Genomic DNA, 144,179 nt, shown 5'->3' on the forward strand with positions numbered 1-144,179 from the left:
GCACAAATGATACCTGTAGCAATAGGGATGAGGTCCTGCAGAGTGATTACAGATAGCTAGGAGAAGCATTTTTAAAAATCTTGACAGTGCTAACCTCCTAAAATGGAGATTACCATCCATGAATGGTGGCACATACAATAGAGGAGGTACCAATATCATGGCGGCCAGGTTTGCTCATCCTACAAGAGAGGGTTTAGACGAGATTGGCAGTGGGTGGTATGCTCTAGAGCAGGGAGGCAAATGAGAGCCTGGAAGGAGATTCAGCAATCAGAAATAATAAGTTGAAGAGATAGGTTAGGCTCGAACATGACAGAGAGAAATTAATGCCTTTTGGATTAAATTGCATTTATTTCAATGCAAGAGGGCTGACAGGTAAGGCCGATGAACTGAGAGTGTGTATAGGTACGTGGGATTGGTATAGTCCAGCTATTACTGAAACATGGCTAAGGGAGGACAGGACTGGCAACTTAATGGGCCAGGGTAAAGGTGCTTTAGAGAGGACAGGGACGATGGAAAGAGGGAGCGGGAATTGCATTTCTGTTTAAGGAGAATACCACAGCAGTAATCAGAGATGAAATAACTGAAGGATCGTCCAGTGAGGCTTTGTGGGTGGAGCTAAGAAATAGGAAGGGGAGGGTGACGTGATTGTGGCTGTACTATCGGCCCCCAAATAGACAATAGGAATGAGAGGACCAAATATGTAGGGAGAGAGGGGAGACCTGCAGGAGCAATCGGGTTATCATAATTGGGGATATTTATTTTTCTAATATAGACTGGGACTATCAAAGTGTTGAGGGATTTGAATAAGTAGAATCTGTAAAATGTGTCAGGAAAGTTTCCTCAAGCAGTATATGGGGTGTCATACACACGAAGGGTCAAAACCCGAAATGCTCTTAGGAAGTTGGGCAGGACAGGTGACTGAGTTAACAGTGGAGAAGCATCTTGGGATCAGTGACCACTGTTCTATTAAGTTTCAAATAGTTATGGAGAGGGACAAAACTGGTCCACAGATTCAAGTTCGAACTTGGGGCGTGGCTCAGGTGCAGGCATTTGGTACCATATATGGTATATAAGGGATACAGGAATCTACAGAAGAAGGAAATCAATAGGGTGAAAAAGGGGCCAAGAAAGAGCCTTGACTGAGAAGATTAAGATGAATTCAAAAAGGTACTTTAAATATATTAAAGAAAAATAAGCAGTAACTATAGAGGAAATAGGACCCCTCGAAGACCAAAGTGGAATGTATGTGTGGAACCATAAGAGATGGGCGAAGTCCTCAATGATTATATCTACTCTATGTTTACCATGGAGAAAGACATGATGACTTGAGAACTTGACGAAGTTAGTGGTGATATCTTAGGGACAATCCATGTCATAGTAGAGAAAGTTTTGGCCGTACTAGAATGTTTGGAAGTGGATACATCTCACGGTCATTACCAGATATACCCAAGAACACTGCAAGGAGCGACAGAAGAATTTGCTTGGACCCTGGCTGACAACTTTGTTCATCATTAACCACTGGAGGATAGCAGATTTTGTGCCCTTATTCAAGAAGGACAGAACAAAAAAGTCTGGGAACCACAGACCAGGAGGTTTAACATCTGTGGTAGGAAAGTTACTTGAGAAGGTTCTGTGGAATAAGATGTACATGCATTTGGAAACATAGGCTTTAATTAAAAATAGTAAGTGTAGTTTTGTGTGAAGAAGTTTATGCCTGACAAATCTCTTGAAGTAATTTGATGACGTGACCAGGAAGATTGACTTGGGCAGGGTAGTTGACGTCAAAACATGTAGCGTTGGAAAAACACAGCAGATCAGGCAGCATTCAAGGGGCAGGACAATCGAAATTTCGGGCATAAGCCCTTCATCAGGAATGTCCAAAACATCGATTCTCCAGTTCAGTGAACGCTGCATTTCCTGCTGTGATTTTACAGTGCTACACTTTTTGTCTCTAATCTCCAGCATCTGCCCAGCTCAATTTCTCCGAAGTGTTAAATTCAACTATATGGATTTCAGTTACACCAGAACAGGATGAGGTTTTTCAGCCCCTGGATCCTGAAATACAGTAAAGGAGGAGGTTAATCACCCCCTTGAGCGGTAAAACTGTACCCAGAGTAGATCATGCAGTACCAGTCTCCTGTTGCACAGCAACAGAATCAGTTTATTCAGCTCTTGAAGTCATTAACACAGGAAATGGAAGAGGCCACAAAGTGACTGGACTGTGGGGTATACTGGAATAACACGAGGCTGTTTAGCCCTTCAGGCCTGACCTTGCCTTCAGTAAGGTTAGAGCTGACCTATTCTCTTTCATGCCTTATTCCTTGTAACTTTCAACTCTCTGGATTTTCAAAATCCATTGACACACCCTCTTCCACCAGCCCCAAAATATTTCAGTGATGTAGCCTCCTTAACTGTCTGGGATAGAGAGGTCCCAATAGTCACTACCCTCTGAGAGAAGGAAACATTCCCCATACATACACGTTGGCCTATGGGCATGGATAGAAGACATGAACACAGCGTCAGAGTGACTGGCCCTGATATCGTGGCAGTATTTGATTGAGCAAGATGTCAAGGAGACTGAACAAAATTGTACCTATTGGGAATCAGGTGTGAACTCGCCACTGTATGGTTCATTCAGAGCACAATGGGGCTGGTGGACATCAATCCTCCCAGTCCCTGGATATCTCTGTGGGCGATCCTCAGGGTAGTTTCCTCGGCACAAACACCTTCAGTTGCTTCATCAATGTCTTACCCGCCACCATATGATCACACGTAGGAATGTTCAGTGAAGATTACACAATGTTCAGATTAAATGTGTCACCTACTCAGCTGCTAAAACATGAAATCGGACAACATTCAATCTTGTGCTGTTAATATATAAGCAACAATAATGGAAAAGTACCGCGAGGCACTACAGATTTCTACGGTAAAAAAAGGAGGAGCTCATTCAGCAACTCAAGCTGGTTTCACAGTAATATAAGAAAGTCATTCAGCCCATCGAAAGAATTGGATAAGAAGAGGCACAACTCATTCACTCTCTCGACTACTACACAAGAAGACTTTTTAAAAATATGCAGACGTTGGAATCCAACGTGGATACACAGGAGGCTGGAAGAACACAACAAGCCAGGCAGCATCAAGTGGTCGAGAAGTCAATGCCTTGGGTATAACCGTTCTTCAGGACTGGGGGTGGGGGTAAGGGGATATACAGACAAAGGGGAGTGGTGAGGGAGTAGGAGACAGGGTGGTGAGGTGAGGATAGATGAACACAAATAGAAGGTACCACCGCATTAGCGAAGGAAGTATTGAATCCAGTTGGTATGTGGAAGAAGGGTTGATCAGAGAAATGGAAGGGAGGAGGTGGGGCTGGCAAGGGAGTTGGGGGATTGGAAAGGAGGTCATTTGAAATTGGAGAACTCAATGTTGAGTCCTCCTTATTGAAGCTGCCAAGGCAGAAGATGAAGTGTTACTCCTTCAATTTGTGGTTTTGTTCATTCTGACAATGGAGGAGCCATGTCAGAAAGGGAGTGGGCGGGAGAATTTAAAATGGCGGTGATTGCGAGTTCAGGTCAGCCCTGACAAGCCTGACAGAGAGGCTCAGCAAAACATTCCCTTAGTTAGCGATTGATCTCACCAAAGTAGAGAAGATCACATCGAGTCCATGAGGTGCAGTAAACTAGGTTGAATCCCACCACCTGGCACACCTTCCACAAAGACTGTGCTCTTTGTTTATTGTGCCACACGCCCTACCAATCACTGCAATTGCCCCCAGGCACCTTCGCCTGCAACTGCAAAAAATGCATCACCTGCTGGCACCCCACATTCCTCACCGCCTTACACATCCCCAAACAGTCCTTCCTGGTCAGACAGAGTTTCGCCTGCCTCTCCTCCAACCTCGTTTACTGCATCAGGTGCTCTCAGTGTGGTCTTCTCTGCATTAGGGAGACTGAATGTAAACTAAGGGCACGTTTCATGAGCATTACACTGGCCCATTTCACTGGGCCTGATCCCCTAGTCACCGTCCTCTTCAATCCCCCTTCCCTCTCCCTTTCCAACATAACCATCCCTTGCCTCCTTTGTTGCCGCAGTGAGGCAGGCCACAAATTGGAGGAACAACACTTTATCTTTGTCCTGGCAACCTTCAAGCCTGGAGGACTCATCAATGAGTTCTCCAATTTGAAATAACCTTGCCAGCTATGCCCCTACTTTCTTTCTAGCCTCTCCCCTTCCTACCTTGCCTTCCAGCTCCCAATCCAATTCATCCCTCCTACCGACCAAGTAGATTGCACCAGCCACTTGTGTCCACCCATCCACTACCTCACAATCCCGCTGCTCTCCCCACCCCAACCACTCCCTTCTCTCTTTATCTGCAGCTCCCCCTAACCCCAACCCCAGTTCTGAAGAACGATTATACCTGAAATGTTGACTTCCCCACCTGCTGCTGCCTGGCATGTTGTGTTCTTCCAGCCTCCTGTTTGTCTCCGATGACACAGGAAGATAAAGAGTCTAGTCAACACAACACGCTGGTAAGCTGGAACAACGGGTTGCCCATTGAAGTCCTTGAACCTCTGCCTTGGGACCCAGAGGAGGACATTCAGTCCTGCGAGACACTGACACATGAACAGGAGAAGTCATTTAGTCCCTCCAAACTGTTACACTGAAATAGGGGGATGTAATTGATGCTGAAACATGACAAACCAACGAAGCAGAGACTGCACAGAAAGACTGCTCCATGTTGTTCGTCCTGGCTCCATTGCTAATGGTACACACATTAGCTGTTGGTGAAGTGTGAAGTGAATGATTTGTACCAAGTCCCAATGGGGCTTCTTCCATCTCCAAAATGTTATGGACTAGGTAGACCACTCAAAGCATTTTTAACCAGGCAGCTTAGACTTTGGAATTTGTTTCGACAATGAAAATTACCCAGAGTAATTTAGCTAGGTTTACTAATGGTTTTTAAAACAGACAAAACTTTATTCACAAAATTACACAATGAAGCCGAAAGAACAGAATACCGACAGAACTCAACCTATTCAGCTCGACCAAATTATGCTGTTCCAAATACACACAACAGTCTCAAAACGCAAACTCACTTGAATACCCAGTATAAGTGGAACACATTCTTACAGGTTGAAGTTGAAAGGCAGAAAAGAGACAGAGTTTCTGCAAAGCTCCCTGTTGAACTTCCCAGTTCAAGACAACTGAAAATTGCTCATCTCAGCTGACTGCTCCCCTTTCGTTTTACAGGTCACTTCAAAACATGACCACTTTGCCCTGAAAGCTCATCTGTTCTCATATAAACAAAAGGCCTCTGAAAATCGTTTTCATTTCTGTGCCAAGTCAGACTGATCGGAGTCAGGCCCCGCTTTATTGTCCCTCTAAAAATAAAATCAAGGACAGATTCTCCCTGATTCAAGGAACAGCTTTTAGACCAAAAGAAAGGGTTAGCTTTGTGATACTTCACACCATCCCCCCACCCTTTTAACAGAAAGTGAACCATCAATACCAAACGATGGCTGCACTTTTAACCCTTTAAACCCAGTTAGTAGTCTAAAAACGCACATATACAGTATACTAAGTATAACTGTGCAAGCATGCACAAACCCATGCAAATTCAGGCCGCAGCAGACCCGCCAATGAATGTTTCCGTATCTCATTCGAGTTTCAATAACACATCAGCAATCCCGTTTTTGCACGCTGCCACATACACCATTGTCAAACTGAATGACTGCAACAACAAGCTCCATTTAACAATCTGGCATTATTTTTCCTTAACGTTTTCCACACTTGTCAATGAGTTATGATCAGTGTATATGATTGCCTCCGATGCAATGTTGGCAATCTAAAGACTGAAATGTTGCAATGCCAACACCAAAATTAAATTTCTGTTGATGAACGATCAGCTTATTGGAAAAATACCAGATGCGTCCTTTGATTAACTCGTCATCCTCTGCAGGAGCATCGCACTTACACCCACATCACTGGAATTGATACCACCTAGAAAGGCTTCTTGTAATGCGGTGTTGCTAACACTGGGGCAGTGGTTAACACAGTTTTTAGGCTGTCAAATGCCTTTTGACAGTCCTCTGTCCACTGAGAGTTGTTGCCCTTTTTTATCAATTTGGTGACTGGAGCAGCCGCACTGCTAAAGTTTGGCACAAACCTTCGGTAAATTCCAGTCAATCCTCTGAACCATAGTATTGCGGGGTTTTTTGACAATGCTGTGGGAAATTCACTTTTAGCTATGTTTACCACCAAGCCTGCCTTCTGAAGTCGAGTGAACAAGTCCTAAAAATGCTGTAAAATGTTCCTTCCATGAGTGAATGAAAATCACCAAGTCATCAATGTACTCCACATCGTTGGATAATCTTGCAATGACATTATTTTCAGCCTCTGAAATGTGGTGGAGCGTTTTTCATAACAAATGCCGTGACTTTAAACTGATATAGTGCATTTGGCGTTATGAAAGCCAAAATTCCCTTTCTTTTCTCTGACAGAGCTACTTGCCAGTAACCTTTGAGCAGGTCCAACTTCTCCCAATTTTTCGACACTGTCCTCCAAACATGGAATTGGATATCCATCAGTCTTTGTAACGGTGTTGACTTTGCGATGGGTACCATCTGGCTTTGCCACTATTACTATAGGTGTGCTCCAGTCACTGTAACTCACTTCGATTATGCCATCTTGGAGTATGCACTCTATCGCTTTCTGAACCTGTGCCAACTTTAGGCGGTTATGCCCATAAGAATGTTGCTTAATCGGAAAAGCATCTCCCATATCTACGTCATGCACAAATATATTAGTACTTCCAGTTTATTTCCACATATTGCTCCATGTGATAGTAATAAATCATTCAGGTCATTTCGATTTTCTTGTGTAACTCAATAATTTCTCCCAAGTTTTGACTACTTTCTCATTGCTCAATTTGATTTGAGGAATGTCAAATTCAGAATCTTCTGCACTTGTTTTTTTTTCTTTTTGTGTTGTTATCATGAACACCTTCTCCTCTTGCTTTCCTTCTTTTTCAAAATACCTTTTGGGCATATTCACATGACACAGTCTGTGAGATTTCTTCCTTTCTGGAGTCCTTATCAAGTATTTCACCTACTACATTTCTTCTCAATTTGATAAGGTACACTTCTCAACCTAAATGGGGGCTCCACAGAACTATGAAAACTGTGAAAGAGTCATAGAATCCTACAGCATGGAGACAGGCTCTTTAGGCCACACTGCTTCATGCTGACCAAGATGGTAATCCATGCTCAACTCATTTCTCTGCACTTGGCCCATTTCCTTCTCAATATTTCCTAACTATATATTTGTCCAAATGTGAAAACATGTTATCTTTCATGCTATCAATGTTTTGTTTTGGAAATAATGAGTGTTAGTGCATAACGCTCAAGTTTTAATGCAATCAGTTTTTATTCTTTTGTAATGATACAGATTAAACTGTCATTTTCCTCACACCCTCCTCATAGTACCATCATCGCAGGGATTAATCTGGTGAAACTCCTTTACACTGTCGCATTGTGGCAAGGAGATCATTCCTCACAGAGGAGAGAAATTCTGTTCACAGTGCCCCAAGTCCTGTCTCAAGAACACTTAACAACTGCAGGAAGGTGTCTTCACACTTACACTTTAATCATTTTGCAATAAAGAGCACCACACATTTACTGGGCTGATTACTTACTGCTCCGCATGAATTCTGTCAGTGACTCATGACCAAGGACATCCAGGTCATTTTCACCAAGAGTAGGTCCCATCATCTTGCCTGCTCAGAAGTACAAAATGAGAAGGATGGTATGTTTTGCCAAATCATTTCTTTGCCTTTTGAAGCAAAGCCACAGCAACAGCCACATCACTATTGACATTGGAGATGGTTGGAGATGCTGAGGGGGCAATGGCCTAGCTGCATGATCTCTGGAATATTAATTCAGGGACCCAGGTAATGACCCAGACCCCGGATTTGATTTCCACCTCGGCAAATGTTGGAACTTGAATTCAATAAAATAACAGGAATTAATAATCAAATAAAACAATGAAATCAATGTCGATTTTGCCCTACCTGGCAACTCCATACCCTTCAGGGAAGGAAATCCAATATCTTCACCTGATTGGGCTTACGTGTGACTCCAGACCCACGGCAATGTAGTCAACTCTCAGTTGCAGTTTGAAATGACCAGGCCAGCCAGTCAGTTATATCAGTCACTATAAAGTCTCAAAGAAATGGAACCGTATAGAACTAAGCAGTGACTACTTCCAGCCCAAGGACTGCACTGGTCAGCAAAGCAGTTCACTAACACCTTCTCAAGGACAATGGGGAAATGGAATTTAATACTGGCCTAGCATCACATTAATGAATAAAGTAATATGTTTACACTCAGGAAAGAGAGAGAAAGCGACATAATTCAGTTTAAACGGTGACTTGATGTATACCTTAAATGGTCACATTTTTCAGTAATATGGTAACAGGAGAAAAATAAATAAGGTTAATCTCGTTTGTTTTCCATCCCAGCTAATCATCAAAAATCCGTTTGTTTGCTTCTTTCCCTCCATCTTTTCCTATCTATTCAACTCAGTCCTTCTCCTCTTTACAACAGACGTCCCTGTCACCAACATCGATCACACTATTTCCCAGCTGTGTTCAGTTCTGTTGTCTGGTCATTGGACTGAAAATGCCAATTCTTTTTTCTTTCTCGACCTGAGGCAGCCAAATCTGCTCAGTTTCTCTGGAACTTTCTCGTTCTTTTTGATTCTGATCTCTTGCGTCATTCTTTGTTTTATATAACCTTTAGGATGTCTGCATTGCCGACAGGGGCAGTATTTGTTGACCCTTTACTGTGAGCTCATTCCCGAAGGTAGTACAGAGCCAAGTACATTACTGTGGGTCTGATGAGAGTCTTAAGCCAGATCAGGTAATAATGCTAGATTTTTTTTCCAAACGACATCAGTGAAGTAGATAAACTTTAGAACTTATAGTTCTAAATGCTGGTGATGTTCTTTTCATAATTATGAAATTTGTTTTTATTTCCAATTCCTGTCATTTGAATTTACATTCACATAATTTGTGATAGGATGCGAAACAGTGCCTTTATCTGTAATACCCTGTGCCTCTGAATTACATTTCTTGTGATGTAATTACTCTGACACAGTGTCCCTGTTATGAGGTTACTTTAGAGACAAGAACAAGGTTGTGATCGAAATCTTTGCAACTGAAATCGTGCTTCGAGGAGACCTGTAACCATAAAGGCATGAATAATGGTTTATTAAGCGTCAGCATTGATGCCAAGATGGTGACTGGGGATATTATCAAGCTGATAGTGGATAAGTTTGATGATGGACAGAATAGAGAGACAAAAGTGAATTCCGGGTAAAAATGTACTTCAGGATTATGAACAATCTTGCTCTCAGGCGTTTGGGAGGGCGGGAGTGTGGGCGGTTCCGAAATTTGTGGATAATGAATGGAATTTGCATTTGAAACTGAAGACAACATTTTCCATCTTTGCCAAATATAGGTAACGGAAATAGCAAGGAAGTTCGCCAGGGTTTATGAGATTAGTAAATGGATAGAGATGGAGATACTAACCAGGAAAACCAACAATAGCGAGCATGGGATAGTAACCAACCTGGATAATCATCAGTACATCGTATATCTGATCTGATGATGTCGACAAATACCAGGAAAGATAGAAAAGACCCAAGGACAAACTGTTGTGGTTCTGTTCGCTGAGCTGGGAATTTGTCTTGCAAACGTTTCGTCCCCTGTCTAGGTGGCATCCTCAGTGCTTGGGAGCCTCCTGTGAAGCGCTTCTGTGCTGTTTCCTCCGGCATTTATAGTGGCCTGTCTCTGCCGCTTCCGGTTGTCAGTTCGAGCTGTCCGCTGTAGTGGCTGGTATATTGGGTCCAGGTCGATGTGTTTGTTGATAGAGTCTTTGGATAAGTGCCATGCCTCTAGGAATTCCCTGGCTGTTCTCTGTTTGGCTTGTCCTATAATGGTAGTGTTGTCCCAGTCGAATTCATGTTGCTTGTCGTCTGTGTGTGTGGCTACTAAGGATAGCCAGTCATGTCGTTTCGTGTCTAGTTGGTGTTCGTGTATACGGATCGTTAACTGTCTTCCTGTTTGTCCGATGTAGTGTTTTGTGCAGTCCTTGCATGGGATTTGTACACTACATTGGTTTTGCTCATGTTGGGTATCGGGTCCTTCGTTCTGGTGCGTTGGGGTCTGAGCGTGGCTGTTAGTTTGTGTGCTGTTATGAGTCCTAGTGGTCGCAGTAGTCTGGCTGTCAGTTCGGAAATGCTCCTGATGTATGGTAGTGTGGCTAGATCTTTGGGTTGCGACATGTCCTCGTTCCGTTGTCCCTCCCATAGGCATCTGTTGATGAAATTGCGAGGGCATTCCTTTTTGGCGAATACTTTGTATAGGTGTTCCTCTTCCTCTTTTTGTAGCTCTGGTGTACTGCAGTGTGTTGTGGCCCTTTTGAATAGTGTTATAATGCAACTTCGTTTGTGTGTGTTGGGGTGGTTGCTTTTATAGTTTAGGACTTGGTCTGTGTGTGTGGCATCCCTGTAAACCTTTGTGGTGAATTCTCCGTTCGGTGTTCTCTATACCATCGCGTCTAGGAATGGGAGTTGGTTGTCCTTTTCTTCCTCTCTAGTGAATCGGATTCCTGTGAGTGTAGCGTTGATGATCTGGTGTGTGATCCCTATTTATGTGTTTTTAATTATTACAAAGGTGTCATCCACGTATCTGACCCAGGGTTGGATTTGTGGTAAGACTGTTTGTTCTAACCTTTGCATTACTTCTTCTGCTATGAATCCAGAGATCGGTGAGCGCATGGGTGTTCCGTTGATTTGTTCGTATATTTGGTTGTTGAATGTGAAGTTGTTGTGAGGCACAAGTCCAGTAGTTTAAGTATGCCGTCTTCGTATGCCAATATACCGGCCACTACAGTGGACAGCTCAAACTGACAACCGGAAGCGGCAGAGACAGGCCACTATAAATGCCAGAGGAAACAGCACAGAAGCGCTTCACAGGAGGCTCCCAAGCACCAAGGATGTCACCTAGACAGGGGACGAAACGTTTGGAAGACAAATTCCCAGCTCGGCGAACAGAACCACAACAACGAGCACCCGAACTACAAATCTTCACACAAACTTTGAACACCTACGGGCGAGAGACGCTAAGACAAGCCAGGAAATGGGAATCCTGTGCCAACCGCCTAAGCGCCACATACGAACAACTCCGGTTCCTGCATGAATGCTGAAAGAATTGAATCCTTCCATCATGTGTCACATACAGACCACCAGTCAACAATCCACAAGCCAGGGACACAGCCAGGCAGAACGGATTCAGGATGATCCAGATCATGATTACAGACGCTCACAACAGACTACACAAATACAGACAAGAAATTGCGCGCCAAAAATCGTTAATTTCAAAAACCACCAATCTGGAATCGACCCAGACCATAGAACAGGCTGTCACCATAGGACAGAACAGGACCACACACCGCAAAAAAACGGCACTAAAAGAAAAAATGGCCTAACTAACACACAACAGAGAGGACACCACAACACACACCTGGGTTAAAAACCTCTCCCACAGGCAGCTCACAGACACGGAAAGAACAATACTGGCCAAGGGACTCAACGAGAACCACAGGGACGCCAAGACAGCAGACTTCCTAGCAGCACTTGAATGCACACTCAGGAACAATGGACTGACAGAAGAGACACAACAAAGAGTGAGACAAAGTATCGTAACGCTGATAACAAGAAAAAGACAAACACATAACCTCAACACCACGGAGAGGGAAGCACTAAAATCACTAAAAAACGATAAGAACATAATTATACTACCAGCAGACAAAGGCAGAATGACGGTCGTCCTGGACAAAGCAGATGACATGCAAAAAGCACAACTACTTGCAGATACCAACACCTACCAAAAGAGGGAGTTCGACCTCACCCCACAGCTCACCAAGAGGATAAACAACACACTGAGGAATCGACAAAAAAGATGGACAGATAACCAGATCTGACCTACAAAGAATGAACCTGAAAGCAACAATACCCCCAGATTCTATGGACTACCCAAAGTGCACAAACCAGACATCCCACTCAGACCCATAGTATCACTACCAGGGACACCATCACACAAACTGGCCAAAGAACTACAGCAGAAACTGAAACACCTAATCAGCGGATCCAGACAATCTATACAATCGACACAGGAATTCTTGGACATCATCAGAAATATACACATACACAAGGAAGAAACTACGGTCTCATTCGATGTAACGGCACTGTTCACCTCCATCGACAAACCCTAGCCAAAGAAACAATAGCCAACTTGCTGGACAGACATAACAGACAACAGGACGTTGAACCTATCAACGAAGACGGCATACTCAAACTACTGGACTTGTGCCTCACAACACACTTCACATTCAACAACCAAATATACGAACAAATCAACGGCACACCCATGGGCTCACCCATCTCTGGACTCATAGCAGAAGACGTAACGCAAAGGTTAGAACAAACAGTCTTACCACAAATTCAACACAAACTCTGGGTCAGATACGTGGATAACACCTTTGTGATAATTAATAACACAGAAATAGAGAACACACCCCAGACCATCAACGCCACACTCACAGGAATCCGATTCACTAGAGAGGAAGAAAAGGACAACCAACTCCCATTGCTAGACGTGATGGTACAGAGAACACCGAACGGAGAATTCACCACAAAGGTTTACAGGGAAGCCACACACACAGACCAAGTCCTAAACTATGAAAGCAACCACCCCACACACACAAACGAAGTTGCATCAGGACACTATTCAAAAGGGCCACAACACACTGCAGTACACCAGAACTACAAAAAGAGGAAGTGGATCACCTATACAATGTATTCGCCAAAAACAGATACCCTCGCAATTTCATCAACAGATGCCTAAGGAAGAGACAACGGAACGAGGACATGCCGCAACCCAAAGATCTAGCCACACTACCATACATCAGGAGCATTTCCGAACTGACAGCCAGACGACTGCGACCACTAGGACTCATAACAGCACACAAACCAACAGCCACTCTCAGACAACAACTCACCAGGACAAAGGACCCGATACTCAACATGAGCAAAACTAATGTAGTGTACAAAATCCCATGCAAGGACTGCACAAAACACTACATCGGATAAACAGGAAGACAGTTAACGATCCGTATACACGAACACCAACTAGCCACGAAACGACCCGACCAGCTATCCTTAGTAGCCACACACACAGACGACAAGCAACATGAATTCGACTGGGACATCACTACCATTATAGGGCAAGCCAAACAGAGAACAGCCGGGGAATTCCTAGAGGCATGGCACTCATCCACAGACTCTATCAACAAACACATCGACCTGGACCCAATATACCAGCCACTATAGCGTACAGATCGAATTGACAACCGGAAGCGGCAGAGACAGGCCACTATAAATGCCGGAGGAAACAGTACAGAAGCGCTTCACAGGAGGCTCCCAAGCACTGAGGATGTCACCTAGACAGGGGACGAAACGTTTGCAAGACAAATTCCCAGCTCAGCGAACAGAACCACAACAACGAGCACCCGAGCTACAAATCTTCTCCCAATCTTTTCTAATCTCTTTAAAGTTTAAGAACATCCATCTGATAGGAATGAGAACAGAATTCTATGGAATATTGATTTGGCAACTTTTGCAATGTCCTGTACCGCTTCAATATTACTTCCCAACCCCTATACTCAATGCTTTGGCCAATAAAGACAAGCAGACCAACTGTGGCCTTCACGATCCTATTCACTTGCTACTCTACTGTCAAGGAACTATGAACCTGCACTCCAAGGACTCTTTGTTTAGCAGCACTCCCCAGGAACTTACTATTAACTGTATAAGTCCTGCTGAAGTTTGCTTTTCCAAAATGCAGCAGCTCGCACTTTTATAAACTGAACTCCTCAGCACATCACCCATCTGATCCAGATCCTCTTGTACTCTGAGGTAATCTTTTTCACTGTCTTCTACACCTCCAATTTTGGTGTCATCTGCAAACTTACTAACAATACCTCTTATGTTCACATCCAAATCATGGATATAAATGATGAAAAGTAGTGGATCCAGCACCGATCCTTGTGAGACTCCACTGGTCACAGGCCTCTAGCCTGAAAAGCCCCCTCTGCCTTCTACCTTCGGGCCAGTTCTGTACTCCATGCGATCTAACCTTGCTGACCAGTCTCCCATGAGGAACCTTTTCAAACACATTACTGAAGTCCATGTAGATCATGTCCATGCTCTGACCTCAGCAATCCTCTTTGTTACTTCTTCAAAAAAACTGAGTCAAATTCATGAACGATGATTTCACATGCACAAAGCTGTTATTAGTATCCAAGATTTAACTCTGTACATTGGGGTCTGCGTTGCCCAGTTATAGGTGTTAATATTCTGGATGAAGTTCAATTACACCAGCATTTTGTCAGTGAGTCTGTATTGAGTCTTGTTAATGTCACCAACACAGGTGAGTTCCTTTTGAAAGTCAGTCCCTTTATCCCTTGCCCACCAGGAAATGTGTAAGTGTCCTTACGTCTGGACCAGGAGGATCGGGTTTAGAGTTGTGGGACAGCATCTTTGAAGAGGCTGATTAGTAAACCTGCCCAAGCCACCAGGCCATACTGTCTCCCAGCTGTCCCTGCCTGAGCCTCCAAACAGAACCTTCCTGTAGTTTCTTTCCTGTCATACTCTCACATTACTCAGTTTGTTCAGGATCCCCTCCTGTTGCTGCACTGATCCTGTCCCTCACTGACCTGTCCATCCCCCAGTGTTCACCCCATTCATTCATTGTTTACAATCCCATTGACCTAGTCCTCCAGCCCCGCCCCATCCCGTCGATAAAGACGGCTCAGCGGTTAGCACTGCTGCCTCACAGCAACAGGAATCAGGCTTCGATTCTAGCCTCGGGCGATTGGCAGTGTAGAGATCTCCCTGTGTCTGTTTGGTTTAAAGAAAAAAAATAGAGACGGCTCAGTGGTTAGCACTGTTGCCTCACAGCACGAGGTACCCAGGTTCGATTCCGGCCACGGGCGACTGTCTCTGTGGAGTTTGCGCAGGTGAATTGGCCATTCTAAAATGCCCATAGTATTAGCTAGGGGGAATGGGTCTGTGTAAGTTACTGTTTGGAGGGTCAGTAAGGACTTGTTTGGCTGAAGGGCCTGTTTCCATACTGTAGGGATTCTGATATATTGGGCAGTAGCTGCTGTCAATCACCTGGACTCCTGTATGATTGGGAGCAAGTGCTGTAGGAGGGGAGACAAATGCACGAGCACAGTGCTGGCCAATTGTGGGACTGTGTGCAGTATAGGTCAGTACCTGGGAAGGAGGCTGTGGGTGTGAGGGATTAATCTATTATTAGCTGCTTCATCCCTCTGGGAGCAGGACTCAGAGGAATGGCCCCTTTCTTGCTCCCCTGACATGTGATCAGACTATCAGTGGGGCAGCGTTTTGCAGAAAGTTATAAGAACTCTTTTGTGAAGATTCAGGGTTGTTATGGAAAGAGACAAGGATGGGCCTGCAATTAGAATTCTAATTTGGCTCATTTTAGTCAGATGGGTCTTGGCCAGAGTGTGCAGGAAGCAGTGTATGCAGGATGGTTCTCATCAGGAGCGAGGAAACTGAATTCGAAGAGAGAGTGTGTGAGAACTGGGTGTGGAGGAAAGGAGTGGGGGGATTGGTTTGGATTTCAGTTCACAGAAGAGAGAAATTGTGAGACTGAGGTTTAAAGCTTTGGGGGAACAAGGAAACTACAGTTTAATACAACAATTGTCTTATGAATTTCCATCCTGTATTAACAGTGGTAACTTGTGTGCTCTGTTGTATGGTACTGAAAGGGTGGATTTGCGGATGAGAAATTCAAATGGAGTTTCATGTTCCGATCTGATAGTTACTTGCTCCGTGCCGAGCTGAATATCATTGGCCTTTTCATCTGGAAGGAAAAGTGTGCATTCTGTCCGTGGGCGAATATTTCAAATCTGAATGAGACTGCAAAAGTACTGAGACCATAAGACCATAAGACATAGGAGTGGAAGTAAGGCCATTCGGCCCTTCGAGTCCACTCCGCCTTCAATCATGGCTGCTGGGCACTTCAACTCCACTTACCCGCATTCTCCCCATAGCCCTTAATTCCTTGTGACATCAAGAATTTATCAATCTCTGCCTTGAAGACATTTAGCGTCCCGGCCTCCACTGCACTCTGCGGCAATGAATTCCACAGGCCCACCACTCTCTGACTGAAGAAATGTCTCCGCATTTCTGTTCTGAATTTACCCCCTCTAATTCTAAGGCTGTGTCCACGGGTCCTAGTCTGCTCACCTGACGGAAACTATTTCCGAGCATCCACCCTTTCCAAGCCATGTATTATCTTGTACATCTCTGTTAAGTCTCCCCTTAAACTTCTAAACTCCAATGAATACAATCCCAGTATCATCAGCCGTTCCTCATATGTTAGACCTACCATTCCAGGGATCATCCGTGTGAATCTCCGCTGGACACGTTCCAGGGTGGAAGGTATAGGAGAGATGTCAGGGGTGGGTTCTTTACCCAGATAGTGGTGGGGGCATGGAATGCGCTGCCCGTGGGAGTGGTAGAGTCAGAATCATTGGCGACCTTTAAGCGGCATTTGGATGGGTACATGGGTGGGTGCTTAATCTAGGTTAGAGGTTCGGCACAACATCGTGGGCCGAAGGGCCTGTTCTGTGCTGTATTGTTCTATGTTCTATGTTCTATGTTCTATGTCTTTCCTGAGGTGTGGGGACCAAACCTGGACACAGTACTCCAAAAGGGGCCTTACCAGATCTTTATAAAGTCTCAGTAGCACAATGGTGTTTTTATATTCCAACCCTCTTGAGATAAGTGACAACATCGCATTCGCTTTCTTAATCACAGACTCAACCTGCATGTTGACCTTTAGAGAATCCTCGACTAGCACTCTCAGATCCTTTTGTACTTTGGCTTTACGAATTTTCTCACCGTTTAGAAAGTAGTCTGTGCTTTTATTCTTTTTGCCAAAGTGCAAGACCTCGCATTTGTTCACGTTGAATTCCATCAGCCATTTCCTGGACCACTCTCCCAAACTGTCTGGATCCATCTGCAGCCTCGCCACTTCCTCAGTACTCCCTGCCTGTCCACCTATCTTCGGCAAACTTCGCTAGAATGCCCCCAGTCCCTTCATTCAGATCATTAATATATAGTGCAAACAGCTGTGGCCCCAACACTGAACCCTGCGGGATGCCGATCGTCACCGGCTGCCATTCTGAAAAAGAACCTTTTATCCCAACTCTCTGCCCTCTGTTAGCCAGCCAATCCTCAATCCATCCCAGTAACTCACCTCGAACACCATGGGCCCTCACCTTGCTCAGCAGCCTCCCGTGTGGCACCTTATCAAAGGCCTTTTGGAAGTCTAGATAGAACACATCCACTGGGTTTCCCTGGTCTAACCTGCTTGTCACCTCTTCACAGAATACAACAGGTTTGTCAGACATGACCTCCCTTTACTAAATCCATGTTGACTTGTTCTAATCAGACTCTGCTCTTCTAAGAATTTAGAAACCTCATCCTTAATGATGGATTCTAGAATTTTACCAACAACCGAGGTTAGGCTAATTGGCCTATAATTTTCCATCTTTTGTCTTGTTCCTTTCTTGAACAATTGGGTTACAACCGCGATCTTCCAATCATCCGGGACTTTCCGTGACTCCAGTGACTCTTGAAAGATCTCAACCAATGCCTCCGCTATTTCCTCAGCCACCTCTCTCAGAACTGTAGGATGTATCCCATCGGGGCCAGGATATTTATGAATTTTAAGACTTTTTAGATTTTCTAGCACTATCTCTTTTGTAAAGACAACCATACTCAACTCAGCCTCCTGACTCCCTTTAATTGTTGGGATACTACTCCTGTCTTACACTGTGAAAACTGACACAAAGTACTTGTTAAGTTCTCCTGCTATTTCCTTATCTCCCATCACTAGGCTTCCAGCATCAGTTTGAAGTGGCCGATTGTCTACTTTTGTCTGTCGTTTTTTTCTTATGTATTGAAAGAAACTTTTACTGTCGTTTCTAATATTACTGGCTAGCCTACCTTCATATTTGATCCTCTCCTTTCTTATTCCTCTCTTTGTTATCCTCTGTTTGTTCTTGTAGCCTTCCCAATCGTCCGATTTCCCACTGCTCTTGGCCACTTTATAGGATCTCTCTCTTTCTTTAATACATTTCCTGACTTCCTTTGTCAGCCATGGCTGTCTAATCCCTCCCTGGATAATCTTTCTTTTCTTGGGGATGAACCTCTGTACAGTGTCCTTAATTATACCCACAAACTCCTGCCATTGTTGCTCTACTGTCTTCCCCGCAAGCCTCTTCTTCCAGTCTATTTTTATCAGTTCCTCTCTCATGCCCTCATAATTACCTTTATTTAACTGTAACACCATTATATCCGATTTTGCCTTCTCTCTTTCAAACTCCAGACTGAACTCTACCATATTATGATCGCTGCTTCCTAAGGGTTCCTTTACTTTAAGATCTTTTATAAAGTCTGGTTCATTGCAAAGCACTAGGTCCAGAATAGCCTGCTCCCTTGTGGGCTCCATGACAAGCTGTTCCAAAAAGCCATCCTGTAAGCATTCCATGAATTCCCTTTCTTTGGATCCACTGGCAACATTATTTACCCAGTCCACCTGCATATTGAAGTCTCCCATGATCACCGTGACCTTGCCTTTCTGACATGCCTTCTCTATTTCCCGGTACATGTTGCGTCCCTGCTCCTGACCACTGTTAGGAGGTCTGTACACAACTGCAATTATGGTTTTTTTTGCCTTTGTGGTTCCTCAATACCACCCACACAGATTCCACATCATCTGACGCTATGTCATTCAGTGCCATAGATTTAATATTGTTCTTAACTAACAAGGCAACCCCACCCCCTCTGCTGACCTCCCTGTCTTTTCGATAAGTTGAAAATCCTTGGAGGTTTAACTGCTAGTCGTGCCCCCCCCCGGAACCAAGTCTCTGTGATGCCTACCACATCATAATCATTCACTATGATCTGTGCCATTAGTTCATCTGCTTTGTTATGAATGCTACGCACATTCAGGCAAAGCGCCTTAATGCTAACTTTCTTATCATTAGAGATATTGGAAGTCATATGATGTCCTAAGTTATCCTTGCTTTTTTCTGCATTCCCAGTCTGCCTCAATTTTAAATCCGCCTGGACACATGCTATCCTGATGCTTGTCTTTCCATTTAACGCCAAACTCCCTGTTGCTTTCACTTTCCCTTCCCCCAACTCAGAAGTTTCAAGTCCTACTGACCGTCCCAATTGTACAGATGCCCCCTGTTCCAAAACTGATGCCAATGTCCCATGAAGTGGAATCCCTCTTTCCCACACTAATCCCTTAGCCACGTGTTTACTTGCCGAATTTTCTTGTCACTATGCCAATTGGCACGTGGCTCGGGCAGTAATCCGGAGATTATGACCCTTGAGGACCTGTGCTTCAATTTCCTGCCTAGTGCCTCGTAATCCCCAAACAGGTCCTCCACCCTAGTCTTGCCTATGTTGTTAGTACTAACGTGGACCACAACAACTGGATCCTCCCCCTCCCGCTCCAATATCCTTTCAAGCCGGTCAGAGATGTCCCGCACCCTGGCACCGGGCAGGCAACACACCATGCGAGACTCCCGATCCGGCTTGCAAAGGATACTATCTGTCCCCCTAATTATAGAATCCCCTATAACCACTACTTGTCTATTAACTCCCCCCTCTTGAATGGCCTTCTGCACCATGGTGCCTTGGTCAGTTGGTTCATCCTGTCCAGAGCCCTTTTCCTCATCTGAACAGGGAGCAAGAATCTCATACCTGTTGGACAAGGTTAAGGGCTGAGGCTCCTCCACTCCTGAACTCAGGCTCCCCCTACCTGCCTCACTTACAGTCACACTCTGATGAGCCTGATCACTAGCTGAATGTGAATTACTTAATCTCCCAGGTGTGACTGCCTCCTGAAACAAAGCGTCCAGGTAACTCTCCCCCTCCCGGATGTGCCGCAGTGTTTGAAGCTCAGATTCCAGATCATCAACTCTGATCCGTAGTTCTTCCAGCAACCAACACTTGCTGCAGATGTGGTCACTGCCATTCCCAATGGGATCAGCCAGCTCCCACATCATACAGCTCCAGCACATCACCTGCCCAGCCATCACTGCTTAGTTAATTAATTACTTAGTTACTTTGTACAAGTTTGAGTTAGAATACTTTCTGATACCTAAAACAAAGTAAATGTTTAACCAGTCACTGGTAAAGAAATAGGAAATGCTTACCTTTAAAAAAACCCAGTGTAGAATCTCGGGTTTGGTCGCCTTCCTGATTTATATCCTCACTGATTTCCTTTCCGGCTGCCCTTCTGGTAAACGTCACTTCCCCTGCTGCTCCCGCTCTTTCTGTGAAGAAAGAGAAAAAAAAACACCGCTGCCCGCTACAGGTAAGTAATTTTAAAACAAACTGTCTTATCTTAGCTGTAGTCTTCCGGGTTCGTTTTTACTCAGCCGCTGCTCCCACTCAAAATCCTTCATGAACCCATGCTGTGTCTGCCCAATGGGACAATTTCTATCAAGATTCCCTGCTATTTCTTCCTTGATTATAGACCCAAGCATCTTTCCCACTACAGAGAATAAGGTAACTGTTGGGTAATTCCCCATCTTTTTTCCACCTCCTTTTTAAAACAGTAGCATCACTTTTGCTGCTTTACAATCTGCTGGGACTGCCACAGTGTCCAGTGAATTTTTGAAAATTACTGCCAGTGCATTTGCTATTTCTCCTGGCATCTCTTTTCGTACCCTGGGATGCATTCCATCAGGGTCAGAAGACTTTGCTGTCATTAGCTCAATTACCTCCAACAGTCCAACACTAGCTGTTCCGTAATAATGATAGTTTCCAAATCCTCATCTACCTTTGTCTCTTTGCTAACTATTGGCAAGATATTAGTATTCTCCACTGTGATATCTCATAACTTAATGCTCCTTCTCATTTTCCAAAGGACCAACACTTACTTTAGCCATTCTTTTCTTGTTCAATATAAAATTTTGCTATCTGTCTTTATAGTCTGTGCTCATTTATTTTTCTCATGTTCTATCTTACCTTTCTTTATAGCTCTTCTGTTGCTTTCTGTTGACCTTTAAAGTTTTCCCAGTTCTCGTTTCATACTGTTTTTGGCCACTTTGCATGCCTTCTCTTTCAATTTGATCGTCTTCCTCAGATATCCATTGCAGAATATGCCTCTTCTGACAGTCCATCCTTTTCACTGGAATATACCTTTGCTGAGCACTTTGTAAAGTGTCTTTGAAAATCTTCCACTGCTCATCAACTGTCCCATAAAATCTTTCTTTCCAGTCTACTTTATCCAGGTTCTCCCTCATTCTATTGTAGTTCCCTGTATTGAAACAAAGGACCCATATATTAGATTTTATTTTCACACTCTCTATATGTATTCTAAATTCAACCATACAGTGATCACTTCTTCCAAGAGGATCCCTAACTCTGAGGTCATTAATTATTCCTGTCTCATTGCACAGGGGCCAGATCTTGGATAGATTGCTCCCTTGTCAGTTCCATGTCATACTGTTCAAAAAAACTATCATGAATAAACATAATAAACTCAAGGCTACCCTGACTGAGTTGTTTCAACCAATCGACATGTAGATTAAAATCACCCATGGTAATAGACATGCCATTTTTACAGGCAATAGTTATTTCTTTGTTTATTGCCCATCCCAATGTGATGTTATTATTTGGTGGCCTGCACACTAACCTGTCAGTGACTTTCTTCTTAGAATTTTGAATGCATCATTCCTGTTTCTCCTAATGTACAGCAATAACAACAACTAACTAACAAAAGCATAGGGTAGGAAGAGAGCCAGTCAAAGTCAGAAGTGGGAAGTTGAGTGTGGACCCTGTGGAGATCGGAGAGGTGCTAAACGAACATTTCTCATTGGTTTTCACTCAGGAAAAGGAGAATATTATAGAGGAAAGAATGTGGTACGAGATATTAGACTAGAAAGGATCGAGGTTAGTTACGAACAGGTGTTATCAATTCCAGAAGGAGTGAAAGTAGACAAGTCCCCTGGTCTGGATGGGATTTATCCAAGGATTCTCTGGGAAGCTAAGGAGGAAATAGCAAAGCCTTTGGCTTTGATACTTGAGTCATCACTGTCTCTGGGTTTGGTACCAGAGGACTGGAGGATTGCAAATGTTGTGCCCTTGATCAAGAAGGGCAGTGGAGAGGATCCAGGTAATTATAGACCAGCGTACCTTACTTCTGTTGTTGGAAAGGTTTTGGAAAGGATTACAAGAGATAAGATTTATAATCATCTAGCGAATACCAATTTGATTTCAGATAGTCAACATGGTTTCGTCAAGGGCAGGACATGTCTCACAAACCTGAGTTTTTTGAGAAGGCAGCCAAGCATGTAGATAAGGGTAAGGCAGTTGACGTGGTATACATGGACTTCAATAAAGCCTTTCATAAGGTTCCACGTGGTAGGCTGTTGGAGAAAATCCAGAGACATGGAATTGAGGGTGATTTAGCAGTTTGGATTAGAAACTGGCTTTCTGAAAGAAGACAGCGAATGGTGGTTGATGGAAAATATTCAACCTGGAGTCTGGTTACTAGTGGTGCGCTACAAGGACCTGTTTTGGGACCACTGCTGTTTGTCATTTTTATAAATTACTTAGACATAGGCATTGGTGGATTGATCAGTAAATTTGCAGGCGACACTAAAGTCGGTGGAGTAGTGGACAGTGTGGAATAATTTTACAGGTACTCAGGCGGACTTGGATAAACTGCAGAATTGGGCTGAGAGGTGGCAAATGGAGTTCAATGCAGCAAAATGTGAGGTGACGCACTTTAGGAAGAATAACAGGATGGCAGAGTACTGGGTCAATGGAAAGATTCTTGGTGGTGTGGGTGTGAAGAGGGATGTTGGAGTCCATGTACATAGGTTCCTGAAAGTTGTCACCCAGGTGGATATTACTGTTAAGGCAGCATGCAGTGTATTAGGGTTCATTCGTTGAGGGATTGAGTTCTGGAGCCACAATTTCATGCTGCAACTATACAAAATGTTGGTGCGATCATACTTGGAATATTGTGTGCAGTTCTGGTGCCCATAATTCGGGAAGGATGTGGAAGCATTGGAAAAGGTGCAGAAGAGATTTACCAGGATGTTGCCTAGTCTGGAGGGAAGGTCTTTTGAGGAAAGGTTAAGAGACTTGAACCTGTTCTCATGGGCAAGAAGGCAGCTAAGAGGGGATTTGACAGAGACTTACAAGATGATCAGAGGATTAGATAGGTTCGACAGTGAAAGTCTTTTCCCTAGGATGATGACATTAGCGTGTTCGAGGGGGTATAACTACAAATTGAGGTGTGATGGATTCAAAACAGATGTCAGAGGCAGATTCTTCACTCAGAGTGGTTAGGGCGTGGAATGTGCTACCTGCTAATGTAGTTAACTCAGCCACATGAGAGGTTTAAACAATCCTTTAGATAAGCACATGGGTGATTTTGGGATAGTGTCGGGTGACGAGCTGAGAATAGTTCACAGGTCGGTGCAACATGAAGGGCCAAAGGGCCTGTTCTGCACTGTATTGTTCTGTGACGAAAGTGCTACAAGAGATTTCTACTGTCTTAAACAGTGATGAATGTTGTATTGTGGGCTTACGAAACGTCACTAACGATTGCAACATCCTGGTAAATCTCTTCTGCACCTTTTCCAATGCTTCCACATCCTTCCCGAATTATGGGCACCAGAACTGCACACAATATTCCAAGTATGGTCGCACCAACAATTTGTATAGTTGCAGCATGAAATTGTGGCTCCAGAACTCAAACGTCACCAAACATGTACGAGGCAAAGCCAGGGCAATAATAAGATGCTGCGACAGGAGGGGAACTAGTGCCTCCATAAAAATCCCTACTCCTTCTCGCCTATTTCACCTCCAAAACCGAGCACGTTCCGGAAAAGCATCTCTATCTCCCACCACGACATTTTTCCCCAAACCATGGTATCTGGCTGTGGACTAGGAGTGCAACAGTCTGTACTAGGACCCACTGGGGTCCTGAAACACTTGGTAAAGGTGAAAATCTTCTGGGCATTGACAGCCCCACCACATTGCATGCACTTTCTATGTTTTTAACTCTGTTCCGGACTTCCCTTATTTTTCCGAATGAACCTGTTCAAAGTTTTTATTACACCCACCTGCACAAGCTATGAATTGAATTCATGCCTCTCGGTCCAAGATTTGGGATATTTTCACCGCATCACAAGGCATCGACTCGAACTTCCCTTGTCCCTCAGCCTGCTGAGTCACGCCTGAATCAACTCTGCAATTGGGAGGAAGGGGCGGAACTGGAGGACCGAGCAGTGGCTTGGTCCTCCAACCAGAGTGAGTGAGGAGCGGGGCCAAAGCATTCCCCAGGAGTGAACACTTCAGGATTGGTCAGAAAACTAACTGTTCTGCAGGATTGATTGTTCCCACCACATAGTGGAGTATTAAACCTCTCTCACAAATCAATGTGAGATTTTAAGAAATAGTTGAGATGTAAATCTGATAACGTACATATTTTCAATGGATTTGCACAACTCGAGTAAGAAGCTTCTTTTCAAACGTCCAGAACGATTGCTAATTTACATACCTAGCCGGTATGGTTGAGTTAGACCGATGAACCTGTTCACATCCTAGAAATCTCTATGACTATACTTGACAAAGCAATTGTTAATGACTAATATTTTACCCATCAGTCTGTGCAGATATGAATATTCTCTACAAATTCACCGGTAACCTCAGACGCACGCGCAGTTTGGTTTCTATGCAGAGCATGCGCAGTGTCACATTGGTCAGGACAGAGAGCGAGAAAGACATGGAGTTGCTTTCTCCGGCAGCGGCTGCGATCGGCTCCAGAGAGCGGCGATATTAGCCGGTGTGTGGGAGCCTCGCTGGGAGAAAGGAGCGGAGAGATTTCACAAGTCCCGCATAAAGGTTAAAAAAACTCGTAGAAGACCGTCTAGGCCCGGGTAAGGAGGTGGCGGTCTTTGATCAAGGAAGCGGCCCAGAGTCACGGCCGCCATTTGTTTGAGGGAAGAGGGAGCGCGGGCCCGAGGGCCGCCATCTTGAGAAGGTCAAGGTGCAGGAGGGCGGGGCTCTCGGGGTCTGTAGAACAATCAGAGAAAGGGAAGCCCCATTGTTATTGATTAATCCCACGAACACAGCTTCACTGGGCGATCCTGCAGGAATATCCTCTCTCAGTCCTGCTGGGATGTTTCACCCCATCAGAACCAGCAGCTCTCCTCCTCTCTCAGCTCCCCTTCTGTCCTTCCTGCAGCATCTGGCCCCTGGAACATTGAGCTGCCTGTCCTGTCCCTCCCTCAGCTGTTGTTTCTGTAATACCTGTGATATCCCAGTCCCATCTTAGATTACTTCACTAAAGACAGGAATGCATCCGATGGATGTTTCTTAACATCAGCAATTGTTTAATACTCATTTATAGGTTTTAATTACATTGTTTTTGAAGCATTTACTTCACATTCAATCATTTGCAATGGTGGGATTTGAACCTGTGTCCAGAGAACACTTGCTGAGTTTCTGGATAAATTGTCACACAATAATGCCTCTAGGCCATCACTTCGCCTGCTTACAGTTTGTATATCACAGTGCAACATGAATCAAAACTCTTTCTTCCTGCACAATTGTTTGACCCGACACTCTGGTGATATGACTCAGTACCTCTCCATGTGGTATCCCTCACTGTGTGGGTCTAATTGCTGCCTTTGTCAGCGTCTCTCAATTTTGAAGCTACTCCAGATCATGAGCCAACAGAATTCTCCACTCCAGAGAGATGAGGCAGCACAGGCCAGGAATGGAGACTGGGATTTTCCAGATCTCTGTGGGCTCAGTGCCATTCTATATGTGTAACCCTCAAAGCATTAGTCTAATTGCCCATTCTGCCTATTTCTGTGTCTTCTACATGTACTCATGAAGTTCCAGACTCAATAGACTTGCCAACTGCTGGTTGGGATGATGGTTGGTCAGCCAGAAAGACAAAGTCAGGGAGGTCGGGAGTCTTCAATAAATCCTGCTGCCAGGTAAGATCATTCCAGTGCACAGAGCAGAAAGTAATAAGGGGGATCCACACATCAGCTAACAAGACATGACATAGAGAAAGTGCTGGAGGGGTAGCACAGTACAGACACGCCCCAGGCTCAATCTCCACGCCTGCTGCAAGTTTTGTTGTAATGAGACAGCATCGGGAGTTCCCAGTTATCAGTCCAGGCCTGTGCTTTCTTAGAGAGCATCAGAACAACTGAGGGGAAAGCAGGCCTCCCACGAGAGGGTGGTAATGCTGCCTGGGATCTTTCTGTTCCCTATTCCCTTTCCAACACTTTATCTATGGCTTGTATTGAGGACCAGTGTCTTCAATCATTCTAACTCCTATAACAGTTCCTATCTCTGTCATCTCCTCCCCTCTCACCAATTATTTCACATATTTGAAACCTCCAATCCAGATGACCATCCGTATCGCTGTAACTTGCTTCAGTCTCGACAACATGCCTTGTCTCAATAGTCCCTCCTCTAATAACTGGAGACATTGGGTCTGTTTCTGTGCGGCATGACTCTTCGGCCAAGGTTTCCTGAATGGAATGAGACGGAATTGCCTGTGTTTGGCTCATATCCCTTCAAACCTTCTCCTCTCCATGTACCTGCCGAAGTGTCTTTTCCATGTTGTAATTGTACTTGTTTTTACCATTTCCTCTGGCAGTCCATTCCGTCTATGCACCATCCTCTGTGGATAATGTTGTCCCTCAGCTCCCTTTTTTAAATCGTTGCTCTCACACCTCACGTTTATGCCTCTAGCTTTGGACTCACCTACCCTTGGCAATTCACCTTACTTAGACCATACATGGTTTCATAAACTTGTATAAGGTCACCCCGTGGCCTCCTCTGCCCAGGAGAAATATTGACGACAATGTTACCAATATCTCCAACTCATGTACTCAATGCTCTGACCAATGAAGACAAGTGTGCCAATTGCCGCTTTCAACACCCTGTCGCCCTGTGATGCCAGTCCAAGGAATAATGTAACTGCACCCCTTGGTCTCTCCCTTTTCTACAACACTGTCCAGGGCCCAACCATTACCCGTGTTAGTCCTCCTTAGTTTGTCTGAACTAAATCCAACAACTGAATTAAACTCAATCTTTCATTCCTTGGCCCCTTCGTCTATCATTTTGGTCACATCTTGAGCAAACTCCAGTCAAGTTTGTGGGACAGGTTTTCCCATGCACAAAGCCATGCTGGCTGTCCGTAATCAGGCCTTATCTGTCCAAATGCATGTAAGTCCTACCTCTCAGAAAGACCTCAAACAACTGACCCACCCTGATGTCTTGCTCATCAGTCTGTAGTTCCCTGGCTTTCTCTTGCAGCCTTTCTTAATTAATGACACAACATTATAATCATAGTCAGAGAATCAGACCGCACTGTTCAGTTAACGCTAACCATACTCTAAAACAGATCTCATCCCACCTGCCTGTTTCTGGATCATTTCCCTTCACATCGTTCCTATTCCTGGACTAATCTAAATGTCTGTTAAACATTGTAATTGTCCCCATGTTCTTGGGAAGTTCATTTCACACACAACCCACCCTCTGTGTAACAATGTGCCTCTCAAGTCTTTTTTTTAAATGTCTCTCCTCTAAACTTAAAAATGTAGTGCCTTGTCTTGAAACTCCCCTGTCCATGGGAAAAGACAACTCCCATTAACTCTATCGATCCCCCTCATGATTTTATAAACTTCGATGAGGTCATCTGTCAACATTCAGGTTTCAGTGAAAAATACCAACCTATTCAGCCTTTTTTTATACTGAAGCCTTTCGTACCCAGCCACATCCCAGTAAATCTCCTCCCAACCCTTTCCAGCTGAATAATCTCCTTCCTATAACTGGGCGACCTGAACTGGACACAGTATTCCAGAAGAGGACTCACCAATGGCCTGTATAATCTCAATGCGACTTCCCAACTCCTATATCCAAAGGACTGAGCAATGAAAGCAAGTGAGGCCAGCACCTTTTTTTAAACTATCCTGTCTCTCCATGTTGCAAACTTCAAAGAATTATGTAGCTGAACCCTGACGTCTCCCTGTTCTACAACACTACTGAAGGTCTTGCCATTAATTGTATAAGTCCTGCCCGTATTTGTTGTACCAAATGCATTACCTCACATTTATTCAGATTGAACTCCATCTACAGTTTTTCAGCCATTCACACATTTTATCAGGATCTCTTTGTAATCTCAGAAAACCTTCTTCACGCTCCACAATGCCACCCTCCAGTCTAACAGCCTATCACACATAGCTCTCTATGGTACAAATATCTCTGCTAGGGGCCCTCCAATTTCTTCACCAGCTTCCCACAATGTCTTGAGATCCATTTGATCAGGTCCTGGGGATTTATCTACCTTTGTGTTTTAAAACCTCCAGCACCTCCTTTTCTATAATGTGGACTCATTTCAAGACATTGAGTCATAGAGATGTTCAGCACAGAAACAGGCCCTTCGGACCAACTCCTGCATGACGTTTCTGGTCACATTTGTCACAATTTTGCCAATATCCCCATAAACCTTTGCTATTCATACACCCATCCACATGCCTTTTAAATGTATTTCTATCAGCCTCCACTATTTGCTCTGGCAGCTTATTCCATCTACTCTGCGGGAGCCAGTTGTCCTTTAGACCCCTTTGAAAAGTTTCCCTCGCCTGGGGAAATGACCTTGTCTATTGACCCTATCGATGACCACCATGATTTTAAACACCTTTTATCGGTTAACTCCTCAGCCTCCCATGTTCAAGTGAAAACAGTCCCAGCCTATTCAGGCTTTTCCCTGAAGTACAAACCCTCCAACCCTGGCACCATCTTTGGTCATTTCTTCTGCACCCTTTCATGTTCCACAACATCCTTCCGATGGCATTGAGACCAGAATTGCACACAGTATTCCAATAGTGGTCAGGCCAAATACTGTTTAGTTCCCTGAGCGCCCCAGTCTTTATCCACAGTAAGTTCCAAAGTGAAATATTTGTTTTGGATCTTGTAGTTTCACACATCGTTGCCTTCATTGATCATTAAGGAGACCGGGTTTGTCCCGAGCTCTTCTTTTGCTCTTAATACACTTGTAGAGTCTCTTTGGATTCTCCTTAACTGTCTCTGCCAAAGCGATCTCATGTCCCCTTTTTCATTCCTGATTTCCATGCTAAGTGTATTTCTACAGCCCCGATGCTCCTGAAGGGATTCCCTTGAGTCAGCCAGTTATATCTGACATGTGACCCCTTTTTTTTCCTTGACCACAGCCTCGAATCTCAGCCAGTGTTTCCTAATTCAGTCAGCATTGAGCTGCACACTAACAGGAACACGCTGGCGCTGACCGCTCCTTTTATCTCGGTTTTAAAATATTCCTACTTGCCAGACTTCCCTTTATCTGCAAATAGCCTCCCCAGATCTACTTTAAAAATTCCTGTCTAACACTATTTTGCTCCATTGAATAACTTTAACTTGTGGACCAGGCCTGTCCTTTTCCATCGCTATTTTCAATCTAATACAATTGTGGTAACTTTCCAAACTGCTCCCCCACTAACACCTCAGTCCTGTTCCCGACCTTGTTTCCCAAGGGGAGGTCAGGTTTAGCCCCATTCTCCAGTTGGGCCACTTACATAATGACTGGGAGTTTTCAGAACACACTTAACAAATTCCTTCCATCCAAATGCTTAACTTAGTAGCAATCCCAGTCCAGGTTTGGAACGGTTAAGATCCCCTATCATTACAACCCTATTATTCTAAGAGATATCTGAAATCTCCTGACATATTTGCTCCTCCATCTCCCATTGCCTATCGCTGTAGTCCGACCATAGAAAACTAATGACCAATTTTTATTTCGCAGTTCCACTAATATCGTTTAACTGGGCGATCCTACATGAATCCTCCCTCGAGGTACTGCTGGGATGTTTCCCCCCAATCAAACCCACCAGCTCTCCTCCTATTTTCCCTCCTGTTCTATCCTTCCTGTAGTATCTGTCTCCAGAACATTGAGCTGCTGCTGTTGCTCCCTCAGCTGTGTTTCTGTAATATCTATGGGATCCCAATCCCATGTTCCCATCCATGCTCTGGGTTCATCTGCCTTATCTGTCTGGGCCTTTTGTATTGAAATAACTGCAGTTTAATCCACTAGTTTGCCCTAATTGTCTGCTATGTTCTTGCCTGCCTTGTCTACTTATATTAGAACATAGAACATAGAACATAGAAGAATACAGCGCAGTACAGGCCCTTCGGCCCTCGATGTTGCGCCGATCAAAGCCCACCTAACCTACACTAACCCACTGTCCTCCATATACCTATCCAATGCCCGCTTAAACACCCATAAAGAGGGAGAGTCCACCACTGCTACTGGCAGGGCATTCCATGAACTTACGACTCGCTGAGTGAAGAACCTACCCCTAACATCAGTCCTATACCTACCCCCCTTAATTTAAAGCTATGCCCCCTTGTAATAGCTGACTCCATACGTGGAAAAAGGTTCTCACTGTCAACCCTATCTAACCCCCTAATCATCTTGTACACCTCTATCAAATCACCCCTAAACCTTCTTTTCTCCAATTAAAACAACCCCAAGTGCCTCAGCCTTTCCTCATAGGATTTTCCTACCATACCAGGCAACATCCTGGTAAACTTCCTCTGCACCCTTTCCAGTGCCTCCATATCCTTCCTATAGTATGGCGACCAAAACTGCACACAATATTCCAGATGCGGCCGCACCAGAGTCTTATACAACTGCAGCATGACCTCAGGACTCCGGAACTCAATTCCTCTACCAATAAAAGCCAGTACGCCATATGCCTTCTTCACTGCACTATTTACCTTCTCTTGAACATTTGTACCAGCCTCAACTTTCTTTCTGGCCTTACGACTCTTTGGGGTCACACAGCCCTGCCAGACGAGTTTAAATCCTCTCGAGCAGCTCCAGCAACATTCCCCACCAGGATGTGGGTCCCCCTCCTGCTCCCAGTTCAGGTGTATTCCCCACCCTGTCTACCTGTGCTGACACCTTTCAGACATCCAGGGACTTAGCCACCAAAGTCCCTGTATTCCTCAGTACTCCAGGAGGACCTACCATTCATGATGTATATCATTTGTTTATTAGACTTCCCACAGTGCATGACCTCACAGTGATCAGAAGTAAACTCTGTCTGTCATTACTCTGCTCAGATTATCATCTGATCGATATCAGACTGCAGCCTGAGTCCATCCCCCTCACTGTGGACAGCACCCTCACCTTTCATGTTATCTGCAAACCTACTAATGTTACCTTCTGCTTTGATATCCAAGTTATTAATGTATGTAACAGCCAGCAATGGCTCCTGCACAGATCCCTGTGGTACACCCGCTGGGCAAAGGCTTTCAATCACAAAAACAACCCTCCACCAATTGTGGAGCCAATTTGCCAACTTACCTTAAATCCAATGGGATCTTCCCTTTTGGACTAGCCTTCCGTGTGGGACCTTGACAAAGACCTTAATGAACTCCATATAAACCACATCATCTGCACTGCCCTGATCAATATCAGAGGACAGTCGTCGAGCAAATCCATACAGACAATCCCTAATGAAATTGTGGGGGTATCCGTTTTTGGCGAATACATTGTATAGGTGTTCTTCTTCCTCTTTTTGCAGTTCTGGTGTACTGCAGAGTGTTGTGGTCCTTTTGAACAGTGTCTTGATGCAACTTATTTTATGTGTGTTGGGGTGGTTTCTTTCATAGTTCAGGACTTGGTCTGTGTGTGTGGCTTTCCTGTATACCTTTGTGGTGAATTTTTCATTCGGTGTTCTCTGTACCGTCCCGTCTAGGAATGGGAGTTGGTTGTCCTTTTCTTTCTCTCTTGTGAATCAGATTCCTGTGAGTGTGGCGTTGATGATCCGGTGTGTGTTCTCTATTTCTGTGTTTTTAACGATTACAAAAGTGTCATCTACATATCTGACCCAGAGTTTGGTTTGAATTTGCAGTTAGACTGTTTGTTCTAACCTTTGCATTACTGCTTGTGCTATGAGTCCAGAGATGGGTGAGCCCATGGGTGTTCCGTTGATTTGTTCATATATTTGGTTGTTGAATGTGAAGTGTGTTGTGAGGCACAAGTCCAGTAGTGTGTGCGTGTGTGTCCCCTCGCTGTGTGTGAGAGTGTCCCTCCTTCGCTGTGTGTGTGCGTTGTCCCCCCTCGCTGTGTGCGCGTGTGTCCCTCCCTCGATGTCTGTGAGCGTGTCCCTCCTTCGCTGTGTGTGAGCATGTCCCTCCCTCGCTCTGTGTGTGCCTGTCCCTCCCTCGCTGTGTGTGAGCGTGTCCCTCCCTCGCTGTGTGCGTGTGTCCCCCCCTCGCTGTGTGTATGTGTGTCCCCTCGCTGTGTGTGAGCGTGTCACTCCCTCGCTGTGTGCATGTGTCCCCCCCTGGCTGTGTGCGTGTGTCCCCCCCTCGCTGTGTGCATGTGTCCCCCACTCGCAGTGTGCGTGTGTGTACCCCTTCGCTGTGTGTGAGCATGTCCCTCCCTCGTTCTGTGTGTGCCTGTCCCTCCCTCGCTGTGTGTGAGCGTGTCCCTCCCTTGCTGTGTGCGTGAGTGTCCCTCCCTCGCTGTGTGTATGTGTGTCCCCTCGCTGTGTGTGAGCGTGCCACTCCCTCGCTGTGTGTGTCTGTGTCCCCCTCGCTGTGTCCGTGTGTCCCCCCCTCGCTGTGTGCGTGTGTCCCCACCCCTCGCTGTGTGCGTGTGTCCCCCCCCTCGCTGTGTGTGTGCGTGTCCCTCCCTCGTTGTGTGCGTGTGTGTCCCCCTCGCTGTGTGTGAGCGTGTCCCTCCCTCGCTGTGTGCGTGTGTCCCCCCCTCGCTGTGTGCGTGTGTCCCCCCCTCGCTGTGTGCGTGTGTCCCCACCCCTTGCTGTGTGCGTGTGTCCCCCCCTTGCTGTGTGCGTGTGTCCCCCCCTTGCTGTGTGCGTGTGTCCCCCCCCTCGCTGTGTGCGTGTGTCCCCCCTCGCTGTGTGCGTGTGTTCCCCCTTGCTGTGTGTGAGCATGTCCCCCCCTCGCTGTGTGCGGGTGTCTTCCCCTCGCTGTGTGCGTGTTTACGCCCCCTTGATGTGTGCGTGTTCCCCCCCTTCGCTGTGTGCCTGTGTTCCCCTCGCTGTGAGTGAGCGTGTCCCTCCCTCGCTGTGTGTGCGCGTGTCCCTCCGCTGTCTGTGAGCGTGTCCCTCCCTCGCTGTGTGCGTGTTTCCCCCCCGTGCTGTGTGCGTATGTCCCCCCCTTGCTGTGTGCGTGTGTCCCCCTCTCACCGTGTGCGTGTGTCCCCCCCACGCTGTGTGCGTGTGTCCCCCCCACGCTGTGTGCGTGTGTCCCCCCCTCGCTGTGTGCGTGTTTCCCCCCCGCTGTGTGCGTGTGTGTCCCCTCGCTTTGTGGTGAATTTTTCATTCGGTGTTCTCTGTACCGTCCCGTCGAGGAATGGGAGTTGGTTGTCCTTTTCTTTCTCTCTTGTGAATCAGATTCCTGTGAGTGTGGCGTTGATGATCCGGTGTGTGTTCTCTATTTCTGTGTTTTTAACGATTACAAAAGTGTCATCTACATATCTGACCCAGAGTTTGGTTTGAATTTGCAGTTAGACTGTTTGTTCTAACCTTTGCATTACTGCTTGTGCTATGAGTCCAGAGATGGGTGAGCCCATGGGTGTTCCGTTGATTTGTTCATATATTTGGTTGTTGAATGTGAAGTGTGTTGTGAGGCACAAGTCCAGTAGTGTGTGCGTGTGTGTCCCCTCGCTGTGTGTGAGAGTGTCCCTCCTTCGCTGTGTGTGAGTGTCCACCTCGCTGTGTGCGTGTGTACCCCCTCGCTGTGTGCGTGTGTACCCCCTCGCTGTGTGCGTGTGTCCCCCCTCGCTGTGTGCGTGTGTCCCCCCTCGCTGTGTGCGTGTGTCCCCCTCGCCGTGTGCGTGTGTGTCCCCTCGCTGTGTGTGCGTGTGTCCCCCCTCGCTGTGTGTGAGCGTGTCCCCCCTCGCTGTCTGTGAGCGTGTCCCTCCTTCGCTGTCTGTGAGTGTGTCCCCCCTCGCTGTGTGTGAGCGTGTCCCCCTCCCTCGCTGTGTGCGTGCGTGTCCTCCCCCTCGCTGTCTGTGAGCGTGTCCCTCCTTCGCTGTCTGTGAGTGTGTCCCCCCTCGCTGTGTGTGAGCGTGTCCCCCCCTCGCTGTCTGTGAGCGTGTCCCTCCTTCGCTGTCTGTGTGTGTGTCCCCCTCCCTCGCTGTGTGTGCGCGTGTTCCCCCCTTCGCTGTGTGCATGTGTCCCTCCTTCGCTCTGTGTGAGCGTGTCCGTCCCTCGCTGTGTGCGTGTGTCCCCCCTCACTGTATATGTGCGTGTCCCTCCCTCGCCGTGTGCGTGTGTCCCTCCTTCCCTGTGTGTGAGCGTGTCCCTCCTTCGCTGTCTGTGAGCGTGTCCCCCTCCCTCGCTGTGTGCGTGCGTGTGTCCCGCCCTCGCTGTGTGCCTGTGTCCCCCCCTCGCTGTGTGCGTGTGTCCCCCCCTCGCTGTGTGCGTGTGTCCCCCCCTCGCTGTGTGCGTGTGTCCCCCCCTCGCTGTGTGCGTGTGTCCCCCCCTCGCTGTGTGCGTGTGTCCCCCCCTCGCTGTGTGCGTGTGTCCCCCCTCGCTGTGTGCGTGTCCCCCCCTCGCTCTGTGCGTGTGTCCCCCCCTCGCTGTGTGCGTGTTTTCCCCCTCGCTGTGTGCGTGTGTCCCCACCCCTCGCTGTGTGCGTGTGTCCCCACCCCTCGCTGTGTGCGTGTGTCCCCCCCTCGCTGTGTGCATGTGTCCCCCCCTCGCTGTGTGCGCGTGTCCCCCCCTCGCTGTGTGCGCGTGTCCCCCCCTCGCTGTGTGAGCGTGTCCCCCCCCTCGCTGTGTGCGTGTGTACCCCCCCTCGCAGTGTGTGTGTGTGTCCCCCTCGCTGTGTGCGTGTGTCCCCCCCTCTCTGTGTGCGGGTGTTCCCCCCTCAAAGTGTGCGTGTTTCCCCCCCTCGATGTGTGCGTGTTTACCCCCCTCGATGTGTGCGTGTGTCCCCCCTCACTGTGTGTATGTGTGTCCCCTTGCTGTGTGTGAGCGTGTCACTCCCTCGCTGTGTGTGTCTGTGTCCCCATCGCTGTTTGCGTGTGTCCCCCCCTCGCTGTGTGCGTGTGTCCCCACCCCTCGCTGTGTGCGTGTGTCCCCCCCTCGCTGTGTGTGTGCGTGTCCCTCCCTCGCTGTGTGCGTGTGTGTCTCCCTCGCTGTGTGTGAGCGTGTCCCTCCCTCGCTGTGTGCGTGTGTCCCCACCCCTTGCTGTGTGCGTGTGTCCCCCCCTTGCTGTGTGCGTGTGTCCGCCCCCTTGCTGTGTGCGTGTGTCCGCCCCCTTGCTGTGTGCGTGTGTCCCCCCCTCGCTGTGTGCGTGTGTCCCCCCCTCGCTGTGTGCGTGTGTCCCCCCTCGCTGTGTGCGTGTGTTCCCCCTTGCTGTGTGTGAGCATGTCCCCCCCTCGCAGTGTGCGGGTATCCTCCCCTCGCTGTGTGCGTGTTTACCCCCCCTCGATGTGTGCGTGTTTACCCCCCATCGATGTGTGCGTGTTCCCCCCCTTCGCTGTGTGCGTGTGTTCCCCTCGCTGTGTGTGAGCGTGTCCCTCCCTCGCTGTGTGTGCGCGTGTCCCTCCGCTGTCTGTGAGCGTGTCCCTCCCTCGCTGTGTGCGTGTTTCCCCCCCGTGCTGTGTGCGTGTGTGCCCCCCTTGCTGTGTGCATGTGTCCCCCTCTCACTGTGTGCGTGTGTCCCCCCTCGCTGTGTGCGTGTGTCCCCCCTCGCTGTGTGCGTGTGTCCCACCCCGCTGTGTGCGTGTGTCCCCCTCGCTGTGTGCGTGTGTACCCCCTCGCTGTGTGCGTGTGTGTCCCCTTGCTGTGTGTGAGAGTGTCCCTCCTTCGCTGTGTGTGTGCGTTGTCCCCCCTCGCTGTGTGCGCGTGTGTCCCTCCCTCGATGTCTGTGAGCGTGTCCCTCCTTCGCTGTGTGTGAGCATGTCCCTCCCTCGCTCTGTGTGTGCCTGTCCCTCCCTCGCTGTGTGTGAGCATGTCCCTCCCTCGCTGTGTGCGTGTGTCCCCCCCTCGCTGTGTGTGTGCGTGTCCCTCCCTCGCTGTGTGCGTGTGTCCCCCCCTGGCTGTGTGCGTGTGTCCCCCCCTCGCTGTGTGCATGTGTCCCCCACTCGCAGTGTGCGTGTGTGTACCCCTTCGCTGTGTGTGAGCATGTCCCTCCCTCGTTCTGTGTGTGCCTGTCCCCCCCTCGCTGTGTGTGTGCATGTCCCTCCCTCGCTGTGTGTGCGCGTGTCCCTCCCTCGCTGTGTGTGTGCGTGTCCCTCCCTCGGTGTGTGTTGGTGTCCCTCCCTCACTGTGTGTGTGCGTGTCCCTCCCTCACTGTGTGTGTGCGTGTCCCTCCCTCGCTGTGTGCGCGTGTCCCTCCCTCGCTGTGTGTGTGCGTGTCCATCCCTCGCTGTGTGCGCCTGTCCCTCCTTCGCTGTCTGTGAGCGTGTCCCTCCCTCGCTGTGTGTGTGTGTGTCCCTCCCTCGCTGTGTGTGTGCGTGTCCCTCCCTCGCTGTGTGTGTGCGTGTCCCTCCCTCGCTGTGTGTGAGCGTGTCCCTCCCTCGCTGTGTGTGTGCGTGTCCCTCCCTCGCTGTGTGCGCGTGTCCCTCCCTCGCTGTGTGTGTGCGTGTCCCTCCCTCGCTGTGTGCGCGTGTCCCTCCCTCGCTGTGTGTGTGCGTGTCCCTCCCTCGCTGTGTGCGCGTGTCCCTCCCTCGCTGTCTGTGAGCGTGTCCCTCCCTCGCTCTGTGTGTGCGTGTCCCTCCCTCGCTGTGTGTGCGCGTGTCCCTCCCTCGCTGTGTGTGTGCGTGTCCCTCCCTCGCTGTGTGCGCGTGTCCCTCCCTCGCTGTCTGTGAGCGTGTCCCTCCCTCGCTCTGTGTGTGCGTGTCCCTCCCTCGCTGTGTGTGTGCGTGTGTCCCTCCCTCGCTGTGTGTGAGCGTGTCCCTCCCTCGCTGTGTGTAGGGTGTCCCCCCTCGCTGTGTGCATGCGTCCCTCTCTCGCTGTGTGTGCGTGTCCCTCTCTCGCTGTGTGTGAGCGTGTCCCTCCCTCGCTGTGTGTATGCGTGTCCCCCCCTCGCTGTGTGCGTGTCCCCCACCTCGCTGTGTGCGTGTCCCCCCCTCGCTGTGTGCGTGTATTCCCCCTCGCTGTGTGCGTGTGTCCCCCCCTCGCTGTGTGTGAGCGTGTCCCTCCCTCGCTGTTTGTGAGCGTGTCCCTCCCTCGCTGTGTGTGTGCGTGACCCCCCCTCGCTGAGTGCGTGTGTCCCCCCCCTCGCTGTGTGCGTGTGTCCCCCACCTCACTGTGTGCGCGCGTGTCCCCCCTAAAAATGTGCGTGTGTTCCCCTCTCGCTGTGTGTGTGTCCCCACCTTCGCTGTGTGTGTGTCCCCACCTTCGCTGTGTGCGTGTGTCCGCCCCTCGCTGTGTGCGTGTGTCCCCCCCTCGCTGTGTGCGTGTGTCCCCCCCTCGCTGTGTGCGTGTGTCCCCCCCTCGCTGTGTGCGTGTGTCCCCCCCTCGCTGTGTGCGTGTGTCCCCCCTCGCTGTGTGCGTGTGTCCCCCCTTGCTGTGTGTGAGCGTTTCCCTCCCTCGCTGTGTGCGTGTGTCCCTCCCTCGCTGTGTGTGCGTGTGTCCCTCCCTCGCTGTGTGTGCGTGTGTCCCTCCCTCGCTGTGTGTGGGTGTCCCCCCCTCTCTGTGTGTGGGTGTCCCCCCCTCGAAGTGTGCGTGTTTCCCCCCCTCGATGTGTGCGTGTGTCCCCCCCTCACTGTGTGTATGTGTGTCCCCTCGCTGTGTGTGAGCGTGTCACTCCCTCGCTGTGTGTGTCTGTGTCCCCCTCGCTGTGTGCGTGTGTCCACCCCTCGCTGTGTGCGTGTGTCCCCACCCCTCGCTGTGTGCGTGTGTCCCCCCCCCTCGCTGTGTGTGTGCGTGTCCTCCCTCGCTGTGTGCGTGTGTCTCCCCCTCGCTGTGTGTGAGCGTGTCCCTCCCTCGCTGTGTGTGTGCGTGTCCCTCCCTCGCTGTGTGCGTGTGTCCCCCCCCTCGCTGTGTGCGTGTGTCCCCACCCCTCGCTGTGTGCGTGTGTCCCCCCCCTTACTGTGTGCGTGTGTCCCCCCCCTTGCTGTGTGCGTGTGTCCCCCCGCTCGCTGTGTGCGTGTGTCCCCCCTCGCTGTGTGCGTGTGTTCCCCCTTGCTGTGTGTGAGCATGTCCCCCCCTCGCTGTGTGCGGGTGTCCTCCCCTCGCTGTGTGCGTGTTTACCCCCCCTCGATGTGTGCGTGTTTACCCCCCCTTGATGTGTGCGTGTTCCCCCCTTCGCTGTGTGCGTGTGTTCCCCTCACTGTGTGTGAGCGTGTCCCTCCCTCGCTGTGTGTGCGCGTGTCCCTCCGCTGTCTGTGAGCGTGTCCCTCCCTCGCTGTGTGCGTGTTTCCCCCCCGTGCTGTGTGCGAGTGTCCCCTCCGCTGTGTGCGTGTGTCCCCCCCTCGCTGTGTGCGTGTGTCCCCCCCTCGTTGTTTGCGTGTGTCCCCCCCGCTGTGTGCGTGTGTCCCCCCTCGCTGTGTGCGTGTGTCCCACCCCGCTGTGTGCGTGTGTCCCCCTCGCTGTGTGCGTGTGTACCCCCTCGCTGTGTGTGTGTGTTGTCCCCCCTCGCTGTGTGCGCGTGTGTCCCTCCCTCGATGTCTGTGAGCGTGTCCCTCCTTCGCTGTGTGTGAGCATGTCCCTCCCTCGCTCTGTGTGCGCGTGTCCGTCCCTCGCTGTGTGTGTGCGTGTCCCTCCCTCGCTGTGTGCGTGTGTCCCCCCCTCGCTGTGTGTGTGCGTGTCCCTCCCTCGCTGTGTGCGTGTGTGTCCCCCTGGCTGTGTGCGTGTGTCCCCCCCTCGTTGTGTGCATGTGTCCCCCACACGCAGTGTGCGTGTGTGTACCCCTTCGCTGTGTGTGAGCATGTCCCTCCCTCGTTCTGTGTGTGCCTGTCCCTCCCTCGCTGTGTGTGAGCGTGTCCCTCCCTCGCTGTGTGCGTGTGTGTCCCTCCCTCGCTGTGTGTGTTCGTGTGTCCCCCCCTCGCTGTGTGCATGTGTACCCCCCTCGCTGTGTGCGTGTGTACCCCCTCGCCGTGTGCGTGTGTCCGCCCTTGCTGTGTGCGTGTGTCCCCCCCTCGCTGTGTGTGTGCATGTCCCTCCCTCGCTGTGTGTGCGTGTGTCCCTCCCTCACTGTGTGTGTGCGTGTCCCTCCCTCGGTGTGTGTTGGTGTCCCTCCCTCGCTGTGTGCGCGTGTCCCTCCCTCGCTGTGTGTGTGCGTGTCCCTCCCTCGCTGTGTGCGCGTGTCCCTCCCTCGCTGTGTGTATGCGTGTCCCTCCCTCGCTGTGTGCGCGTGTCCCTCCCTCGCTCTGTGTGTGCGTGTCCCTCCCTCGCTGTGTGTGAGCGTGTGCCCCCCCCATCGCTGTGTGTGAGCGTGTCCCTCCCTCGCTGTCTGTGAGCGTGTCCCTCCCTCGCTGTCTGTGAGCGTGTCCCTCCCTCGCTGTCTGTGAGCGTGTCCCTCCCTCGCTCTGTGTGTGCATGTCCCTCCCACGCTGTGTGTGAGCGTGTCCCTCCCTCGCTGTGTGTGTGCGTGTCCCTCCCTCGCTGTGTGCGCGTGTCCCTCCCTCGCTGTGTGTGTGCGTGTCCCTCCCTCGCTGTGTGCGCGTGTCCCTCCCTCGCTGTCTGTGAGCGTGTCCCTCCCTCACTCTGTGTGTGCGTGTCCCTCCCTCGCTTTGTGTGTGCGTGTGTCCCTCCCTCGCTGTGTGTGAGCGTGTCCCTCCCTCGCTGTGTGTAGGGTGTCCCCCCCCCGCTGTGTGCATGTGTCCCTCTCTCGCTGTGTGTGCGTGTCCCTCCCTCGCTGTGTGTGAGCGTGTCCCTCCCTCGCTGTGTGTGTGCGTGTCGCCCCCTCGCTGTCTGCGTGTGTCCCTCTCTCGCTGTGTGTGCGTGTCCCTCCCTCGCTGTGTGTGAGCGTGTCCCTCCCTCGCTGTGTGTGTGCGTGTCGCCCCCTCGCTGTCTGCGTGTGTCCCCCACCTCGCTGTGTGCGTGTGTGTCCCCCTCGCTCTGTGGGTGTATCCCCCCTCGCTGTGTGCGTGTGTCCCCCCCTCGCTGTGTGTGAGCGTGTCCCTCCCTCACTGTTTGTGAGCGTGTCCCTCCCTCGCTGTGTGTGTGCGTGACCCCCCCTCGCTGTGTGCGTGTGTCCCCCCCTCGCTGTGTGCGCGTGTCCCCCCCTCGCTGTGTGTGCGAGTGTCCCCCACCTCACTGTGCGTGTGTCCCCCCCTAACAATGTGCGTGTGTTCCCCTCTCGCTGTGTGCATGTCCCCACCTTCGCTGTGTGCGTGTCCCCACCTTCGCTGTGTGCGTGTGTCCGCCCCTTGCTCTGTGCGTGTGTCACCCCCTCGCTGTGTGCGTGTGACCCCCCTCGCTGTGTGCGCGTGTCCCTCCCTCGCTGTGTGCGTGTCCCTCCCTCGCTGTGTGCGCGTGTCCCTCCCTCGCTGTCTGTGAGCGTGTCCCTCCCTCGCTCTGTGTGTGCGTGTCCCTCCCACGCTGTGTGTGTGCATGTCCCTCCCACGCTGTGTGTGCGTGTGTCCCTCCCTCGCTGTGTGTGCGCGTGTCCCTCCCTCGCTGTGTGTGCGTGTGTCCCTCCCTCGCTGTGTGTGAGCGTGTCCCTCCCTCGCTGTGTGCGTGTCCCTCCCTCGCTGTGTGCGTGTCCCTCCCTCGCTGTGTGCGCGTGTCCCTCCCTCGCTGTGTGCGTGTCCCTCCCTCGCTGTGTGCGCGTGTCCCTCCCTCGCTGTCTGTGAGCGTGTCCCTCCCTCGCTCTGTGTGTGCGTGTCCCTCCCACGCTGTGTGTGTGCATGTCCCTCCCACGCTGTGTGTGAGCGTGTCCCTCCCTCGCTGTGTGTGTGCGTGTCCCTCCCTCGCTGTGTGCGCGTGTCCCTCCGCTGTCTGTGAGCGTGTGTCCCTCCTTCGCTGTGTGCGCGTGTCCCTCCGCTGTCTGTGAGCGTGTCCCTTCTTCGCTGTGTGCGTGTTTCCCCCCCGTGCTGTGTGCGGTGTCCCCCCCTTGCTGTGTGCGTGTGTCCCCCTCTCGCTGTGTGCGTGTGTCCCCCCTGCTGTGTGCGTGTGTCCCCTCCTCGCTGTGTGCGTGTGTCCCCCCTCGCTGTGCGCGTGTGGCCCCCCCGCTGTGTGCGTGTGTACCCCCTCGCTGTGTGCGTGTGTGTCCCCTCGCTGTGTGTGAGAGTGTCCCTCCTTCACTGTGTGTGTGCGTTGTCCCCCCTCGCTGTGTGCGTGTGTGTCCCTCCCTCGATGTCTGTGAGCGTGTCCCTCCTTCGCTGTGTGCGTGTGTCCCTCCCTCGCTGTGTGCGTGTGTCCCCCCCTCGCTGTGTGTGTGCGTGTCCCTCCCTCACTGTGTGCGTGTGTCCCCCCCTGGCTGTGTGCGTGTGTCCCCCCTCGCTGTGTGCATGTGTCCCCCCCTCGCTGTGTGCGTGTGTGTCCCCCTCGCTGTGTGTGAGCGTGTCCCCCCCTCGCTGTGTGTGAGCGTGTCCCTCCCTCGCTGTGTGTGTGCGTGTCCCTCCCTCGCTGTGTGCATGTGTACCCCTTCGCTGTGTGTGAGCATGTCCCTCCCTCGTTCTGTGTGTGTTCGTGTGTCCCCCCCTCGCTGTGTGCGTGTGTGTTCCTCCCTCGCTGTGTGCGTGTGTGTCCCTCCCTCGCTGTGTGTGTTCGTGTGTCCCCCCCTCGCTGTGTGCGTGTGTCCCCCCCTCGCTGTGTGCGTGTGTACCCCCTCGCTGTGTGCGTGTGTCCCTCCTCGCTGTGTGCGTGTGTACCCCCTCGCTGTGTGTGCGCGTGTCTCTCCCTCGCTGTGTGTGTGCCTGTCCCTCCCTCGCTGTGTGTGCGCGTGTCCCTCCCTTGCTGCGTGTGCACGTGTCCCACCCTCGCTGTGTGTGCGCGTGTCCCTCCCTCGCTGTGTGTGTGCGTGTCCCTCCCTCGCTTTGTGCGCGTGTCCCTCCCTCGCTGTGTGTGTGCGTGTCCCTCCCTCGCTGTGTGCGTGTGTCCCTCAAAAATGATTGTGTGATCCTGAAGTCTTCCAGCACTCCAGTGATATCACTTAGTCTCTCTCCATGTGGTATCCCTCACTGTGTGGGTCTAATTGCTGCCTCTGTCAGCGTCTCTCACTCTTGCAGCTACTCTAGATCCTGAGCTAACAGAATTCTCCACTCCAGAGAGACGCAACAGCACCGGCCTGGGATGGAGTTTGGGATTTTCCAGATATCTGTGGGGCTCATTTCCATTCTCCTTGTGTAACCCTCACTGCATCAGTCTAATTTCCCATTCTGTCTATCTCTCTGTCTCCTGTAGGTACTCAAGAAGTTACTGACTCAGTAGACTTCCCAACTGCTGTGTGTCTCATCCATCACCTCATTGAAGATGGTTGGTCAGCCAGAGAGACAAAGGGAAGGGAGATCTGGAGCCTTCAATAAATCCTGCAGTGAGGTAAGATCACTCATAGTGCACAGAGCAGACAGCAATGAGAGGGCTCCAAACATCACTTACAAGACATGACATAGATACAGTGCTGGAGGGGGAGCACAGTACAGTACAGTTACACCCCATGTTCAATCACCATGTCTACTTTAACTTATGTTGCACTGAGACAGCATCGGGAGTTCATAGTTATCAATTCAGTCCTGTGCTGTCTTAGTGAGCATCAGTACAACAGACGGGAGAGTAGGTCTGCGACGAGAGTTTGTGAATGCTGCCTGGGATCTTTCTGTTCTGCGTTCTCCCTCCAACACTGTACTCAAACTCATTACTCTGCAACACTGTATCTGTGGCATGGCTTGTGCACCAGTGTCTTCAGTCATTTTTAACTCCTATAACAGTAGTTATCCCTGTAACCTCTCCCTTCCCCGATAGTCCCTCCACATATTTGAAATGTACTGCATTCCAGACTACCATCCCCATCGCTGTAACTTGCTTCAGTGTCTACAACATGCCTTATTTTGGTACACTAATCCTCTTTAACTGGATACAGAGTGATACAGCACGGAAACAGAACCTGTGGTCCAACTCCTCAATGCTGCCCATGTTACCTAAACTGAATGAGTCTCATTTGCCTGCCTTTGGCCCTTAGCTCTTCAAACCTTCTCATCTCCATGTACCTGCTCAAATGTCTTTTCCATGCTGTAATTGTTCTTGTTTCTCCCATGTGCCTGAGGCAGTCTGTTCCGTCTATGCACCATCCTCTGTGGATAATGTTCCCCCCTCAGCTCCCTCTTTAAATCATTGCTCTCTCACCTCCCATTTATACCCTCTAGTTTTAGATTCACCTACCCTTGGTTATTCACCATTCTTAGAGTCACCCCTTGGCCTCCTCTGCCCAAGTGAAATATTTAGGACAATGTTACAAATATCTCCAACGTATGTAACAAAGTGCTGGCCAATGTCGGCAAATGTGCCAAATGTCGCTTTCCCCACCCTGTCCACCTGTGATGCCATTTCCGAGGAACAATGTAACTGGCACCCCCTGGTCTTTCTCTCTCTCTCTCTCTCTCTCTCTCTCTCTCTCTCTCTCTCTCTCTCTCTCTCTCTCTCTCTCTCTCTCTCTCTCTCTCTCTCTCTTTCTCTCTCTGGTCAACAACCCTGGCCAGAGCCCTTCCATTAACTGTATTAGTCCTCCCTGGTTTGTCTTAACAAAATCCAACAGCTGAATTAAACTCCATCTTTCATTCCTTGGTCCACTGGCCCAGTTGGTCAGTATCCCCTTTGATAACCGTATTTACTGCCCACGACACCATTCAATTGATCATCAACAAACTTTCGCACAATCACTCCGATATTTTCAACCAAATTGTTTATGTCGATGATGCACATCAGTGGACCCAGCCCTGATCCTTTCTTCAATAATGGAATCAAATCATATTCTTGTCATAACGCCACACAGCATGGAAACTGACCCTTCAGTTGATACTCACCATAATCTAAAACTAAACTCTTCCCAGCTGCCTGTTGCTGGCCCATATCACTCCAACCCTTCCCTATTCACCTGTTTATCCAAATATCTTTTAAACGTTGTAATTGTACCCACATCAACCCTTTTCTCAGGAAGTTCATTCCACACTCAAACCACCCTCTGTGTAGCAAATTGCCCCATATCTGTTTTTTTGAACACCTCTCCCCTCTCACCTTAAAAATGTGGCCCCTCCTCTTGAGACTCCCCCATCCTGAGGAAAAGGCAACTACCATTAAATTGATCTATATACCTCATTTTTTTTCATAAACCTTTATAGCATCATGTCTCAACCTCCAGGCTCCAGTGAAAAAAGACTCAGCCTATCCAGCTATTTTTCAGAACTCAGGCCTTCCATACCCAGCAATATCCTGGTAAATCTCTTCTGAATGCCCTGCAGCTTAATAATATCCTCCCTATAACTGGGGCGACCAGAGCTGGACAGAGTATTGCAGAACAGGCCTCACAAATGTCTGTGCAATCTCAACATGACGTCCCAAATCCTCCACTCAATGGACTGAGCAATAGTCAGGCATGCCAAGCACTGTCTTATCCATCCTGTGATGCAAACTTCAAGGATTATCTACCTGAACCCGGAGGTCCCTCTGCACTAAAACACTAACCGAAGCCTTAACATTAATTGTATAAGCTCTACCCTTGTGATGCATTTAATCGGGTTCTGGAACTTGCCATAGCTTTGTGTTTTAAAACCTCCAGCACCACCTCTTTTATAACATGCACTCTTTTCAAGTCATAGAGATATACAGCATAGAAACAGACCCTTCAGTCCCCAACTCGTCCAGGCTTACCAGAAGATCTGAATAAATCCATTCCCTTTTCCAGCATTTGGCCCATATACGTCTACACCCTCACAATTCAGATGCCCATCCAGATACCTTTTAAATGTTGTAATTGTGTCAGTCTCCATTACTTTCTCTTTCAGCTCATTCCATACACCCATCACCATGTGTGTGAAGAAGCTGTCCCTTCAGTCCCTCTGTAAACCATTCACCTCTAACCTTAAACTTATGCCCTCTAGTTTTGGACTCCCCAACTTCTGGGAAAAGGCCTTGAATGCTTACCCTATCCATGGCCCCCATGTTTATTAAACCTCTGTAAGGTCACCCCTCAGTCTCCGATTCTCCAGTGACAGTAACCCCAGATTATTCACCAACAACCCGGGCAATACCTTGTTAATCTTTTCTGAGCCCTTTCAAGTTTGACAACATCCTTCCTGTAGCAGAGAGACTGGAATTGCAGAGAACTCCAATTGTGGTCTTATGTATTACTCCTGTTCCCTGAGTTCCCCAGTCTTTCTCCACAGTAAGTTCTGGAATGAAAAAAATGTTTAGGATCTTAGCAAATATCCTGCAGTTCCACACATCGATGGCCTCATTGATTTTTAATGGACACTATTTTGTCCTGAGTTACTTATACACTCTTAATATACTGATACAATCACTTTTGGATTCCCCTTCCCTTCTCTGCTGAGGCTATTTCATTTAGTCTTTCTCCATTCCTGTTTTCTACCCAAAGTGTATTCCTGCAGCCCCTGTATATCCTCAGGGATCCCCTTGATCCAGCTGGCTATGCCTGACATATTGCCCCCTTTTCCTTGACCAGACCCTCAATATACAGCCAGTGTTTTCGAATGCTGTCAGCATTGACCTCCACACAAACAGGAAAATACTGGTGCTGATCGATCAGTTTATCTCACTTTTAAAATATTCTCACTTGCCAAACTTCCCTTTCCCTGTAAATAATTCCCTTCCCCAGTCACATTTTGAAAGTTCCTGGCTAATACGATCAAGATTGGTCAGGGTCCATTTTATAACTTGCACTTGTGGACCAGGCCTGTCCTTTTCCAAAGCTGTTTTCAAACTACTAGAACTGTGGTCACTTTGGCAAAATGCTTTCCCACTCACATCTCAGTCCCTTTCCCTACCTTAATTCCCAAGGGGAGGTCAGGTTTTGCCCCTTTCTCTTTTCAGGCTATTTACATATTGATTGGGAGTTTTCTGGAACACAATTACCAAATTCCTCCCTTGCAAACACTGAACACTGGCAGTCCCAGTCTAGGTTTGGAAAGTTCAAAAACCGCGCCATAACAGCCCTATTATTATGGTTGATATTTAAGATTTTCCGACATATTTGTTCCACAGTCTGCCACAGATTTTCGGGGTCAGCAGTCCAATCGTTTCAGAATGATGACCCGTTCTTATTTCTCTGTTCCACTAACATAGTTTCACTGGACGATCCCACAGGAATATCCTCTCTAAGTACTGCTGTGATGAATCATGCAATCAAAACCCACCACCACACGTCCTCTCTTGCCTCCCCTTCCTGTAGCATCTCTACCTAGAAAAAATGAACTGCCAGTCTTGCCCCTCCCTCAGCTGTGTTTCTGTAATAACTATAATATCCCAGTCCCATGTTCCAATCCTTGCTTTTGAGTTCATCTTCCTTAGCTGTCTGACCCCTTACATTGAAATAAATGCAGTTTAGTCATCAGTTTCCCCCCATTCCCTGCTATGTTCTTGCCTGCCTTGTCTACTGAAATTGCTGTCTTTAACTCGTGCACCAGCCTCAATCTTCTTTCTGGCCTTACGTTTATTTAAGGTCCAACTCCCTGCCAGAACAAGGTTATACCCTCTCAAGCAGCTCGAGCAATTCACCCCACCAGGATAAGGATCCATCTCCTGCTCCCAGTTGAGGTGCCTTTCCCACCCTGTCTCCCTGTGCTGACACCTTTAGGGATCTATGGACTTGTCCTTCAAGGTCCCTGTATTCCTCAGTACTCCGCAATGACCTACCGTTCATTATGTCTGTTCTTCTCTTATCGTACCTCGCACAGAGTATTACCTCACTTCAATCAGAACTAAACTCTGCTTAGATTATCATCCGATCGACATCGGACTGCAGACAGAGACCATCCTCCTCACTGTGAACAACACCCTCACCTTTCAGGTTATCTGCACACCGACTAATGATACCTTCTGCTTTCACATTCGAGTTATTAATGTTCAATGGTTCCTGCACAGATCTCCGTGGTACACCCGGTGAAAGTATTCTATCCACCAATTTTGCATCCAATTTGCCAACTTGCCTTGGAACCCAGTCCTTTTGGACCAGCCTTCCATGTTGGATCTTGTTTAAGGACTTATTCAAGTCCATGTAAACCACATCATCAGCACTGCCTTCATCAATATACTAAAGCAACATTTTTAAAAAAACTGAACTGAATTACTCAGACAGTATCTTCCTCTGCCAAATCCGTGATGACTAAACCGAGTTGATCCTTACCTTTGCAAGTGTTGATTCATCCTCACAGTAGTTTCCAATAATTTCCCTCCCCCTGCTGTCAGACTATCTGCTCTGTAATTACCTGGCCTATCCCTGCTGCCCTTCTTGAACAAAGGAACCACATTAGTGATCCTCCAGTCATTCAGCACTTCACCTGTGGCCAGCAAAGTATTATATTTATCCACCAGGTCCCCAAAAATCTCTGGGTAATTAGCATGGGGTCAAAGAATGCTGGTCTAGGCAGTGACACCCACATCCCATGAATGAATAAATAAAAATACATATATCCCTCCCTACCTCTGCAAATCCCTCCAGCTGCAGCAATCCGTCCTGGCTTTGTAACACCGTTCAGACCCCGACCACTCTCTGTAACACTCTCACCACCTCCAGCACCTTCACCTCTCCATGTTCGTATCGTGTCAATAAACCCTGACAACGATTCCCCTTCCCATTGCCCTCCTCCTGCTAGCAGACCCATTGCAATCCCTTTAAAACTTACTCTAAAACTCTCTCTCATTTCAGGATTTTAAGAACTTTGTGGTGATCTTCTCAGCCTCATAATCTAATATGATCCATTTTGTCCTGAGTGAGGGACCGGTGGGGATTTCTTGCTGAGTTTTTGTCTGTTTCAGTGGAATGTCCTTTTGTTGAGTATTTTACACTGTTCCTTCAGATGTTTTCCACTGTTCATTTACAGGCACATATTTCAGTCTGTTTAGCCTGTTTATCTTGGTCAGTTCTCCTCTCAAACTCATGTAATTGGCTATTTTTGTTTCTAGTTGTAGCTTGTCCTTTCTGTGATTCACTTTAAAACTTTACATTTCTTTGAACTGCACTTTATCACAATTTCCCAGAGGATCTCTCCAGGTGACATTACTCATTCACTAAGTTTTATCACACAACAGTCGCTCTGAGACAGTTACGTCCCTCGCCAGTTGCACAATGTGTTATTCTAAGAAACACTGAAAAACATTCTCTGAACTCCTCTTCCAATATCACTGTTGTCAGTGTGATTGTCCCAGACTTTGTGAATATTGAGGTTTCACTAAATGTTCCCCATGCCTGTATTAAACATTCCAATGAATTCCTATTTATTGCAGTGATGAGCCATGAAATGCTGTTCGGTGGGTGGTCGAAAACTGTTCTGCTGCTTGTGTCCTTGGCAAGTAGGAACCAGAATTAACATTCAGACTGACTCTACTTCATGATCTGATGCCAAATGCTTTCTCTGTAATGCCTTTCTTACCCATTATTGTTAGCATCGTCCATTTTGCCTGAATTTGCACAAGGTTGTGACCCATTGAATATTTCTGTTCCACCTTTTGTTCGCCCTATAACCACATCTCTCTGGTGCCTAAATCTCTTTTATCTCTGTGTCACAAATCAATCTACCTTGTTGCAGAGACTTTGTCCATTAATAAAAAACATAAGTTACTCGTTCCCACAATTTCCTGTCACAAATGGATTTGCTGATCTACAGTTTTAGTTAAACTTTGTCCCATCCTGTTCCTTTCTGTTGTCTTCAGTCACATTCCCACGCTGCTCTGATGCTTCATGTTTTCTCTTTGGATTTGGAAAGCTCCTTTCACCTGAAGCATGTCCCTGCATCCTCTCTGTCAGTTTAAAGCCCTGTCCATAAATCTACCAATGTGATTGGCCAGGACATTGTTCCACTGGAACTGTGCTGGGACCAATCTGAATGGATTTTTAAAAAAATCAGGTATGGGAAGTGGGTGTCTCTGTCTGACTAGCCTTTATTGCCCATCCCTTGCTGCCCTTGAGCGAAGCAGCTGGCTCGCCCATTTCACAGGGTCATTGAGAAGCAAACACTTTGCTGTGGGGATGTCCTGCAGACCACATGAGAGTGAACTGTTGTCTTTCTCTGTGTTTGGATTTTTATCAATACTTATTTATGGATTGTTAATTCCAATTATTAAAACATATATTCATTTAAAATTCCACATAGTTAGAAGTTAGAAAGAAGAAGGGGGGTGGTCACTTTTTTGGGACTGTAGTGTAGACTGTTGTAGACCCAACAGATACCAAAGGAGCAGATGTATAGAGAGATTGCAGATAACTATAGGAATAATAGAGGAGTGCAGGCTGGAGATTTTAATATTCCCTGTATTGACTGGGCCACCTAGAGTATAAAAAGACCTGGACGGAGAGCAATTTTTCAAAGGTGTCCAAGGAAGGTTCCTAAATCAATATGCAGAGGGCCCTACTCTACTCAGGCAGGTGCAACAGTGGACCTCCCCTCAGAAAACGAGGTCGGGCAAGTGACTGAAGTGTCATTCAGAGAGCACTTTGGGTCCAGTGCCCACAACTGTCTTCGTTTTAACATAGTTATGGAAAAAGATCAGCAGCTCCACAGATTGAAGAGGAATACTGGAACAGGGCCAGGTTTGGGGCCATTCTGCAGGATCTGGCCAGCGTCAATGCTGTGAAATTAAAATTGCACAACGCCCAGTTATAATCCAACTCGCTTTGGAAGCGCTGGTGATCACTGTAACAGATGAAAGGCTTAAACTAAATTTGTTTGATATTATATTCCATGACACTGCCATCCTGTTACTATAAATTCTGTACCTTAGGATTGTGCTCCCCAACCACCTGATGAAGAAGCAGTGCTCTGAAAGCTAGTGCTTTCAAATAAAACCGATTGGACTGGAACCGAGTGTCGGGTGATTTTTAACTTTGTACACCCGCAGTCCGACACCGGCACCTCCACATTATGATTCTAATCGATTGGGTGAGTCTGTTTGAAGGAAAAGGAACAACTGGCAAATGGGAGGCTTTTCAAAGTGTGATCTCAAGAATCCAGGACCAGTATGCCCCATTGGGGTAAAGGGAAAAGCTGGCAGGGTTAGGGATCCTTGGCTGATGAGGGATAATAAGGCTCTGGTCTTGAAATGAAGACTGCATGCATTGGGTTTAAGATTTCCGTATCTACATATTCTTAAAGACACGATCAATCTGTGGAGACCCTACAATCCTCTCAGTCCCTGTAACACTCCCAATCTGCAGAAGTCATTCCAATGCCTGTGACTCTTTCAATACAGTTCCGACAAGACCCACGATCTATGTGATATATTTTCATTGTCAGCACCCACCCTGTCAATGTAAGCTCCTCCAGTGTCTCCATCCATCTCCATCTCCACAATCTTCTCCAACTCTTACATGTGTAAACATCACCCTCCCCTTACAACCCTTCCCACTCTGACCAAACTGGAGGAGGTTACTAACGCTCCCTAAACTGTGAACTGTCTCCAACCAAAATTGCTGTCTTTATCATTTGGAGAATCTGTCTGATTCCACACCCCCTTTATCTAAATAACCTGCAGAACCTAAGCCTTCCTGTGTCTATAAACATCTTCAGTCACGACTACCCTCCATACGTCTATTTGTTTTTCCAATCTGTACAACCCACTTTATCTCTGTACTCAGCTCCATTCACCTGAAACATTCCTGTCTGTGTAAAACACCCCATCCTACCAACATCCTTATCCCTGTAAACTGCTCCATTCCTCCCAACCTCCCCATCTCCATGAAATCCTGTAGGCCCGACAGCTCTCCACATTTCTGTAACCTCCTGCAGCTCTATGCTCCCTCCCTCCCTGTGAAAGCACCTCCAGTCCCCACAATTCTCCCAGTCTGGTCATCTGCTCCAGATCAGAGCATTGCTGTCTCTGTTACCTCATACAACTTGAGCAACGCCTCCTATTTGTATCTCTTCATTCAGATCGTATCCTCTCCCGCTTCCCGAAACCTCTTGCTGCCATCATAACCCTTGCTATTTAGAACATGGAATAGCCCATTCCAGTACAAGCCCTTCTGCCCTCAATATTGTGCTGACCTTTTATCCTACTCTGAAGATGAAACGAGCCTACATACCTTACATATTACTATCATTGATGTGCCTATCCAAGAGTTGCTCAGATGTCTGTAATGTGTCTAAATCTACTACCATGGCTGGCAGTCCATTCCACGCACCCACCACACTTTGTGTAAATAACGTACCATTCCCTTCCATGCCGACAGGATATCCCAACCCAATCTAGTCCTACCTGCCAGCACCTGGCCCATATCCCTCTGATATCTAAGCTAAACCTTCTGCCAATTACCTTAAACGTATGTCCCCTTGTGATAGCCATTTCGCCAAGGGAAGTAGTCTCTGGTTATCCACTCTATCTATGCCTCTCATTCCCTTGTACACCTCTATCAAGTCACCATTCTTCCTCCTTCGCTGTGATCAGAAAAGCCCTAGCTTCCACAGCCTACCTTCTATGGACATGCCCTCCAGTCCAGGCAGCATCCTGCTCAATCTCCTCTGCACTGTCTTTAAAGCTTCCACATCCTTCCTATAATGAAGCGAACAGAACTGTTCACAATATTCGAAGTGTGGTCTAACTGGGGTTCTGTAGAGCTGCAGCAAAATCTCACGTCTCTTAAACTCAATCCCCCTGCTAATGAAAGCCAACACACCATCCGCCTTCTTAACAGCCTGTCAACTTGGGTGGGAACCTGAGGGACACAGGATCCCTTTTTTCCTGCACACTGCTAAGAATCCTGCCTTTAACCACGTAAAGTTTTTTGCAGAATCCTCCAATCGAAAACTATCCCTATCTTTGCAAGTTCCTCCAGTCCCTACAACACTCATAAACTGTGAAACCTCCTCAAGTCCATATATTCCTAATGTCTGCAAAAACCTCCCGTCCTGATGTCCCTCCATATCTCTGTAACCCCTACCATCCTCCAGTGCCCTTCTGGGGAACATTGCAGAGGAAGGAGGAGTTGGAGAGTCTGGGCCATGTTACAAGGTATGAAGGGCTGCAGAACCTGGAGGATGGTACAAATGTCGGAAGGGACGTGGGTCTTGAAGAATGTTAGGTGTTCTGGGATTCATTGAACCTGCAGGATGGGACAAGGGATGGCTTGTGGAACCTGGAGGATATTATGATTTGAACCACAGGTAATTTTTGATTGGAACATTCAGCCGATCTTATAGTCATAGAGATGTACAGCATGGAAACAGACCCTTCATTCCAACCCAGCCATGGCGACAGGATATTCCAACCCAATCTAGTCCCACCTGCCAGGACCTGGCCTATCTCCCTCCAAACCCTTTCTATTCATATATCCATCCAAATGCTTCTTAAATGTTGTAGTTGTACCACCTGTAAGATTGGCTGAAAGATCCAATCAAACATTACCTGTGGTTCAAATCATAATACCCTCCAGTTTCCACAACCCATTCATGGTCCCATCCTGCAGATCAGATGCCCCAACCCAATGTAGTCCCACCTGCTAGCACCCGGCCCATCTCCCTCTAAACCCTTCCTATTCAGATACCCATCCAGATGCCTTTTAACTGTTGCAGTTGTACTAGCCTCCACCACTTCCTCTGGCAGCTCAATCCATACATATACTATCCTCTGCGTGAAACAGTTGCCCCATTTTATCTTTTATATCTTTCTACTCTCACCCTAAACCTCGCCCTATAATTCTGGACTCGCACACCCCAGGAGAAAGCCTTTGTCTATTTACCCTGTCCATGCCCCTCTTGATTTTATAAACCTCTATCAAGTCACCCTCAGCCTCTGACTCTCCAGGAAAAACAACCACCACCTGTTCAAACTCTCCCTACAGCTCAGCCCTGGCAACGTTGTTGTAAATCTTTTCTTGGACCCTTTCAAGTTTCACAAAATCCTTCCGATTGGAAGTAGAACAGAGTTGCATGCAGCATTCTAAAAGTGGCCTAACCACTGTCCTGTACACCCGCAACATGACCTCCCAACTCCTGTACTCAATACTCTGACCAATAAAGGAATGCATACCAAGCACCTTCTTCGCTATCCGAACTACCTGTGACTCTACTGTCAAGGAACTCTGGATTTTATTTGAAAAATTGCATAGACAGGTAGAGTGGCCCGAGGTCTTCTGGGTAATGCTAGTTCAGTCTGAGCTGGGAGGCAGAGCCAGTGAAATATTTGCAGCGCTGTCTGATGAATGGTCGAGAGATAATGCACATGTTAAACAGGCTGTTTTAAGGGCTTATGGATTGCTTATGAAATGGAAGCCACGACAATTCCCTTTACTGTACCATCGCTATCTGTCAAAGCTCCTTCAGGTCTACATCCTCCGAATTGTTGAAACCTGCTCTCACCATTGCAACTCCCATTATTTCCTAACATTGTTGAGTCTCTAAAAGCTTCCCTATCAGGTTAATCTCCTCCACTGCATACAACACTCCTAGCCTGTGTAATCTCTTCAATTCCTATATACCGATGTATAGGTGTGACTGCTTTGTGGCCATTGTATCCTCATTTATATCTGCAAAAGGCTCTGCTCATTGTAGCACATCCTATGCTCATAAGTGAACCTGGTCTCTCACAAGATCTCTATCACTCTCTCTTCCAGTCTCTCCAAGCTTCCCTATCCCTCTTGTATCTTGCAGCTTGCAGACCACTCACTCTCTCTGACATCCCTTCCAGTGCATAAATTCATCTCTCCTTCTAACTGTATCCAGTCTACAACTTCATCCCTGTCCGTGCAACATCCTCCAGTCCCTATAATCCTCTCTATTGCTGCAACATTCTCCACCTTATATCATCTTCCATGTGCTTGCAACATTCTCCAGTCCATACCACCCTCCCTTTCCCTGTAATATTCTCCAGTCCATACTACCCACCCTTTCCCTGTAATATTCTCCAGTCCATAACATCCTCCCTATCACTGTGATATTCTCCAGGTCCCACAACTGTTGTTAAATGTACGACATCCTGGAATCCTGTGACTGTTTCTACACCCTGATCAACATAGACCGTTTAACGATCCACAACCCTATACACATCCCTATCTCTGGAATCTAATCAAAGACGCTTTATCTCTCTGACTTCCTCCAAACAATAAAATATTTTCTGCTGCGGACATTCTGTAGCAAATGTAACTATGTTTAACCCTGCAACACTGTCACGCCCCCAGACATCTCTCCCACTCTATGACCTCTAACCATCCCTCAAAGGCCCTCACTTGGTGACACACGCCATGCATTTGCAACAAGGCAGATGGAATGACAGCATTAACTGAAGAGAACAGATATGATCGAACTTTTATTGTGAAGGTGTGGCTGCAGAATGATCATGACAGCAATGTGATTATTGAGGGATTGTGGGGATTTAGGCAGAATCAGCAAAAAAACCAAACAAGGTCCCGTTTTGTTGTGAAGAAAGGACGCAGTCAGTGCATTGGTGAGACAGCGAATTTAATCTGGGAATCAAAATATAGAGTCGTTTTGAATGGACAGCTTCCAAATAGCAAGGGAGATCTGGAAGATCAAATCACAATCCATGCTCGTTGGTAAGTTGGATGCAATATTTTCTTGGTGATAGTTGACAGAGGCATTTGGAGTGGTGAATTTCTGATTGGACATCTGTGGCCAATGCTGTTTCACAAGGATCAGTGCTGTGACGTCTGTGTGTAATTTATATCTGGGATTCAGATGAAAAGGTCAGCAGTTTGAGTGGTAATTTTACAGACGACATTCGGAAAGGCATGTAATGATTAGGGATAGTTAGGGGAATTGTGGATAGTGAGGAAGAGTGTTCAAGGTTGCAGCAGTGTGTAGATCAGCTGGAACACTGGGCAGAGATGTGGCAAATTGAATTTCATCGGGACAGGTGTGAAGTGATGCATTTATGAAGCCAAATGGAAGAGAGAAGTACACTAATTGACTAGTTGGAAACATTGATAAACAGAGAGACATTGGAAGCAAGTCCGTAGCTCCCTCAAAATAACAACACAGTAGGATGTGGTGGTCGAGGGGGGAGTATGGTATGCTTACCTTTATTGGGCACAGTATTGAGTACAGACGTTTGCATGTCATGTTGTGACTGAATGAAACTTCAGTCAGCCATGTTTGAAAGATTGCGTGTCATTCTCGTTGCCACACTATAGGAAGGATGTGGAGGGTGTAACAGAGGGTTGGCAGAATGTTGCCTGGATGGGAATGTGTCTACTGTAAGGAGGTTGGATGAAGTTGGATTGTTTTGCGTGAGTATCGGAGACTGAGGGGTGACCTAGTGCAGGTATATCGCATTAGGAGAGGTGTGAATAGTGTGGATAGTTGGAATCCTCCTACCAATGTAGAAATATCAAATTCTAGGGTGCATCGGTTTAAGGTGAGAGTGAGAAGTTTTAAGTGAGATGAATGAGGCCAGTTGTCTTTACCGAGAGGGTAGAAGCTGCTCAGAAGGTGGGAGAGGTGGCAATGAGAGCAAAGTTTTGAAGTGGCATTTAGACAGAAACATGAACAGGCAGAGAATAGAGGGATATCGCCGATGTGCAGGCAGATGGGATTAGTTTAGAATAGCATCATGGTCAGCACAGCCATGGTGGGCCGAAGGGCCTATTACTCTGCTGTACTGTTCGATTTTCTAACTTAACGACATCTAACATGTCAAAGCCCCTCCAAATCCTGGATGTTTCATTCAATTTCTCTCCCATTCTTCAAAACCCCAATAGGTTCAAGGGCAATCTACTCCACCTCTTCTCATTGGAAAATCCCGCCATCTCCAGGATCAGCTGAGTGAACCTTCCCTGGCCTGCCTCCAACACAAGAATGTCTTTGCTTAGGGCACGCATACTGTTCATTATAATCTAGGTGTGGTCTGACACCGTTTTAGCAAGACCTCCTTATTTTTAGACTCCATTCCCTTTGCCTTCTCTATGACCTGCTGATCCTGTAAGCTACCTTTTTCAGATTGATACACAAGGATTTCCAAAACCTTTGTGCAGTCAGTCTGAACCAAACGGTGTTAGCTTGACAGTAAGTGGGGAATGTGCTGGAATGTGTTATGAAGGATATGACAATAAATAATAACTGGATACTTAGAAACAATGGGAGGTGTATGATTTTATAAAAGGGGAATATTTTTAAATCTGTTGGATTCTATATTTTGGTGTGACCATAAATGCAGAATAGATAAGGGTGGGGAGGCAAATTGCGGTAGAGGAATATTTGAAATTTTAGAAGCATTTAGACAAGTTTCAACCAGGGCTAAAACTTAGCTCGTGAGAGAATAGGGCCCCTGAAAGGTCAATGAGGCTGTCTGTGTGGAATCACTGCTGATGGGTGAGATATTGAACAAATATTTTGTGTTAGGATTTACTGTGGTGAAAGACATGGAAGCTCGGGAACTTGGGAAAATACATAGGGATGTCTTGAAAAGAGTGCACATTGGAGAACAGGAGGTGCTGGATGTCTCAAAATGCAATAAGTTAGATAAAACCTTGGGACATGGTCAGATGTATCCCAGCGCAATGTGAGAAGCGAGGGAGGAAATTACAGGACCAGAGATATTTGCATCATCAACAGCTTCTACGGACCTTTGAGACTGATGGTAGAGGTGGTAAGTTGTTGGAGGAGATTCTGAGAGAAACGATCATCGTGCATTTGGAAAGGTAAGGACAGATTAACGATCATCAGCATGGCTTTGTGCACGGGAAATAATGCCTCAAACCTGAGTGTGGAGGTAGACAAGTGAGAGGTCAAAGCAGAGCAGTACACGATGTCCACATGAACTTTATCAAGACCTTTGACAAGGTTCTGCATGGCAGACCGGATCGTAAGTTTAGATTAGACATAACCAGGGAGCACTCACCAACTGGATACAAAACAGGATTGACGGTAGGAGACAGAGCGTGTTCATAGAGGGTTGCTGCTCAAACTACAGGCCTGTACAAACAGTGTGCCATGGGTTCAGTGCTGGGTCACTGTTGTGCATCATTTATATAATAAATGATAAACAGGAGTCATGGTTAGCAAGTTTGTGAGTGAGACTGAAATTGGTGATAATGTGGACAGTGAAGAGGGTTATCGAAGAGTACAATGGGATCAGCAGTACTGCTGGACCAGTGAGGTTAGGAATAACAGGTGGAGAATTGCAAGATGCAGGTACACAGTTTTTTGAAAGTAGCGTCACAGGTAGACAGGCTGGTGAAGCAGGCGTTTGGGAGGGTTACCCTTCATTGGGCAGAGCATTGAGAGTAGGAGTTGGGATGTCATGGTGTATCTGTACAGGACATGAGTGAGGGCTCTGTATAAACATTGTTGATTATCTGGAAAAAAATCAACTTGTTCACGTATGTCCTTTAGGGAGGGATATATGACATTCTTACCTGGTCTGGCTCACATGTGACTCCAGTCCCACAGCAATATGGCTGACTCTGAGCTGCCTCTGGGCAATTAGCAGGAGGGTAATGTATGTTGGTCCATGTGGTGACATCCTCAGGCCATGAATGAATCAATGAAAAATACATATGTCTTCCCCTACCTTTGCAAACAGCTCTAGCTGCAGCAATCCATACTGGCTTTGTAATGTTGTTCAGGCCTTTGCCCCTCTCTGTAACACTCTCACCACCTCCAGCACCTTCAATTCTCCCTGTTCCACTACTCTGATTAAACACTGACAATATTTCCTCTTCCTACTGCACTCCTCCACATTTCTAAATGTTGGTTACTTCAGAATTGGTCGGTTCTTCTTCATCTCTTAATCAAATCGGCCAAGACCATCTGAAGTGGGGAAGGAGCATTGGGAAGGTGTCGAGTACCTCGAGACTTACTGTGGGGAAAACGGGAATCCAGGAGAAAACAGCACAAGGAGCGCGCTGTCATATCAACGCCCCACCCACCCCCTTTCCATGTCCACTTTCTGCCTCAAGTGTAACAGAGTCTGTGGAAGGCCACATCGGTCTGTACAGCCAACTCCAGACTCCCCCACCCCCACTGAGAGTGGGAGACAGTCAGCCTCATCTGTGAGCCACTGCCAAAGAGATGACGAGATAGGAAGGTTGAATCCCCTCACAATTATCCCAGTGTGTTTGTTACAAATTCAAACAATTCCCTGTTAATACAGTGTCTAATAATGTGATATCATTCAGTATCTCTCTCTCTGGTATCCCTCGCTGTGTCCGTCTATTTACTGCCTCTGTCAGCAATTCTCCCTCTTACAGATGGTCTGAGATCCTGAGTCAACAGAATTGTCCACTCCAGAGAGATGCAGCAGCACAGGCAAGGGATGGAGAATGGGATTATCGAGATCTCTGCTGAACTCAGCGCCCCTCTGCATGTGTTATTGCATCAGTCTAATTTCCCATTCTGTCTATTTCTGTCTCATGCAGATCATCAGGATGTTCCTAACTCCTGTCTCATCCATCACCTCATTGAAACTGGTTGGTCAGCCAGAGAGAGATGGAGAGGGAGATCTGGAGCCTTCAGTAATTCCTGCAGCTGTTAAGATCGCTCACAGTGAACAGCACAGGGTGGAGGTAGTGGATTTCTATATTCAGACCTGGAAGACCGGACATAGATACAGAGCTGGGTAAGGAACAGCAACATTCTAGACTTCATTTCCACCATCTTGTGAGGGTCCTGCTTTCACCTCTTCTGTACTGGTCCTCAATGCAACAGCACAGGGGATCGCAGGCATCAATCCTGACCCATGCTGTGTTCGTGATCTCTGTAATATTCTCCAGTCCCGATAATCCTTCCTCAGTTTGAAATCTCCTCTAGTCCACATCATTCTCTGTGTCTCTGTCTCTGTCTCTGTCAGGTTCTCCAGTCCCTAATACCCTAATCCGTAACCTTATGCAGTAGATACTAAATTCCTTCATCCCTGTAAATCCTGACAGCCCTGTCTATCCCTGTAAGCTCCTCCCACCAATACCACCCTCCATGTCTATGTATTTGTCTTTAACCTCTCCATCCGTCCCTATCTATGTAATCTTCTCCAGCTCCTACAACCCTTCCTTAGCTGTGAAAAATTTGTAATCTCCTTATCCTTCTCCAATTCTTTGATCTTTATCTTGTTAAATTTCACCCTCATTCCCGACACCATACCCCTCCCGACCACAGGAACCTCTTTCAGTTTGTGCAACCCTCCCCATCTGTGTAACTGTCTCCAACCCAGTAACCTGGCATTCTCCATTGCCTTCCTATCTCTGTAGCCTCCAGAGCCTAGAAGCCTTCTTATATCTGTAAATGTCTTCAGTCACAACAACCTTCCATATCTCTGTTAATATACACAGTAATCTCCGAGATGAAACAGCCCCCTGTCTGTGCCTCTCAGTCTGCCTGCCTCTTCCTATCTCCATCCCTATCCCTATCTCCAGAATCTAATCCACCTCCCTCTATCTCTGTAAATTCCTCCAATCCCCAAACACCTTTGTCCCTCTGACATTCTTGACCAGATGTAACTCTGTTTAATTCTTAGCCTCCCTATCTCTGTAACCTCTACGCATCTGTTCAACCCCCCACTCCTGAGGAATGACTCCCTGTATTCGCCATAAGGAAGATGGAATGACAGGGAACAGATATGATGGAACTGTCATTCCGGAGATGTAGCTGCAGAATGACCATCACTGGGAAGTGAATACTGAAGGGTTGTTTGGATAGAGCCAGAGAGCAGAGAGATGTACAGCATGGAAACCGACCCTTCAGTCCAACCGCTGTGCAGCTATCCCAACCCAATCTAGTACCGATATGCAGACTGGGCAAAAAGCCAACAAGTTATGAAGGAAGCTTGAGGTTAATGCATTAATGAGACAGTCATGTGGATCTGAATATCAAAAGTAGAGCTGAGAATAAGCAAGCAGCAGCAACCGTTAGCAGGAATTCTTTTGTAGGCAACAAACAGTGATGAGAATGTCAATATGGTTACAGTCAGGACACTGAATGTACTTATGGCAAGGGCAGTACAGTAACGGTGTGTGACAGTGGTCTCCATGCCGACTGATCCAGCAACGAGCCTGTTGGATTGAATTTGTTGGTGTGAATATAAATGGCAGAATTGTAAGGGAGTAGGAGGGGTGTACTGGTCTAGGGGATATGGTGTATTTGAATTATCAGAAGCCTATTATGCAATTTTCAATAAGGGCTAAAGAGTAACTTCGGAGAGAATAGGGCTCCTTAAAGATCAATAAGGTCACCTATGTGTGGAACCAGAGGAGATGGGTGAGATATTAGACAAAATAATCTTGTCAGTATTTACTGTGGAGAAAGACATGGAAGCTCGGGAACTTGGGGAAATAAATAGTGATGTCTTGGAAAGAATCCTCAACAGAGAAGAGAAAGTGCTGGAATCTTAAAACAAATAAAGGTAGATCAATCCTCAGTAGCTCATTAGGTCAATCCTAGAATATTTTGGGAAGCTAGGGAAGAGATTGCAGTATCCCTTACAGAGTTATGTATACTATCAACAGGCACAGTGAGATGTTGGACGACTGGAGGTTGGCTAATGCTGTTCCATCACTGAAGGACTGCAGGGAAAAGCCAGGAAATTACAGCCCCATGAGAACAGTGATGGGGAAGTTGTTGGAGGACATTCTGAGAGAAAAGAGATCCTTACATTTATAAAGGCAAGGGCTGATTCGAGATGGTCAGCATGGCTTTGTGAGTGGAAAACCACGTTTCACAAACCGGATTGACTCTTTGAGGAGGTGGCCAAGGATAGATGAAAGCAGAGCAGTCAACATTGTCTACGTGGACTTTAGCATCTAATCAAGAGAAAGAAGGAAGCTGACTTAAGGTTGAGGAAGCAAGGATCAGACAGGGCTCCAGAGAGTAACATTGGGTGGCACGGTGTCTCAGTGGTTAGCACTGCTACCTCATAGCACCACGGACTCCATTTCGATTCCAGCCTCAGGCGACTGTCTCTGGGGTGTTTGCACATTCTCCCTGTGGGTTTCCTCCAGGTGCTCCGGTTTCCCCCCCACAGCCCAAAGATGTGCCAGTTTGGTGCCTTAGCCATGCTAAATTACCCATAGTGTTCAGGGATGGGTAGGTTTGGGGCATTAGTCAGGGCGAATGGAGAGTAATAGGGTGGGGAATGGGGCTGGGTTGGATACTGTTTGGAGGGTTGATATGGAGGTGTTGGGCCAAATGGCCTGTTTCCACACTGTAGGGATTCTCTGAAGGTACCAGGAAAGAACCAAGAGATGGACTTAGGGCAACTAGAAGGGTGCATGAAAAAGCATTGTTGGGAAGGATTAAGGAAAACCGTGAGGCATTCTCCACTTATGGGAGGAACAAGAGCATGGCCAGAGTGAGGAAAAGGCCAATCTGGGATAGTGAAAGGAACTTGTGCCTGGAGTCACAGGAGGTAGGGGAGTTCTTTAATGAATACTATGCCTCAGTATTCACTGCTGAGAAGGGTCTTGTCATTTGTGAGGACAGCGTGAAACAGGCTGATGTACATGAACAGGTGGATGTTACGAAGGAGGATGTGCTGAGAATTTTGTAAAAGATCAGGATACATAAGTCACTGAACCAGACTGGATGCGTCCAAAGTTACAACAGGAACCAATGGAGTGGATTACTGAGCACCTGGTAATGACCTTTGCAGCCTCACTGTCCACTGGAGTCGGACCAGATGTTTGGAGGCAGTAAAATATTATTCCCTTGTTCAGGAAAGGGAATAGGGATAATCCTGGGAATTGAACACCTTATGTCTTATGTCTGTGGTGTGCAGATTATTGGAGAGGACTCTGGGAGACAGGATTTATTATTCCTTGGAAAACCATAGTTTGTTTAGAGATAGTCAGCATAGTTTTGTAAGGGGCAGGTCATGCCTTACAAGTCTTGTTGAATCTTTTGAGAATGTGATGAAACACCTTTATGGCTCATTCAGAAAGTACGGAGGCATGAGATACAGGGAAACCTGTCTGTCGGGATACAGGATTACTTGTAAACAGAAGACTGAGGGTGATGATAGATGGAAAGCATTCATCCTGGAGCTCAGAGACCAGTGGTTTTCTGCAGGGAGAGGTTACAGAACCTCTGCTCTTTGTGAGTTTATGAATGACTTGGATGTGTGATTGAAAGAGGGGTTAGTAAGTTTCCCAATGACACGAAGGTTGGTGGAGTGGTTGATCGTGTGAAGGGCTGTTGTAGGTTGCAACGGAACATTGACAGGATGCAGAGTTGGGCTGAGAAGTGGCAGATGGAGTTCAATCTTGGAAAAGTGTGAAGTCATTCATTTTGAAGATTGAATTTGAATGCAGAATGCAGAGTTAAAGGTACGATCTTTGGCAGTGTGGAGGAACAGAGGGATCTTGGGTACCAAGTCCCTAGATCCCTCAAAGTAGCCACCCAAGCTGATTGGCTTGTTAAGAAACAATATATTGTGTGGGATTTCATTTGTTTGGGTTTGATTTTTAAAGCCGTGAGGTTATGCTGCAGCTCTATAGAGATCTAGTTCGACCCCACTTGGAATATTGTGTTCAGGTTTGGTCCCTTCATTGCACAAAGGATGCGGAAGCTTTAGATAGTGTAAAGAGGAGACTTACCAGGTTGCTACCTGTACTGGAGGGCATGTCCTATGAAGAAAGGTTGAGGGAGCTAAGGCTTTTCTCATTGGAGTGAAGAAGGGTGAGGGGTGACTTGACAGAGGTGAACAAGGTGATGAGAGTCATAGATTGAATAGAGAGAGATATTTTTTACCCTCATATAAATAGTTATTACAAGGGGGTATAATTTTGGGGTGATTAGTGGATGGTGAAGGGGAGATTTCAGAGGTAGGTTTGTTACATACAGAGTGGTGGCTGAGTGGGATCCACTGCCAGCGGTGGCGGTAAAATTAGATGTATTGGGGACATTTAATATACTTCTGGATAGGCACATGGATGATAATAAAATGAATGGTATGGAAGTTAGAGTCCTAGAGATGTACAAAATGGAAACAGACACTTCAGTCCAACCTGTCCATGCCGACCAGACATCCCAACCCAATCTAGTCCCACCTGCCAGCACCTGGTCCATATCCCTTCAAATCCCTGCTATTCAAATACCCAAACAAATACCTCTTAAATGTTGTAATTGTACCAGTCCCTACCACTTCCTCTGGCAGCTCATTCCATACACATACTATCCTCTGCATGAAAAAGTTGCGCCTTAGGTCTCTTTTATATCATCGATAACCTATGCCCTCTAGTTCTGGATACCCCACCCCCAGGGAAAAGGCTTTGTCTATTTACCCTATCCATGCCCCTCATAATTTTGTAAACCTCTGTAATGTCACTCCTCAGCCTCCTACGCTCCAAAGAAAACAGCCCCAGCCTGTTCAGCCTCTTCCAATAGCTCAAATCCTCCAGCCCTGGCAACATCCTTGTAAATCTTTTCTGAACCCTTTCAAGTATCCCAACATCTTTCCGATAGTAAGGAAACCAAATTGCTCGCAATATTCCAACAGTGGCCTAACCAATGTCCTGTACAGCCGCAACATGACCTCCCAACTCCTGTACTCAATACTCTGACCAATAAAGGAAAGCATAACAAACGCCTTCTTCACTATCCTATCTATCTGCGGCTCCACTTTCAAGGAGCTATGAACCTGCACCTGAAGGTCTCTTGGTTCAGCAACACACCCTAGGACCTTACCATTAAGTGTGTAAGCCCTGCTAAGATTTGCTTTCCCAAAATGCAGCACCTCGCATTTATCTGAATTAAACTCTATCTGCCACTTTTATTTTTGATCTTATGGTCGGAGAAAAGATTGGCATATCATCACGGCCGAAGGGTCTTGTTCTGTACTGTTCTGTGTTCTACGTGTCATATGGTAAACTGGGTAATAAGCTCAGATCAGTGTAAAAGGTTATGGCGTTCAGGAGGAGTTTGTCAGCTGGACAGAAAATTGGGCTTGATGGTAGCAGGCAGAGGGTGGTGGGAGACATGTTGTTTTTCTGACTGGAGACATGTGACCAGCGATGGAGTGGGTCCCCTGGTGTTTGTTATTTGGATAAATGGTTTGGATGGGAATATTGTTAAGTCAGTTAAGTAAGTTTTTTGAGTGACACTGAAATTGGTGGTAAACTGGACAGTGATGAAGGTTATCTGTGATACAATAGGATGAACAGTACTGCTGGGATAGTGGGCTGAAGTATAGCAGATGAAGTTTAATTAGATAAATGTGAAGTGTTCCATTTTGGTGAAACAAACCAGGGTGGGACTTGTACAGTTAATGTTCGGGCCCTGGGTAGTGTTGTCAGTCAGTGACCCAGGGATGCAGGTACACAGTTCTTTGAAAGTGGTGTCACAGGTAGACAGGCTGGTGAAGTAGACGTTTGGGATGGTTACCTCCATTGGGGAGAGTATTGAGAGGAGGAGTTGGGATATCATGTTGTACCTGTACAAGACATTGGTCAGGCCACCATAAAAGCGTTGTTGATCAGAGGGAAGAACTCATCTGGTTCCCTGACCTCCTTTTGTGTAGACCATCTGACATTTTAACCTGACCTGGCTAACATGTGACTCCACACCCACTGCAATATGGCTGACTCTGAGCTGTCCTCTGGGTAATTACCAGTGACACCCATATCCCATGAATGAATAAATAAAAATACATATGTCCCTCTCTACCTCTGCAAACCCCTCCAGCTGCAGCAATCCGTACTGGTTTTGTAACACCGTTCAGGCCCTGACCACTCTCAGCAACACTCTTACCACCTCTGGCACTTTCACCTCTCCCTGTTCCTTTTGTGACATTGAACCCTTACACTGATTCCCCTTCCCACTGCCCAACTTCTGCTAGCAGACCCTTTGCAATCCCTTTAACACTTACTCCTAAAAAAACTCTCTCTCTTCAGGATTTTAAGTACTTTTTGGTGATTTTCTAAGCCTCATAATCTAATATGATCCATTTTGTCCTGACTGAGAGGCCGGTGGGAATTTCTTGCTGAGGTTTTGTCTGTCTCAGTGGAATGTTCTTTTGTTGAGTGATTTACACTGTTCTTTCAAATGTTTTCCACTGTTCATTTACAGGCACATATTTCAGTCTGTTTTGGTCAGCTTACCTTGGTCAGTTCTCATCTCAAACCCATGTCATTGGCTGTTTTTGTTTCTAGTTGTAGCATGTCCTTTCTGTGATTCACTTTAAAACTTCATATTTCTTTAAACTGCACTTTATCATAATTTCCCGAAGGATCTCTCCAGGTGACATTACTCATTCACTAAGTTTCATCACACAACGGTCGCTCTGAGATAGTTACATCCCTTGCCAGTTGCACAATTTGTTATTCAAAGAAACACTGAAAAAAATTCTCTGAACTACTTTTCCAATATCACTGTTGTTATTGTGACTGTCCCAGATGATGGGAATATTGAAGTTTCCCAAAATTATCACAAAGTGTTTGTTAAAAAATTCCAATGAGTTCCTGTGTAATGCAGTGATGAGCAATGGAATGCTGTTCGGTGGCTAAAACTGTTCTGCTGCTTGTGTCCTTGGCAAGTAGTAGCCAGAATTTACATTCAGACTGACTCTACTTCATGATCTGAGGTCAAATGATTTCTCTGTAATGCCTTTCATATCCATTATTGTTAGCGTTACCCATTTTCGTGAGTTTCCACAAGGTTGTGATCCATTGAATATTTATGTTCACCTTTTGTTCGCCCTGTAACCACGTCTCTCTGATGTCTAAATTTCATTTATCTCTGTGTCACAAATCAATCTACCTTATTGAAGAGAGTTAAAAATCACACAACACCAGATTATAGTCTAACAGGTTTAATTGGAAGCACACTAGCTTTCGGAACAACGCTCCTTCATCAGGTGATAGTGGAGGGCTCGATCGTAACACAGAATTTATAGCAAAACTTTAGTGTGATGTAACTGACATTATACATTGAAGAATTGATTGTCTGTTAAGCCTTTCATCGTTTAGAATACAGTGATAGTTTCACTTCTTTCATGTGTAAATCACAAAACATTTTTTTTAAAGTTGAATTCTCGGGTTAGCTGTTAACAATGGTGATAGCTGGACACTATGTTGAAGGTGTTAGCCCCCTGTGTTCTCTGTCTATGACCTGATATTTAGATTGATTCTAATCTAAAAAGTGAGATAAGAGTTTGACATAAATTCATGCAGTTTTTGAGCTCAGAGTTCTACATGAATGCATGCAGTTTTTGAGCAAAGTACAATATAATCCTGCAAGTACAAATTCACCCCACAAAATATATGTGTGTCTGTGGGTCTTTGTCTGTCTGTGTGTGTCTATCTGGGGTGGGGGTTGTGAGTGTGAGAAAGTGTGTGTGTAGTGGTTGCAGAGTGTCTTAAGTCTGTGAGGGAGTCCATGTGTGAGTGTGGGAGTGTGTGTGTCTATAAAGGTGTGTGTGGGTGTCTGTGTGCCTGTCTGTGTGTACCTGTGTCCGTGTGTATGTGAGAGAGCATGTGTGTAGGAATATCTGTGTGTGTGTAGTACAATGGTGATCACCTGTAATGTGACATGAACCCAAGGTCCCGGTTGAGGCCCTCCCTATGGGTACCGAACTTAGCTATTAGTCTCTGCTCGGCCAGTTTTCTCTGCTGCCTGTCCCGAAGTCCAACTTAGAGGATGGTCACCCGAAGGTCTGAGGCTGAATGTCCTGGACCACTGAAATGTTCCCCAACTGGAGGGAAATCTCCTGTCTGTTGATTGCTGTGCAGTGCCCATTCATCCGTTGTCGTAGCCTTTGCTCGGTTCCCCCAATGTACCATGCCTCCGGGCATCCTTGCCTGCAACGTATAAGATAGATAATGTGGGCTGAGTCACATGAGTACTTTCAATCTTTTCTGAGCACTTTCAACTTTCACAACATCCTTCCTATAGCGGGGATACTGGAATTGCAGATAACTCCAAATGTGGTCTAACATATTACTCTTGTTCCCTGAGTTCCCCAGTGTTTGTCCACAGTAAGTTCTGGAGTAAAAAATGTGTTCATGGCCTTAGACATATCCTGCTGTTCCACACATCAGTGGTCTCATTGATCTTTAAGAGACAGCATTTTGGTATGTACAAGGTGGGAGTTTTCCCACACGTAATAGTGGTATCTATGTCCACAATCTGACATGTCTTGCAGCGTCCACCGTGACAGGTTTGTATGGAGTTGTCCTGAGGGCCATTCCCTTTATCCTCGACTACAACGTCTTCACTGTCCGCTATGCCACCTTTCAGCCTTTCCAGCACATCACACATGGCTATCAATGGCACAAATATCTTTGCTCGGGGCTCCACAATGTTCTGTGATACACTGAATCAGATCCTGGGTTTTTCCGTAGCTTTGTGTTTTAAAACCTTTTATAACATGCACTCTTTTCAAGTCATAGAGATGTACAGCATGGAAACAGACCCTTCGGTCCAACTCGTCGATGCTGACCAGGAGATGTAAATAAATCCATCCCATTTACCAGCATTTGGCCCATGTACTTCTAAACCCTTATTATTCATATACCCATCCAAATATCTCTTAAATGTTGTCATAGTATCAGTATCTGCTACTTTCTCTCAGCTCTGTGTGCATAAAAAAGCTGTCCATTCAGTGCCGTTTAAACCTTTCCCCTTTAACCTTAAACCTATGCCCTCTAGTTTTGGACACTCCAACCCCTGGTAAAAGACCTTGAATGTTGACCAAATCCAGACACCTCATGTTTATATAAACCTCTGTCAGGTCACCCCTCAGTCTCCGATGCTCCAGGGAAAATAACCCCAGCTTATTCAGCAACAACCCTGGCAACATCTTGTCAATCTTTTCTGAACACTTTAAAATTTCACAACATCCTTCCTATAGCAGGGAGACTGGAATTGCAGAGAACTCCAAATGTGGTCTAATGTATTACTCTTGTTCCCTGAGTTCCCCAGTCTTTGTCCACAGTAAGTCCTGGAGGGAAAAATGTGTTTAAGGTCTTACCCATATCCTGCTGTTCCACACACCAATGGGCTCATTGATCTTTAAGGGACACTATTTTGTCTCGAGTTACTCTTTTACTCAATATATTTATACAATCACTTTTGGATTCTCCTTATCATTCTCTGCCAAGGCTAATGCATGGACACTTGCTGCAATCCTGATATCTACCCAAAGTGTATTCCTACAGCCCCTGTGATCCTCAGGGATTCCCTTGGTCCAGTTGGCTATACCTGACACGTGCCCCCTTTTCCTTGACCAGACCCTCAGTAGACAGCCAGTGTTTCCGAACGCTGTCAGCATTGACCTGCACACAAACAGGTGGTGATTGCTCAGTATATCTCACTTTTAAATTTTTCCTCACTTGCCAGACTTCCCTTTCCCTGCAAATAGACTCCCCAATCACCTTTTGAGAGTTCCTGGCTAATATTCCTGGCCCCATTTTATAACTTGAACCTGTGGACCAGCCCTGTCCTTTTCCATCACTATTTTCAAACGAATAGACTTGAGTCACTTTGGCAAAATGCTTTCCCACTCACACCTCAGTCCCTTTCCCTACCTGAATTCCCAAGGGGAGGTCAGGTTTTGCCCCTTTCTCTTTTCAGGCCATTTACATATTGATTGGGAGTTTTCTGAAACACAATTACCAAATTCCTCCCTTGCAAACGCTGAACATTGGCAGTCCCAGTCGAGGTTTGGAAAGTTTAAAAACCCCAACCATATACAGCACTATTATTATGATTGATATTTGAGATCTCCTGATATGTTTGTTCCTCAGTCTGCCACTGATTATTCGGGGTCAGTAAGACAATCGTGTCAGAGTGATGACCCATTCTTATTTCTCAGTTCCACTAACATAGCTTCACTGGGTGATCCCACAGGAATATCCTCTCTAGGTACTGATGTAATGATTCATGCAATGAAAACCCCCCACCACGCGTCCTCTCCTGCCTCCCCTTCGATGCTTCCTGTAGCATCTCCACCTTGAAACAATGAGCTGCCAGTCCTGTCCCTCCATCAGTTTTGTTTCTGTAATAACTATAATATGCCAGTCCCATGTTCCAATCCATGCCGTGAGTTCATCTTCCTTAGCTGTCAGGCCCCTTGTATTGAAATAAATGCACTTTAATCATCAGTTCCCAGTTCCCCATTCCCTGCTATGTTCTTGCCTGCCTTGTCTGCTGAACTTGCTGTCTTTAACTTGTGCACCAACCTCAATCTTCTTTCTGGCCTTATGACTGTTTAAGGTCCAACACCCTGCCAGATTAGATTATATCCTCTCAAGCAGCTCTAACAATTCGCCCCATCAGGATGTGGGTCCCCCTCCTGCTCCCAGTTCAGGTGCCTTCCCCACCCTGTCAACCTGTGCTGACACCTTCAAACATCCAGGGACTTCCCCACCAAGGTCCCGTTTTTACTCAGTTCTCCAGCAGGACCTACTCTTCATGATGTATATCCTTCGCTTATGAGACTTCCCACAGTGCATTACCTCACAGTGATCAGAAGTAAACTCCATCTGCCCTTACTCAGAGTGTGTACAACTCTGAGTATGACTAACTTCATCCAGTGTCCCCAACTGTCCCTACCTCTAATTGTCGAGAGAATGCACAACCCTCCCTATTGCATTAACCTCCTCCAGTCCCTCTCATGGACACCATTTATGTAAGCTTCTCCTGTTCCTGACTATATTTTCCTCCTGTTCGAATAAACCCTTGTGAACTTTGTGACCTAGTCCAATCTCTGCAGTGCTCTGTATAATCAGCCTCACTGTGCCTGGAACCTGGCTTCAATTCCAGCCTTGGCCGACTCTCTGTGTGGACTTTGCATGTTCTCCCCCCGAATGTGTGGGTTTCTTCCGGGTGTTCTGGTTTCCTGCCATAGTCCAATATTTGCACGATACGTGGATAGGCCGTCATAAATTGACTGTAGTATTCAGGCAAGTGTGGTTTAGGTGAGTTCACCATGAGGAATGCAGGGTTTATTGGACGGGAGAGGGATGGGTCTGGTTAGGATGCTCTTTAGAGGGGTTGGTGTGGACTTGTTGGGCCGAATGGCCTTTTTCCACACTGTGGAGATTCTATTCAGGTTATTGTCCAGTCCTGTCAACTATCCCTGTCTCTTGAACCTTGCCTTATCTCCAATACTCTCCTTATATGTGTAATCTCCAACAGACTCTAAAACACTCCTTGGCGATGTCAGCTTCTCCAGTCCTTACCACGATCGCTATGACTGTCACCTCTTCCTGCTTTTAGAACCCTCCCTATAACTGTTGACATTTGTTACATCACTCCCAATCACTGTTCCATCCTGAAAACCCCAAAAACCTTTATCTCTCTGTAAACTCATCTGGACTTTCTGTACTTCCTTTTGACAATCCCGTTCTGAGAATTTCTCTGTATCAAAAAAGTCCTGAAGTGTAGGTAACCCTTATTATTGTAACCTCCCTCCAGCCTTACAGCACTGCGGATCTGTAGAAGCTCTGTTCAACCCGACAGCCATCTCTGTGTCTGTAACCTGCTCCACTCACCAGAATTCATTCTCTCTGAGCTCTTCTGTAGTCCATTCAACACTCTTTAACACTGTCTGTATCAGTGTAACCTTCTCCAAAAACACAACCTTCCCTATCTGTGTAAATCCCTACACCAGTCCCTATCCCTCTCAGCTCCGTCTAATAATACAACCTTCCATGTTTGTGTATTCACCTTCAGTCCCTACTCACCTCCTTATCTGTGTAACCTTTTCCGTGCACTTTTGCTTCAGTCTCTTCAACTGTTCCTGTCAGTGTAATATCCTCCGGACCGGAAAACTCTCCCTCTCTTTAACATTCTCAAGCCACACAACCTTCACTATCTGTGATCTACTCCTGTCAGAGAAACCTTCCTCTGTGAACTGCTCCAACTCTTCAACTCTCCATAAGCTCCTGCAGCTCTTACAGCCCTCCCTGTCTACATAACCTCTTCCAGTCCCTAAAACACCATCAGTCTGTGGAGACCCTAACACCATCCCTATCTGTGTTATCCTCTCAGGTCCCTGCAACACTCCTGATCTGTACATCCCACTCCAATGCCTGTGCCTCTCTCGGTCCTGTTCCTACAAGACTCATTAACTATGTGCCATCCTCCCGTCACTATCACCCACCCTGTCAATGTAAGCTCCTCCTGTATCTTCATCCACCTACCCATCTCCATAACCTTCTCCAGCTCTTACACCCCTATCTGTGTAAACATCACTCTCCACTCGAACCCTCCGTATCGCAGGAACTTCCTTCTGTTTGTGCTATGTTCCCTTATGTGTGAAACTGTCTCCAACCAAACTTGCTACCTCAATCTCTCAAAATCGAATCCAGATTCCACAACCTCCATGTCTAAATAACCCCCAGAACCTAAGCCTTCCTATATCTATAAACATCTTCAGTCACGACTACCCTGCATATCTCTGTTTGTTCCGCCAGATGATACAAACCTCTTTATCTCTGTAATCTGCTCAGCTCACTAAAACAGTCCCTGTCTGTGTAATCCAGCCCTGGCCTACAAACATCCTTATCCCTGTAAACTTCTCTATCCCTCCCAACATTCCCAACTCCATTAACCTGTCAGCCCTACAGCTCTCCACATTTCTGTAACCTCCTGTGGGTCTATGGTCCTCCCTCTCTGTGAAACCACCTCCAGTCCCCACGTCCCTCCCAATCTGGGTCCTCTGCTCCAGATCAGACCATTGGTACCTCTGTAAACACCTCCACTCCTGACAACTCTTCCCATTTGTATAACCTCTTTCAGACCCCATACTCTCCAGCTTCCTGCATCCTCTTCCTGCCACTGCAACTAAAATCACATGTTTATGTAATATCCACAAGTGCTTAAAACTCCCCAACTCAGTAACCTCTTGAAGCCCTAGCAAAACACCTAAACTATGAAACCTCTCATTTCCCTATAATCCTACCTCCCTCCTCAAATGCCTTCATCACCATTAAACCTCACAATTACTGAAGCCTCCTTTTGGCATTGCAACCCTCCTAATGTCCTCGTGTCCTGATATCCCTCCCTACCTCTGTAACCCCCACCACCCTCCAGTGCCCTTCTGGGGAACATGGCAGAGGAGAGAAGATTTGTAGAGTCTGTACCATATTATGGAGGCAGAATCCTGGGAATTACAGATTTGGTCTAATGTCTGTGGTGTGCAGATTATTGATGAGGACACCAAAGACGGGATTTACGACTACTTGGAAAACCGCAGTTGAATTAGATATGGTCAGCATGGGTTTTTGAGGGGTGGGTCATGCCTCACAAACCTTATTGAATTATTTGAGGATATGACAGAATACTTAATGGCTCATTCAGAAAAGAAGGATGATTGGGATACAGGGAAATCTGTCTGTCTGGATACAGGATCGGATGGCCGAGAGAAGACAGAGGGTGGCAGCAGATGGACAGTATTGAGCCTGGATCTGAGTGACCAGTGGTGTTCTGTAACAATCAGCTCCAGGACTCTGCTCTCTGTGATTTTTATAAATGGCTTGGACAAGTATGTTGGAGAGTGGGTTAGTAAGTTTGCCAATAACATGAAGGTTGGTGGAGTGGTGAGGAATGTGGAGGGCTGTTGTCAGTTGCAATGGGACATTGACAGGACGCAGAGCTGGGCTGGAAGTGGCAGATGGAGTCCACTCTGGAAAAGTGTGAGATGATTCATTCTGGAAGGTTGAACTTGAATACAGAAAACAGGGCGAAAGGCAGAATACTTGGCTGTGTGGAGGAACAGAGAGGTCATGGGGTCCGTGTCCATAGATCCCTCAACGTTGCCACGCACGTTGGTAGGGTTGTTAAAAAGGCATATGTTGTGTTGGCTTTCCTTAGCAAGGGGATTGATTTTAAGCGCCGTGCGGTTTTACTGCTTCTTTATAGCGACCTGGTGAGACCACACTTGGAATATTGTGTTCAATTCTGGTCCCATTTTTACGGGAAGGATGTGCAAGTTTTAGAGAGCGTACACAGGAGATTTGCCAGGATGCTGCCTGGAATGGAGGGCATTTCATATGAAGAAAGGTTGAGGGAGCTAATTTTTTTCTCATTGGAGTGAAGAAAGGGGTGGGGTGACTTGGTAGAGGTGAACAGAGTGCGGACTGACAGGAGTCCTCTATATTTATTACAAGCCTTCCGTATTTTTATTCTCCATTCCCTTTGAAATCAATGCCAGCATTCCATTTGCCTTCTCTATGTCCTGCTGGCCCTGTATGCCACCTTTCTGAGATTTATGCACAATTATTCTCAAGTTACTCTGTGATGTAGCTTTCTGCAGTTGATCTGAAACCAAGAGGTGACAGCAATAATCACGAAAGTGCTGGAATGTATGGTAAACAATATACCAGAAATGATAACTGCACACTTGGAAACCTACGGGAAAAGGGCAGTCCATCAGACCTTCATGTATAGGAGCAGAATTAGGCCATTCGGTCCATCGGGTCTATTCCACTATTTGATTGTGGCTGAATTGTTTCTCAACCCCAATCTCTCACTTACCCCGGGTAACACTTGATCTCTTTATTCATCAAGAACCTGCTTATCCCTGAGGTAGATACACTGAATCACTTAGTATCCACAGCCCCATGAGGCAGTGAGTTCCACAGATCCATCACCCTCTTGGTGAATAAATTCCTCCACATCTCTATTCAGAAGGGCCGTCCCTTCACTCTGAAGCTGTGCCCTTGGCCCCTAGTCTCTCTTGCTCGTGGAAACATCTTGCCCCCGTCCACTCCATCCAGGACCCTCAGTATTCTGTAAGTTTGAACAAGGTTCTACCCCGCCGCCGCCTAAACTTCATCAAGTGCAGACCCAGAGACTTCACCTGCTCCTCATATGACACAAAATTCATCGCTGGGATCTTTCTTGGAAACCCATTTCTCGTACCCCTTCACATTCTTTGTCCAGACTCTTAATGTATAATGAGCAGAGTGTCATCCCAAAACTGACCCCTGCGGTACTCCCCGCATCACCAGTTCCCATCGTGAAAAATTGCCCTTTCTTCACACTCTGCCTTGTGCCAATCAGACAAATCCTCTATCCATGTTCTGCATTTTGTTCTGAAACGGAAATTTCATTTCACACCCACTGCTGGATTTATTTTTCTGTCTGGCTGTAAACAGCAGAGTTTCACCATTACCTTCCCATTTGTAATTCCCTGGAGAAGGTGGTGGGGAGCTGCCTTCCTGACCCATTGCAGTCCTTTGGGCGTAGGGACAGACACAGTGCTGGGAGGATGAAGCATGTCTTGGAGGGCACCTTGGAAATGCTGGTGTTCCTCTGCACCTGGAGCTCCTGTCCTTCCAGGGAATAGTGGTTCCGGGTTTGTGAAGTACTGTTGAAAGAGCCTGCCTGAGTGACCACAATGCTACTTATAGATCTTTTATTCCTTCATTCATTCATGAACATGAGCTTTGTTGGTTGAGCCAGCATTTATTGGTGATTTGGAGTTGTCCCTGAGAAAGTGGTAGTGAGCTGCCTTCTTGAGCCACTGCACCAGCCGTTGGAACTGTTGTTATCTGTGTCCCATTCAGCAGGAGCTTGTCCTGATGTCTGCAACTGCACACAGACAATGCAGCTCTCCCTTTCATATCCTACATCCTCCCCGCCATATAAATCTGACAGTTCCTCACAATATCTCACCTCCTCCATTCCCATCTGTGCTAGAGATCATTGAAATTCATTTATTCTTGTTTAAACTTCTGATCACCCCAAATCTCTCCCTTTTAAAATGTGTAACCCTTTCAGCTTCTGTAACTTTCCATATAACTGTAATCAATGATAGCACAGGTTCCCTTCCTAAATCTCCGTCATTACAATGGTTGCATGTGCTAAATTGGCAATTTTCTTCCTCCTTATCCATCCCAGAACTTCCAGCCCCTACAATCCCCACTATTTGGAATGCTCCCATTCTCTGCACCTCCTCATGTCCTGAGGGTCCTTGAACACCACCAGTGCTCCAGAAGTTTATATTACCCCCAATTTACTGCAAGTCTTCTAACTCCGTAACATCCAACAGTCTCCAGTACCATACGACACTTGCTGGCTATCAATTTGCATTTGTTGAAGACTACACATCTCTGTAATCAACTCAGAAAAAGCCCTATGGACTGTACAAAGCTCCGTCATGAATAAGCCACTATCTCTCTATGTCCTTTGCCTTCATCAGTATATGCAACTCTCGTGTATCTTCTAGCAAACTTCTTCAGTTGCTGCAGATCAGCCTAGCTCCCCAGATAACCTGTTCCATTCCATTTGGCTCGCTCAATCACTGTGACACCCTCTGCTCTGTCTAATTCTCCTCTTTTCCAGTGTTTTCCAGGCACAACAGTAATTCTGTAAGACAGCAGTGCGGAATGGGACGTTATAAATCTCAGCTGAGGCTTGAGGCCTGCCATTACCTGGGAGTCACAAGGACAGAGAACCTGAGAGAGAGCGGGAGAATATTAATCAGTAGCGAGGGTCGGGACCGACTGGGACTTGGAGTAGGAGAAAAAGCAGAGCAGGAGGCTTGAAACCAGCACTGAGGCACAGAGGGAGTGACCATGTGAGGGAGCAACTTGGAGCAGGAGCTTGAGTCTAACATACCTGGGAGTTACAGAGGCAGCAAAGCAGGAGGATATAAATCAGCACTGAGGATCAAGGCCGAGTCACACCTGGTAGTCACAGAGACAGTGACCCTGTGAAGGAGCAGAGTGGAGGGGGAGCTGGACTATTACACGGACCTGGGAGTCACAGAGACAGTGACCCTGTGAGGGGGCAGAGTGGAGTGGGAGCTGGAGGATTACACGTCCCTGGGAGTCACAGAGACAGTGACCCTGTGAGGAAGCAGAGTGGAGTGGGAGCTGGAGGATTACACGGACCTGGGAGTCACAGAGACAGTGACCCTGTGAGGGAGCAGAGTGGAGTGGGAGCTGGAGGATTACACGGACCTGGGAGTCACAGAGAGGGTGATATTGTGAGGGAGCAGAGTGGAGTGGGAGCTGGAGGATTACACGGACCTGGGAGTCACAGAGACGGTGACACTGTGAGGGAGCAGGGTGGAGTGGGAGCTGGAGGATTACACGTAAGTAGGAGTTACATAGACAGTGACCCTGTGAGGGAGGAGATTGGTGTTGGAGCTCGAGAATTACACATCCCTGGCAGTCACAGAGACGGTGACCCTGTGAGGGACAGAGTGTAGTGGGAGCTGGAGGATTACACATCCCTGGGAGTCACAGAGACAGTGACACTGTGAGGGAGCAGAGTGGAGTGGGAGCTGGAGGATTACACATACCTGGGAGTCACAGAGACGGTGACCCAGTGAGGGAGCAGAGTGGAGTGGGAGCTGGAGGATTACACGGACCTGGGAGTCACAGAGACGGTGACCCTGTGAGGGAGCAGAGTGGAGTGGGAGCTGGAGGATTACACGGACCTGGGAGTCACAGAGACGGTGACCCTGTGCGGGAGCAGAGTGGAGTGGGAGCCGGAGGATTACACGGACCTGGGAGTCACAGAGACCGTGACCCTGTGAGGGAGCAGAGTGCAGTGGGAGTTGGAGGATTACACGTATCTGGGAGTCACAGTTATAACTTTCTGCTGCTGGGACCTGCCTGCACCCAGTTTGGAAGAAGTGCAAGAGCCATCACAGAAAAGGCTGTAAGTTCATTGGCTGATAAATACACCGTTATTAACGACTATCAGTTAATTGCTGTAAGTCAGCAAAGTTATTTTTCCAATTCTGAAGTAAGGTTTGAACTCAGAAATAAGAGAGACTGTGAAATTCTGAGCTAATATTGTCAATTACCCTCAGTAAGCCACAGTGGAATAAGGGACTTAACCATATTGTTATTTCCCGGATGTTAACTTCATTCTAAGTAATTATTTAAGTTATTCTAGACTGTTGCATTTTACGACATGGCAAGACATATTTGTCAGATGGAAATTGTGTTCTGTTACATTGGGAATTCATAGCCCCTGCTCGTGTCCTAGATGAACACGGGGTCTCGGAGATCAGACAGTGCTAGAGACTCTGTGATGCTGAGAGTTATGGGGATAGCACACACAGAGAGCAGATCACCCTGCAGACATGACAGCCTGGAATAAGGAAGGGAATGGGGGACTAGGCAATCGAAGAGAAACAGTCAGGGAATCCAGGAATACCGTGATATCTCCCTCTCAATTCAGTTTCCCAATTTGGAAGCTGATTAAGGTGTAAGCTGCTCAGGGGAGGGCAGTCAGAGCCATGTCTGTGGACCCACAAGCAGCCTGACTGTACAGGATCGGAGGGAGAAGGAAGGAGGATCAATAGTCACAGGGGAAGAGGATCAATAGTCACAGGGGAGTCAGGAAACTGAAGAAGGTGTCAGTATTTCTGTAATTCCAGGATAGTGGGGTTAAGAATGTCACTGTGTCTGCAGGACATTCGTCTGGGGTACAGTGAGCAGTCCAAGGTCAAGTCCATGCTGGTAGGAATGATCTGGGTAGGAAGGGTGACGTGGTCTGGGAATCAGAATTTAGGGAGCTAGGTGGATAGTTAGCAAGCAGGACCTCAAATGTAGCAATCCCTTGGTTACTGCCAGTGCCGTGTCAAAGTGAGAACAGAACTCGGAGTTTTAGGTAGATGAGAGTGTGACTGGAACGATGGTGCAGCAGGAAGGGCTTCGGTTTCCTGGGACATTGGGACTGGTTCTGAAGAAGGCAGCAACTGTGCAAGGTGGATGGGCTAACGTGACAGAGCCGGGACTGCATTTCTTTTGGGGTTTTTTGGGAGGGATTGAAAATAACTTGGTGTGTGCTTAGGATCCAAAAAGGAATATTAGAGGAGACTACCAGGAATCTCAAAATACTGGGAGATACATTTGGTACTAACTTACAACAACAAGTTTATCAGTGGAAGATGGAGCAAGAAAGAAAGCCTTAATCTGAGGTTCTCTGCATAGACATGAATACTCGGAGTGTGTAGAGTTACAGATGCAGATTGGTGTGTCTAAATCTGGCTCAAGGAATGACAGGACTGGGTGTCAAATATTGCTGGGGATAAAGAATTCCAAAATGATAGAAGTGAAGGGAAAGGATGAAGGGAAAAGTACTGGTTTAAATTAGCATTAGTTTAGGAGTCCAAGACAAAGATGATCCATCCAAGGAAACAATTAATTTGGCTGGAGCTACAGAACAAAAAAATATACAATTACACTGTGAGGTACAGTCTGTCGGCAGAAACCAAAAAAAAAATGACGGAGGGAATAAATATTAACTGATATTAACTGTGTTATTGGTGTTGCAGGGTCACGAGGTTCGAGTATTCCTAGATTACATGGAGGAGAGCTTACTGCAGGAGTATGTGTCCAGCCCAAGACAGCATGTACTGTTGGACCTGGTCCTTGGAAAAAGATGGGGCAAGTAGATCCAGTGTCAGTAGGGGAAGATTTTGGGGCACAGCGATCATTTTATTGTAAAGTTCAGGATGACGGTAGAGAATGATATAAGTAACTGAGAGTGAGAAACATTAGTTGACTGAGAGCAGCCTTCAATGGGGCAAGAACGAAGCTGAGAACGTTTGACTGGAACACCAATTTGGTCAGAAAATGACAAACTGAACCATGGGCTCCCTGCAAAGACAAGATGGCTTGGGTCCAGTTGAGGAAAGGTCCCTCAAATAGGAACAGCAGGATAAACAATCCCAATGATGCTTCGTGTGAATAACAATAGAATATGTGTCAGATGGAGAACCGAATTAAGAGCCACGATGAATGCTGGAGGTTCAGAGTGGAGATTGTAGAGCAGAGGGGAATTATGGGAAAACTGAGAGCCACCATAGAGCTGTCCCGGAATCCTCCTGTGGCCCCTCATAATAAGCGTATCAAAAGATGGAGTAAGGCTGCGTCGAAATTAGAAAGAGGATTTATACCTGGAAAAAGATCTTCGCAAGTAGTTAAGATGTACTTAGATGCGTTGTAGATGCATGTTTGACTGAAACATTCAGGAGGCGATTAGATGATATTTGATACAAAACAAATGTGAGGATGTGAATGAAGGAGGAGATCATTACTCAGCAAAGAGTTCAGTTGAAGAGCTGGTGTAGCCATGATCGACCAAATGATACCCTTCTGCGCCAAAAGGCGTCTGTGTCATTCCGTGAGATGTCTTGAGAGTCCTCCAAATCCATAAATATTCCGTCTTTATAACCTCGTCGATCCTGTATGATACATTCTAAATCTCCATCAGCCAATGTCGCCGTCCTTATCTCTGTAACTCGTACAGCCCATACAAACCTCCTTTCTCTGGAATCTCCTCCAGCCCCAATAACCTTTCCTCTCTATAAAATATTTCTCAAGTCTTTACAGCTCTCCCCTTCTCTGCAACTGTCTGATCCATAGAAACCTAATCTTTGCAATCTCCTCCAATCCACACAACAATCAGCCTTACTAACCTCCTCCTGCCCTTCCAGATTGCAATATCTCCATAGACTCCAGCCACTACAGTGTTCATTATATCTCCAACGTTCTCTAGCACTGACAACACTGCCAATCTATTTTCTTTGCTCCAGTTCCTACAATTTTCCCTGTTGTGTACCCTAATCCAATGCCTAACCAGCTGTGTAACATCCTCTAGTCCCAACCATGCTCCTGATTCTGTAACCACCTTCTGCCCCGACACAGCTCACTGTCTCTGCAACCTCCAGATTCTAAACCCGTCCTGATCTGTGGAAATTCCCCCAGCCCTCCCTCTCTCTGTAATATCTACCAGATGTTACAACTGAAATAACTCCACCGAGGCTGGTATCCTGTTAGCAAATCACCTTTTATTTCTTCATGCATGATCCATGGCACTGACCCAAGCTAGCTCAGAGCCGGCTCTTATAGTTAACAGAGCCCCTGATGCTTCTGTTTATTTATAAGCCAGGATTCCCTGATTAGAGCCAGTTAACAGTCCCAATCAGGTAACACGTATTAATGAGATTTAACTGACTGACCTCGTTCCAATCACTGTAAAAACACTCTACGTATCTCTAAGGTTAATTAACACCTACAAATCCCCTAGTCTCTGAAACCTCCTGCAGTTTCACCAATGCTGTCTCTGTAAATTTCCCCAATGGCAGTCCTGTCCCTTTCAGTCCATCCTCCTGTTATCAATCTCCTGCAGGACCAATACAAGCTTTTTTTTCTGTTTTCTACAAACTCTCCGTCTCAATGTTCTCCACCCAAAATGTCTCTTCCTAATCACTAACTGGTTCCAAAGACTCGGTCTGCCGTTTGTGTCTGACGTTCTTCATAAGGAGGAAGGGGGTTTCGAAACAGGGAGCTTCATAGGGCATGGAGACCTTTACACAAATAGGAATGTTTGTAGAAACTAGTGGGTTTCCAGAAGTGGGAAGGGTGATGGAACATGTCGGATGTTTCAGAGACTGGCAGTATGTCGGCACAGTGGACAGAATTTTTTTTATATCTGGAGCTGAGAGGTAAAGATAAATAAACCATGTGATAAATTGTCCAGGTAACATTTTCATCAGGTGTCGGGGAGGGTTTCTCTCGACAAGGCTCTCGTAGCCAGAATATTGATCTGGCTGCTCCAGCTTCATTTTCACTTCAACAAAAACCTAAAACTATTCTTGTCTTTGTAATCTTCACCCTCTAGAACAACCCATATCCCTGCAATATCCCATAACTTCCACACAACTTCCTATCTCTCTAACCACCTCTGGACCCTACAGCAATCCTGGACTTTGCACTTGCTGCCATCCCTGAATTCCTTCCTAACGTTTCAACAAGGCCAATGAAATGGTAGTTTTAAATAGCATGAACCAGGTCAGATGGAGCTGTCATAATGGAGATGTGGCTCCAGTGTGACAATGACCGAGAACTGGATATATCAAAGGGGTTTACCATTTACACAGGAAGGATAAAAAGGCTAACTCAGTGAAGTACACTGTGTATAAAGATTGGGATCAGTATTATTGTGATGATAATCAATTCACACACTGCTCCTCCCTGTTTTTTCCCATCATTCCTGTGTATTGATCCTGTCAGATATTGGTAACCCTTGAAAACTTCATAAAATAGTACAGTATAGTGGAAATCACTCTGCACACTGTCTACATTGGACAAGATGTAATGTTATTTTTGAAGCCCTAGTTCTCTCTCCCCAGAGACGATAGGCCTTCCAGTTCAGCTCGCGGCACCTTTTTAAAATGGTTTGACAGTTTCTACCTCTACTCCACTTCCATGCGTGACTCCCAGATCTCGACCATACTCTGGGTGAAATAACAACCTTACTCAGTACTTCGCTAATATTTCAATTAATTACATTTAATATTCACCGTTTGTAATGCAATTCTACAACAAGACCAAAATGTTCTCTCCCTTTCTACCCAGGCTCCTGACAATATGTGCACCCCAATCAAATCTCCTCTCAGCATCCTCCATTCACCTATCTTTCCCCATAACTGCACTTCCACTGTCACAGGGTAACGGATCTCCTCTGTACCCTCTCCAGTCCAATTCCATCCTTCCATGTGATCGGGTGACCAGAACTGTATACATTCCCCAAGCTGTGACTGAACTCATTATTTATACAGTTCCTGCATAAGCTTCCTGCTCTGAAATTCTGTATTTTGGCTGACAGAGGAAATCATGCAAATTGCTGCATTAAAAAGATTATTGATCTGTCCAGCTACCTTCATTTATCTGCCCACACTGACCATACTCTCATTTATTGTGTCTTCCTCTCTCTTGTTGATGTCCCCAAATGCCTTGCCCTGCATTTCTCTGGGTTGTTTGCTCCATTCACCTGGACCCCACAGTTTCTGGTTTTAAACAGTCTGCCATGGGATCTCTTGTCAAATCCAAGTAGGTCACATGCAGTCACAAGTTACTGCCTCAAACCGACACTGTCAGATTAATTACACACGATCTTCATTGAAAACATCAAGGCCGACTGTCCTGGAGTCCCTGGGATTTCCTCAGTGACAGTTTATCCACTGTCTCAGAATTCTAGCCTCGACCTATTCAGTTAGTCCCTTGCTCCACATTAAACAAAGTTGCGGTGTTAGTCATTGTCCAGTCCTCCGGCACCATCCCTGCATACAGGGAGGAATTGATAATGTAGGTAAGTATAAGGCAGGGGATTTTCCCCGGCACCTTTTCACAGTCTGGAACATTGTGTTACCCCTTTTTAAGGAATTGAATCTCCTGTATATTTCTCCTTTCCAAGTTTGTTGCTCCCAATATTTCATCCCTATTTTGATTCAGACAGACAGAGGCCAAAACCATCTTATTATTTGGTCAAGTCTCATTTTAATCGGGTTTTATGGAGTGTTTCTCTCCACAAGGTGAATTGCATTTTCTCATGATACCATCCCCAATCTGCCTTATACCCTACCTGCCTGCGTGGTCTTCCTCTCATCTGACACTAACGTGATGATTTTTCCCCTTCTTCATAAGAATTGCCCTCTGCCTGGATACCCAAGAATTTACCAGCCTCCCTGTTTCCAGGAGCCATCTTTAAAAAGTCATTTTACTCTTGGATTGTGAAGTCGAAATTGGCCTGGACATGGCAGAAGGGGTAAACTGGGGCCCCACTTTGTGGGCAAGGCCCTGGTCCTGGTGTATGACATGGTTCATGATTAGGGACATTATCTTCCTCCAGGGATTGCAGGGGAAGCTATGACACCAGACCCTGCCAGCTTGGTCAGATGCTGATCCCTGGGTCAGTGAGGTGCCAGCCTTCTGGGTGAATATCTAGCAGTATAGGAAGAAGGTTAGTGACCTTCTCCATGCACCAGGGTAATTGCCACCATCTGCACTTTGTGACTTCACTCTCACTCTCTCTGTTACTGCACCCGCCTCTCACCAAGGCTCATGTTCTCCCACTCTCACTGAATGCAGCATCTTCTCTCAGTCTCTTTAATCTCTTCTCTGCCCCTCTGCCCAACTCTGCCTGGTGTCTGTGCTGCCCACTCACTCACTCAGAACACCTCGACACCTTCCCCCCAACTGTCCCAGCACTAACAGCTGTACCAACCACTTCCATTTCACTAATTCTCCTTGGTAATTCTCACATTCCGGAAGGAACCATCCCACACTAGGGCACAAAGAACGAAGAGGGATATGGGGCAGCCTAACATTCATCTCCTCACACCCTCACAGGGGAAGGATCCTGACCCTAACAACCACGAGCGGCTGACTGACCATGTCCAAGCTCCCGGACTGGGATCTGAGACTCCCCCTGACTCACTGTGCTGGGCACCGTGACTGACCATGTCCAAGCTCCCGGACTGGGATCTGAGACTCCCCCTGACTCACTGTGCTGGGCACCATGACTGACCGTGTCCAAGCTCCCGGACTGGGATCTGAGACTCCCCCTGACTCACTGTGCTGGGCACCGTGACTGACCGTGTCCAAGCTCCCGGACTGGGATCTGAGACTCCCCCCTGACTCACTGTGCTGGGCACCGTGACTGACCGTGTCCAAGCTCCCACAATGGGATCTGAGACTCCCCCTGACTCACTGTGCTGGGCACCGTGACTGACCGTGTCCAAGCTCCCGGACTGGGATCTGAGACTCCCCCTGACTCATTGTGCTGGGCACCGTGACTGACCGTGTCCAAGCTCCCGGACTGGGATCTGAGACTCCCCCTGACTCACTGTGCTGGGCACCGTGACTGACCGTGTCCAAGCTCCCAGACTGGGATCTGAGACTCCCACTGACTCACTGTGCTGGGTACCGTGACTGACCGTGTCCAAGCTCCCAGACTGGGATCTGAGACTCCCCCTGACTCACTGTACTGGGCACCGAGACTGACCGTGTCCAAGCTCCCGGACTGGGATCTGAGACTCCCCCCTGACTCACTGTGCTGGGCACCGTGACTGACCGTGTCCAAGCTCCCGGGCTGGGATCTGAGACTCCCCTTGACTCACTGTGCTGGGCACCGTGACTGACCATGTCCAAGCTCCCGGACTGGGATCTGAGACTCCCCCTGACTCACTGTGCTGGGCACCGTTACTGACCGTGGACAATGATATCAAGCTTCCTGAGTTTGTGTTCCTGCTAAACACCAAGACAACACAGCAGACGGGTGAATCAGGTAGCTCTAGCTGAGGGGAAACGCTGCTAAAGGCAGGGTAAGGCAAGGCAATAATTCTGTGAGCATTCAAGTCAGTTCAAAGTGAGTGTGTAAAAACATGGAGTGATCAGCCCAGAGGGACAGTCCATGAGCTGGGTGTGTGTCCCTGAGCACAGTGTCCTTGTTGCAGCATTGCAATGAGAGTTGTCAGTGCAGCCTGAGCTGCAGCATTGAAGTACTGAAGCGTACTGTCAGTGGGTCCGGGATGTGCTGGGAATGCATGGTAAGGCTGGCATGTGTCAGATGCCATCATTGGTGGGTGTGTACATGCAGCTTCTCTCTGTGCAGTGTCCCCCGAGACGTTGCTGTTCAGGATAGAAGTCTGCAGGAGCACGCGCCGAGATGGAGTCACCAGGTAACAGGTCTGACTTTCGTGTCAAATTCTCCATATTGAGTTTCCCCACAGTGGGGGAGGATATGAAGCTGCAAGTTGATGAGCGGGTGGATCTATAATAATGTGGTTGTTGATCATCAGTAATCATTCAGTGAGGATCTCGCCTCTCCCGTGCTCAAATCTTGGCATTAACAACAGTCCAGTACAGGAACAGGCCTTTCAGCCCAGCAAGCCCGCACTGACGCATGATGCCGTTCTAAAGTTAAAACAAAAGTTTTTGCTCCAACACCCTCTATGTCATTCTATTCCCTACTTGCTTATACTTGTGCCAAGATCCCTCTTAAACCTTGCTATATTGGCTTCTTCCCCTCTATCATTTCATTCCAGGCACTTTACATTCTATCTGTAACAGCAAAAGAAACTTACCTATCACATCTCCTGAACTTTCTCCCTTTTACCTAATACCTACAGTCCTGAGTAATTGATACTTCTACTCTGGGGGGAAAAAGCCTCTAACTGTCCTTCTATCTATGCCTCTGATAATTCTATAAATATCTATCAGGTAGCCCCATATCCAATGATGCCCAGGTGCACACAAACCCTATATGTTCAATTTCTCCTTCTGACTAATACCCTCCAAACCAGACAACATGCTGGTAAAATTTTTCCATATCCTCTCCAACACTTCAACATTGTGTGGCAAAGAGTACTGTACACAATATTCTAAATGTACCTCGAAATAAGTTTCTCTACAGCTGCAATATGACCTGTTAGTTTTCATAGTGCATGCTCTGATGCATGTCTGCAAGTTTGCCGTCAGTTTTCTTGATCACCCTATCCATCCGTGTTACCCCTTTCAGGGAACTGTGGAGCTGTACACCTAGATTCCTTCGTGTGTTGATGCAATCAGTAGTTTTTCCATACAATTTATACTTCTCTCCTGCATTCGACCTTCTAAAACGCATCACGTCACAACTGTCCAGATAAAGTTACATCTGTGTTTTCTCTGTCCAAGTCTGCAGCTGACCTATATCCCGCTGTATTCTCTGGCAATCATCCTCCCAATATGCACCTCCGCCAATCTATTTACAGATCACAAAAGCACTGACCCACCACTACTCTGTCTTCTCAGACCAAGCAGTTCTCTATCCATCTTACTAACTGATCCCCTTTCACTTCACCTTCTGTATGAGCCTGCCATAAGGAAGCATATTAAAGGCCTTGCTAACATCCAAACGGCCAACATCCAGCCCCATTCCCTCATCAATCAATTTTGTCACTTCCTCAAAATATTCAGTCATATTTGTGAGACATGATCCTCCCCACACAACTGTGTTGCCGGTTGCTCGTAAATCCAGATTAGAGTACTGTTGGAGCTGTACTCATTCAGACAAGTGATTATTCCATCATGTTCCTGACTTGAACCTTGGAGAGTAGATTAGATTCATTACAGTGTGGAAACAGGGCCTTACATTCCTTACAGTGTAGAAACAGGGCCTTACATTCCTTACAGTGTAGAAACAGGGCCTTCGGGCCAACTAGTCCATACCAATTCTCCAAAGAGTAACCCACCCAGACTGATTTCCCTCTGACGAAAGCACCTATCACTATGGGCAGTTTAGAATTGCCAATTCACCTGACCTGCACATCTTTGGACTGTGGGAGGAAACCATGCAGACACGGGGGGAATGTGCAAACTCCACACAGTCACCCAAGGCCGGAATTGAACCTCGGACTTTGGTGCTGTGAGGCAGCAGTGCTAAGCACTGAGCCATCGTGCCGTTCTTGATGGTTAACATATAGTGGGGGCCATACTGGTTACTGTACAGTGGGAGGTATGTCAGGCTGTGACGGTTACTGTACAGGGGAAGGTATGTCAGGCCGTGATGGTTACTGTACAGTGGGAGGTATGTCGGGGTGTGATGGTTACTGTACAGTGGGAGGTATGTCAGGCTGTGACGGTTACTGTACAGTGGGAGGTATGTCAGGCCGTGATGGTTACTGTACAGTGGGAGGTATGTCGGGGTGTGATGGTTACTGTACAGTGAGAGGTATGTCAGGCCGTGATGGTTACTGTACAGTGGGAGGTATGTCGGGGTGTGATGGTTACTGTACAGTGGGAGGTATGTCGGGGTGTGATGGTTACTGTACAGTGGGAGGTATGTCAGGCCGTGATGGTTACTGTACAGTGGGAGGTATGTCGGGGTGTGACGGTGACTGTACAGTGGGAGGTATGTCGGGGTGTGACGGTTACTGTACAGTGAGAGGTATGTCGGGCTGTGACGGTTACTGTACAGTGGGAGGTATGTCGGGGTGTGATGGTTACTGTACAGTGGGAGGTATGTCGGGGTGTGATGGTTACTGTACAGTGGGAGGTATGTCGGGGTGTGATGGTTACTGTACAGTATGACGTATGTCGGGGTGTGACGGTTAAAGTACAGTGGGAGGTATGTTGGGGTGTGATGGTTACTGTACAGTATGAGGTATGTCGGGCTGTGATGGTTACTGTACAGTGGGAGGTATGTCGGGGTGTGTTGGTTACTGTACAGTGGGAGGTATGTCAGACCATGATGGTTACTGTACAGTGGGAGGTATGTCGGGCTGTGATGGTTACTGTACAGTGGGAGGTATGTCGGGCTGTGATGGTTACTGTACAGTGGGAGGTATGTCGGGGTGTGATGGTTACTGTACAGTGGGAGGTATGTCGGGCTGTGATGGTTACTGTACAGTGGAAGATATGTCGGGCTGTGATGGTTACTGTACAGTGGGAGGTATGTCGGGGTGTGTTGGTTACTGTACAGTGGGAGGTATGTCAGGCCGTGATGGTTACTGTACAGTGGGAGGTATGTCGGTCCAGGAAGCTGCAGACTGTATGAGTTATACACAATATGATTCTGCTGCTGCTGATGGGCCATTGTACCTCATGGATGATCGTGATTGGTTGCTTGACCTGTTTAAAGTCTGTACCATTCAGTACATAACATGGTGAGGAGGGTCTGCAAAATGTGAGGTTAGCCCTTGCTCCCCATAAGGACTGTGCAGTGACCATTGTTACTGATACATGAAATGTAGGGGTGATCTGCAGCAGGCAGATCGGTGATGATGTGGTCAATTATAGGTTTCCCTTTTATTGGTTCCCCATCACCTGCCGCAGAGCTGTCCAGCCACCACAGGGTCCAGCATCAATGCTGAGCACTATGATTATATTAGATTCCGAACAGTGTGGGAACAGACCCTTCTGCCCAACCAGTCCACGCCCACCCTCCGAAGAGTAACCCACTACCATGGCCAATTCACCTGAGCTGCATTTCTTGGGACTGTGGGAGGAAACCCACGCAGACACGGGGAGAATGTACAAACTCCACACAGGTAGTTGCCCAAGGCTGGAATCAAACCTGGGTCCCTGGTGCTGTGAGGCAGCAGTGCTAACCACTGAGCCACCATGCCACTCTATATTGGCTATGTGCCATGGAGCTGCCCTCTTCTACCTGCCTGTACCTTTCAGTGGGACAGAACCTACCAGAGAGGATAGTGATGCCTGGGACATAGTCCTGTTCACAGAATCCTGGTTTACAGACAATATCTGATTGTTGCTTGATTAGTCTGTGGGAAATATACAACAAGTCAATTTTACATTCTGTATAATTGAAGAGTAAATTTCAATTTATTTCTTACATTTTTAAATAAACCAAACATCATTGTTTTTCAGTTGAAAGCAATTGAAATGAACAATAATTGATTTACCAGAGCGCAAACCTAACTATTACAGTTCAGTGAATGTAGTAAACAGCCAATTCATGTTCAGTTCGGTGAACACACCATCTTGCAGGCAGCAAAGCTGTTGGAAATGACATTGAGAAAAAACCTGAACTCAGACACAGTGTTACTGGGCCTCACCATGACGTCCAAAACACTGGCCATCTCCAAAATCTGTCCAGAGAGCTTCCAAACTGGAGCTGGACAGTTACTCACACAATCCCTCACAATAGACTGGTTAGAGACATACCTGAACAACAGGGAGATGTGTGTGGGACAGACTGGTCAATGGACTAGCACATGGCACTGGTCCAGACACAGTTCAATATTTATAACAATGACCTGTAAACAGCCATGTCTTGGAAGTATATCCCTTCCAGTGTGGGACCTAAACTCTGTAGTTCTGTACCTTGGACGCAATCCTGAATGAAAGTGTTATAAAGGTGATGGACTCCTGCAGCACATGGCATCTTACATTGAATCCCTCATAAACCATATCCAGTGTATGTTATCTCTACAATGTCAGTATCCAAACAGATTTGTGCAGCTCCATTGATGGCCGGCAGCGGTACAGCCCAACGTACTTGTGTGTGACTTGATCTGGAAATCTCTGTGTAAATGTTTGCAGCATTGTTCTAACCATTAACAGTAAAGTCTTATTACTGAAGGTCCGACATCCTTTCGTAATACGAACTTTTAGATTGTCCAATAAACACAAAATCCCCACTTTATTTAGTTCATTTTTATAACAATATGATGAAAACAGTGCACAACTCACAGTATGGAGCATTGAAATGATGGGTCTCAGTTCCACACCCAAGAGAAATTTATTATTAAGTGCAAGGACTTTGAAATAGAGCATAGAACATAGAACAGTACAGCAAAGAACAGGCCCTTCAGCCCATGATGTGGTGCCGACCACTGATCCTTGTGTCTGCACCCTCAAATTTCTGTGACCATATGCATGTCCAGCAGTCTCTAAAATGTCCCCAATGACCTTGCTTCCACAACTGCTGCTGGCAACGTATTCCATGCTCTCACAAATCTCTGTGTAAATATCCCGCCTCTGACATCCCCTCTGTACCTTCCTCCAACCGGCTTAAAACTATGACCCCTCGTGTTAGCCATTTCTGTCCTGGGAAATAGTCTCTGGCTTTCGACTCTATCTATGCCTCTCATTATCTTGCATACCTCAATTAGGTCCCCTCTCCTCCCTTTCTCCAATGAAAAAAGTCCGATCTCAGTCAACCTCTCTTCATAAGATAAGCCCTCCAGTCCAGGCAGCATCCTGGTAAACCTCCTCTGAACCGTCTCCAAAGAATCCACATTTTTCCTATAATAGCACGACCAGAACTGGATGCAGTATTCCAAGTGCGATCTCACCAATGTTTTATAGAGCTGCAACAAGATCTCACAACTCTGAAACTCAATCCCCCTGTTAATGAAAGCCAAAACACCATGTGCTTTCTGAACAACCCTGTCCACTTGTGTGGCCATTTTAAGGGATCTATGTACCTGCACACCAAGATCCCTCTGTTCCTCCACACTGCCAAGAATCCTATCCTTAATCCTGTACGCAGCTTTCAAATTCGAACTTCCAAAATGCATCACTTCGCATTTATCCAGGTTGAACTCCATCTTCCACCTCTCAGCCCATCTCTGCATCCTGTCAATGTCATGCTGCAGCCTTCAACAGCCCTCTATACTGTCAACGACACCTCCAACCTTTGTGTCATCTGCAAACTTGCTGACCCATCCTTCAATCCCCTCATCCAAGTCATTAGGAAAAATTGCAAACAGTAGAGGCCCAAGGACAGAGCCCTGTGGAACACCACTCGTCACGGACGTTCAAGCAGAATATTTTCTTTCTACAACCACTCGTTGTCTTCTGTAGGCCAGCCAATTCTGTACCCAGACAGCTACGTTCCCCGGTGTCCCATTCCTCCTGACCTTCTGAATGAGCCTACCATGTGGAACCTTATCAAATGCGTTGCTGAAGTCCATACACACCACATCCACTGCTCGATCCTCATCATCACCTGCCCCTCACAAAGCAGTGTTGACTGCATTTAATCAAGCCTTGCTTTTCCCGACCGTCAGAAATCCTATCCCTCAGAATCTTTTCTAACACCTTGCAGACAACAGTCGTGAGACTTACTGGTCTGTAATTGTTGGGGATTTCCCTATTTCCTTTCTTGAAGAGAGGAATTACATTTGCCTCCCTCCAGTCCTCAGGTACGACTCCAGTGGAATTCGAGGATGCAAAGAACTTCGCAAGTGGCGAAGCAATTGCATTTCTTGTTTCCGTAGCAATTGTATTTCTCGTTTCCAAAGCAGCCGAGGACAAATTTGATTCGGGCCTGGCAACTTGTCAGTCTTAATATTGCTCTTCAGAGGGTCTGTGTGGACCTGTTGGACCTAAGGAACTGGTTCCACATGTAAGCAAAAATGTGCTGAAAAAAGCAGTGTGTGTGTCATCATTTTGATTCAAACCTCAACCCACAAAGTCACATTTGAAGACCCTTCTAAGCTATTGTCCATCCTTTCAGCAGTAACTGACTTGTTAATTAATAAAGCAACATCACCTCATCTTTAACACCCTGCCTTGTCCTGTCTATAGTTCCAGTACAACAGAGTATTGAGTTGTTTGCTCTAACCTCCCTCAAAAGAGCCTCTGTGATGGTAAAACTGTCACACCTCCACATGTCAACTCATTCCCTTATCGCACCTGTCAGCCTGTCTTATAATACTCCCAGCATTAATCTAAGCTGGAATATAATACCTGGAATACCCTGTACCTCGGAGTTCTTCAGTCATTTCCTGTTTGTTATCAAGCTGCTCAAACCATGAACCACAACTCTAACTCTGGCACTAAATGAATATATGCGGAATTGTAATTTCTTTTTTAAAAAAAAACATATTCATCAAATGCAACTTTCCAGAACTGAGCAGTCAGCTGCACATACAATGAGTTTCTGATGGTTAATTCCCCACTCAGTGTACAGAGGGGACAGCCCTCAGTATTGGAGAAAGTGAGGACTGCAGTTGATGGAGATCAGAGTCAAAATGTGTGGTGCTAGAAAAGTACAGCACGTCAGGCAGCATCCGAGGGGCAGGAGAGTCGATCTTTCGGTCATAAATTCTTCATCAGGAAGGCATTGGTGCATTCCTTTATTTTTTCATTCCATGATTCACAGAATGTTGTGAACTGTACTTACTCAGGGAGGCAGCACTGTGTATTGCACTGAAATGGAAAGCAGTCAATCAGTTGGTTGGACAGGGTGCAGAAAAGTTGAGGGGAAGTATACACTGATTGAATGAATTACAAACATAAGGATAGGTAAATCCCCTGGGCCACATGGGGTTACCCTAGATTACTCCAGGAAGTGACGTGAGAGATTGGCGTGCCTTTGGTGATGATCTTTGCGTCCTCAAAGTCCACTGGAGCAGTGCCAGCCAGATGATTGAAAGGTTACAAATGATACACCCTTGTTCAGCAAATGGATTAGGGATAACTGTGGGATTGACTGAACAGTCAGTCTTACATCAGTGTGGGCAAAGTATTGCAGACGTTTCTGAGAGGCCGGATTTACAATTACTTAGAAAACAATAGTTTGATTATACATAGTCCGCATGGCTTTGTGAGGAGCAGGTCATCCCTCAGAAACCTTATTGAAATCTTTGAAGATGGAAAAAGCACATTGATGAAGCGAGACCAGTAGATGTGGTGAACAATAATGTTAACAAGGCCTTCCCCATTGTCGGCTCATTCAGAAGGTACAGAAGCATGGGGCGCAGAGACATTTGGCTGTCTGGATACAGGGTTGGCTGGCCCACAGAAGACAGAAGATGGAAGCAGTTGGAAAGTATTCATCCTGGAGCTCAGTGACCAGTGGTGTTCGACAGGGATCGGCTCTGGGACCTATTCCCTTTGTGATTTTTATCAATGATTTTGATGAGGAAGTGGACAAGTAGGTTAGTAAGTTTGCCAATGTCACGAAGGTTGGTCGGGTTGTGGATAGTGTGGAGGGCTATTGTAGTTTGCAACAGGACATTGACATGATGCAGAGCTGGGCTGACAAGTGGCAGATAGAGTTCAACTTTAAAAAATGTGAAGCAATTTATTTTAAAAGGTTGCATTTGCATAAAGCATACAGGGTTGAAGGCAGAATTCTTGGCTGTGCGGAGTGACAGAGGGATCTTGGGGTCATTGTCCATCGATCTCTCAAAGTTGCCACCTAGTTGATAGGGTTGTTCAGAAGGAATACGGTGTGTTGTCTTTCATTATCAGGGAGATAGAGATTATGAGCAGCGAAGTTATTTCTTTGCTCTATAAAGCTGTGGTTCAACCACACGTGGAAGCCTCAGAGAGTGTGCAGAGGAGACTTACCAGGGTGCTTCCTAGACTGGAGGGCATATCTTACAACGAAAGTTTGAGCTGCTAGGGCTTTCCTCCAGCAGTAGTAGTAGAGTCAGATCCATTAGGGATATTTAAGAAGACTCTTGGATAGGCACACGAAAGTTAGTGCATTGAAGGTTATATAGGTAGTCTGATCTTAGAGTGGGGAAAAAAGGCTGGCAAAACATTGAGGGATGAAGTGCCTGCACTGGGCTGTACTGTTCTATGTTGCAAATTTCACTCAGTTTGTGGATTTTCGTCAGTTGGTGAATGTGTGAGGGAGTGAGGGAATGGAGTGTGTGAGGGAGTGAGGTGTGTGAGGTCAGGAAGGTGGGTAGGGACGTTTGACCAAGACTTCCATTTTTGATGTAATTGTTACATTCACCTTAGTGTCAGCACAATATGTGTGGTTATCAAGACCAGACAAAATCCACAAGTTCAGTTATTAAAACGATTTAGGCTTGCTGTTTGCTCCTGGTTTCTACAGATACATTCTGCTGGGTGACCCATGAATCAGTATCTGAATATCCACAGACATGTATAATTTTGTTTTGATACTGTTGAATGTGAAGGTACATTTATTGGATGTAGTTTCAGAGGGTTCACTGTAAGACACAAAATTCTTCAATAGACTGTCAAATGTGAACGTTTTCACCCAGTGTCTGGCCCAGGGTGCAGATGTAGGGAGTCTGGGGGACATGACAGATGTCATCACCATAAGTAATGTGTGCGTTGTGATTCTGACACTTCATGTCCATACATCTGCTCCATGGGCCAGGCTCTGACTGATGATGAACTTCTAAGGCCTGGTTCTTGGTCAGTCATTGGTATCTAATTTAGACAGCATTTGTACCTACACTGAGAGCAGTGATAGACTGTTGGCTAGTTTCCTCCTGCTCAAGGTGGATTCCAAATGATTCTCTGTGAGGGAATGTTTCTATGACTGCCCTGACACAGGTTGGAAACTCTCTTCACAGATTCAGGACCAGGGCAGGGTCTCTGCCAGCGCTCCATGCAGCTGTGAGGTCCAGTAGCACTGTACCTGAATTCAGGCCTTTTAGAATCCACTTTTAATGTCGGTCATGATGCAAAGTGATGGGTTTGCTGACCTGAACAATGATCAGGAGATTGCCATATTTATGAATTGGGCATAATAAAGTATGAGCTACAATTATTCAATGAACAATAACTGCATCATCTCTGAAAACAATGAAGTTGATTTTATATTGATAGAATTAAAATATAAACACCAAACAATCTTTTATGATACAAAAGTAAGGAATCACATTTTTATTTGTATCGAAAAAGGACATGTTGTCTGACTGTGCTGGTGATCACAATTACACATTGAATCTCAGTATTCAAATGCATACATTGTCACCCAATCATTTGCAAAATGGTTGATCTATCCATGATTTAATATTCAGAGTGAGCAAATGATTGAACAATCAAATAGAATTATAACTCTGACACATTTAAATATAATCAATCGATTTTAATTTCTCATCTGAAATGTGTGAGCTTCAGTTATTTGCCAACAATTCTATTAGTTTTAAAATAATGATGGAAAAGGATAGACGAGATCTAAAAGTTGAAGTTTTAAATTGGAGAAAGGCCAATTTTGACGGTATTAGGCAAGATCTTTCAAAAGCTGAGGGCGGCAAATATTCCCAGGTAAGCAGACGGCTAGAAAATGGGAAGTCTTCAGAAATTAGATAGCCGGAGTCCAGAGACAGTATATTCTTGTTAGAGTGAAAGGAAAGCCTGGTAGGTATAGAGAGTGCTGAATGACTAAAGAAATTGAGGGTCTGGTTAAGAATAAGAAGGAATGATATGACAGATACAGATATGACAGTTTGAGTGAATCCTTAGAAGAGTATAAAGGCAGGAGGAGTATACTAAAGAGGGAAATCAGGAAGGCAAAAAGGGGAACATGAGATAGCTTTGGCAAATAGAGGTAAAGAGAATCCAAAAGGTTTTTACAAATACATGAGATAAAAAGGATAAACAGGGAGAGAATAGAGCCCTCAAAGATCAGCAAGGTGCCTTTGCGTGGAGTCACAGGTGTTGGTAGAGATACTAAACGAGTATTTTGTATCAGTGTTTACTCAGAAGAAGGACATGGGAGATGTAGATATATGGAGAAATAGATGGTGATATCTTGAAAAATGTCCATATTACAGAGGAAGAAGTGCTGGATGTCTTGAAATGCATGAAGATGGAAAAATCCCCAGAACCTGATTAATCAGGAGAAACTTGAAAGGGTTCAGAAAAGATTTACATTCATGTTGCCAAGGTTGCGGGGTGTGAGCTATAGCTGGAGGTTGAACAGGCTGGGACTGTTTTCCCTGGAATGTTGGATACTGAGAGGTGACCTTATAGAGGTTTATCAAATTATGAGGGGTATGGATAGGGTAAATAGACAAGGTTTTTTTCTTCTGAGATAGGGAAGTCCAGAACTAGAGGGCATAGGTTTCGGTTGGGTAGGGAGAAAATGTAAAAGAGATGTAAGGGGCATTTTTTTCTCACTCAGAGGATTGTACGTGCTTGGAATGAACTGCCAGAGGAAGTGGTGCTGGTTAGTACAATTATAATATTGAGATGGTGTCTGGATGGGTATATGAATAGAAAGTGTTTCGAGGGATATGTGCTGAGTGCAAGCAGGTGGGAATAGATTGGGTTGGGATATCTGGTTGGCATGGGCAAGTTGGACCGGACAGTCTGTTTCCATGCTGTCTATCTCTTTGACCCTGTGACTGTAATTTAGAAATGATAATAATTTGACATGCATTATCAAATAAATAAATCGTTTATATTATTAAATTGCAGCATACAATAAGTTGAAAACTTGCTATTTTTAGAATGAATGATAAAGAACAAAGAACATTACAACACAGGAACAGATCCTTCAGCCCTCCAAACCTGTGCTGATCCAGATCCTCCTATTGTCTAAACCTGCCACCTATTTTCTAAGGTCCTGTATCCCTCTGCTCCCTGCCCATTTATATTTCTATCTAAATACATCTTAGATAACGCTTTCGTTCATGCCCCTACCCACCTCCGCTGGCCACACATTCCAGGCTGCTACCGCCCTTTGTGTAAAAAACTTCCCACATATATCTGCCCCAAACCTTTCTCCTCTCACTTTGGACTCATGACCCCGAGTAATTGAGTTCCATAATCTGGGGGAAAAACTTCTTGCTATCCACCCTGTGTATATCTGTCTTGATTTTGTAGACCTCAACCTTCAACTTTGTCATGAAAATAGTCCTAATCGACTCAATCTTGCTTCATAACCAGCACCGTCCATCCCAGGCAGCATCCTGGTGAACCTACTCTGTACCCTATTCAAAACATCCACATCCTTTTGTTAATGTGGTGACCAGAACTATATGCAGTATTCCAAATGCGGCCAAACCACAGTCCTATGCAACTGTAACATGTCCTGCCAGCGCTTGTACTCAACACCTGATCCAATGAAGGAAAGCATGCCATATGCCGCCTTGACCACTTTACTGACTTATGTTGGCATCTTCAGGAAACAATGGACCTGAATACCCAGATCTCGCTATAAGTCAATTTTCCCCAGGACTTTTCCGTTTACTGGATCTTTCAAAATGCATCACCTCACATTTGCACAGATTGAACTCCATCTGCCATTTCTGTGCCCATCTCTCCAATCAATCTATATTCTGCTGTATTCTCTGACAGTCCCCTTCACTGTCTGTTACTCCAACAATCTTGGTGTCATCTGCAAACTTGCTAATCAGGCAGCCGATACCTTCTTCCAAATCATTGATATATATCACAAACAACAGTGGTCCCAGCACGCATCGCTGTTGCACAACACTGGTCATAGGTCACCATTTTGAGAAATCCCCTTTCACTATTACTCTCTGTCTCCTGTTGACCAGCCAGTTCTCTATCCATCTAGATAGAACTCCCTGGACCCCATGCGACTTCACCGTCTCCATCAGCCGACCATGGGGAACCTAATAAAATGCTTTACTCAAGTCCCCCAGTACCTTCTCCAGCAACTTCCCTACCACTGATGTCAGGCTCGCTGGTCTACAATTACCTGGATTATCCCGCTATCCTTTATAAATAAGGGGACAATATTAGCAATTCTCCAGTCCTACGGGACCTCACCCATGGTCTATCATCCTGCAAAGATATATGTTAAAGCCCCAGTTATTTCCACACTCACATCCCTCAGTAACCTGTGGTTGAACCCATCCAGACTTGGAGGCTTGTCTACTTTAATACCTTTTAGAGTATCCAAAACTTCCTCCCTCTTTATGTCGACTTCATCCAGAGTATTCGGGGATCTATCCCTCACCTCAACATCCGTCATGTCCCTCTCCTTGGTGAATACAGATGCAAAGTACTCACTAAGAATCTCGCCCAATTTCTCTTAATCCTTTCTTCCTTTGTCCTTGTGTGTGCCAAACATTTCTCTAGTTACCCTCTTGCTCCATATCTATGAAAAGAACTCTTTGGGATTTTCCTCAACCCTGTTTGCTAACGATATCTCATGACCACTTTTAGCCCTCTTAATTCCTCGCTATTTACTGTGAAATGTGGCTAGTGAAAAGAAAATAAACATTTGTTCGTGTGAGTGGGAACTCAGACCTTTTCAAAGTATTTTGTGCAAAAACAATATTTGAAATCCGTCTCAGTGCAAATAAAAAGCAAGAGAAGAAACCTCTTGGGAAGAGTAATTTTCGGCCACTGTCCCCCCAAAGTACTTCTGAGGTGGAAAAGAGTGAGGGTTTGTAAAAAGGGCACAACAGTAACTATGGGTGGCTTGAACATGCAAATTGGCTCAATTAATCAACTGGACAGTGATATCCTTGAATATAGAGTGTATGAGAGAGTATTTCTGAGAGCAGGACGATATGGAAACAACCAGAGAATGGGGCAGCACGATGGCTCAGTGGTTAGTACAGCACCAGGGTCCTAGGTTCGATTCCAGCCTCGGGGGAATGTCTGCGTGTAGTTTGCACATTTTCCCGCTGTCTGCGTGGGTTTCCTCTCACCGTCCAAAGATGTGCAGGTCAGGTGAATTGGCCATGCTAAATTGCCCATAGAGTTAGGTATATTACTCAGAGGGAAATGGGACTGAGTGGGTTCCTCTTTGGAGGGTCGGTATGGACTTGTTGGGCCGAAGGGCCTGTTTCCATACTGTAGGGCATCTAATCTAATTTAGACTTGATATTATTTGGCAAGGAAGGATTGGTGGATGAGCTTTATCTTGGAAGAAGTTACCACAACATGCTGAAGTTTCACGTTCAGATTGAAAGAGTGAAGACTGAGTCATACATGAGAGTTTTAGTGTTAGGCAACGATAATTATACTGACCTAAGGAAGGAAGGCTGTATGGTCTGGGGGGAGCAAAGAACAGTCAAAGGCAGGACAGCTGAAGAAATTTGGCAAACAATTAGGGAGATACTAAAGATTGAAGAGGAATTGCATAACGGAGAAAAATCATCCATACCTTGATAAGGAAGTCAAGGATAACATGAAGGCACATCCCAGTGCATGTCATACTGCACATGTTAGTCACACTGTGGAGGATTGGGCAAGTCAGTGGCCCCGTGGTATTACCATTGAATTCTTATGTGATAAACCCAGATAATGTTCTGGTGACCTGGGTCCAAATCCTGCCACAGCAAGTGGCAGAGCTTGAATTCAAATCCGGAATTTAGAGACTGATGGTGGTTATGAATCGATTGCCAAGAAAAACATACCTGGTTCACTGATGTCCTTTAGGGAAGGAAACTGCCGTTCTACCATAGATTCTCCACTCTCAGACTGAAGACGTTCCTCCTTATCTCCATTCTAAAGATTATCTCTTGACTCTCAGGCTATGTCCTTGATCTTTTCTCTCCTCAATGTGAAAGCATCTTCCCAATGTCTACTCTGACCAGGCAACCAGTATTCTGTATGCTTCTATTAGATCCCCTTTCACCCTTATAAACTGCAGCACCTATAGACCCAGAGACCTCATATGTTGAGCTTGTAATTACTAGGACCATTCTTATGAAGCTACTCTGAACATGCTCCGGGGTGGTACATCCTTCCTGAGTTATGGGGCCCAAAACGGTACACAACAAACCAAATTTTGTCTGACCAGAGTCTTGTAGAGCCACAGAAGTCCATCCATTCAAGTCATTGCAAAAGAAATGCCATCACTGTATTTAAGGCCACCTTAAATAATAATCTTACGATGGACAATAATATATTTACCATGGAGTTACAAAAATGAACAATGATTAAAACATGCTGGGAAGAAGAACCTAGCCTTGACCAAAGTCTCTGTGCTCTTCCACATGCTACAGAATGCAGACAGGCTGCAGCTACCCACAAATGGTTGCAAACAAACCTGACAGCTCCAGACCCTGTAATACACACCTGAAATTGGACCTGAATGGGACCATGGAATGTCGCCTTTGGGCCATCAATGTGACAACCCCAGGTTGGATCTGATTAATCAGGGTAAATGAACCTGTGAATTTCATTGGCAGATTCTTCACACCCTCCCAAAAGGCGTGAAGACTTGGGAGGATAAGAATCAACGTAAAACTGCTTAGCGAGTGGTAGCTCGAGAAAAACCACTGAAAGACAAGACACCTACAAGACCATCAGAAGAACAAGAAGACTTCACCACGTGGAATCTGGTCAACTTCTAGTGGGGTGATATGTGATCATCCAAAGTTCAGTTAAACAATAAGATAGATTGTAGTGTTTTTCATTACGGTATTGTACGTTTTATTGTTCTAATATTAATTGTGTTCAATAAACAAATATCATTGTTTATAAGAGATGTCTCAGTTCTTTTGCTGAATATAAGATTTCAAACACAGTATTTCCCTCAGTTTCTTCATCTAGATTCTTCATGTACAAAGTAAAAAGTTATGGTTCCCTTGCAAAATACCAGTTGTCATTGGCTGCTATCCTTGAAGGATCCTTTTATTCCCACTCTCGACCTTCTGCCAGACAGTCAAGCTTCTGTACACACTAGTACCTAGTCTCTGACACCATGGGCCCTTGTCTTACTCAGCCATCTCCTGTGAAGCACCTTGTCAACGTCCTTCTTGAAGTCCAGACACACAGTATCTATTAGCTCTCCTTAGTCGAACCTGCTTGTTACATCCTCAAAGCATTCTAACAAATTCATTAGCATGACCTCCCGTTGATGAAACCATACTGACTTTGCCGTACTTTACCAGGCACTGGCAATTATTCAGAAATCTCATCAATCACAATGGATTCCAGGAACGTACCCATGACCGGGGTTAGGCTAATCAGTTTTTAATTTTCTGTCTATTGCCTCATGCCCCTTTTAAACAGGAAGCCAGTGAGATCCAAGATGGCGGCGGCCCAGTAGGTCTCAGTCTGCAGAGCTCTGCCCAAAACTCAGGCAAATTGAAGTACCCACCCTCATCTCACCTGCTAAATTGCTAAAATAGCTTTTGCCCAGCAGCCCTAGCCATTCTACATCAAACTTTAGCAGTCTGATGCTTTTTAAAATGACCAGAGGTAAAGTCTCTCACAGTTCACAACGGGCAGAGCCCAGGCAGGGACTTTTCCCCCACTACCCCTTAGCAACAGAGACGCCTGCGTCCACCCCGGGGCGTGACCTGCAAGGGCAAGCCTAATCTCGGAATTTCTTAAACTCTGAGAGAAGATTGATGAGTCCATTGAAGAGACACTGTTCAGGTGGGAGTCGATCTCGGTCATGATGCAGAAACATGACGGAGAGGTCGAGAAACTCGGGCAGCGTGTCGGGCGAGGGGTGGGGCGGGGCAATGGGCCTCGGCCTCCGAGACCACTGATGAGTCATCCATGGGTCAGGTCTGGGCTCTGGAACATCGAGATCCGACCTTAGATGATCATATTGATGACCTCGAAAATCGAGGTCATCGGAAAAATATTCGGTTGCTAGGCCTTCCCGAATGGGAGGAGGAACGTCAGCTTGTTGATTTCCTGGAGCCATGGCTCCCACAGCTGCTGAAACTGGAGTTGGAGCTGGGCTGGTTGCCGGTTGAGCGGGCCCACCGGGTTGCTGTGCGCCGGCCCGGCTTGGACCAGCGCCTCTGCCCGGTCCTAGTTCTACTTCAGCATTAGAGGGAAAAACAGATGCTGCTTGAGTCCACCAAATGTTGGGGAAGGATCGCCATGCCATGATATACAAGGCCTCCAGGATAATGTTATTCTCTGGCTGTGGTCCGCAAGAGGAAGGCAGTTGATGAGGCGAAGAAGCGTCTGAGGGATTTAAATATTCAATATTCTATGCGATATCCGGCAATGCTATGCTACAGTCATGGAGGATCTGTATCAGATCACCGAAAAAAGGAAAAGAATTCCTGAATGCTCTCAAATAAACTGCAGGATTTGAACTGTATGGTTATGACCTAATTTTGCCCCCCTTTTCTTTTTATTTTTCTCCTCCTTTCTTATTTTTTTCTCTTCTCCATCTTTCCGTGGTGGTGGGGGAGGGGGAGTGCTAGTTCCTTCTCCTTTCTATGGACTCTTATCTATCGTGCGATTTATTTGATGATAGGGGGACTTTTCTGAGTGTTTTTTTTTATTTGGTTGCTTATTACTTGCTGGGATTGTAATTTTGTAATTTTATTCATTTTCATCTTGTGTTGTTTTGCAAAGTGTATCGAGGTGATGGTGGTTTAGCTCGCACACTTCTAACATCTGTCTTATAAGATGTTGGAATTTATTTACTCTACTTTGTAATGCCTGTGCCGAGGGAATGCCTCTGGCTGGGAGATGTTATGGTGGGATTATTGGAAGGTAGTAATGCCCCTTGTAAACAAGGGGCAAAGTCTCCTTTTAAATATGTTTTGTGTTATTTGTTTTTATGAATAGTTCTTAGTTGTTTTGATTTAGCTTTTTTAAAGAGTATTTTATGTGTGATTCATTTTTGGTTTCTAACCAATGTCTTTTGGGTGGGGTTCTCCCTCCTGTGGGGTCTCGGGCTTGCTTAGACTATCGTGGCTAGTCATTCGTTTAGGTGGTACACCTGCAAAGTCAAGGGGAGCCACTCATTAATCAAAAGGAAAAAAATATTATCAAGTCTTAAAAAAAGAAAAGGTGGATGTCGCCCTTCTACAGGAGACATATCTACTTGATAAGGAGCATTCGAGGCTGCAACAGGGTGGATTTGGCCAGGTGTTCTTTTCCTCTTTCAGCTCAAAAAGTAGGGGAGTTGCCAGTCTTACTGGGAAGCATCTTCCCTTCCAAATGCGAAGCCAGATAAAACATGAGTCTGGATGGTATATATTAATTAAAGCCCTAATATATGGAGAGGAATATGGGAAAATGAATCTCTATTGCCCGCTGGTGCACCATTTAAATTTGTAATGGAAGTGATCTACAAGTTGGTTGCTCTTGGGGTGCGCCACACAATTATAGGGGGAGGTTTTAATTGTACCATCGTCCCGAGGTGGACAGAATACCTAAGAGCTCTGTGGGCATATCTTTGAGATCTAGGCAGTTGGTGGATCTGATTAGGGAGGTAAGGCTGGTAAGCATGTGGACGTGTCTTCGCCTTCAGGGTAGAGACTTTACTTTTTATTCTAACCCACTCAAGTGCCATACCAGAATTGATATTCGCCTGCCCCCTCGACCCTTTTGAACTCAATATTGTTTTGTAAACTAGGTAATATAACTATTTTAGAACATGCCGCATTACATATGGAGGCTAAGACTAGTGATGACGAGATAGCTTCCCGACATTGGTGTATAGACCCTTTCCTATTGAAGGATAGTAAGTTCATAACATATTTCTCTCAGGAATTTAAAACCTTCTGGAATATCAGCTCAAACACGGCCGGTAACCCTTCGGTGATGTGAGAGACTGGTAAGGCAAATGTGCGAGGCTTGGTCATGTCATATTCTGTGACCCGGAAAAGACACAAGGGAGAACAAAAGCATCTGATCGAGACTCGGCTGAAGGCAGGTGAGACAGCATATGTGGGTAGACCCTCCATTACTAGACTACAGCTGATCACAGCCCTTAGGGCAACTTTGAATGCCACACTGACTCAGACAGCAAAGAGGGATATATTATTTGCGAAGCAGAGATTATTTGAATACGGTGACAAGCCTGGCAGGTATCGAGCATACCTTGCATGAAAGAAAAAGGCTCCCCAAGCCATTACGTCTATTGGAAAGAGTGCTGGTACCCTGACTTGTGATCGTGAAATGAGCAATGCAGCCTTTAGAAAGTTCTGTTTCAAATTGTACAGTTCAAAGAGCTGTGAGGATAGAACGACGAATATAATCTTTTTAAAAAAATAATATGGCCCTCCCAGGCCTAACCTTGGAACAGGTTTGTTCCTGAATGCCCCCCGGCAACCCAGGAAATACAGGAGGCGATAAGGCAGCTCCAGGGTGGCAAAGCGCCCAGACCAGATGGATTCCAGGTTGAGTTCTATCAAGAATTTATTGGGGAGTTGGCCAGGCCACTTATAAATATGTATAATTATTCACATAGTCAGGGCTGCCTCTCGTCTTCTCTGAGAGAAGCAAATATTTCTCTCATTATTAAAAAAGGTAAAGGCCCCAGATGACTGTACTTCGTATAGACCTATACCTTGTTTAATGTGGATTTTAAAGTTCTCACAAAAATGTTGGCATTAAGACTGGAGAGGGTGCTGGGACGTCTTGCCAGTATATCCAATTTTCCGGATGAATCCCGTTTCCCCTTTCCGTGGTCACTGGGAGGTTTTCTTAATTTTGGTATTTTGAATACTCCGGCATTTGTTCAGCTATATAAAACCAATTATACACATTTGATGGAGAAAATAAGATAGGACCTTCAACGCTGGGAAGATCTCCTGATATCCTGGCTAGTTGGAATAGCTTTGGTCAACATGACCATCCTACCTCGCTTTTTATACGCTATGAGAATGCTCCCCTTGCTGCTGCCGAGACAGGCGCTGCGTTAGCTTTATGGTTGGCTCGACTCCTTTATTTGGATTCATAGACAGCCGCTTATTAAATTAGAAAAGCTGCAGCTTCCACAAGTAAGGGGTTGGCTGGATTTTCTGGTTTTCAGGAGGTACCAATTGAGCTCTCTATTATCCTTCATAACTGATTGGGTCTCTTGTGAACCACAGTCAATCTGGTTACATATTGAAGCCTCCCTCGGAAAGTATCGCCTCATCAATCTACAATTTTTGGACAAGATGAGAGTTATTACTGATCATTGTAAAAAATCTATTGTATTAAATACAATCAAAGCCTGGAAGATAATGCAACAGGATGCGGGTAAACTACAAAAAACCTCCCTTATACTCCTATAGTGGGAACGTTGTGATTCCAGCCAGGGCTGAGTGATGCGGTATTCAGAACCTGGGAGTGCAAAAGTATCTTCTGTTTGGGAGATCTGTTCGATGGGGAGGTCATGACGTCCTTCGAACAACTGCATCAGAATTTTGGGCTGCATAGCAAAGATCTTTTTCGATATTTTCAAATAGGCGACTTTTTGCAAATTGATAATTAATCCTTATAAATCGGAGAGGGAAAGTATAGTGCTTCGGCTGATGCGTCCGCCCGTGCCCAGTACTCTCTACCACTAACTATTTAATAAGGTATCGAAGGACATGGAACGGTTATATAAAACCTAAAGACAAGAATTGGGGATAGAAATCTCCTTCGACGTGTGGGACGGTATCTGGGAAAACGCCAGGAAGATCTCTATCTGTAACAGAACTCAGGCTATCCAATTAAAGATACTTCGTCGGGCTCAGATGGCACCTGAGTGATTGCAAAGTTCAAGGCAGGAGCATCTCCAATGTGTCCCATATGCAAAATAGTCGTTGGTAATCTCACGCATAGTCTGTGGACCTGCCATAAGATCTGCAGGTAGTGGGGCAGAGTAGCGAATGCCCTGGCAAAGAGTTTGGATACAGAGATTGGGTTGGACCCAATGTCTCTACTTTGGGGCTCCCCAAATTTCCCCTTTTTGGAAGTACACGGGAGGAAATAATTCACTATCCTTCCCTTTTGATTGAGGAAAAATATTTTATCGAATTTGGTATCCGAAGGTCCCGCAGGAGTTTCAAATTGGCACAGGATAGTCATGGAATATATCCCCCTGACTTACTTATGAATATGGTGCACCAAAAATTTAATTATTTTATGGAATATGGGAGCATTTTTGAACTACATTTGCACAGATATATCAGCCACATTGTTCAGAGCCTTTGTTTAGCCGTGGGGACGGTTCTGGCTGGTTCGGGGGCCCCTGAGAGGAGGAATCCTGTACGAATATAGGTTCTGTTATGACTTAATATAGATTTACTTTGAATATGTATCTAGTTATTTATTTACTTATTTATTTTCTTTACTCCTTTTGTCTATTGTTAGTAATGCAGGATATCCTACTTCATGTTTTGATAGTTTGTAGAATAGATTAGTAGTTTTTTACACATTCTATATTGGGGTTGTTATTATATTGTAAAGCAGAAAAAACGAGTTTGTACTATTTTTGTAATTTTGTAAAATATTTCAAAAATCTTGTTTTCAATAAAAATATCTACTAAAAAGACAGGGTGTCACGTTCGCAATTTTCTCGTCTTCTGAGACCCTCCCTGATTCTAGAGATTCCTGAAAGATCACTATTAATGTCTCCATCCAGTTTATTTATCCATTTAGTTATTCGAGCAATTTCTCCTAATCAGCTCTGCCTCCTCACTCTCTTGAATATTTGGGATATGTTTCATGTCATCTGCCGTGAAATCTGACGTGAAATAATTATTCAGTTTCTCATCTATTATTTGTTCCACACTACTATCTCTCCAGCGTCATTTTTCAGTGCCCCAGTATCCATTTCTGCTTCTCTTTTTTGCCCTTAATATATCTAAAGAGACTCTTACAATCGTCCTTTCTATCACTGGATAGCTTAACTTCGTATTTAATCTTCTCCGTCCTTATTTCTTATTTTGTTGCCTTCTGTTCATCTTTGTAAGCTTCCCAATCCTCTGGTTTCTCACTGCCATTTGCCATGTTATCTGCTTTCTCTTTTTCTTTTACCCTAGCCATGCATTCCCCAGTCATCCATGGATACCTCATCCTCCCTGTACAATGCATCTATTACCTCGGGATGAATCTCTGCTGTGACTCCTAAATTGCTCCGAGAAACTTCTGCCATAACTGTTCCACTGTCTGTCCTGCTCGGCTCCTCTCCCAGTCAATTCTACCTAGCTCCTCCCTCATGTCTTGGTAGGTGCCTTTATTCAGCTGTAATATTAACTCTGGTTCTACCTTCTCCCTCTCAAACTGAAGAGTAGGTTCAATCATGTTATGATCACTGCCTTCAAGGGGTTCCTTCACCTTAAGCTTCCTTCTCAAGTCTGCCCCATTGCACAACACTAACTCCAGTATTGCCCATTCCCTTGTTGCCTGCACATAAGGTGCTCCAAATATCCATCTCGTAGACATTCCACAAATTCCTTTTCTTGCAAACGACTGCCAGTGATTTTCCCAGTCTACCTGCATATTGAAATCCCCCAAATCAGTGTACCTTTGCCTTTCCTACACATGCTTTTTTTCTTGCCATCTCCTGTTCTGTCTTGTGTCCCAGCTCCTGCCTACGATTCTTAGGCCTGTACATAAATCCACCTATGGTTTTGCACCTTTGTGGTTCCTCAATTCTGCCCACACATATTCCATACCATCTGACTCTACTTCGAGTAATGGGAACTGAGTGATGGGACTGCAAAATACTCCAGCATTACCACAAATTTCGAGCTAAGTCATTGAGTAAAAAATATTTAATTGTCAATTACTTTGAAATGTCGCCAGAGTGTATATCTTTGGCCAAATATTCTGTCTGTATTATGGAAGAATACAAACTTTTGAAAATGTGAGAGAATGAAGATATGACGACGACATGAGTCTATAAAGAGATTAAGATGGGTCAAGTGAACAGCCAAATATTGGTGTATAGAGCACAGTTGGAAAATATGTCTATGCTCAAAGTTGTCTGAAGGTTGAATGGAAACGCAGGGTATTATTTCAATGGAGAGATTGGCTTGAGGCACAGAGGAACCGAGGAACTGGGAACCTGAATTACAAAATAAAACCTTTCGGTGCACATCATTTTTTAGGGAGGTAAGTTAAATGTTGAAAGTTTCTGAAATAGAATACATTTAAAAATAGGGAATATTTTCTACAGATCTACAAGGTAATGGTTTAACCACATCGAAAGTGCTATGACCACAATGATATGAAATGCTGTACAGAGAAGATTCATTCAGCTGACTCTTGTGAGGATCGTTTATTTCAGGAGGAAATCTTGAACTGACTGGCCCTGGATCTGCTGGGGTTTAGGCAAACAACATGTGATCTTGTTTAACTCCAGAATATTCCAAGTAGTTGTTACAAATTGAATTCTGAAACAATATTTCAGCTTGTGTGAGCGATTACCACGAGTGGACGGAAGAATATCTCAGTAAAGAAGATGGTGATTTGATGTAATCCTCTCAAAGTGTTGTGTCTTTGTGGAACTCTCTTCCCAGATAGCACTGAGGGATAAGGCATTGAATAATCCTAAAACAGATTGTTGACTAAGAATGACGCACTAACGTTGTCAGGGCAAAGGAGTGATGTGTGATTGAGGTCACAATCAGATCATCCACGACCTTATCACATGACGGAGCTGTTTAGATTCCTTATTCCTGACGCTAGTTTCTACATTTTTGTTGTCTTCAGATACTGAAAAAAAATGACACGTTTCTCATGAACATGAAGATTTTTCTTTTCAGATTATTGGGCACAGCTTTCCATATGTGACTTTTAAACGGCACTCAAAAGCACTCAGGAAAGATTCATGATGTTGTAGAGACATCAGGAGCATAGGACAAAGGGAAAGCCTCGCTTGAAACTGCTTTAGGAATCAGATTGGGTCGAATGGATAACTTTAACAATGCAGATTCCTTTCAGTTGTTGTTATGAGGTGCGTTTCATTAGCAAGGCCAGCATTCTGTTGCCTGTGTTTAATTTCTGATCAGAATATGGTGATCAACCCCAGGGGTTCTTGTGGCACAGGAACACTAACAGGTGGAGGAACAGAGGGATCTTGGGGTCTATGTACATAAATCTTTGAAGGTTGCGACTCAGGTGGATAGAGTTTGTAAGAAGGCCTATGGAGTATTATCGTTCATTAGCAGAGGGATTGAATTCAAGAGTCGTGAGGTGATGTTGCAGCTGTACAGGACTTTGGTTAGGCCACATTTGGAGTACTGTGTGCAGTTCTGGTCGCCTCACTTTAGGAAAGATGTGGAAGCTTTGGAGAGGGTGCAGAGAAGATTTACGAGGATGTTGCCTGGAATGGAGAGTAGGTCGTACGAGGATAGGTTGAGAGTTCTCGGCCTTTTCTCGCTGGAACGGCGAAGGATGAGGGGTGACTTGATAGAGGTTTATAAGATGATCAGAGGAATAGATAGAGTAGACAGTCAGAAACTTTTTCCCCGGGTACAACAGAGTGTTACAAGGGGACATAAATTTAAGGTGAAGGGTGGAAGGTATAGGGGAGATGTCAGGGGTGGGTTCTTTACCCAGAGAGTGGTGGGGGCATGGAATGCGCTGCCCGAGGGAGTGGTAGAGTCAGATTCATTGGCGACCTTTAAGCGGCATTTGGATAGGTACATGGATGGGTGCTTAATCTAGGATAGAAGTTCGGCACAACATCGTGGGCCGAAGGGCCTGTTCTGTGCTGTATTGTTCTATGTTCTATGTTCTATGTTCTATGAATGTTACAACGGGAGAAATAGGGTTCTTAACAATTTGATAGTGAAGGGAGAATGATATAGCTTCAAATCCTGTGTGTCCTTGGAGATTGTATTCCTCACTATTTGATGCTCACAAGCTATGGAAATAGTGAGACCACATTCTCTGTTTCCAATAATTAAAGTGACAGTCATACAGCATACAAACCGACCCTCCAGCCCAAAACAAATACATCAGCCAGAAAACACCAATCTATGTTATTCCCAGTTACCTGAAGACCTATAGCCTACTATTCCCTTTCATTTTGCGTTTAAACGCTGCATTACCGTGTATCTGTGTACTGAGCTGTTTTGTTCTTTCAATATATGCACGAAATGATTTCACAGAAATAGATCACACAATTTCAATGACAGCGTCAAACCCATCAGATCAATAAAATGTCCTCATTGTTTAATAATTATTAGAAAATCGGGTTGTCTTTTTAGTTCATTTGAGATTTTAACGTCGCTAGACCAGCATTAATTGCCCTTGAGAATTTCCAGTCCAGTTGATGTTGGTCCATCCAAGTGGCTGTTGAGAGGGAGTACCAACAGTGCATCTCATGTGACGGTTTAACTGGGAGTAAATATTACTGGTGGTGGATGGAGTGTTAAACAAACTGCCACGTTGTGATGAACAGCTCGCAAGATAACAGACTCTTTGTCAATACAAATATATGGGAAGGAATTGATTAGTCTTCAGAGAAATAACAACCTTACACGAGAAGTCTATATAATAATGAAACGAAGTCTGTTTCTGTGTTATTGGTGAACTTAAAATAACTGTGTTAAACAGCTGAAGTAATGCTGATGCTGTCGTTGGGCAATTCTTGCACTGTGCATGTGAATTATCCTGGATGATTTCAGAGATGGCTGGGCTGTCCGAAGTTGAGTAAGTGCTGATACTCCATGGGATGATGCTTGTTAGTAATCTCGTCACTTACTAAGCACAGTTCGATGGAACAAGCCAACAAGTCCAACTGTCTGCTGCTTCAGTATATATCAGAGCTTTCATGGATGCCAACACATGGAATCATTTAATAAAGACAACGCCCATCGTGTCTCCATCACTCAGTGCTGATAAAAGTGCTATATAAAGTTTGTGAGGTTACCTTCCTGAACCACCCTCCCAGACAATGCATTTTTGACACATATTATGCTCTGGGTTCAAAACAGATTTCACAAACTCTCTCTTAGTATCCTCTCTTTCACTTCAAACGTATTTCCCCATTGACTAAGGGGAATAGCTGTTGTCTGTTCACTCGTCCCATACCTCTCATGCTATAGTACACCTCTGTCAGGTTCACCCCTCACCCTTCTCTGCTCCAAAAGCAAATGTAACCTATCTTCATGGTTTGAGTTCTCTCTTGTCTTGTTACATCTTCCAAAATGCAACACCTCACATATCTCAGTTTTACCTCATTATGACCCACTGGCTAATCATTGTGTCATCTACAACATTGTTTATCATCCTCCAATATCACCCACCCCCCACCATCTCCCACATTCTTATCATCACCATTTATGAATTTCAGAAAAAAAACTTGATTTTCTTCCTGTTCTACCAACGTGGTTTCAGAATTGGGAATTCCAGTCTCTTGTTTTTTCCAATTTTGGTGAATTTACAGCGTGAATCAGTTATGGTCTTTTGTGAGAGAGCCTCAAACAGTATTTTGGACATGGAGTTGAATTCTGCTTTTATACTCTGCCCCTCTGCATGTATTATTCATAATGCTTGGACATCATTAACCTTGGACTAACTTTTGGCACCTTGTCCTGCAGCATTTCCATTTTACGTGGTCCTGTAATTTATTCTTTACAATATTCGTTGTAATAGTCGGAGCTGAAAGAACCCTTTCATCTGCAGGATGGACACAGGCTTATTCATTAATTTTGTTTGAAAGAGCTAGAGCAATGATGATAAAGATTGAATTAAATTCTGGATTATAAACACACTATAGAAGTTAATTCACGTTCTCATTTCTACGTTGAATGGGAAGCAAATACAAAGAACAAATACCCAACATTCTGAATATTGTTTGAAAAGTGATGTCATGTAGATATAATGCATTAAAGAAGACCACGCAATAATTTTCTTTTGAATATTGCGAGGACATTGTTCAAACAAACAGTGTTCTTGTCTTTTGCTCCTTATTCTTTCAACTTATATTTCCCTGTAATTCGAGGTGAGATCAGAGTGACTTCCCTTTCAATCGAAGCAGGACTTGACTGAGGGTGGAATCAAGGACCCTGAGCAAAACTATGATTAATGGGAATTGGAGAACATTCTGCAGTGGGAATGGGAACAAGAGAAAAATCAGTCTCTGAAAGGTATCTTCCAAGTTGCATGTCATCCTGACAAGGGACTAATTTGCTGTTCCTTCACAAGTATTTGTTAAAAAATCTTGGAATGCCCCTACAAACAGCTCTATCTGAATCTGCTTCAGTTCGGATTGAAGAGGTAAAATAGGGCAACTCTGTGTCGCTTATTCCAGAGCCATTGGGGATGACAAATTAAGTCTGCCCTTGCTGGTGCCTTCCAAATCCCGGAAGAATATGTCTTGTTAAAAATACAAAGATATTTTATGTTTTCATAGTTATATGCAAACTATCAGAAAGGTAAGACCTTGCTGGATGAGTACGATGCCAGTGACAACAGGAACATGATAAGAATTTGATAACAATTGGGATCAGTACTTCAATCAGTTATATTCAGAGGATTGCTCATGTGATGTCATGACCACAGAGTTCAACATTTTCATGATGCATTATGACAATGGCAATAAACTATCGGTATTTAGGGAGTTGTCAGGCACAGAGTTTTTAATTATTCATTCAAAAACCGTAACTTGAGCGTCAACAGAAATGGCAGCTTCACTGTTCCCTTTCAGATCAGACAAATATCCACAGTCCAAAAGAGTAACTAAGTTGAAAGTGCAGGAAAACATGTGCAGGTTCTGAGAAGAGAGAATACGTAATTAACTTCTTGAGTCCAATATGAGTTTTTTCAGAAGATGATCATATCAGACTCAATATGCTGCCTCTGTTTCTACCTCCAGATCCTGACTCATCTGTGGTGTTTTGTCACTGTTTACTCTTTGTATTTCAAATTTACATTTTCCCCAGTATTCCCAAGCACAGTGACTCCGTTTTGAGGGAGGGGGGGGGGGGTATGGTGTGTCAGTGGTTAGCATGGTTGTTTCACAGTACCAGGGATCCGGTTTGGGGGAGAGGGGGAGGCCACCATGGTGTCTCAGTGTTTAGAACGGCTGTTTCACAGTACCAATGGCCCGGTTTGTGGGGAGGAGGGGGAGGGGGCATGGTGTCTCAGTGGTTAGCACGGCTGTCTCACAGTACCAGGGACCCAGTTTGGGGGGGGGGGGGGGGAGAGCGGGAGAGGGAGGGCAGCACGGTATCTCAGTGATGAAGACAGCTGTCTCACAGTCCCAGGAACACAGTTTACACTGTATTGAGTTTTGACATTCTCCACGGGTCTGCTAGTGTTTCCTCATGGTTCCTTCTACAGTCCAAACTGATTCAGTGTATTGGTCATGATAAATTACCCACCATGTGCAGCTAGGTGTGTTAGCTATGGAAAATGCTTGTATAAGCTAGAAAACGGGTGAACAAATGCAAGTGCAGAAGTAGGATATGAGGTGGTTCTGGGTGAAATGCTGTGCAGACAGTCAGTGTGGATTCAATGGGCCAATGTCCCTCAAAATTAAAAAAAAGTTAAATCAAACAAAATAAGTTACTGGTGATCAGAAACAAAAAGAAACAGAGTGCTAGGGAAACAGTAGTTTTGGCAGCCTCTGTCGAGAGAAAAATAGAGTTAGCATTTGAATCCACTAAACATGTATCAGATCTGAAAGCACCTGGGAAATTGTGGAATGTGTGTTGGTGGAATGATTGGAGTATATGGAGAAATAGAAGGATTAAAAATGGATTATTGATAATCAGCTGCGATGGAATTAAAATGTGAGAGTATTTTCACGAATTTTCACCTTTTCGCATATTCCTGTGTATCATGCACATGTAGGTATGTTTCCAAGTCCATGTTTCACGTGAGTTCTCTCCTCTCCACCTCTCTTTCCTGAGTGTGGACATCTTCCATTCATTAATGGGCCAGCATTTATTTCCCTTTCCGAGTTGCTCTTGAGAAGGTGTTGGGGAACTGCCTTTCTAAACCCATGCACTTAGACATACTATCGGCTACAAGTACTCAGGTCTGTCTGGTTTCACTTCTTTGAGAACTTGTAGTATTATGCCTTAATAGCTGGCATGGGCATTGCAAATGGGCATTTGAGAGTCTATCATTGCTGACGGCCTGGAATCGCATGTAAGTCAGACCAGTGAAGATAGCAAATTTCCTTCTGTGAAGGACACTAGTGAGCCAGGGCTTTTTAGTTTTGACCACCAACAATATTTCATTAGATTGCTAATTCCAAATGTTTTATTGAATTCAAGTTCCACCGTCTGCTGTGGTGGGTTTGAAGTCCGGGTTTAGGTCATTGTAAGATGTACTTAGCAGGCTGAATGACATCAATCTATTCCTGCATAAATCCTTAGAGGGCAGAATGGTCTCATTACAACGATGCTGACTGGCTGAGTGGGAACTTCCTTTATCTCTGTAATATTACTGAGTGCTTCAGAGAACAACACATGGGTTAGGAGCAGCAGCTGGTCATTCAGCCCCTCGAGCCTGCTGCACCGTTCAGAATGTGCATTGCTGATGTGATTGTAACTAAATCTCCCTCTCCAGTCTGTTCCACTAAACTTGGATTCTGTTGTTCATCAAAGACCTATGGAAATCAACCTTGAGTGTTTTCAGTAACCCAGTCTTCATTGCTACTTTTGCATGAGAACACCACAGATCACACAACCCTAAAGAGAAAGGAGCATCCCTGTCTCAGTCTGAAATGGGAAGGTGCTTATTCTCAAAATGTGCTATCCTCAAACCAATCACCACTCTTTTGAGATACAGGGAGATTATAATTAGGAACAAATATTGACCATTCAATCCCCAAACCTACTCATATTCCCATTAACTCTCCTAAATCACATACTTACCAATTTGGGTCTCCACTGAACTTGTGGGAAGACAATCCCAGGCACCACAAGATCATATCAGCATGAGACACTGGAGCATAATAAGGCCATTCAGCCCAACTACTCTGCCATGGTATTTGATCACGGCTGAAATGTTTATCAACCCCATTATTGTGTCTTCAACTGACCATTGATTGCTTATTAATAATATATATATGTATTAAAGACATTGTGTGTGCCTGCACGTGGGGTTGTGTTCGTGGTGTTTGTGTGTAAATGTCTATATCCATGTGCGTATCTCTGTGTGCATGTGTTATGTGTGTTAGTGTCAGTATCTACGTTTGTGTGCACCTCTGTCTGCATCTTCATGCAATGTTTTTGACGAAAATACATTGAAATTGGAATCAGTCTCCTTCCTCCTCTCTCTCTGTCTGACCCTGTTGTTCATAGAGCTCATGGAATCCCTACAGTGTGGAAGCAGGCCCTTCGGCCCAACACATCGACACTGATCCTTCGAAGAGTAACACACCCAGACCCATCCCCCTACTATCCTACTTTTATGCATGACTAATGTCCCTAATCTACACACCCCCGGACACTATGGGCAATTTCCCTTCGCCAATTCACCTAACCTTCACATCTTTGGACTTTGGGAGGAAACTGGAGCACCCAGAGAAAACCCATGCAGACACAGGGATAATGGGCAAACTCCACACAGTCAGTTCCCGAGGGTGAAATTGAACCTGGGTACCTGGTGCTGTGATGCAGCAGTGAGAACCAATGAGCTTTATGATTAGATTCATACAATTCTACCCTCTGCTGGCCTTCCTGCACCACTGCATCATTTGTTATCTTAACTCTCTGATAAGATAACAAATCCTTTACTGTCGATCTCTGAAACTGCATTGCTGTTCAGTTTTTCGAATGATATCTTTGAACACACAGAACAGTTTCATCAATATTGAGCGATATTACTGCTAGGCCTTTGTCAGGATTTTTCAATATTTTCTCACATTTTTTAAGCATTGCAAGACACAGAATGAGAAATAAATTCTTATTTCCGTACAAAATGGTTCACTCAGAGGTGAGCATTTCCATTCTGACAGTCCCAAGTATATTTGCAACCCTCCATCTACCAGCATTGTGTCTGTGTGTGTGTGTGTGTGTGTGTGTTGATGGTGCTGTGAGCTGCTGCCCTCTCTCCCACCCAGACCGAATCATTGTATGTTATCACACTCTGCGACTGTCACTGCAGTTGCATGCAGAGGCCAGCTGCGGGAGAGATTGTGTCATTTTAAGCACCACAGAGACTGTCAGAACTGCACCCACATTTAGATACTCACAGACATGGGTGTGTGTTAATGGAAAAGCACAGCTGGTCAGGCAGCATCTGAAGTGCACGAAAATCGCGGTTTCGAGCTCTTCATCAGGAAGTGTAAATCCTGGAAATGTGGTCTGTCCAGAACCTGAGAAAGCCTCAAAATCCCCACCTTTACATTGTAGTCCTCTCGAGATGAATAATAACATCGTATTTGCCTTCTGAACTAATGACTCAATCTACAAGTTTATCTTCAGCGAATCCTGGACTTGGAATCCCAAGTCTCTTTGAATTCAGATTTCTGAATTTTCTTCCCATTTAGCAAATAGTCCATGCCTGTATTCTTCATACCATAATGCATGACCCCACACTCTCCATCTAATACTCCTTTTCCCATTCTCCTAAACTGTCTAAGTCTTCCTGCAGGCTCCCTGCCTCCTCAATACTACCTGCCCATCCACCTATCTTTGCATCATCTGCAAAGGTAGCCAGAATGCCCTCAGTTCTGCCGTACAATTCATTAACCTACAAAGTGAAATGTTGTGCTCCAAACACTGACCCTTGTGGAACACTACTAGTCACCAGCTGCCATCCTGAGAAGGACCATTTTATCCCCACTGTGCCTCCCGCCAGATAGCCATACTTATCCATGTTCGTACTTGGCCGCGAACACCATGGGTCTTTATCTTACTCTGCAGCCTCCTGTGCGGTACCGTATTAGAGGCAAACTGATTGTCTACATTGCTAACTCCATTGTGTCTCCTTGATCTAAACTGCTTGTTACCTCTTCAAAGGATTCTCATTAACTTGAGGGAAAGGTATTTATTGAAATGGGGAGCAATCACAACATCAGGGTTATTCGTAAAGTGGAAGTGTTCCTCAAAGCAGTCTCTGGTCTCCCAAGTGTAAGGTAGACTGCATTTTGAGCAGCAATGACAGGAGACTGGATTGAAAGTGTACAAGTGAAATGTTGCTTCACCTGGGAGGTGTGTTTGGGGCCTTAGACAGTGAGGAGGGAAGAGGTGAATGGGCAAGCTTTGCAGCTTCTGCAATTGCATGGGAAGGTGCCACGAGGAAGTGGGGGAAGGGTTCGAGGTGATGGAAGGTGTCAGAAAGGGGATCGTTACTGTGAAATGCTGGCAGTGGATGGGAGGAGAAGATGTGTTGAAGGTGCTGTTCGACTGGAGGTGGTGGAAGTAGCGGAGGATGATTCTGTGAAAGTAGATTCTAGTGCAGTAGGAATTGAGGGCAAGGGGAGATCTATCATTGTTCTGGGAAAGAGGGGAAGGTATGAGGGCAGAAGTGAGGGGGATGGGGCAGTCACAGCTCAAGGGTCAGTCCATCAGAGAGGATTTCTTATTTGAGAGAAAAGGTGGTCATGTCGGAAGCTTCCCACTGGAATGTGACATCCCCATACAGAAATGACAGAGCCAGAGAAACTGGGAGAATGGCATCACTCTCAGCTGATCATGTGTTCAGCCACATACGGAGCCACAAAGTAATTCAATAATATAAACAAAACCGTAGTCAGATGAAAGTTCTTGAACTGTCTTTAACAAAAGGATTTTTCTAACACACAGGTAAGAATAAGGGTAGATAGGTCGTCAGTAATTCATAGCTGGACTTTTAAAAGTGGTTGCAAAGTGACTGGGGGCACTGTGCGAAATATTCCATAATTCTCTGGATTACAGGAATGTTCCAGTGAAACTGGCGAACCTCCAATGTGGCGCCTGTCTTCAAGAATGGAGTGAGTCTTCAAGTGTTTAGATACTATGTTTGTCTGAATGATGCAGTATTTTTGAGAGGATGAATGGTCTCATGATATACTTTCATCCTGCGGGATTAAAAATATCTCCTTCTACTGATGTGTTACAAACTGGGGGACAAACATTTGCCTGAACCTGGGAATTATTTGGGAAACTATCTGGAATATTGTAAAAAACTACATTATCCAGAGAATTCTAGTTACAGTATTTTCCAGAAGAATTTATCACCATGTAGGGGTATTGCATAGGTGAGAGGGTGAGGAGGTGCTGCATGCAGTAGTGAGAGTGGTGGAGTGTGAGCCTTGTTCGGCAGTAGGTGCTATAACAGATATACAGTGAGTGTGAGGGAGCAGAGAGAATATGGTGACCCTTATCCTTATGTTATTGATGTTTGTCCTGTATTGCTGGAAATTTCTTCAGACAACAGATACTGCACTGAGCTGGTGGGGAGCTCAGACTATGCTCGGTTTGTCTGGTGGTGTGGCCTGCTCTGGGAATAGAATGGTCATCTTCTGTACCTCTTCTCCACTAGGATCTCCGTGTCCCTGTCAACAAACCGTGGTTTAATTGCCCCTTAAATGCCATGCTCAGGGGAAATTGTGCAAAGCAGCTCTGAACTGAGAAAGGTCAAACCTGTGCCCATTGGCCTTTTAAAAATGGCACCAGTGCTCACTTGGTAAGCTCTGAACATTGTTCAATCCTGGATGGATTGTGGAGCTGTAACCTAGCAGTATATTGGTCTACGCAGTATTTCATGATCAACAGATATCTCATCTTGCCTTATATGTGTCCGGGCTGGATCTGTGACAAGGAATGAGTATCCGATATAAATCCTGACATAACTATCACTCCTCTAGCTGGGTCAATTCTGCTGTCAAACCCCATATTTCTGCAATATGTTGTCCATTAAGCAATTGCCCAAGCAAAACGCGAACATCTATCCCTCTGTTATGGAGCAGAGCAGAACCCCTCAAAGTACATGGAGACGGTAGTCTCGGCCCGAATGTTTTCTTATTGTAAAGGTAAATGTCAGGTGCTGTGTTTCAGCTACAATTTAATTGGTCAAAATATATAACATTAAGCAAAACACAATCTATTCAAGCACAGTACACAAAATATAACGAACAAATGGGTGGCACGGTGGCACAGTGGTTAGCACTGCTGCCTCACAGCGCCAGAGACCCGGGTTCAATTCCCGCCTCAGGCGACTGACTGTGTGGAGTTTGCACATTCTCCCCGTGTCTGCGTGGGTTTCCTCCGGGTGCTCCGGTTTCCTCCCACAGTCCAAAGATGTGCAGGTCAGGTGAATTGGCCATGCTAAATTGCCAGTAGTGTTAGGTAAGGGGTAGATGTAGATGTAGGGGTATGGGTGGGTTACGCTTCGGCGGGGCGGTGTGGACTTGTTGGGCCGAAGGGCCTGTTTCCACACTGTAAGTAATCTAATCTAATCTAATAAGTGAATCTTGGAATAACTTAATTCTTTTGGAAATTTAAACAGAATAATAGGTTATTTAACTAACAGTAACTGATCCAATATGGTAACGGGGGAAAAAGTGAGGACTGCAGATGCTGGAGATCAGAGCTGAAAAACGTGTTGCTGGAAAAGCGCAGCAGGTCAGGCAGCATCCAAGGAGCAGGAGAATCGACGTTTCGGGCATAAGCCCTTGCCTGAAACGTCAATTCTTTTCCAGCAACACATTTTTCACCAACCAATATGGTAACATCCCAGAAACACAAATTTGTCTAAAAACAAATCCAGGAAATAGATTGTCTCACATACAGTTCTCAAACCCAGGCGGAAAGAACATCAAGAAACAATCAAAAGAGAAATCTCAGAGAGAGAGTGTGTAGCAGCCTGGAGAGATTTACTGCCTTCCAACCCTGCTGAGAACCCCAGAATAACTGGCGAGTGGGAAAACTAATAATCCTGGTTCTGGGAGAAAATGACCATCACTCCACAGGACCAGGCCAAGGCTGCAAGGACCACAAGGAATGGACTGTATCTACACAATATATGGCACTGTAGGAGCCTCTCAAAATGCCTAACTCCACTTAAGCCGTTAAATGATGGTCAAATAAATGTCAAAGTTAAACATAAATAAATAAACTGAAAGGATGCCCAGGCCTGGTGATCAGACACAGACGTCGTTAGGTGCCCAGAAATTCCTACCCGGCCAAAACAAAGTACAATTATTGAGCTTTTGAGAGAAATCATCATCTCCCTCCCTCATCTCAAAATTAGAGATGTACCATTCACCCAACAGTCAGCGATGTCAATATTCCATCCAGTTCAAGTATTGTTGGGGTATGTCAGGGTTGTCATGAAATGAGTTAACTGAAGCTGATTGTTCAGTGACTGTTATTAATATCAGTCTTCCTGGATCTAACTGGGTCACTGGAGGCTTTCCCTCTTCCATAATTATGGCCTTCTTTCTACTTGTTATGCTATAGTATTTGGGGCAGAGTCAACCTCAACAAGATTGGGATCAGCGGATGCAGAGAGAGGGAGAGATCAGAATCTGAGAGCATTAGACTGTAATGTTCCAACAATGGATCAGAATCTGAGAACATTAGACTGGAATATTCCAACAATGGATCAGAATCTGAGAACATTAGACTGGAATGTTCAAACAATGGATCAGAATCTGAGAACATTAGACTGGAATGTTCCAACAATGGATCAGAATCTGAGAACATTAGACTGGAATATTCCAACAATGGATCAGAATCTGAGAACATTAGACTGGAATGTTCAAACAATGGATCAGAATCTGAGAACAATAGACTGGAATATTCCAACAATGGATCAGAATCTGAGAACATTAGACTGGAATGTTCAAACAATGGATCAGAATCTGAGAACATTAGACTGGAATGTTCCAACAATGGATCAGAATCTGAGAACATTAGACTGGAATGTTCCAACAATGGATCAGAATCTGAGAACATTAGACTGGAATGTTCAAACAATGGATCAGAATCTGAGAACATTAGACAGGAATGTTCAAACAATGGATCAGAATCTGAGAACATTAGACTGGAATGTTCCAACAATGGATCAGAATCTGAGAACATTAGACTGGAATATTCCAACAATGGATCAGAATCTGAGAACATTAGACTGGAATGTTCAAACAATGGATCAGAATCTGAGAACAATAGACTGGAATATTCCAACAATGGATCAGAATCTGAGAACATTAGACTGGAATGTTCAAACAATGGATCAGAATCTGAGAACATTAGACTGGAATGTTCCAACAATGGATCAGAATCTGAGAACATTAGACTGGAATGTTCCAACAATGGATCAGAATCTGAGAACATTAGACTGGAATGTTCAAACAATGGATCAGAATCTGAGAACATTAGACAGGAATGTTCAAACAATGGATCAGAATCTGAGAACATTAGACTGGAATGTTCCAACAATGGATCAGAATCTGAGAACGTTAGACTGGAATGTTCCAACAATGGACAGGAGTTTATCCTTTGGTCTTTACTGGTTTTCTCTGGATTGGGCATGGTTATAGTTGCAGATAGAAGCCGTACTGATGATTATTCAGGCAGATTACTACCCCATCCTCGCTATCGTTGGTGTTCCTGGTAAGCCTACCTCTGTCAATTCTATAAATGATGGTGAACGTTATTGTTACTTCGGTCATTGATATTTAGCAAATATAAACTTTCAGTCATAAACTCCACTTCCTTTTCATGCATTTCAAAATCTTTATGAATATATAAGAAGGAACTAGACTGATTAGAACTTTGAGTCCCCGTTTTACTCTAAACTGTTTTACCATTCTGGATTCTCTCTGTCATTAAAACGGTCAAATTCAACCTCTATAATATCCCCAGTCTCCACTTCTGAATGAGCTTGTCATCTACCCCTTTGTTAACTTCAAACTTTATGGCTTCACTTCTCTTCTGACCTTCCTTCCCCATTACAAATATTTTGACCACAGACTTTTTCTTGTCTCTACAGTTACTTTACACCAGGGACACTGTATCAGAGTAAGAATATCACTGACTGTGTACTTCAGAGGCACAGGCTATGACTCTAAAAGCTGGTGACAGAACAGAAATTCGAATGATAAAAATTGGAATGAAACCTAAATTCACTCATGGCAACCGTAAACCACCAGATTTATTTTTCCTCATTTTGCTGATAACCTTTGGTAAAGAACCTTAAGACTTTTGCCCAGTCTGGACTAAGTGTGAATTCAGACCCACAACATTGTGGTTGGCTCCATATTTTCTTGACAAATGGCCTCACAGTCAATAGCAATTAGTGATGGATAACAAATGCTGCCCTTACCAGTAATGCTGGCATCCTGGGAAACAACAACATTAAAAATGAAATAAACAAATGGATATTGAAGATTTGACATAAAATTCTGCAGCATCTAGAAGTGTTGGAGAATCTCAGTAGTCATGTCTCTCTGTCGGGCGAAGCACAGATAATGTTTCGAATGCAGTGATCCTATCAAAACGTAATGTAACTGGGAAATAATATTATTTATATCAGGGATGGTTAGAAGGGTGAGTGGGAGGTTTGTGTTGAATGAATTGATAAACGTTCAGAAAAAGAGAGACAGAGCAAGAGAAAGGCAAAACAAACAGAAGGATTGCTGATGATGAACTGGAAGGAAAATAGAATGGGAAGTTATTCTAACATTTCGCCTTCCGATATTCCTGAATATCATGTCATTTCGTTATGTCCCTGTTTAAAGTTAGTTATTTTCCTTCTATCTCTCTTCTCTGAGTGGGGTGATCAACTCCATCAGCAATACTGGTGCTGCACGTCAAGTTGCTCAGATACAGAGAAACCTAATGTTACATTGTCAACTGCTTCTGTAGACAGATGAACTGGTATCGGGAGACTGTGTGGAGACGTAATAGCTTTCTTCGCTAGGAAGAGAAACTGAGGAGAGGGAGGCATTTACAACCCTGAATGGGTTGGGGGAATTGACTTGCTGCTGTCATTAGAAATTCAGTGGAGTTTTTTTGGATTGGATTCTCGGGTTTGTATCGTCAGCTGCTGCGTTCATTCAGGAAGACCCGATGCTCTGGTGAACCCACTCTGGACAGTGAATTTACAGAGTGTCTGGGTGCATGGGAAACAAATGGAGCTGAGACTCCACAGAAGGGAAGCTCTGTAAACAGGGTGGGGCTGGGCACTGCACATTCCTCCCTTGGATTTCCAGGAACATTTGTCTAAAATGGACCCATGACAAGTGTCAAGTGCAAAACCAGTTTGTTTCAAAAATGAGGTGGTCACTGAGCTGTGTCCCCTCATTCAGTATAACCTGCCGCTTCGCACCAGGGTGCTGACTCTCACCATGAAGTGAACTGTTACAATTCTGGAACTTTCCAGGCAGGAGTGCATAATGTATCCACCATCTCTGAAGTGCAGTCCTCCGATGTACCAAGAGCTGTCAGAAACCATCTGCCTGTTGAGAAGAATACATTGGTTCCATCTCCACAGGGGAAGGTGCAGAAACTAACTTCCAGAAATAGGGAAGAGGGGGACTGGTAAAAATAAGAAACTGCTGGAAATTAGAATTAATGAAAACTATGTTTTTTGAAAATCTAATTGAATTGAAGTTTCATAAGTTGCTGAATCTGCAGAGCTGCATCCCAGAGTATTCAGGAGGTGGTATTAGAGCTCAATAGACAATAGACAATAGGTGCAGGAGTAGGCCATTCTGCACTCCCTCAATAGCCAGAATGTCTTTCCTCAAATTTGGAGACCAGAACTGCACACAATACTCCAGGTGTGGTCTCACCAGTGCCATGTACAGCTGCAGAGGAACCTCTTTTCTTCTATACTCAATCCCTCTTGTTATGAATACCAGCATTCTATTAACCTTCTTCACTACCTGCTGTACCTGCATGCTTACCTTCGTTGATTGGTGTACAAGAACACCCAGATCTCTTTGTACTGCCCCTTTACCTAAATTGATTCCAATTAGGTAGTAATCTGCCTTCCTGCTCTTGCCACCAAAGTGGATAACCATGCATTTATCCACATTAAACTGCATCTGCCATGCATCTGACCACTCACCTAACCTGTCCAGGTCACCCTGTAATCTCCTCACATCTTCCTCACCGTTCACCCTGCCACCCTGTTTAATATCATCAGCAAATTTGGTAATGTTATTACTAATACCATCTTCTATATCATTAAAATATATTGTAAAAGCTCGTGAAAGAACTACTGATTATTCTTCAAAGCTTGTTATATTCTGGAAAGGATCCTGCAGACTGGAAAGCAGCTATTGTAAACGTAAATATTTACAACAGAACGGAGAGGGAAAACAGAAAACTAAGTAGCTCTGTATCAGCTGTGAGAAAAAGACATTGTAACCTTTTGTAATGGATTTGAGAACTAGACACTTGGAGAATAGTGATCTGATTTGGTAGAGTCGGCTTAGATTCTGGAAAGGGAAATTATCTTTGATTAACTTGCTGGAAATTATGGAGATTGTCCGCTGTGACATTGAAAATTGAGAACCAATAGGAATGGAGTATTTATTTTTTCAGCTGATATTTGACATTGTTGAATACAGTTGAGTGGGGAAATTTAAATTCCATGGGTATGTAGATGTGAAATATATACTACATGGTATAAAAATTGGATGTTGGAGACAATGAAGGGAGTGGGATTTTTCTCTGGACTGAAGGCTTGTTGGGTATCAGAATAATCAGTGTTTGCCCAATAGCTGTTCACGAGTTTTAAAAACTGAATCAGATGTGAACAAACATCTTCAGTCACATTTATGTTTTTTTTCAATGGTGAGAAATTGGGAAGTGTTGTTGTTTAAAAGGACCTGGATGACCTTGGTCATAAGTCAGTAACAGAATTATTGCGTTGCAGGAAGTAAGTAATATGTGGCTTTTCATGCAAAATGATTGAAGTCCCAGAGTTGGTATATCTTTCCTAATGGTAGTGTTTTTTTGAGAGAGTATTTGGTGCATTGCGTATAGATTTGGTCTGTTTTATAAATAATGATCTCTTTGTTACTGAGAGAGTCCAAAGGAGTTTTACCAGACTAAACCCTGGCATGATGTGATCAGAAGGAGAGAGTGCAGGAAATATGAGTTTAACCTGTAGCTCTGTGAGAGAATAAGAAGTTGATACTTGATGGTTACGGACAGACACTCATTACATCCTAAACAGCTGAATAGGGTCAAAATTGCACACTATTCATTGGATGTTTGATTCCCAAAAGTTTGCATGTCTCTGCAGAGCCTCCATGTCGATTGACAGAAAGGTACAGGCTCTGAATGAACTCTGGGCACTTGAATGCACAGTTACTGTGTGACACTGTACTAAATGTCACTTTGTACACAAGCCTGTCAGCAGTCACAATACCTTCGTTTTGAAAGAGTTAACAATTCTGCACAAGCTTCTGACCTCCATAGAGACCATGGGTCTGCTTTCTTGAAGATGGAAGACATCTTGGAAAATGGTTAATAAAGTTGGCTTCATTCCTACTACCAGAAAACCATGTGAAAGTAGCACATAGGCAGTATGAGTAATTCGCCGTGTGGACCTGTTTGGAACAGTCCACCTGTTCAGTCACTGCTCCATTTGTTTGTGATTTTGCAGCATCTCTGGCACCTTCCCGTTCCTGTATTAGTGACTTGTGAAGCTGAATGACGTCTTCCTGTTCCTTATGTACGTGACTCCGGGCGTGAAATGGTCTCTTTCTGATCCCATGTAAGTGACATGTGGGAGTTAGCAGATCCCTTCTTTTCCTGTGTAATAGGCAGGAGGGATTGAATGAGCTACCACACGTCCTGTCCAGTAGTTTGATTGGCTAAGTAACTTCCCCATATTCTTGTGAACCCAGATTGTGGTGCAGAATGAGCACCTCCGTTTACTGTGGAAATGTGCAGTGTCTGCCATTGCTGTTACATGAATGTTACCCAGGCTTTAACAGCATGATCTTGAATGGTGTCCAGTTCTAGTTGCACATGGACACTCTCTACTTCAAGAGCTGAGTAGTGACAACTTGTTTTGAACATGATGTAAACTTCTGTGAATATCCCCATTCTTTCTCAGTTTGGACTCAATGGCCTCCTCCGACACTGTTGGGATTCTATAATGACCAACTGGAGATGCCTGGGCTGAGGGAGCTACACCGAGGATCTCCTACAAATGTGTCCCATGGCTGAGATGATTGATGTCCGCTGGTGATAGCCATCTTCCGTTGTGCATGTGACTGATTCCAAACAGTGGAGAGGTCACAATCGATTCTCATTAAGTGCGATTTTGCTCAGACTCCTTGATGTCATCCTCAGTCTAATACTGCCTTGAGTTCAGGGCCAGTCTCTCTTACCTGAGCCCCCGTGTTTACTCTTTTGTTCACATCAATAGGTCATGGTGTAGAAGCAGAGAATGTTTTCTTCAAACAGAGGGTAGTGAATATCAGGAATTCTCTTGCACAGAGAGTTAAGGGAGCGAGATCACTGAAAGGGACCAATGGTGTTCTTCAGGGATCAATTCTGGGACCTCTGCTCGTTGTAACCTTTATAAATGACTTAGATGAGGAAGTGGAAGGGTGGGTTAGTAAGTTTGCTGATAACACGAAGGTTTGTAGATTGATACATAGCGTGGGGGGCTGTTGTAAGTTGCAACGGGATATTGACATAATGCCGAGCTGGGCTAAGAAGCGGCAGATGAAGTTCAAATTGGAAAAGTGTGAAGTGATTATTTTTGTAAGTTTGAATTTGAATTTGAATGCAGGGTTATAGGCAGAATTCTTTCCAGTGTGGAGTAATAGAGGGATCTTGGTGTTCATATCCTTACATCCTTCAAAGTTGCGGCCTAAATTGACCGGGTTGTTAACAAGGCGAATGGTGTTCGTGTTCATTAACAGGGTGATTGATTTTAAGAGCTGTGAGGTTATGCTGCAGCTCTATAGAGCCCTGGTTAGACCACACTTGACATATTGGGTCCAATTTTGGTCATCCAATTAAAGGAAAGATACGGAAAATTTAGAAAGGGTGTAGAGGAAATTTACCAGAATGCTGCCTGGACTGGAGGGTAGGTCTTATGAAGAAAGTTTGACAGTTAGGGCTTTTAACATTGGTGTGAAGAAGGATGAGAGGTGACTTGATAGAGATAAACAAGATGGTGAGAGGCATATATATATATTGGATAGCCAGAGGCTTTTTCCAAGCCAGAAATGGCTATCACGATGGGGCATCATTTGAAGTGAGGTTTCGAGGAGATCTCAGAGGTCAGATCCTTACACAGAGAGTGGTGGGTGCATGAAATGCACTGCCAGCAGTGGGATTTAGTCAGGTATATTAGGGACATGTAAGTGACTCTTACATAGGCACATGGGAGGATAGTACAATGTAGTGTATGTAGTCTAGTCTGATCGGAGAGTAGGATAAAAGATCGGTGGAACATCGAGGGCCGATGGGCCTGTACTGTGCTGTACTGTTCTATGTTGTATCTTCTATTTCAAGGGGGGTAGATGGAGTTTGACCCCTCAGAGACGTGAGGGCTATGAGGAATCGGGCATTAAAGAGGATTTGAGAACTAGAGCAGATCAACAATGACCTTAGTGAAGAGCAAGGCAGGATTGGGGTTTGAACGATTTGTTCCTGTTTCTGATGTTCTCCCATTCTGTTATTGAAAAGTTAGTGGGTGTGATTTTCCTGGTACGTCTGTTGTTGAATATTGCAGTTAAGGACACCAGAGGACTCTGTGAGAAATCACTAGGTGAGGTCTGGGGCAAGCATGTCAAACGTGTTCTTCACCATCCTGTGACACCACTTTCAAGGAACTGTCAACCTGCACCTGTAGGTCTCTTTGTTCAGTAACATTCCCGAGGGCACGACCCTGCTTTAATTTACCAAAATGTAAAACCTCACAAATATCTAAATTAAACTTATCTGCCAGTCCTTGGCCCTTTGATGGTCAAGGATGCCGCTGTACTGTAAGATAATCTTCTTCACTGTCCGCTACACCACTCTGTTGATGTTATCTGCAAACTTATTAACAATGCCTCTGATATTCACATCCAAATTATTTATCTGCATGTTGAAAAGCAGTGAGCTCAGCAGTGATTCTTTCAGGACACCCCTGGCCACATTCCTCCAGTCTGGAAAACAATCCTTTACCTTCAAGACAATTTTGTATTTAATTGGTTAACGTTCCCTGAATTCCATGTGACCTAACCTTAGTAATCTGTTAGAATGAGGAACCTCATTAAATGCCTAGCTGTAGCCAGTGTAAACAATGTACATCAGACTACCTTCTTCAACCTTCTTTGTCACGTCTTCAAAATACTCAATCACATTAATGATACTTGATTTACATGGCACAAAGCCATGTTGACTACCCCAAACCAGTCATTGTCTTTCTAAATGCATGTAAAACATATCCCTCAAAACCTCCTCCAACAACCTACACTATGCTGACGTTAGGCTCACTGAGTTGATAGTTAACTGTGTTTTTAGATCACTGTTTCCTTTTCTAGTCCCACTCTTCTACTGGTCCCAAAATTTTCAATTATTACTAGGTTAATGAAATGGCCAATGATACAGATCTCAGAGTGTGTCAGGGTCAGTGTTAGGAACAAGTCAGGCAGATTTCTTTCATCTGCTAAAACAACATGTTTACGACTAAAACAATGTTACTCAAACTATGATCGAAAGAAGAATGATGAGTGGGTATTGAAAACATGTACATTTAGTTTTCCCTTTGAAAAATACTGAGGAACACACACACACACACACACACACACACACACACACACACACACACATACACACACACACACACACACACATACACACACACACACACACACACACTTGATGGAGAAACAACCTGGAAATCAAAATCTCTGCGATGTTAACTTGAAAGAACGTTGTCCAAATATTATTGGAACTCATGACAAAAGGAAAAATGAGAGTTTGGCCCAAATGTTATTCTACTTGTAGCGTCAGAGAGTCCTACAACATGAAGACAGGCGCTTTGCCCCAAATTAGTCTATGTTGACCTTAATGTCCATCCACGCTAAACCCATTCCCCTGCACTTGGCCCATATGTTTCTGAACCTTTCCTCTCCATGTTCTTGTTCAATTGCCTTTTAAATATTGTTAATGTAAATGTCTTAACCACTGACAGCTCATTCCATATGCATATCACCCTCTGTGAAACATATCCCCTTCTTGGTCTCTTTTATTATTTCCCCTCTAACCTTTAGCTGATGCACTCTAGTTCTCGATTCCAAAACTCCGGGAAAAAAGACTGTGATCATTCACCATATCCGTTCCTCCCATTATCTTGTACCTTTCCGCACCATCAGTCCCCCTCAGTCTCCTATGCTCTAAAGAAAAATGTCATTGCTTCTCCAACCTCTCCCTGTAAATCAGACTGTTGGGTTATGTGAACATCCTTGTAAATTTCGTCTGCAATCTTTCCAGTTTAATAACATCCTTCTGATAGCAATGTGACCAAAACTGAACACAACAATGCAAGTGCAGCCTCAGCAACATCCTGAAACTTGCAACAGAACTTCCCAACTTTCACACTCAATGCACTGACTGATGAATGCCAGTGTGCAAAAAACAATTTCACTCAACTGTCTGCCTGTGACTTTACTTTCAGAGAACCATGCACCTGTACTCTGTCCCTCTGTTCCACTACACCATTTAACTCCCTGCAATTCACCACGAAATTCCTGCCTTGATTTGACTTCACAAAATGCAAAACACACATTTGTCTGTATTAAACTACATTTTCCCATTTTTCGGCCCACTTCCCCAGCTAATCAAGGTCCTGCTACAATTTCTGAAAACTTCCCTCACTTTCATCAGCAAATTCTGTTAGATTTACTGGTCTATAGTGCCCAGTTATTCCTTTCCTTCCCTTCTTGAATAAGGGAACAACATTCGCTACCCTCCAGTCTTCTGGGACCCCACCTGTAGCTAGCGATGATGCAAAAATATTAGCCAGAGTCCCTGTAGTTTCTTCTTTAGCCTCCTGCTGTGTTCTTTGATGCATATGATCAGAACCAGGAGATTTCTCCACCTTTCTACATTCTAATACCTGTACATCCAACACCTCCACTACTATGATGACTGTCCCCAAAGATATCACCACTAACTTCCATAAGCTCCCACATCAAGTCTTGATGTATTTATCTATGATAAATACAGAGGAGAAATATTAATTAAGAACCTTCAGAATTTCCTGCAGTTCTGCATATACATATCCACTTTGGTCCTTGAGGGGTCGTATTCTCACCGTAGTTATTCTCTTTTCTTTAATGTATGTAAACAACCTCTTTGGATTCATCCTGATCTTCTCAGCCAAGGTTATCTCGTGCCCCCTTCTCACCCTCCTGATTTCCTTCTTCAGTAAACTCCTGTATTCCCTGTATATGTCCAGGGATTCCTTTGATCCCATCTGCCTGCACCTCACCCACGCCTCCTTCTTTTGGTTAAAGCCTCAATATCTCTTGTCATCCAGTGTTTCCTCTTCATGCCAACTTTGCCCGTCACCCTCACGGGAGCATATAGACCTTGAACTCTTGTTATCTCATTTTTAAATGCCCCCCCCCCCCCAGTTGCTGGAGGTCTGTTTGCCTGCAAACAAACTACTCCAATTAGCCCCTGCAAGTTTCTGTCTAATTCTATCAAAATTCACCTGGCCTCAAGTTAGATCTTGCAGCTGTGGACCAGTTTGTCCCTCTCCATAACTATTATAAAATTAATAGAACAATGGTAACTGGTCTCAAAGTGCTCCCCCACTGTCACCTCAGTCACCTGTCCTGCTCTATTTCCCAAGAGTAGGTCGAGTTTTGCCCCTCCCCAAGTAGGCTCCTCTACATACTGCTGGGGGAAATTTCCCTGAACACACTTCATACGTCCACCCAATCGAAGACCTTAATTCTGTGTAAGTCCCAGTCTATGTTAGGAAAGTTAAAATCTCCTGCAATGACAATCCTACTGACCTTGCAAGTCTCCCCAGTCACTCCACATATTTTTCTTCCTCGAATTCCCATTGACTATTTGGGGGCCTATAGTACAACCCCAATAATGTCACCATTCCATTCTCAATTCTTAGTTCCACCCGCAAAGCTTCACTGGAAGATCCTTCAGTTATTTTATATCTGGTCACTGCTGTGATACTCACCTTAATCAAAAATGCAACTCTCCCTCTGCTCCTTACATCACCACTCTCCTGCCTAAAGTAGCTGTACCCTGGTACATTAAGCTGCCAGTCCTGTCACTCCCTTTGCCCTGTTTGTGTAATGGCTACGATATCCCAGTCCCACGTACCTATCCCCGCCCTGAGTTTATCAGCCTTAGCTGTCAGCCATCTTGCATTGAAACAGATGCAACTTAATCCAACAGATTTCTTGCCCTCTGTCGTGTTCCAGCCTGACCTGTCTCTTCACTTTACTGTTTCTGATTACTGTATCTCCTTCCATCCTCGCACTTTTCTCCCTACTGTTGAGGATCCCACTCTCAATAGCATCCCCAGCCCCAGTCAATCAAGTTTAAACCCTCCCTTGTAGCACCAGCAAACTTGCCTGGCAACATATTGGACACCCTCTAGTTCAGGTATAACCAGTCCCTCTTGAACAGGTTACCTCTGCCCCACCAATGATCTAAAAATCTGAATTTCTGCCTGCTGCACCAATTCTTTAGCCACACATTCATCTGCTATGTCCTCCTGTTCTTACCGTCACTAGCATGTAGCACTGGAAGTAAACCGGATATTACCAATGCCATGGGCATGGTTTTTATCTATTTTTCCTAGTTCTCCACAATCACTCTGCAGGACCTCATCCCTATTTCTACCTCTATCATTTGTACCAACGTGCACAATGACCTCTGGCTGCTGCCCCTCCCCCTTGAGAACGATTTGCAGCTGCTCTGAGACATCCTGGACCCTGGCATTTGTGAGGTTACACACAATCCCACAATCCTGGGTTCCCATTTGCAGCCACATAATCTCCTGTCTGTCTGACACCATCCCCCAACCCCACCACCACCACCACCAAACTATCGAATCTTAATAATTATTTCTGAAGTTATTCTGCTCACACAAGCTTCTGAAAATGTGATTCCTTCCCGGAGCAGATGAAATTGGCTGAATTCCCTTTCCTTCAAGCAGTGGGGAGTTTTCAATGAATCCTCAACCGGAGTCCTCTGTGAGTGATAAAACCGACTATGTTTTTGTTTTTGCTCGCACACATTGCTGTGATGAGGGACAGGGAAAGAGAAAGGGAGGAACAAGCTGTTTCTTCTCAGATGGGTTGCATTTTTCCAGCTCTAAATTGATTCAGAGATGTTGTCAGTACGCAAACTGGACCATATGAGCTCTCCTTGAACATTGTTTGAATGATATGACGCCATCACATTCCCTGCTCCATGCAGGTACATCTATGGTGCTGTCATACACAGAATCATTTCATTAACAAATAATTACCCGACTTGATCTGAAGATGTGTTTATATGTGCCTGCGTAATATAAAAATAAAATGTTTAATATCTTCACAATATCTGCATTAAAATGAATATGTTTTATTCTTAAAGAAATACAGAGATTGCTGGAAATGCTCAGCACGTCAGGCAGCATGTCTGAAGCGAAATGAGAGTTATCCTTTCTGGTCCAGTGACCCTGCCTCAGAATCTGTCTTATTCTTAAATTACATTCCCACTTTTATTCTCCCACACAAGAGGAAATATCTATCAGGTATTCACTAGCTGCACGCACCTCATGATTGTATATGATCAATAAGAACATCTCTCGTTCTCAGGCCTAAACTGGTAATCCTTCATAACATAATGCCTTCATCCCAAGGCGGAGTAAAGAAAAGTATCTTTGTAATGTTTGAAAACAACTTCGCTTATTTTTCAGTTTTGGGGATCATAACTTCAAACTTTACGTCAGATGTGGTCTCCGCAATGCCTTTTACAGATGCAGGGAAATATTGCTAAGTTCAAACCCGATACCCATTGCACGAAACAGCATCATTCCGTTTCCCTTCCAAATCAATTGACGCATCTTCACAGTAACTTGATGTGATTCACCTACTAAGACACACAAATCCCTGTATACCACCAAGTTCTGCATTCTCTCTCCATTTAAATTATTTATGCTGTTTTGTTAATTCCCCAAAACACAAAGTTCCAGTCACCCACATTGTACTGCTTTGTTTTTGCTGCAGGTTTACTCACTGCCCTCCCCTGTCTGTATCCCATTGCAGAAGCTCTGCTTCCACTTGACTCCTTATTGACTGTTTGTCCTGGTGTATGAACAAACTGAGCTCCAGTTCATTCAGCCTCTTCATCCAAGGCATAAACCTAGATTATAAACTGTTGATAAACTCACACTGATCCCTGAGGAATTCCACTAGTTACAGCTTTCCAAGCTGAAACTTATCTCTACTCTGTATTTCTAGCTAGTTAGCCAGGGCTTCCCTGTTCCTGTGTAGCTGCCCAGAAAGGTTGTATAGCCTCTTCCTGTGCAATGTAACTTAGTCAATGGGTTGAATGAATATATTCTATTCCTGTGTAACTCCATTGAGAGGCAGAATGGTCTCCTCCTCTGTGATTATAATGCATTTGACTGGCTGAAAGGGGCCTACCTCTCTCTCTCTCTGTAACAGCTTCGAGGGGAGAATGGGAGGACCACATGTGGGATAAGAGCAGCACTTGACCAATCGACCCCTCCAGCCTGCTGCTCAGTTTAGAAACGTCATGGCTGGACTGACTGTAGCTGAACACCCCTTTCCTGTCTGTTCTCAATAAACATTGATTCTGCGTCCCTTCAAAGATCAGTCAAGATCAGCCTTGAGTATTTTCAATGACCCAGTCTTCACTGTTCCCTGAGTATGACAGCGCCACAGATTGCACAGTCTGAAGGAGAACAGAACAACGTTATCTCAAAAGTTAATGGGAGACTCTTTAATTTTAAAGTGTGTTAACCTCACAGAAAGTCGCCCCCATTCTGAGAAATAACAGCACAACAAATGTGAACAGACGTAGACCAATCAGCTCCTCAAACATATTCCATAATCGCTTTGACTGTTCAGTAAAGTATTTATCAAGCTCAGCCTCCATTGCACACTCCAAAAAATATTCCTTTCATCTGAAGGCCACACAGCATAGGAAATTGAAATAAGATCATTTGGCCCATCAGCTCGACTTTGCTGTTCGGACCTGCCTGACATGTTTCTCAACACAATTCCCCTGCATTGTCAATGTAACTCTGGACCCATGTTTTCATCAAAAATTATATATCTCTGTATTAAAGACATGACTGTACCTGTGTCTCAATATAGATGTGTGTTTGTGTGTGCGTCTGTTTCTGTGTATATCTGTTTAATAGAGGGATAAAGGGTGGTGGAGGAGGGTTATGTGTGCGTGTTTTGTGTATATCTGTTTAATGCAGGACACGGGGTGGTGGTGGAGGATTATGTGTGTGTGTGTTCCTGTGTATAACTGTTGGTGACAGGTTTATGGTGGAGGGTTTGTGTGTGTTTTATTGTGCAAATCAGTTTAATGGCAGGAGACAGGGTAGTGGTGGAGGGTTGTGTGTGTGTGTGTGTTTCGGTGTATGTCTGCTTTATGGCAGGAGACAGGGTAGTGGTGGAGGGTTGTGTGTGTGTGTGTTTCGGTGTATGTCTGCTTTATGGCAGGAGACATGGTGGAGGTGGAGGGTTGTGTGTGTGTGTGTGTGTGTTTCGGTGTATGTCTGCTTTATGGTAGGAGACATGGTGGAGGTGGAGGGTTGTGTGTGTGTGTGTGTTTCGGTGTATGTCTGCTTTATGGTAGGAGACATGGTGGAGGTGGAGGGTTGTGTGTGTGTGTGTTTCGGTGTATGTCTGCTTTATGGTAGGAGACAGGGTAGTGGTGGAGGGTTGTGTGTGTGTGTGTGTTTCGGTGTATGTCTGCTTTATGGCAGGAGACATGGTGGAGGTGGAGGGTTGCGTGTGTGTGTGTTTCGGTGTATGTCTGCTTTATGGTAGGAGACATGGTGGAGGTGGAGGGTTGTGTGTGTGTGTGTTTCGGTGTATGTCTGCTTTATGGCAGGAGACAGGGTAGTGGTGGAGGGTTGTGTGTGTGTGTGTGTTTCGGTGTATGTCTGCTTTATGGTAGGAGACAGGGTAGTGGTGGAGGGTTGTGTGTGTGTGTGTTTCGGTGTATGTCTGCTTTATGGTAGGAGACATGGTGGAGGTGGAGGGTTGTGTGTGTGTGTGTGTTTTGGTGTATGTCTGCTTTATGGTAGGAGACAGGGTAGTGGTGGAGGGTTGTGTGTGTGTGTGTTTCGGTGTATGTCTGCCTTATGGCAGGAGACATGGTGGAGGTGGAGGGTTGTTTTCAAACTGGAAACTTTGGACCAGATGTGATTCACAAGAAAAAGTGTTGGATCCTCTTTTGTTTGACATTTATATCAATAACTTGGATGAGAATTGTAGAAGACATGATTAGCAAATTTACAGCTGACATCAAGATTGGTTGTATCGTGGACAATGTTGACTTAACGATTTACAGTCAGTGATTATAACGATACCTTGATCAATTGAATATATGAATCGTAGACCTGTACAGCAGGGAAACAGTCCTTCTGACTCATCCAAGTCGGCCAGATATTCTGGATTAATCTTGTCCCATTTTCCAACATTTGTCCCACATCCCTCTGAACCATTCCTATTCATATACCCATGCCTTTTAAATGTGGTAATTGCACCATCCTCCACAACTTCCTCTGGCAACTCATTCCGTACATACACTACACTTGCGTGAAAAAGTTCACTCTAGGTCTCTCTTCAATCTTTCTCTTCCCACCTTAAAGCTATGCCCATTAGTTTTGGTCTTCCTATCTCTGGCAGATAGACCGAGACTATTTACCCTTCCCATGATTGTATAAACCTCTAGAAGGTATAAATGCGACTCCAATCAACATGAATGATTGTGTTTTCAGTCATCGTGGGCCTAAATTCTGAAATTCAATAATGACACCTCTTCTTTATCCATCAAGTCACAATACAAAAATCATTTTAATCCAACTTGTTCAGACATATAATGAAAGATCTCTGTCGGATTTGAACCTAGAGCCTCAGAGGTAGGGGCACTACCACTACTCAACAATAGCCTCGAAAGCTGCAACATGATTGTCCTGCGTGCTTGTTCATCAGCCTGTTCTGACATGCTGTGACACACCTTCACAACAGGTAGGACATGAATCTAGATCATCTGATCCAGAGATTGTGACATTAAAACAGGTTCATGGTCTGAAATCAAATCCAGAACTCTGGCATAAGGCCAGGGGCATTTCCCACCACACAAGACTTAAACCATGCCCAGAATTTGGATCATATTTTAAGTGTCAGCTTTCAGCTCTGCATGCATTTTTAAAGTTCTGATTAACTTGACTGAAAGATACAGGCAACAGTTCTCATTGTTAAACAAATAAAAGGTATTAGACTCAACTACAGGATGATATTTCATGCTCTCTGCTATCGAGATAAACTATGAACATCTTGAATTGCTTGGCTATGATTTTCAGCTTAAATGGTGATTATCTGTAGTCTGCAATATTATGGAAAGAAATCGTGCAGGCACGCTCTGAAGTACCTCAAATAGATATCGATACCGAACACCAGAGATGAGGAAAGAGGCCAATTTCATAGAGTCATAGAGTCATAGAGATGTACAGCATGGACACAAACACTTTGATCCAACCCGTCCATGCCGACCAGATATTTCAACCCAATCCAGTCCCAAATGCCAGCAGTCGGCCCATACCCGTCCATACACTTTCTATACATATACCCATCCAAATGCCTCTTAAATGTTGCAATTATACCAGCCTCCACCACTTCCTCTGGCAGCTCATTCCATACACGTACCACCCTCTGCGTGAAAAGGTTGCCCCTTAGGTCTCTTTTATATCTTTCCCCTCTCACCCTAAACCTATGCCCTCTAGTTCTGGACCCCCCAACCCCAGGGAAAAGTCTTTGTCTATTTATCCTATCCATGCCTCTCATAATTTTGTAAACCTCTATAAGATCTCCTCTCAGCCTCCGACTCCCCAGGGAAAACTGCCCCAGCCTATTCAGCCTCACTCTGCAGCTCAGATCCTCCAACCCTGGCAACATCCTTGTAAATCTCTGTAACAGCCTTGAAGGTGGATAGAGAGAACAACATATGGGGTAGAGGCAGCAGTATATCTCTGTAACAGCATCGAGGGTGGATTGAGAGAACAACAGATGGGGTAGGGACAGCGGTAAATCTCTGTAACAGACCCGAGGGTGGATTGAGAGAACAACAGATGGGTTAGGGGCAGCGGTATATCTCTGTAACAGCATCGAGGGGTGGATTGAGAAAACAACAGATGGGATAGGGGCAGCGGTATATCTCTGTAACAGCCTCGAGAGGTGGATTGAGGGAACAATACATGGGGTAGGGGCAGCAGATGGTCATTCGGCTGCACCATTCAGAATGCTCATGGCTGATCTGATTGTGTCTGACCATCCATCTCCTGTCTCTTCCCAGTAATCATTGACTCTCCTATCCGGCAAAGATCAGTTCAGCTCAACCTTGAATATCTTCAATAACCAAGTCGTTACTGCTCCCTGAGGCTGAGGACACCACAGAGAGCACAATACAATTACATTGCGAGACCCGTTATTTTAAACTGTGTTAACCCAACATCAAATCACCACCACTTTACAGCTAAAAAGGTACAGTAATTAGGAATAGACAGACGCCATTCCACACTCCCAACCTGTCCCACATTCCCACTGTCTCTTTCCGATCAAATACTTATCAAATCCAGCCTCTGCTGCTGTCTCAGAAAGAGAATACCTAATAGCATCACACCACATGAGAATTAGAAAAGGAGCAGAACTAGGCCATTAGACCCATCATGTCTGATATTCCGTTCATTAATTTCTTATTTGTTCCTCAACATCATTCTTCTGTCTTTTGCCGAGAATTGTTGATCCCCTTATAAATAAAAAAACGATCTATTTGTGTCTTAATGAGACAAGTGTCTGTGTGTGTGTCCATCTGCTTGTTAGATGAGTATTTGTTTGCCTACGTCTGTCTGTGTATCCGCCTGTGTATTTCACTCCGTGTTTGTTTCTATTGTGTGTGACTGTATATGTTTTTGTGTGCTTGTATGGGTGTGTATGCTTTTCTCCTTGTACACATTGTACATGTTAGTATATTGGGGTATTTATCAATATTTCCATGTAATTCTATGCCTGCATCTCTGTGCAGTGAGGTATCTCTTTTTCTTTGAGAGAGAGCTGACACTGGAACTGCCAGTGGGTTTAAAGTGAGAATTGCCGTTCGCTGATCTTTGCTCCTTACTCGGTTGGTGGGACGTAGATATTTCGGAATCTCCACATAAGTCATCCCGGTCCTCTTTGGCTCCTACCAAGATCTTCCCCACAAGGCGTGGGGAGGGGAGAGGGAACAGATGTCAGGCACCCCACCACCTGGGATGGCCTTTTTCTGTCCTATTCCAGGCTGATTCTCCTGGATTGGGAGAAGGGGAGGGAGGGTGTGAGGGTGGCCCTGCTGTTAGAGCTTGTACAGGTGGGTGCCATGGTGAGAAGTCGTGAGTGAGTCAGTTTACAGTGTTATATCCACGTTGTGTTATTAGTGTGGAGGCTATTGCATAAGTGACGGAGAAAGTGAGTGAAGGAAGTTGCTGAATTCAATAGCGAGAGTGTTAGTGCCTGAGCTTATTTGGAGATAGAGCTAGAGCCTTGTTCGGGGGTAGGTGCTATAACAGGTATACAGTGAGTATGAGGGAGCAGACAGAATACAGTGACACTTATCCTGGCAGAGCGGGGTAGGTTATTAATGCTTATGCTTTATTGTTGGATATTCAGATCATCCCAGCGTCTAGATGAGCCTCGTCGAATGTCTTGTCCATGTCTATCAATAACGACACAGACCAAGTCCCTCAACTTTCACGGAATCAGTTTAGGTAGAGCGTACAAATAGCAAGGAGAAGCAAACACTGATGTTTTATGTATCTAAACCAAAACGGTAGCAGAAAATCTGAACATCATGTGCTCTGGAAATTACACATGCAAGTATTGTGAATACTGCAGTCTTATTGGATGGTCTCAAGTTGTATCTAAACTGCGTTAACTAAATGATTGCTAATGCTGTGAAAAATAAATACCATAAGTGTATATCAGATGGGTTGAAGTGTATGTTGTGAACCAAACTAGATAGCAGGTTATTTCGGAGTTGGTGTTGTGTGGTAAGAAATACTAATTACTAACCTTAGTCTGAAGCAGCTTTTGAGGAATAGTGACGTTAATGAGGTGCATTTTATATGGCGTCCGCAGACAATATCAAATGTGTGAACATTCTGGTCAAATATCATGGAGGCCTGGAGGGTAGAGGGTCAAGCTCACTCCAGTAAATTGGGAAAGTACAATATAACATTCAGTGGGAGACAAGCAATGGTTGTTCGAGTCATAGAGCACACGAGCACGGACACAGGTCCTTCAGCTCAAAGTGGACCATTCTGAACAAAATGTCCTCTCACGCCAACCCATTTCCCTGCCGTTGCCCTTTATCCTTCTAATCCTTTCCTCTCCATGTATTTGTACAAATGCTTTTTACGTGTTGTTAATGTATCCACCTCAACCACTTCCCCTGGCAGCTCATTCCATATGTATACCAAGATGTGTGTTAAGATCATTGCTCGTCAGTTTCCCTTTTATTCTTACCTTCTGACCTTAGACTGATGCCCTCGAGTCCGTGATTGCTGTCCTGGGTAGAAAAGACTGGGTGCATTCACTCCATCCATGCCTCCTGTGATCTTTTAAGCGTCTATAAGATACCGCTCAGTCTCATATACTCTAAAGTAAAAAGTTCTAGCTTGTCCAACCTCTCCCCATAACGCAGACCATTAAGACCTTGGCAACATTCTTGTAATTTCTTCTGCACTCTTTCCAGTATAATAACATCCTTTCTATAGCAAAGTGAACAAAACTGATCATGACGCTTCAAATAATGCCTTACCAGCGTCCTGTTTAACTGCAATGTAACTCCTCAACCTCAATAATCAGTGCTCTGACTGATGAAGGCCAGTGTATTAAAGCCTTCTTCACTGCCCTGTCTACCTGTGAATCAACTTTCAGAGCACCGTGCACCTGAACACCAAGGTCCCTCTCCTTCACTACACTCCTGAAGGCCCAACCATTCACCATGAAACTCCAACCTTGACTCGACTTTGTAAAATGCAAGTACTTACACCGATCTGTATTAAACTGCATTTTCCATTTCTCAGTCCACTTCTCCAGCTGTTCAAGGTACTGCTGAAATTTCTGAAATTCCGAATAACCTTCCCCACTCTCCATGATGCTGCCTATTTTAGTGTCATCATTAAACTTGCAAATCATGCCTGTGCATTCTCATCTAGATCATAGATCTATGTCATAGGTAAATTATATATATATAGATATAAAACATATTACATACATCTATGATCTAGATGAGAGAATATAAATATAATATACACACATATATATAGAAACAAACAATGTCCCCAGCACCAACCCCTGAGGTATTCCACTATTCACAGGCCTCCAGTCCAACAAGCATCTTTCCTATATTACCCTCTGCTTCCTACCACCAAGTCAACTGTGTATCTAATCTACCAGCTCCCCCTGGATTCCAGGTGATCAAACATTCCAGAGGAGCTGATCTTCTGTAACCTTGTCAAAGGCTTTACTGAAATCTATGTAGGCTATGTATACCATTCTGCCCTCATCACTGTTCCTTGTCACTTCATCAAAGCACTGTAACAAGTTTGAGAGCCATGATCTCTCATGCACAAAAGCCTTGCTGACAGCTACTAATCAAACCCTGTCTCTCAAGTGCATGTACAGAGGAACCACGATTGTCCAAATATCAATTATCCGAAATTTGGATTATCCAAAGAGGACCTCAAGGTCTCGATAGAAACATTATGTCTTTCAACCCTTTTGTTTGTAGGTACAATGATTTTTTTTTAAATTGTCTTACTAAAATACTGCCAAGAACAGTCCAGGCACCGTCTCCAAAAGACTGATCTCCCACCTTCTCTCTCTCTCTCACCCCACACTTTCCCTGAAGTTCTACACAGAGGTTCACCCTAAATCCCCCTTCTCCATATAACTGCGCCAACATTGTCCTGTACACAGCAAAGGTGGAACTTGCCAAAACGCGCGTGCGCATGTGTGTGTGTGTGTGTGTGTGTGTGTGTGTGTGTGTGCTATTTGAAGACTTACCCCACAAAGACAGCAGCAACAGCAGTTCTGTTGGTGTACAGTCGCCTGCCCAATTGGAGGCGGTTGGGGTTGCGGACGGGAGTCCGAAGGTGAGTGAGGATGGTTGGGGATGTGGGGTTTGGGAGTGCGGGGTTGGGGGCACAGGGTTGCAGGTGTGCGGGGGTGTGGATGGGGTTTGGACGATGGGTGGGGATGTTTGGTTGTGCGGGGTTAGGGGACCGATGTTAGTGTTGCAGGGTTAGGAACGGGCATGGGCAGACGGGTGTGGCGTTGGACAGGGTTCTGGGCTGATGGGGGGCAGGATTGGTGTGGGAGCAGTCAGGGTTGGGGCGGGCGTGGACAGGTGGTGGCACGGAGTGGGAGCAGATTAGGATGTTGGCGGGCAAGTGGGGGTGTAAGATCAGGCGGTTTGGGGGTGCGTGGCGGCAGACAGGGACGTGGGGTGGGCGTGGAAGGGTTTGGGGTGGGCGGGGCACATATGGGGCAAGGTGGGAGCGGGGTGGGAGCTGACGTGGCGTGGGGTCTCACGCGCCGATTGCTTTTGCCTTGTCTTCTGAATGGGGAGCAGACTTCACAGTAAACTTCAAGTCCCAGAGTAGATCAATTCACCAAATAATCAATTATCTGAATGAAATAGTGCTCCGTCCATCTCAATTGGACAATCGAGGTTACTTTGTATATCTTATCTCAGTATCTTCTCAAGTCATTACCTACTACAGATGTTAATTCTACCAGTCTATAGTTCCCAGGTTTAACTTTGTCGTCCTCCTTGAATAGGGGCACAGCATTCGCTATCCTCCAGTCCACCGGTACCTCACCAGTTGGCCAGCAAAGTTGGAAAAGTACCAACCAGGGCTCCCGTAATTTCTTCTCTGTCCTCCTGCAGAGTTCCTGAATATATCTGGACAGGATGAGGAGATTTATAGAAGTACTGCAAAGTCGGAAAATGTGTCTCTTTCTTGAACTTAAAAACACCGCAGAGTGAGCAAGTGACTTAATGATGGTTAAAATAACAAATGAAAGATTATATTAATCATAGGAAGTGACTTCAGAAGAATTCCAGAAATTGTGGAAACCTGAGAATTCTCAGAAATTGATGATCCAGAAAAGGAGGGCCATGAAACTGATAAGGAAATCTAAAAGCAAACATACATGCTAACAAACAGGAACACAAAGACTGCATCAATCTACTATCTATATTTCAAAGGAAACAAAATAAAAGCAATGTCAAATGTGGAAATTTGTAATCGGGAGAGGAGAGTTTATTGTGGAGAACAAGGAAATGGCCAAGAAAATAACCAGTAACTTTGCATCTGTCTTCTTGGAGGAAGATCCATAAAATCACCCAGAAAACCAAGTGATCAGATGGAGCTTATGGAACTAAAGACATAAAGTCAATTTATATCAGTGACAGGGTAGTACTTGACAATGTAACTAAATTGAGCATTGCAATGTCTGACAAAACAGACTTACTTTGCATCAAAATGTCAGAAATAAGGCACCAATGTAAGTATTAAATATGTTCCAAGCACATTAGATGAATGGAAGGGATCCAAGTAAATATTTGTGATTCCGAGGAGCTGGTGTTGGATTGGGGTCAACAAAGTTAAAAATCACACAACTCAAGGTTATAGTCCAACAGGTTTAATTGGAAGCACAAGCTTTCAAAGTGCACAACCACCTGATGAAGAAGCAGCACTTCGAAACCTAATACTAGCGAATAAACCTTTTGGACTGTAAGCTGGTTTTGTGTGATTTTTAACGTTATCATTTATGGTTACCATAGATGGTGGAGATGAGAGTGTGGAGGAAAGAGTTGGCCGGGTGGTTGGCAGTGAGGAGGAAGGCCTTTTGTTGCAGGAAGATGCAGACGAAATGGTCAGAAGTGCAGATCGATGGCAGATGGAATGTAACGCTGATAAATATGAGTTGATGCACTTTGGAAGCAGGAACCAGACAGGGGAGGACTCAATGAATGGCAGCACACTAGGAATCTCAGAGGGTGCTTTTCCTCACATCCCTGAATGTAAGTGGACAGGTTAATAGTCCAGCTAAAAAGGCTTAGGAGTCGTAGACATAGATTATAAGAGTTATACAGTGGCTTGTTTCGGGCAAGATGGTATGCAGTGTGAAGTTCTGGATATCACATCATGAAAGGATGTCATTACACTGAGGGGGTGGGGTTTGGTGGGGATTCACCAGAATGTTCCCTGGGTTGGAGCGTATCAGCTATGGAGAGAGGCTGGATAAGCTCGTGTTGTTTCCTTTGGAGAAGAGGAGGTTGGAGGGACGTGATTCAGAAGGATAAGGTAACGAGGGGCATGGACAGATGGATAGACAGCAACTGTTCCTTTTAGTCAAGAACAAAGGAACAAGTGAAGTGCTTGAGGTTTAGAGAGAATTTAAAGATATTTTGTCAACCAGAAGATGTTGGGGTCCAGAAGAGACAGAATGGTTGTTACGGGTAACTCCACAACAAATATAAAGTACTTGGACGAGTTTTTGCAGTGGCATAACATGCCTGGTTCTGGGCCTCTTGTCAGAAAGTGGGACTGTGTTTCTGTGATTGTATGATTATGGAATGCTCATCATTAAACTGTTTAAGACAGAAATTGATGCTTTTCCAAAGAGAATATCAATGAGAGTTATACGAGTGAACTGTAATAGCTTCGAAAGATATGCCAGTGTGAAAGGTAAGATAAAGCAATTGCAGCTCAGTACAGTCTGAACCAGAGAATGGAGAATGGAGAACAGGGAAATGGCAGAACTATGAAGCAACTACTTCATTCTGTCTTCGCAGAAGATACCACAGCAAAAAACAAGCTTCCCAGCAATACCATGAAACTTTAGTCTGGTGAGAAAAAGAGAATAGAATGAAATTAGCAACTAAACAGTTCAAGAGAAAGTATTCTAACAGAACATAATGGGCATAGACAAAGTCAACATAGATTTATGAAAAGGGAATCATATTTGAGAAAGTGAAGTTTTAGCAAAATTATGGAGAAGCTATCAATGCATTACGATTGGATTTTCAGAAAGATTTTTAATAAAGCCCCAAGCCTGTTGTGCAAATTTGAATCCTATGGGACTGGGGCTAATATATGGTCATGGTTTTAGAATGGGAGAGCTGGCCGGGGACAGTGAGGAGGAATAAAACTTTTTTTTAGAGTGGAAGGCTTGGAGGATATAGCAAGGATCGGGATTTGGGACCAGATATTCCCAATACACATCATATCTTTGATTGAGGGGCTCAAATGCAATATTCCCAAGTCTGCTGATGGCATTAAACGATGTTGGATTGTGAGTGGGTGAGCAGGATGTCAAAAAGCTCCAACGTGATTGAGACAACTGGAGTGACTGGGCAACTACGTGGCAGACGGAGAGCAATGGGGGGAGATGTGACGTTGTGCACTTTGTTGGGAACAATAGAATGCCAGCCGATCAATTGAAAATGGATTGTTTGAAAAATGTTGATCTATAAAGGAACTAAAGCTGCATTTTTGTTTCCTTCTGCGCCGACCTGTGAAGGCCATGCAGGGCTGTGAGTTCTGAAATCAGAAGTCAATACTGGGAATGGCACTGACACACTGACCAGTGTACACAGTCCCACCAAGTGGGTAGCTGTAACATTGAAAAGGATTTGGATCTTCTTGATCACCAGTCACTGAAAGCAATATTGCAGGAACAGAAAGCAGTTTGTAAGATAAATAGCCCATTGACCTTCATTTCAGGAGTATTTGAGTATAGGAGCAATGGTGTCTTACTGCAGCTGTACAGGCCCTTGGTGAGACCCCATCTCGAACATTGTGCAGTATTTTGTGTGGTTTTGCTCTCCTTACAAATCTGACATTGAGGGAGAGCAGTGAAGGATGACCGGACTGATCTCTGGGAAGACAGGCTTGGTGTGCGATCAGAGTTTGAGGCGACTGGGCCAGTATTCCATGGGGTTTAGGAAAATGAGTGGTGATCTCAGTGAAATACACAAAACTCTGACAGGGTGAGACAGATTGGAAGCAGGGATAATAATTCCCCTGACTGGGACGTCAAAGAACAAGGAGCCACAACATTAAGTACAGACAGGCCACTCTGCATTGAGATGAGAATAAATATC

At 45.5% G+C, this 144,179-nt stretch overlaps 1 long non-coding RNA gene across 2 annotated transcripts; it reads left to right on the forward strand.

The window, feature by feature from the left end:
- Positions 1–24,965: 24,965 nt before the first annotated feature.
- LOC140471667 (uncharacterized) lies at positions 24,966–99,638 on the forward strand. Of its 2 annotated transcripts, XR_011957151.1 has the most exons (7): positions 24,966–25,133; positions 26,098–26,201; positions 42,579–42,713; positions 58,714–58,913; positions 75,572–76,897; positions 78,525–78,636; positions 99,378–99,638. It is a non-coding gene; the product is annotated as an uncharacterized lncRNA (long non-coding RNA). The 2 variants fall into 2 exon arrangements; XR_011957152.1 differs by lacking the exons at positions 75,572–76,897; positions 78,525–78,636.
- Positions 99,639–144,179: the final 44,541 nt, after the last annotated feature.

This window comes from Chiloscyllium punctatum, unplaced genomic scaffold (assembly GCF_047496795.1).
Source record: "Chiloscyllium punctatum isolate Juve2018m unplaced genomic scaffold, sChiPun1.3 scaffold_148, whole genome shotgun sequence".
NCBI classification, from domain to species: Eukaryota; Metazoa; Chordata; class Chondrichthyes; order Orectolobiformes; family Hemiscylliidae; genus Chiloscyllium; species Chiloscyllium punctatum.